This window comes from Sminthopsis crassicaudata, chromosome 2 (assembly GCF_048593235.1).
Source record: "Sminthopsis crassicaudata isolate SCR6 chromosome 2, ASM4859323v1, whole genome shotgun sequence".
Classification (NCBI taxonomy): domain Eukaryota; kingdom Metazoa; phylum Chordata; class Mammalia; order Dasyuromorphia; family Dasyuridae; genus Sminthopsis; species Sminthopsis crassicaudata.
The window spans coordinates 152,475,683-152,619,861 of NC_133618.1; the positions used below are offsets into that span (position 1 = coordinate 152,475,683).

General features: G+C 35.3%; 2 protein-coding genes across 3 annotated transcripts in view; both read left to right on the forward strand.

Annotated features, from left to right (window-relative positions):
- The first annotated feature begins 11,550 nt into the window (after positions 1 to 11,550).
- ACSS1 (acyl-CoA synthetase short chain family member 1) lies at positions 11,551 to 80,897 on the forward strand. 2 transcript variants are annotated; one of them, XM_074287709.1, is made up of 14 exons: positions 11,551 to 12,047; positions 31,640 to 31,736; positions 49,368 to 49,567; positions 53,789 to 53,964; positions 56,264 to 56,416; positions 60,862 to 61,009; positions 62,619 to 62,756; positions 65,898 to 65,990; positions 67,040 to 67,152; positions 68,311 to 68,437; positions 70,229 to 70,356; positions 70,548 to 70,611; positions 75,971 to 76,089; positions 78,051 to 80,897. In XM_074287709.1, exons 1-14 carry the CDS (start codon positions 11,654 to 11,656, stop codon positions 78,225 to 78,227), a joined length of 2,127 nt encoding a protein of 708 aa, XP_074143810.1. In that variant the 5' UTR covers positions 11,551 to 11,653; the 3' UTR covers positions 78,228 to 80,897. The 2 variants fall into 2 exon arrangements, with proteins under 2 accessions (XP_074143810.1, XP_074143811.1); XM_074287710.1 differs by having other exon boundaries at positions 68,362 to 68,437; positions 78,051 to 80,346.
- Positions 80,898 to 90,754: 9,857 nt separating this feature from the next.
- The window catches only part of APMAP (adipocyte plasma membrane associated protein), a 55,266-nt gene continuing 1,841 nt past the window's right edge, over positions 90,755 to 144,179 (forward strand). The window contains exons 1-8 of the mRNA XM_074287711.1: positions 90,755 to 91,064; positions 100,746 to 100,862; positions 114,433 to 114,548; positions 129,287 to 129,379; positions 130,323 to 130,439; positions 133,746 to 133,920; positions 138,090 to 138,224; positions 139,898 to 140,090. Of these exons, the coding sequence (XP_074143812.1) occupies positions 90,781 to 91,064; positions 100,746 to 100,862; positions 114,433 to 114,548; positions 129,287 to 129,379; positions 130,323 to 130,439; positions 133,746 to 133,920; positions 138,090 to 138,224; positions 139,898 to 140,090 (1,230 nt within the window). The 5' untranslated portion in view covers positions 90,755 to 90,780. The remainder of the gene's footprint in view (positions 91,065 to 100,745; positions 100,863 to 114,432; positions 114,549 to 129,286; positions 129,380 to 130,322; positions 130,440 to 133,745; positions 133,921 to 138,089; positions 138,225 to 139,897; positions 140,091 to 144,179) is intronic.

Sequence of the window (144,179 nt, forward strand, 5' to 3'; positions counted from 1 at the left end):
CAGGGAGTATAGATGACACATTTTATTTCAAAGTTCTCTGCAGGGCAATTCTTGGTTTTGGAAAGATAGATATCTGAGAAAGATAATGGAGATGAAAGGAAGGAAGAATGTCATAGGGAAAGGGAAAGAGAAAGAAGAAAAAGAAATGGAGAAGATAAATAAAAAAACCAGAATGATTAAGCCATGTGAAATATATCCGAGATTACAGATTGGAGTGTAAGGCAGAGAAAAGTATTTGTGTTTTATCCCAGAGGCAAAGGAAGCCAGTGAAGGTAGGGTTTGTCTTTTTTTTGGAAGGAGATTAGTTATAATGTCTGGGCTAGTTCTCTGGAGGGTCTCAGGATCCATCAGAGTCAGGATCAAAGTCCTTGGTCTTTAGGGGGAAAAGTGAAGGAGGCAGGCAAGCTGCCACAAGGCTTACGAAAGAATCCTGGTCTCTGGAGTCAGGAGGCTGAAGTCTCTCTCCTCCTCCTATGGCAGAGTGACTTGAGCTCTCTCCCTCAACCCTCTAATCCTTTCCTGTGATTACCTCACCACCACACATTCAACAAGCACCATCGCATTTAAATATATATATATATATATATATATATATATATATATATATATATATAAAATCAAATAGGTAATTAGCCATAAGTGCTCTGTGGTCTCAGATTCAAGTACATTTTTTCAGAGTTTCTGTCCTCTACAGATAGTGACATGGTCAGACTGGGCTTTAGGAATACCAGTATGGCAGCTGTGTTGGAAATATACTGGAGAAGAAATAATCTGGAGGCTAGGACACCAATTATGGAATTGCTACAATAGTTTAGTAGCACAGGGTAGAGGTGGTGAGGGATAAGGGGTGATGGGTGGAAAGGAGAAAGATGTGAGAAATGAGGAGGTAAAATCAACATGATTTGTCAATTTATTCATTATAAGTAAAGGATACTGAAGAATCAAAGGTGCTAAATTTGAATACCCGAGACTAAAAGGATGGTAGTCCTTTTGACATAAATGGGGAAATTAGGAAGAAAGATAGTTTTTTTTGGGGGGGGCATGTTAAATCTGACATGCCTACAGGACATCTTGTTTTTGATGTCCAAAAAACCTAATTAGAAACAAAGGACTAGAGATTAGGAGAGAGACTTGGATTAAATATAAAGATCTGGAAATCATGTGCTTATATAAAATTGATAATTGTGCTCATAGGAACTGATAAGAAACTATATATGGAAAAGAGAGAACAGGACAGAATCTTGGGGAGACACCTAAGTGATCATGACATGGATAAAGATGCATCACAGGGAACTAAGAAAGAGAAGTCAAATATGAGAGAACCAGTAGAGAACAGTGTCATAAAATTCTAGAGAGGAGAGAATATCCAGGAGGATATGGTAATAGACAATACAAAGACAGCAGAGAGGTCAAGAAAGATGAGGATTTTTTAAAATTTTATAATTATAAATTTTTTTGACAGTACATATGCATGAGTAATTTTTTCTTATAATATTATCCCTTATATTCATTTTTCCAAATTTTTCCCTCCCTCTACTCCCTCCCCTTGATGACAGGCAATCCCATACATTTTACATGTGTTACAGTATAACCTAGATACAATATAGGTGTGTAAATACCATTTTCTTGTTGCACATTAAGTATTAGATTCTGAAGGTATAAGTAACCTGGGTAGACAGACAGTAGTGCTAACAGTTTACATTCACTTCCCTATGTTCCTTCTCTGGGTGTAGTTGTTTCTGTCCATCATTGATCAACTGGAAGTGAGTTGGATCTTCTTTATGTTGAAGATATCCAAGAAGGATGAGGATTAAGGCAAATGAAAGATTACTGATACCTTTGGAATTTTAGTTTCAGTTGAAGAGTAGGTCAAAAATCAATTTGTATATGGCTTAAAAGAGAATGAAAGGAGGGTAAGTGGATGTGCTTTTTGTAGATATTTTTGTCATGGAGTTTAGTAGGGAAAAAGAGGAGAGATAGTAGATAATACCTGGAATTTTTTTTTTTTTTTTTTTTTTTTTTTTTTTTTTTTTAAAGATCGTGCACATTTAGGGGCAGTTGGTGGTACAGTGGATAGTGTGGTGGGCCTAGAGTGAGGTAGAGTTGCCCTCAGACACTTGTTAGCTATGTGACCCTGGGCAAATTACTTAAACTATTTTTCCTCAGTTTCCTCAACCGTAAATAATCGTATCTACCTCACAGGATTGTTGTGAGGATTCAATGAGATAATCATTGTAAAAGTGCTTAACATAGTATGTGGCACACAATGGGCACTGTATAAATAATGCTTATCTCTGTCCAGTAGGAAAAGAGAAGTAGAAAAGGAGAAGTTGTGGAAACAGATATAGAAAGAGACAGAGACAAAGAGAGAAGTTAAAAAAAAACAACACATAGACACACACACAGACAGAGATACACACAGAGAGAAATGTTAGTGGGGCTAATAGAAAAGATTGGAGGAGATGGCATCAAGGATGCCATGTAGAAGGGTTTGTCTTGAAAAGGGGCTACCTCTTTTTTGTTTTTAATTTTTAAAAAATTTAGGTTATATATGTACATTTTTTGCATATTCCTATATGAGTCATATTGGGAGAGAAAAATCAGAACAGGGAAAACTATGAGAAAGAAAAAGACGAACAAAGGTGAAAATAGTGTGTGTTGATCCATAGTTTCCATAGGTGTCTCTTTGGAAATAGATGCGTTTTCCATCCAAAGTTTATTGGAATTGCTTTGGATCACTGAATTGCTGAGAAGAATCAAGTCTATCATAGTTGTTCATTACATAATTTTGCTGCTGCCATTTACAATGTTTTCCTGATTCTGCTTTCTTTACTCAGCATCAGTTCATGTAAATCTTTCCAGGATTTTCTGAAATCAGCCTGTTCATAATTTTTTATGGAACAATAATATTCCATTACTTTTATATACTATAATTTATTTATCCATTCCCCAATTGATGGTCACCTACTTCCAAATCTTTGCCGCCACAAAGAGAGCTGCTAAAACATTTTTGCACAGGTGGATCTGAAAAGGGCCTACCTCTTGATCAGAAACAAAGAGGAAATAGTAAGGGGAAAACATTTGGGCAGTGTGCTATGAGGAGGGGAAAAGAGGAAGCTCTAAAGAGAACATCTTAATTTTTTTTTTTTCCAGTGAAGTATGAGTCAAGGTCCTCATCAGAGAGGATGGGAAAACGAGGTATGGGAGGAAACTTGAGGAGAGATGAAAAAGGGTTAGAATAGCCATTATGGTAAATGAGAGAATGAATAAATTGGGGAGGAGTACAATGATCCCTTTTATTACAGTGAAGATCCTATAGACATTACATAAATTTGTTGTGAACCCATTCAGCGGTTTTGTGATTTTTTCTTTAGTTCAGTTAGCAGCCTAGAGTAAAGGAGGTAGATAGTGGAAGCAATCTCCAGATTGGGTATGCAATATGTGATAATGATAGGTTAAGGGATTAAAGTATTAAAGAGTAGAGGATAGTTTAGAACAGTGATGACCAATTCAAATAGAAATGGAGAACACTAAATCATATATAAGAAATTCTGCCAGTCATATATTGACAGTTTTAAAATGTAATGTTATCTCTATTTTATTTTATTTTTATGTATTTTGCTAAATATTTCCCAATTACATTTTAATTTGGTTTGTGATACACTTAGGAGTGTTGCAGAGCAGGTTGTGTGTTTGATTTGATGTGTCAATTGGTTTACCAAGTGAAAGGGTAGGGGATGAAAAATAGTATAGAAAATGAAGGGATGATGGATCTGGTAAAGGATAGGGGGAATGGAAGTCACAGTGAGGACAAAGAGCAAGGCTGGGATTGTTAGGGGAAGGTGAAGGTGAAATGACTACATATGATCATATGATTTTACAGAAAGGGAAATATGTTACAGGAGGTATAGTCAGACATGTTTAACTGAAATGTGTGGGTTTTAGTGGACTGCAAGTTCTCCTCCCAACATATTTCCCTTTCTGTCAAATCCACTCTCACTTTTCAATCTCCCTTGTCTACTGGCTTCTTCCCTACTGCCTGTAAATATGCCCATGTTTCCTCTCAACCCTAAACCAGCAGTGTTACATATGTTTTGTGCCTTGAAAGGCTCTGGTTATTTTCTGTAAAGTTAATATGAACTTTACCAAGCAGTAGAGTAGGGAGAAAAAATAACCAGTCATATCTGCAAACTGCTTGCTACTTCCTTAGAAACCCTCTTTTGTTTGGTTTTAGGGAGTTTGCTTGATGGAATAAAGGGAAATAGTCTAGCCCTGTTCCATATATAATTTCAATAGTTCCTGTTATTAGGATTCCAGAAGATATCAACAAAAATTCTGTGAAATATAAAATAGGTATAGAAGCCTAGAGGTAGTAGGAATGGGTCACAGCTGCCTAAGGTGTGATTCAGTTAAAAAAGAAATGGTTAGGTAATGGTTAAGTAATTTATAGATTGTAGGAAGTACACCTCTAATCCAGGGTTAAAAATATCTTCCACATCCACTCTTTTCTCTTTGTCTGAAAAAAACTCATGTTAAATTTTGCAATTTGATAGAATGGAAAGAAGCTTGGAGCTAGGAGCCAGGAGATCTAGGAACCTGACCTAAATTTGTTTTTGTTTTTATTAAAACTAATCCTTTAGGTGAACTTAGACAATTTTTTTTGCTTCTTTTAGTCTGTTTCCTTGTCTTTCCTAGCACAGTGACTTTAGTAAAATTTGAACACTCCTTCTAACACAGTGACTGTGGCCATGGTTGAGATATTTCATTTCTCAGTGCCTCAAATAACCCTCTGAGATTAGAAGCTGCAAATGAGTCAATGATCTGTGCCTGTAGAGGGAGCTTCCAACGCTGGGAATTTCTTATATAGATGAAATTACAGATTTGGATCTATCCCAAACTTCTCCTTCCGGGAAAGGGTTGAATTAATGTTTAAGTCTCCCTCCAGTTTCAGAGTTCTAAAATTCTTTTACAAGAGGCCCTTCCTGTGGGAAATTATTCTCTTCCTGTGGATTTCATAACTTATGAACTAATATTTCCCCAAATTAAATTGCCAAACAAACCAGTTTTTCAAAATACTTCCACTTTTCAACATCTTTCTTGTTGATTATGCTTTAATTCTAGAGTGAGGAAATATTTAACAAGTTTTGTAAGGGAAAGTTTCCCTCTCTACTAGTTTCCTCATACCCTTCACTTATTTGAAGCAGAACTCATATTTTCCTCCAAATCTATCCCATTTTCACATTTAACCTATTTTTCTTTTTTAAATTAAATTTAAAAAATTTTCAAATGGAGATTTTCCTTCTATCTCCCCTCGTCACTCCCCCCCACAAGCAAAAAGACAAAATGTTTTGTGACATACAAATAGCCAAGAAAAACAGATTCGTACATTGTTCAATCTATATTCTGAGTTCATTACCATTCTTTAGGAAATTGGCAACATATTTCATCACAAGTGTTATGGAATTGTGGTTGCTCATTGTGGGAAAGTCCCCAAGAATTTCAAAGTTGTTTGTCTTTATATTATATAAATTGTTTTTTTCTAGTTCTATTTATTGTACTTTATTAGTTTACTCAAAAGTCTATTCATGTTCCTTTAAACTGTCTGCTTCATTTGCACAATAAGATTCCATCATATTTATATGCTATAACTTGTTTAACTATTCCCCAATTGATGAGTAATTCCTTAGTTTCCAATTCTGTCACCAGAAAAAGAGCAGCTATAAATATTTTTATACATATGAGTTCTTTTATTCTTTAATTTCTTTCAGAGCATAAAAGCTATATTGCTAAATTAAAAGATCTGCACAATTTAATAGCTGTTTGGGCATAGTTACAAGTTGTTTTCCAGAATGGCTGGACCATTTCATAGTTCCACCAATAATGCATCTGTTTTTCCACAGCTTCTCAAGCATTTGGAATTTTACTTCTTCTTATAACTTTGCCAATCTATTGGATATGCGATAGACTCATGACATTCTTTTTTCTAGTTTTTGGTGATTTAGAGAATTTTTTTTCCCCATATGGCTATTGATGGATTTCTTCCTCTAAAAACTTCCTGTTCATATCTTATGAACATTTATCAATTGGGAAATAGTTCTCATTCTTATAAATTTCCCACAAGTGTTAGAAAGATTTATTAGAGAAACTTACTCCAAAGATTCCCCTCCCTTTACCCCATTACCTGTTCTCTTCTCATTTTAGACGTATTGTTATTGTTTGTACAAAAATTACTTAATATTACATAATCAGAATTATATATTTTCCCTCTTGTGATCCTCTTTATCTCATTTGGTTATGGATTCTTTCTCTATAGCTGTAACCTGAAATTTCATTTTTTTTCTCCTTTAAGTTGCTTATGATGTCCTCGTTTAAATCATTAATCTAGTTGGAGCTTATCTTGGTTTATGACATGAGATGTTGATCTAAATTTAAGAGCTGTTAAACCATTTTCCAGTCTTTCCAATAATAATTGGATTTGTTGAATTCTTGCCCTAATACTTGGCATCTTTGGACTTACTAAACATTAGGCTATTGCGTTTTTTATATTATATAGCTACTATGTTTCACTTTTGCTTTTAATTATATACTCATTTCCCAATATACCTTTCTACTCCTCAGTTTTAATATTCCTTGTAATTACATTGAGTGGATTTTTGAGACAACATGAACAAGAGTCATGGGTTGCAATCTGCATTATTGGAAGGAACTCCCATATTGACTGATCAACCTCTCTATTTCTTAATTGTTTTGATAATTAATGTCCCAAATTGTTTTGATGATTAATACTTTGCAGTACACTTCAGATCTGGGACTGCTAGGCTTTTTCCTTCCTAGTTCTTTTTGATTTCCTTGTGATTCTTGACCTTTTATTCCTCCAAATGAATTTTATTATTTTTTTCAAGTTTTTATAAGGTATACATATCCTTTAGTAATTTGATTGATCTGGCAATGAATAAAGAAATTAATTTGGATAGGAGTATAATTTTTTATTCTATTGACCTGGCCTACCAATGAACAATTAATATTTCTCCAATTATTTAGATTTGTTTTTATGTAAAGAATATTTCACATTTATATTCATATGGCTCCTATGTGTGTAGAATCCCAACAATTTATATTTTCTATAACTATTTTAAATGGAATTTTTCAATCTTTTGGTTTTGCTTTAATAGTTCTTGAAATCTCATGAAGTCATGATCTTCTACTTGATCACTTTTAATTTTCAGGGTTTTCCCCCTTAAGTAAAGTTTTATACCTTTTGTTTCAGTCTTTTCTTTTCCAAATCTTGTATCCATAGCTCTCATTTCTTTCCCCATATTTTCATTTAGCACTCTCCTTTGGTTTTTAAGTTAATTTAAAACAAGCAATACCTCTCTCTTCTAGCAATTCTTAGTTTTTGTTTGGGGTTTTGCTTGTAGATGTTTTGGAATCATCATCTTCTCCTGAGTTTGTGTCTTGAGCATCTCTCATCATAGAAGCTCTTTATAGCTACATTCTTTTTGTGGTTATACATTCTTCTAGTCTACTTCCTGACTTTAGACTTGATGTTAGGATGAGGTTCCATATATTTTGAAGGGTATGTCTTGATTGAGCTCTTGTTCTCTTGGGACCAATTTCTATTTTCTTGTAATATTGAGTGTTGTAGATATCCAGGATCTCAGGAACAGCTGTAGCTGAGAACTTGCAGATTTTCAGTGCTTCCAAAGTGCTATATTGCTGGGCAAAGTCTCATTGCTGCTTTTCTACTTTGTGTTTTGTAAATTCTTGCCCTGGGTTTGGATCTACATAATATTCCTTTTGTTTTGCACTGTTAGTAGTTCCAGAAGACTTTTGCTAGACTCAGCCAGTTGAAAAACTCTGAGATTCTGGTCTTTGTTATATACCTGTAGGCTTCAGACTGACCTTGAGATTGCATGGAATATGTCCTCTGCTCCTGGGATCATAACCATATAGCAAAAACAAAAACTCACACTCTGTCTCCACCCCTCAGCCCATTTGCCATAACCCGGCAGGCTGCATAAATGTCTTCAGCAGGCCCGTGGGCTGTAGTTGAAAACCCCTGGTCTAGACCCTAAGGCTTGGGATAGCTCTTTAACCTGAATTCCACCTCAAGGGTGCAGGTCCTTAGTCCCTCCTGGATTTGTAATCAGGAACTGGGAGGTGAATGACAAAGCTGTCAGTTGGCATCCTGTACAAGAACACAATGCCCTGCTATGGCTCTATGACTTCTCCTTGCTCTTTGGCACGGTCCTCATGCCTTGTTCTCAGTGTCCAGAAACAACTTTTTCTGTTTCCTTATGCTGATTCAGACTGGAAAAATGACTCATCATGATTTTTTCTTCTTGGATTTCCCAATCAGGATTCAGTCTGGTGCATTTACTAGAACTTTGTGGAGGAGGTATGGGGGAAAGCTCAGCTGTTCTTTTTTCTTTTACTCTGACATTTAGGCTCCACTCATTTCTCTTGAAAGTATCCTCATCTTTCTGCTTACAGATTTGCAAAGAATAAAGCCATCCTTTGTTTTTTTTTTTTTTTTTTCTTTCCATCATCTTCATCCAATCATCCAATCAAATCTTCTCTTCTTTTTGTCCACTTTTTTTTTTTTTTGTCTCATACAGCAACTAACTTAATTCAGATCCTCATTCCCTCTACTGGAACAATTGCAATGGTTTCCTAATCCATTTATCTGTAATAACCTAAACTCCAATTCAATGATTCATAGGGTCATGGATCCAGAGCTGATAGGGGCCTCAAGGATCCCTTTATTTTTATAAATGAAGAAACTGGGGCCCAGCCAGGTTACAATTGAAATCAGAGGTCACTCAGATATTAGAACAAGGTCCATATTTATACTGTCTCCCCTCTCTTCTTTGTCCTCTTAATGTCTGTCTGCCAGATTCATCTCCTTGCCTCACAGGCCTGACTATGTCACTCCTTTATTCAAAAATTTTCTGAAGATCCTAGAATAAATAAACTCAGTCTGGTGTGTATAATTTGACTCCTGCCTATCCATCTTTCAAACACTGCATTGTACTCCTTGCACACTCCTCTCAGTTGGCACCAGAGATTTTAATTATTTTTTTCTTTCCTTTTAATCCCCTTTTTGAATGGGTATACTAACAGACTTTATACAAAGGTACATTCCTGCCTGGAGGTGGAAAGGTGAGATAGACCTGAGGTTGCTAATCTGGGGTCCTTGATCTTTTTTTTTTTTTCATAACTGCATTTTAGTATGATAATAATTTGTATTTTATTTAAACAATTAAGAACAATATTCTGAGAAAGAGTCCATAGACTTCATTAGACTACCCCTGGGTTCTATGATAGAGATTGAGAAGAGAATTCTTAACTAGAATAATTCATAATTCTTTATAGTACTCAGATTTTATATTTTTATAAGCGAATAGGAGGAGATCATTATGAAATTGGGACAACTTGAAAAAACTGGAATCCTCAATATGCATAGTAGCATTTGTAATGATGGTTCCTTTCCTATTTCCTTCTCCAAACTTGCCCTTTTATATTATAGTAAGGAAGTAGGGTCTATAGAGGAGATCAAAATAAAGGAGTTTGGGAACTATGTAATATGTCCTCAGCCAAATTTCTAAGTTTCTCATTTCTGGGCCTTGCACCAATAACTACTGAATTAAGGGCATGCTCCCCAAAATGTCATAAGGTAATGACAGATTGATTTTTTTCTCTTATCGTTTCTCCTTTTTAAATAGTTAATGTGAAAAATGAAGTCAAGGAAGGTTAAAGGATTTAATTAAGATGAACCAGTCAACATCAGGAACTGGGTTGGAATCCTACTGTCCTCCAAGCTCTGATTATTTGACAATGTTGCCTCTTGAATTGAAGATCCCATGAGAGAAGTTTAGAGCTGAAGGATCTTGAAAGGGCTTCTTGTCCAGCTTTCCATCCATGCCAAAATCTCTTTCAAAATATCACTAATAGGTGGTCACTTAGCCTTTGCTTGTACAGTTTATGGAACTTACTGTCTTCTAAGTGTACTTGTTTGGACAGCTCTTTTTGTCATAAAGATTACTTCCCAGAAAGCTGACTACCTGGTGACTACTCTGATTATTCAACCTCTACCACTTCATGCACATGTAATTATGGGTATCTTTAACTTGCAGTACTTTGTTGGCAAAGTAGAGCAGTAGGGAAAATATTCAGAGATTTTTCAATCTGAAGGAAAAAAAAACCCAACAACGATCATAAAAATGTTTACATTTAGTTGTTTGCTCGACTAGGTATATTTCTTCACATCATTAAGGTTCAACATTTTCATAAACATTTATTTCATATCCTAGTTATTATGCAAGATGAGGTTCTGGGTCCTGGGATTTAAACACAAAAACCAAAGTCCTTGAGGAGCTTTCCCTTGGAGGAGAGATTTAACACAGACAGATAAATAAATAAAAGGGAATTTCAAAAAGGGAGAGAGCATTAAAAATGAGGAGGAATCAGGGAAGATTTCCAAGAGGATATGGCACCTGATTTGAATCTTGAAGTAATCAAAGGAATCTTCCAGGGAGGAAAGAAGGAATGGATTTCAGATAGGAGAGACAGATGGAAGGGGCAAAGAAACAGGAGATGGAGTATTGAGTGTATCAAAGGGCTGAAAGAGAAGGTCAGCAAGGCATTGTGAAAGGTCTTAATTTGAAGGTAGAGAGCCATTGGACAGAAAAGTGATATCTTTGCATTTGGAAAACTAATGTGGAAGCTGAGTGGAGGATGGATTGGAGAGAGGAAACACTGAATGTACACAGTGCCTTTTCCCACCCCCCTCCCTAAGGGCAATAAGCATCTCTCTCTTTCTCTTTTTCTCTTTCTCTCATTTCCTTAAAGATAAAATATAGTGGAAAGAGCACTGGACCTACAGTCATGTAAACTTGGATTGAAAGCCTGACATTAGAGACCTTGAACAAGTTACCCACCAATTCTCTGGACCTCCATAGCTTTGTGATCTCAAACAAATCATCATCTTTCTGGACTTCGATTTTGGATTCAAGGATTCCTAAGGTCTCTCTCAGAACTAAGATTGTACAAGATTCAGATAATAGTTTTGCTTTACTAGATTTAATGACAACCTTCAAAACGAAACCAAAGCAAAACTTTACATTCCACAAGGCTCTCCTCATCCTCTCCACGTACTGAGAGTGCCTCTTAGAACGTTGCTATTTTCCAAGCCCTAAATTCCCCTCCTAAAATTATTACTTCCCTTAATCCCCCCACCCCAAATGACAGAAGGAAAGGGGGTGGAGGGGCAAAGATAATTGAACTCTAGTGCATGGACTTGGAGAAGAGAAAGGTACCTGACAAGGCGATGGAAGCTTCGAGGAGGGAAGGACAGCAACTACAAGCCCCCCCCCCCCCCTCCAGCTTTCCATCACGGGGAAAGTAGGGACGCTAAATGTCTTCTTTCTCTTTCTCACACTCTATCTCTCCCTCCACTTCCCCCCACCCCCTCCCTTCCCCCAAGAACTGGCAGTTGGGAGGGACTAAGAAGAATGGGAGGAGCCCGTTATTGGCTTGTGCCCGCCTCGCTGAGTTCCTCTAGTTTGCGTTGGAAGATTGCAGCCTGCTTGGGGTGCTGTGCCAAGATCCGAGGGGGCTCCAGGGAAACCGGGTCTGGGCTTGGGTACGCGCTATGAGTGCTCTGAGTCTTTGCGCCAGCGCCAGCGGCGGGGGCCGCGGAGTGCTCCGCAGTCTGTGCTGGAACCTCCGGGCGCTCCCAGGGGGCGTGGGGTCACGAAACTGGGGCCCTGGGCTGCCTCTGCAGCAGCACAGCCGACTCCTGGGCAGCGGCAACCCGGGCCTCTGGGCTGCCCGGGAAGGGGCCGGCAGCGCCGCCCCAGCGGTGACAAGGACCCTCAGCACCTACGCAGAGTTGTGCGAGCAGGCTGTCAGAGAGCCCCAAGTATTTTGGGGGCGCCTTGCCCGGGATACGCTGGTGTGGGACACCCCTTACCATACAGTCAAGGACTGTGATTTCAGCCAGGGCAAGATCAGCTGGTTCCTGGGCGGCCAGTTAAACGTGTCGGGTAAGACTAGAAATGGGGGTGGGATGGGGTGGCATTTCAAGGAAAGGGTGAAGGAACTGAAACTATCCCTTCTTTCCATTTCCTCCACCGTTTTACTTCTTCCTCGAACCCACAACCATTAGGAGCCCATTTCTACACTTTGCCCTGGCAATCTTAGTCCCCTGTCCCTAGCAACTCGTAGAACCCGGACATCAGTTCCTCGGAAATTTGGATACTCTTAGCAACCTGCCCAAACAATGCACTACTCCCAGCTCCCCCAGTCATCCTCATCTTCCCCAAGGAACCCATCCTATGCCGCTAATTCCTCCGGCTTCCTCTCTACTTTTATCTCCTTCATCCCTAACAATCTGTAGGCAAAGTCCGAAGTCACGTCATTTTCTAGTATCCTCTTCCCACTGTAAACCATAGATTCTCCCACAGAGCCCCTAAGAACCTTTCCGGCCCGAGAAACTCTTCATACTTTTCAACACTGATCATGATAACTTCCTCGGAATACTCGCGCTCCCCCTGCCCATCCTTCCCTCCTCCCCCCCCACAAGCTGCTTTTCTGCCAGCTTTGTGGGGCAGGTTGAGAGACTTAGTTCTTCCAGCTGCTGTCCAAAATGATTGAGATGTCAGAAGAGGCTTTTCCCTTCCCTAGTGCTATGGCTTTGTATTTACCCTTCCATGCTGGACTTTCTAGGTAGGTGATCAGTTTGTATTAGGCAGCTGGCTGGGACTTAGAGCCTCGAATAGGCAACTCAGGGAATTACATCCCACCCTGGTTCCTTCCTCTCCCCTCTGTCTCACACCCCAACTCCATGCCTGTGTCCGTGTTATAAGTTTGAGCTAGGAAGAGCTCTTGTCTCGGTTCCCCCAGGATCTAAACAGCTGCGGGAGTTCTGGCTTCCTCTCCTCCCTATCTTCTTTATTTCACCCCTGGGATTCGAGCTAGTAAATAAACTCCGAATAAAATTCCTTAGTGAAAACGAAACGACTCCTGCAGTCTGGTAGTTGGTCTGCCTTAGTGACTATCCCACAATACCCAGACGCATCACTCGGGCACCAGGGACTTACTGTCGGCTGGAGAAGTTGTCTAAGTATTAATTCTGCCCACATAAACAAATAAAAACATGCTTCCTTGTAACGTCCAAAAAAGAGTGAAGAGAAGAGACTTGGTCAATGAGCAGAGTAAATTAAAAAAAAAATTATCTTCTTGCTCAGATGATGCTTTATTTGCTGAGATGAAATTCCTCAGCCCTCTAGGAAACTCTTATTATTATCCTCAGGATAAGGTCGCCTATACGTTTAGATTTTCTAAGAGGTATACTTCATTTTCAAGGCCAATTACATGTAAGAATTTTGATACCCATATGGGTCTTCAATAATAAAGGGTCTTACACCTTTTATTTATTTTTTTTCTTGATTTCAAACATTAAGTCAGTTGGATCCATCAATTCACAAATATTGACTCAGACATTAAAAATATAAGGTACAGCACTAGGCATTTTATAGAGTAATAAAAAGTCATAGTAGGGATGTTACAAACCATCAAGGAACATATCATTCAGCTAGGAAGAAGAAGAAAATAGAACTCAAAATTCAGTATGGCATTTGTGACATATTGGAAAAAAACATTGGTTCTAAATAAGAATCTGAGTTTGCTTGCTCTGCCATTTAGTAATTTTAGGCAAATCATATCCTATGTTGAGTCTGTTCTTTTATAAAAAGAAAGGTTGGGCAAGAAGACGGTAAGGAACCTTACAGTTCCCCTACCCTTCTCCATAGCATTTAACATCTTTAACCATTCTGAACTTCTGAATATTCTTACTTTCTTTCTTTCTAAAAACATAAAAGAGGATGTATTCTTTTTCTCCCTGAGGCAATTGGGGTTAAGTGACTTGCCCAGGATCACTCAACTAGGAAGTGTTAAGTGTCTAGAGGCCAAATTCGAACTCAGGTCCTCCTGACTTCAGGGCTGGTGCACTATCCACTGCACCACCTGGCTGTCCCCTATATGTGTATTCTTGCATGGAGGCTGGAAGCTGAGCTAGATCAGTTGCTTGTTTCTTCTATTACCTTTCTAATGGTCCCTTCTTTGTTTCTTTGCTCCTCTTTCACACCCATTAATATTGATATTATTTGAATGATCTATCTCTCCTTGTTTCCCTTGTCTTTACTCTTTACCAAGTTGTATTACCCTAATTTCTACACAGATGACTCCTAAATCTATGTGAGCTGTTTTCTCATCTCCATATCTGAAGCAACAATCGCCTACCTCTAAAAGGTATCTTCACCAGAACAACCACCTGGCACCTCAAATCCATCATCTCTAAAACTTAATTCATCTTGCTCTCTAAATTTGGCCTTAGCCCTAATTTCTCTGTTTATGTTCATATATCCATCCTTCTAGTCACCCAGATTTAGAATCTTATAGTCACTTTAATTTTTTTTTCTTTTCTCTCATTCTATATTCCATCAGTTGACAAGTCCTATAGAAACAATTATCAAACTATCTCTGGCTTTGATCCCTTCTTCTCCACTCCTATGGCATCTGACTTACTCATCTCTTATTGTCTCAACTACTTGGGTTCTAACTGTTCTTTCTGCTGTTAGTTTATTGCTTCTCTGATCAGGCCTTTAAAATGGTACCTAATGTGCTTCTCTGATTGTGTAAATCATCTACTCAAAAAACTTCAATAGCTCCCCTTCTTTGATCAGTCCTTCAAAATGTGACTCTGTAAATCATCTATTGAAAAAACTTCAGTAGCTCCTCTTTGTCTCCTGAGTAAATATAAATTTCTGATCCTATTTGATACCCACATTTAGTTTCTAACTTAAATGTTCAGGCTTAAGTCTTCACATGCTTTGTGACAGTTTTAGTCAAGCAGGATTACTGTCTCTTAATTCTCATCCTTCCCTTTCCCCTCTCTTGTCTTTGTTCATGCTACCCATCTATACTTAAGTGGACTCCCCTACCACCTTCCCCCCTTATATTGTTGGAGTTTTTGTTTAAATGCTCTTCTTCCTTCAAGATCCAGTTTTATGAAATCCTGGAGGAAAGTGATTTTCCCTTTTTAGATTTTTCATGATCCTTTGTCTACACCTTTGGTTCACATTTATTCCAGTATCCCTTGGTGACCTGTGTATATGACTTTCATTCTCATGTATCCTTGAAATTATGGTCTAGAATGTATTTTATCTTCATTTCCTCTAGAATAGTGTCTTGACATCTAATATTTGTGAAATTGAATAAATTTATCACATCTATAACTGTGGTTTTTTATTTCTCTCAAAAGCTGTTCCTTCTTTCACAATTTCTGTTTTCACAATTTCTGTTATTAAGGGGCAGTTATAGTTGTCTTATCTACTATTAATCCAGTATAAATCTTTAATGCCTCCCCTCTTTTACTTCTAACTTCAAATAAATTGACAGTGATTATTTTGCCCCAGCAAGATCACTCAATCCATCACTTCAATGATATTCTCATTTCTATTACTTTAGTGGAAGCTCTCATCATTACCCTACACACCTACCAAACTTCCTTTCTCTAATCTCTTCTCTCCAATCCATGGCTCCAATCCAGAATTCAAAACAATATTCTATATGAAGTCTGATGAAAGCAGAATATAGTGGGACAATCTCCTTGCTATTTCTGGAAGCAAAGCTCTTCCTAACAAAACATGAGATAAAATTCAGTGTTTTTAGGCTGCCATAGTATACTGCTGATGTAAAATGAGCTTTTTCAGAGTAACTGATATCTAGCCATGCTCCCTCCTTCTTATATTTGTGAAGCTGATCTTCTGTACCCAAGTGCAAGACTTTACATTTATTCCAGTTGAATTTAATCTTATTAGATTCAGCCCAGTGGTCTAGTTTGTCAAGATTCCTTTGGATTCTGACAGTTCTCCTCTGTTAACTATGTTTCCCAGCTTTGTGTTGTCTGAAAATTTAATGAGAATCTCATCTAGGCCTTTATTCAAGTCATTGATATTAAACAAAACAGGACTAAGTACAAATCCCTGGAGGCATTCTGCTGGAGACTTTCCAGGATCCATAACATTGCTTTAAACAATAACTAGTAAAAACCCATTGGGGAAATTCAGTATGTAAAATTTGTTTTGGTTCTAAGTATATATAAAATACATAATTTTCTAAGCTTTCCTTTTCTGCTTGACTGTGTTTCTTTCTGGCTTGTTTTCTTTTATGCATTTAAAAATTCTCCAATATAACTCTTTTTCTGTTTTTCCTTTTTCTTTTTGAAATTCTTTTTCTCTCCCAATTGGAAAAAAAAGAAAAACAAATATCTTGTAGCAAATATTTATTGTCAACCAAAACAAATCCCCATATTGACTGGGTCTGAAAATGTAACTCATTTTATAGCTTGAAACCATCACCTCTTTATTAGAAGATAGTTGGTATGCTTCATTATTTGTTGTTTTGTTATTATTCAGTCATATTGCAATTGGATCTAACTCTTCCTGACCCCATTTGGGGTTTTCTTAGCAAAGATAATGTTATAGTTTGTCATTTCCTACTCTAGCTCATTTTATAGATGAGGAAACTGAGGCAAACAGAGTTAAGTGATTTGACCAGTTAGTAAATGTCTGAGGTCAGACTTGAATTCAGGAAGATGAGTTTTCCTGACTCCAGGTCCAGAACTCTATGCACTATGGTTTGCTTACCTACCCCATTGGTCCTCTGGAATTTTGATTGTTCATTACGTTGGTCAGAAGTCTCAAGTCTTTCAAAATAGTTTTTCTTTAAAATCTTGTGGGTTTTGTACAAATTCTTCTCGTGGTTCTGTCTACTTCACTGTGTACCCCTTAGGAATCTTCCCAGGATTTTTATGAGACTACTCCTTTAGCCATTTTTAATAGTATAACAATATTATATTATAGATGTATATTTTAATTGATTCATCCATTCTGTCATTTTACATTTCCAAAGAATTGTACATATTTTCTTACATGAGCCTTAGAACCATTCAGTGAGGTAGTGCAGTAGAAATATTATAGATATTATTATTTCTTTTCTAAAGATGAGAAAACTGGGGTTAGGAGAAATTAAGTAACTTGCCTACAATAACACAGTAAATGTTATAGGCAGGATTTGATCTCTGTTTTCCTAACTCTAAGGCTAGTACTCTATCCCCTTTAGCACCTCAATTTACTTTTGGCTGTCCATTTGTTGTTCTACATTCTTGATATATGACCACCACATTTTGTTTTACACTCATATTTGTCTTTGATAATTTTTATAGCATTTATCTTTTATTATTTAAGTATTTCTGAAATCTCTATGTTCCATGATTCTTAGTCACAAAGTATCACTGGGAGAATTTTAAAGAGTAAGCTTTTTGTAACAGGAAGTAGTTTGAGGTCACTGAAAGTACTTCATATTTTCCCAGATGAAATATAGCATAATATTCTTCTTTCTGGGTCAAAGTGGTTGTTTTCAACTTCTCTAGGATAAACATATTAATGGACTAATTGCATTCAACAATCATTTATTAAATGTCTGCAGTGTAAAAGGCACTTGATTGAGTACTGGGGATACAATGACCAAAACTCTGGAGACACAGTTGATTGTATAGCCAGAAAACTTGTATTTTAGTTCTGACTCTGATATATTTTTTACGGATATGATTGTGGACAAGCCAGAAAAAACATTCCAAATCACAGTTTTCGCATTTGTTGAACATACTTGTACTAACTCCCAAGTTTATTGTAAGGAAAATGTTTTGTTAAATTAGGTAGCTAGGTGGTACAATGGATAGAGTAGTGGGCTTGGAGTCAGAATAGATCTGAGTTCAAATTTGGCTTTATAATTATATGATCTTGGGCAAATTACTTAACCTGTTTGCCTCAGTGTCCTCAACTGTGATATGGGAAGAATAACATGAGATAATATTTTTTAAATACTTGGAACATAGTAGGTGCTATATAAAAGCTACTATTATTATTAAGCATAAAGTATCATAAAAATGACATCCTACTATGGAGATGAAAAAAACCAGGCATCTGAGTTGGTATTTACTGTTGTTTGTTGTTAAAAAGATCGAGTTGGTATTTACTGTTGTTTGTTGTTAAAAAGATCACCGACAGTCTCCTTCCTCTGTCCTATTTATTTAGAGTCTTTCTGTCTTGAGAACCTAATGATCAATTTCTTCATGCCTTTAAAATTGATAACTATATGGAAATACATTTTTTTTGTATGTACTTAGCTCTTCCTAATTTATCCTGTTTCGGTGCCATTTCCAGGTTTTCATGATCAGGTATAAGGGCAAAATCCAATTAACTCTGGAAATGACAGCAGATTTAGCTGCTTTCATAAACTAGTCTTTGTTTTCAGAAAGCAAGCTTTTTAACATAATTATGAACTCAGAGGTCTGACTGTCTCCTGATCTCTTCAGGCACCTCTGTTCTTTATGATTAAAACCGTTCCTGACTGCTCAACTGGGTTGTGAATTGGATCATGAAGGAGAAACACAACAAACCAGAATGCCACATACACTGCTCTTTAGTAACACTTTAGAATACTCTGGGACCAAGATATATACATATATATATATATATATATATATATATATATATATATATATATATATATATATATATATATATATATATATATATATATATATATATATATATATATATATATATATATATAAAATTTCCTTTGATTCTAGAGTCCTTTTCTGGCAGACTCAGTCTGATTTTTACTTTTTCCAAAATGCATTTTATTTCTGAAATTCCCATCATCTCTCTTGTTAGATATCTGATTACTTTTTCCAAAACGCATTCTATTTCTGAAATTCCCATCATCTCTCTTATTAGCTATCTTACTTGATATAGTCACAACTAGAACAAGGGAAGGTTGAATCTTCTTGAAATTCTTTGACTGTGTCTTCTTCACTTGAGCATAGAAAAAGAAAAAGAAAGAAAGAAAGAAACATGGTATTAGATTGGGGGGTTGCTGGAAAAGTTGGGGGACCTTAGCTTTTGGAAAATCTCTGGAGTAGGGGGTGTAAAAAGTGTGGGAGAGAGCCACGGTTCATTTGATCTCTAATAGAATGAAACCAAGTTGGCCTGTTTGATTGGCCTGTTACAGTAACAGGGGGTGGTATTATGTATTTTTCCAGTGTCATTATGGCTCTGGTCTCTTGCCAGTTTTTTTTTTCTAGGGAAGGGTACATTTAGGAATGGGATTATACCAATCAGGGCTAGCCAAGAAGCCTGGAAGTTTTAAATGAGATCACTTGGGGTGGGTGGAAGGCAGGACCAAAGCCATTTGTGAAAGCCATATGCCTTTTGTCTGGAAAATAGAGGTTTATATGATTTTTCATGTTTATGGTCTTTTTTTCTGTGGTTAGAATTTCCTTGCAGGGGCATTCTAGGAAATCAATTTTTCTGTTTCTCAAATCCAGCTTTTGTTGCATGACAGATATTGAAATAGATTTTATAAGGTATGGTCTTTATGTCAGAGAAATCAGGAAATGACAAAAACAAAAGCATGGAGGGTTATGATGAAAATAATTTAAAAAATACTTGATTAGGCTTTCCTATATTCTAATCTCTCTGGTCCCAGTTCTCCATCTGATTGTATTTTATATATTCAAAAAACAAGTTTGTATACACTTACAATTTTAAGCTAAGTTGTTGAAAATTTGTTTTTAGTTGAAGTCAGTAAGTCAGGGTTTTGTATATATGCTTTAAGATTCCTTTTTTGTCAGAATAAAAACTATTGTATGGCTTTGGTCTCATTTTCATGACATACTCATCAGTAATACAGCTATGCTCATTCGCCCAAGATAGCAAATCATTTAATTCTTTGGAGTCCAGGTTTCATTCAGTGCCTTATACATAGTCTTTCACAAAATCAGGAGTACAGACTCACACCTTACAGGAGGGGTTCATCTTTTGTGTGTGTGTGTGTGTGTGTGTGTGTGTGTGTGTGCATATGTATGTGTGTGTGTGTGTGTGTGTGTGTGTGTGTGTGTGTGTGTGTGTGATGGACTCCTTTGCCCATCTGAAAAATTCTCTGAATATTGTCTCAGAATAATGTTTCAAAATTCATAATGAAAGCACATACTAAATTTCAGGTTAATGAAAATAAAGGTGTAATTTTTTTCCTCATGGACCCAGGGGATCGATAGAACCCAAGTTAAGAATTCCACTTTTGAAGATGACTAGAAACTAATACTGAATTTCTTCTAATAACTATAGAGGTACATTTCTTCATATAAAATATATTTGGAGGGATAAGAGAAGAAAAAAGGGAAAAAAAAGAAATTTACATGATAACATGTATTTAAAGCAAATAGCAAGTTGTACATAGTAGATTTGCAGTTTTATATGCAATCATGTTTTTTTTATGACAGTTTGTTATAGAAATGCTTGTTTTATTCCATAAATTAAAAATTAAATAATAAATTATTGAAATGTTTTATTTAAATAAAATGCTAGTAAATCAAATAGTATTTTAAATTAATGGAGTTGGGGAGAGGGCTAGCATTTTCTATTTAAAGGCATTCGTTTGTGAAGCAAATCATCATTCTAGTTTTTATGTAAAGTTATATTTTTATATAAATAAGCTATTATTATAATGGGGAAGGTTCTTCTTATTATTGGTAATAATAATACATCTTCACTTTCAACCATATATATAATAATCTATCATTATGTAAAAGATATTAGGGAATAATTATTCACATCACAAAAGACTTTCTTTAAATAAATTTTCCAGTGCATTTATATTCTCCTCCTCTTTTACTGTTTATTATATATCTGTGGAATTGTTCATTTTAATATTATTAATAATCAATCATAACACTTCAACATATACACTGGGCTGATGCTGTTCTGGGTGTTGGTAGGTAAGAAAGATATGGGATGTAATTTTTGCTTCAGGGATCTTAAAGTGCAGCTGACTTAGTGATAATGGGACTTCAGAGACCATCCATTTCACTTTCTCATTCTACAGATGAGAAAACTTAAGCACTGATTTTAGGTCACACAGTTAATTCATATCTCTGCTAGGCCCTGAAATCACATTCTTGATTTTATGCCCAGTGCTCTTTCCACTATTATAAATGAGAGAACTGAGATTTGAAATGATGAGAGAACTTATATAAGTATCACTTGGTATGTTGGTGTACATGAATATTAGTATAAAAAGGGTTCAATTCAGCATTAATTAAGCTCTCACTATATGTGAGACCCTCTACTAAGGGCTGAGGATATAAAGACAAGACTGCAAGTGGCTTAAGTTCCTCAGAATGTTGGGGGAGGGGAGATCTTAGGGGACCTGTGCACTGCTGCAATGTGCACATAGATGAGCAAAACAAAGTATATGCAAATTATATACAAAGCCATTTGTGGGAGAACACTAACACCTGGAGAGGAAAAGCTTTATGCAACATGTAGTACCTAAGCTGAGTGAGCTTTGAAGGAAGCTGGGGCTTTTAAAAAGGCAGACGTGAGGAGGGGGTGCATTGTTTCAGGCAGGCTAGGGTCGTTATCTCCATCAATAAGGAAAGAATCTCATACCAGTGGGCTTTGGGACAGTGGAGATGTGCCAGTGCTAAGACTAGGAAAGGAGGTGGGTTGTCATGTCTGAGGTACAGAAAGAGGGCAAAAGGTCATTGTAGTTTATAAGATAAGACTCAACGGGATCTTTAATAAGAGCAGTTGTTCTATTTATTGCCCAACCATTCTTGGAAGCAGGATTTTCCTTTCCTAACTGCCCTGTGTGATGGTGGAGGATGAGCTTTCTTTGTTAATGCTATAAATACTTTTCGTTTGGTTGCCTCAAATGCTATTCTCCCTGCTCCTGCTGCTGCTGGAATCTTTTTTTCCTTCAGCAATAGCACTGAATAATCATTGAAGGCCAATGTGTTTATAGCACTATATACACGACTGTGAGATAGAAAATGCTTTCCTTGATTTTTCTCTGGAGCTTATATCTGTGAAATACTTTCCATGGAGAAATGTGCAGAATCTTCTTATTGGTCAAGAGGACAGTGAATCACCTTGTATTTCGTTTCCCTTTATCAACTCTAAATACTATAATCCAATATGTCAATGTATAACCAATTATCTTAAATAAAAAAGAACTACCCCTCTTTTGAATTTCCTTTTAGTCATCAATAGTCCCATTCCCCTCCTTGTCTTTTTAGGTGAGCCTAAAGGTGAAGTGTCTCTTAATTCTCTCTCCTTTCCCCAATGTCTGTTAGATTTAAGCAGGCCTTATCAATTCTATTTTCACATCCTTCATGTTTCTTTTTCTTCATTCATATGACAACCATCCTATCACTTATTTCATAATCTATTACCATAGCTTCCTAAGCAAGCAACCTGGATCAAATTTCACCTTCTCCAATTCATCCTACAAGTAGTTGCTAAAGTGAGATTACTAAAGCACATCTCAGACCATGTCAATGCCATGCTCAGAAAAATTCAGTGGCTTCCTACTGCCTCGAGGACAAAATAATTCAGACCCAAATTTGAATTTGGGGCAGTTTGGGGGTGAAGTAGATAGAGTGCTGGGCCTAGAGTCAAGAAGACCTGAGTTCAAATCAGATAATCGACCATTAGATATATATATTACTATATTCCAAGCCTTAAGGATCTTATATTTCTATTGAGAGGTAGGGAAGAAAGGGAATAGAAAGGAGAAATGGTAGGAAAGAGAAAAGGGAGACAGAACACAGTCCAGAGCAGAATCCTTGTATATATCTATTTTTAGGTGAAACAGTGGCTGGTGTCACTATGTAGAAATACATAACTAGCCCCTTATTTGATTACTTTATCCAATTTTAGAGTCTGGGAAGTGTAATTGTTTTCAATTCAGATCTGGAACCAGTAAGCCTATGTGTGTATTTATGATGTATGACTTTCTGACTGGAATATTAACTCAGCAAATTAACCTGCCAGCCTACATTTATTACTCTTCCTTTGCCAGAAATTAAAGTTATCCTTGTCCCTTCTCTGCACTGAATGTCCTGCTAAAATTAGGAACTCTGTGACCTCTGCCATTGTTTGGGCTAGTAAATAAATGCAGGGCTGAGACCTGATTTCCTCAGGGAACAGAGGCCCAGAATGAGTAAAAATAGATAGCATCACTTCCCCTAGAACAGGAGGGACACCTTATACAATTGAAGATGTCCAGGTTTTTCCCTGACCCTTCACTATGTGATTGAAAGCACATGGTGCTTGGTGTTCACCATCATCATCATTAACAACAAACATTTGTTAAAGGTCTATCATATAAAAATCCTGTGCTTTTGGGGTGGAAATACAGAGAATTCTGAGATGCATGAACCTGCCCTCAAGGATCTTATATTACAGGGGATTTCAGGAAAGACAGGATAGAGATGTAAAAAGATAATTAAATTCATAAGGGAGTATATGACAAACATCAAATTTGTCTTATAGATTATAAGTGTTAGAGGAAGTCAGAGGAAGAAGAGTTCAATAAAGCTTGAAAACTTTCAGGGAAGGTCTTACTGAAGACATTCAATGTGAGTTCATCCCCGAAGGATGATGAACAAAACTTTTATAAGCAAAAATGAAGAGAGAAGCCCTTCCAGGCAGAAGAAAGCAAATAAAATGGAAAATGTGAATGATGGAATCAAGATCTAGAAAGATCTTGACAAGCTAGAATGACAGGCTGAATCTAAAACAGTCACAATTAGTGATTCTTGTGCCCGAGGGGAAAATGTCCAAAAAGTTTTGGGATGGAATAAGGAAGGACTTTAGGTTATTATACAATAGGGTAAACAAGACTTTATTGAGGAAGACTTTAGGAGATATCTACAATGCTTATGGCAGAGACCTGGAACATAACCTCTGGGGGTGGTACATTGTGAGGCTGCTATTGGAGGAAGAGGGAGTAGAGAATGTTTAGACCTAGGAGGACCTCCCTATAGGAATGGCCATCATCTACCAGAGAGAAGAATGAGGCCGACTGCTAGTTTCTATTACAAAGGAGTACAATTACTGTCAATACTTTTTAAACTAGGTAGCCTGGGGACAATTCCCAGGTGGTTGTTGTTCAGTCCAGTCTGACTGTTTAAGACCTTGTGGCTAAAATATACCAAAACCCTACACGAGGTTTTCTTGGCAAAGATACTACAGTGGTTTCCATTTCCTTTTCCAGCTCCATTTTTACAGGAAACTGAAGCAGAGTTAAGTGACTTGCACAGGGTCACACAGCTACTAAATGGATTTAAACGTAGGTCTTCCTGACTCCAAGCACTGAGCCTCTATGCTCAGTTTTAGGGGCCTTTGAAGTTTAGGCTACTCCACCTTAATTATAGCTTTGTCTAATAAAGTATTGATATTAGTATCTATTATGTCTTTAAATATAATTTAGTTTCCCTGTTTATGTATTTTATTATATACATTCACTATAACTTTATCTGAGTTGAAGCATTTAAAATTTTTCACTAGCCCCTAATTTTAATTTTATGTTTTAAGTGTGTTTCTTGTAGTGATATTCATTCTCTTATCCTCTTCTCCTTTCTGGGTGAATTCATTCCACTCATGTTCGTGGCTATGATTTTTAATATTCTCCTCCATATTGTCCTCTTATACTTTTCCTCTCCCATTCCTCTTTGCAAATAGTAAAAGAAAAGGAATTTGTGAAACACAAGATTATTAATCAACAGCTGTTGGTTTCTGTTCTACCAAACCTCTTTTCTTCCAAGTTTTTAATTTTCTTTCTTTCCTTTTAATCGTTTCTTGACTTGGTACTTTCTCCAATAATGGATTTTGTTTTGCTGTGCTTTATCCTTAGTCTTACATTTCTTATTCCTACTTCCTAGTCCTGGTTCCCTATTTCCCTTTTGGGTTTAATGTCTTTACCTATGTGTATGTGTGTAAAGCAATTTTGCTTTATCCAATTCAGATAAAAATGAAGTTCATTTTCCTCAATTCTTTCTCCAAGTTCAAATATGCTTTATCTTGGAAATTGAGTGGATACCTATCAATTGGGGAAATGACTGAATGTGATTATGATGGAATATTATTGACCTATAAGAAATGATGAGCAGAATGCTCTTAGAAAAACCTGGAAAGTTATCCTTGAAATCAAGCAAAGTAAAAAGTACTGTGTACAAAATAACAGCAATGTTATGGGATGATCAGCTGTTAATGACTTTTCCATTCTCAGCAATACAATGATCCAAGACTTCTCTAAAGGACTTATGATGAAAAATTCTAAACATACCCAGAGAAAGAACTGATTGTATCTGAATACAAATTGAAGCATATTTTAAAAAAAACTTTGTTTTTTCTTGAGGGTTTTTTTTTTTTGAGGGGGGATGGGGAAGAGAGATCTTCTTTCTTTTGCAACATGACTTTTATGTAAATGTTTTGCCTAACTTCACATGTACCTTCTCAATGAGAACAGGTTGGGGAGGAAGGAAGAGAATCTGGAACTCAAGGTTTTAAAAATAAATGTAAAAATTGTTTTACATGTAATTGGGGGAAATAAAAATACTAAAAAAAATCCTCTTTATTTTCTGTTCTTCTATTACATGATCAGTGGTTTATCTGCCTATTCTTCTCCTTTCTTCCCTACCTTTCCTGTTTCTGTCTTAGACCATGAAAATAGGACCAAATCATCATAAGCACTCAAATTCTCATATTTATTTTTTCCTATGATCCTTAAAAATATTAGGGTTCTGAGATTTGTCTAATAAAGTGATATTTAATAGGAACAGATATAAAGTTATACACCTGAATTTAAAATATCAATTGCCTAGGGTCAAAGATTTGGAGAGGAAAGGATCCTAGAGTTTTAGTTTCTATTAAACTCAGTATCATTCAACATGAAATGACAACCAAAAGATCTAATGAGATATTAGACATTATTAAGATAAGCTGCATCAGCTAGCATATTATTATTATTTTCCTGAACAGAGAAAATGATAGTTTTGCTATCCTCTGTGCTGATTAAATCATGCCTGGAGTATGGAATTCAATTGTGGTTGATGGATTTTAGGAAAGATATTTACAAGAGATGGATTGTATCTAGAGGAGAGTGAACAGCATATAAAGATTTGAAACCATGCTCTGTGATATGAGACAGATTGTAAGCCAGGTCTGACTTAATTATATTGAGACATTCATAGACTGTTTAACACTTAACAAAAGGAATTTTACTTGGAGATATCTTGGGCAGGATATATAACAAAGATATGGCTTTGATTCTTATTAGCAAAGCTTCTTGCCTCCACATTTGCCAAAATATTATATTAGAAAGGTCTATTGACTCCATGTTGATTTCTCATGGCAATGGGAAGTCTATTAAGTCTGAGAAATTTGGGGCTAGGGTCTTATGTCTTATGTTTTTAGTGGAACAATTAGTCTGTGTTGTAGGAATCTTCAGTTTCTTGGGTAATGTGTAACAAATTTTTAGTTGTGCAACAGGACTTACTGGCATGAGCCCAAAAGAGAGAAGTGTTGTTGCTCTCTTACCATAGTAGTGAAAGTAACAATCTTTGCATAACCCTGGAGGATTGCTTTGAGGAAACTACTTTGTAAACATTAAAGTACTATAGAAAAATATTTACATCATATTGATGATGATCAGTTGAAATAACTGGGGATGATTAGCCTAAAGAAGAAAACGTTTAGTATTTAAAGTTGCCTTGTATAAGACATATTAGAATTATTTTGCTTGTCTCCAAAGGGAATAATTTAGTGAATTTAGTGAAAGCTACAGATTCAGAACAGATCGGAGGGGAAACCAATTCTTTTTTTTTTTTTTTTAATTTTTTATTATTATATATATATATTTTATACTATTATCCCTTGTATTCATTTTTCCAAATTACCCCCCCTCCCTCTATTCCCTCCCCCCGATGACAGGCAATCCCATACATTTTACATGTGTTACAATATAGTCTAGGTACAATACATGTGTGCAAATATCATTTTCTTGTTGCACAATAAACATTAGAATCCGAAGGTACATGCAACCTGGGCAGACAGATATTAGTGCTAACAATTTACATTCACTTCCCAGTGTTTCTTCTCTGGGTGTAGCTACCTCTGTCCATCATTGATCAACTGGAAGTGAGTTGGTTTTTCTTTATGTTGAAGATTTCCACTTCCATCAGAATACATCCTCATGCAGTATTGTTGTTGAAGTGTACAGTGATCTTCTGGTTCTGCTCATTTCACTCAGCATCAGTTGGTTTAAGTCTCTCCAGGCCTCTCTGTATTCCTCCTGCTGGTCACTTCTTACAGAGCAATAATATTCCATAACCTTCATATACCACAATTTACCCAACCATTCTCCAACTGATGGACATCCATTCATCTTCCAGTTTCTAGCTACAACAAAAAGAGCTGCCACAAACATTTTGGCACATATATGTCTCTTTCCGCTCTTTAGTATTTCTTTGGGATATAATCCCAGTAGTAGCGCTGCTGGGTCAAAGGGTATGCACAGTTTGATAACTTTTTGGGCATAATTCCAGATTGCTCTCCAGAATGGCTGGATTCTTTCACAACTCCACCAGCAATGTATTAGTGTCCCAGTTTCCCCACATCCCCTCCAACATTCATCATTATTTGTTCCTGTCATCTTAGCCAATCTGACAGGTGTGTAGTGGTATCTCAGAGTGGTCTTAATTTGCATTTCTCTGATCAGTAGTGATTTGGAACACTCTTTCATGTGAGTGGATATAGTTTCAATTTCTTCCTCTGAGAATTGTCTGTTCATATCCTTTGACCATTTATCAATTGGAGAATGGTTCGGTTTCTTATAAATTAGGGTCAGTTCTCTATATATTTTGGAAATGAGACCTTTGTCAGAACCTTTGTTTTTAAAAATATTTTCCCAATTTGTTACTTCCCTTCTAATCTTGTTTGCATTAGTATTATTTGTACAGAAACTTTTTAGTTTGATGTAATCAAAATCTTCTATTTTGTGATCAATAATGATCTCTAGTTCTCCTCTGGTCATAAATTCCTTCCTCCTCCACAAGTCTGAGAGGTAGATTATCCTCTGTTCCTCTAATCTATTTATTATCTCCCTCTTTATGCCTAAATCATGGACCCATTTTGATCTTATCTTGGTATATGGTGTTAAGTGTGGATCCATATCTAATTTCTGCCATACTAATTTCCAGTTTTCCCAACAGTTTTTTCCGAATAATGAATTTTTATCCCTAATGTTGGTATCTTTGGGTTTGTCAAAGATTAGGTTGCTATATATGTACCCTTTTTTGTCCTTTGTATCTAATCTGTTCCACTGATCTACCGGTCTATTTCTTAGCCAATACCAAATGGTTTTGGTGACTGCTGCTATATAATATAGCTTTAGATCAGGTACACTTAGACCACCTTCCTCTGAGTTTTTTTTCATTAGTTCCCTTGCAATTCTCGACCTTTTATTCTTCCATATGAATTTTGTTGTTATTTTTTCTAGGTCATTGAAATAGTTTCTTGGGAGTCTGATTGGTATAGCACTAAATAAATAGATTAATTTGGGGAGTATTGTCATCTTTATTATATTCGCTCGGCCTATCCAAGAGCACTGAATGTCTTTCCAATTATTTAAATCTGATTTTATTTTTGTGGCAAGTGTTTTGTAATTTTTCTCATATAATTCCTGACTTTTCTTTGGTAGATGGATTCCCAAATACTTTATACTCTCAACATTTGTTTGGAATGGAATTTCTCTTTGTATCTCTTGCTGTTGCATTTTGTTAGTGATATATAAAAATGCCGAGGATTTATGTGGATTTATTTTGTATCCTGCCACTTTGCTGAAATTTTGAATTATTTCTAGTAGCTTTTTAGCCGAGTCTTTGGGGTTCTCTAAGTATAACACCATGTCATCTGCAAAGAGTGATAGTTTAATTTCCTCATTTCCTACTCTAATTCCTTGGATCTCTTTCTCGGCTCTTATTGCCGAGGCTAGCGTTTCTAGTACTATATTGAATAGTAATGGTGATAGTGGGCAACCTTGGGGAAACCAATTCTTAATAGTTAAAGGTACCCTTCGGATTCTAATGTTTATTGTGCAACAAGAAAATGATATTCACACACATGTATCGTACTTAGACTATATTGTAACACATGTAAAATGTATGGTATTGCCTGTCGTCGGGGGGAGGGAATAAGGGAGGGGGGGTAATTTGGAAAAATGAATACAAGGGATAATATTATAAAAAAAAATATATATATATATAATAAAAAAAATTTAAAAAAAAATAGTTAAAGGTACCCTCAAATAGAATGGGCTACTTTGGGTGGTAGTAAGTTCCCCATTGGTAGAACTTGACAACTACATAGCAGAAATGTTTTAGAGGGGATTTTCTACTTCAAAACTGAGTTGGATTAGATGATGCTTGCTGTTTTTCCCCAAGTTTGAGAACTTCAGACTTTTATTAATGTACCTGACATATTTGGGGGACCAATATGTCTAGAGAGTAACATGTAAGAGTAGAGGGAAATGGAGTTAGGGAGATTTCGAAAGACCTTGAAAATCAATTTAAAGATTCTGGACTTAATTCTATAGCTATGGATTAAAGGTGGAAGCACTATCTTTTCTACCTTGGAAACTCTCACCCCTGAATTTCTTTTAAGTCTTTCTTGAGGAAATAGTGAAAAATGAAGAAAAATAGGACCATGAAATGGTGAATTGAGGAAGAGGAAGAAAGAGTACTCAGTACCCCTTTTCCACTAAATCATGGCAGTGGGTAGAATGAGCCAAATCAAATGTCAGAGTAAGAACAGTAGTTTCAATAATAATAGTAATAACAATAATAATAGCTAACATTTATATAGCACTTCCTATGTGTCAGGCACTGTGGTGAGCACTTTATGAATATTTTCTCATCACAACATCAACTGTGGAAGGTAGGAATTATTATTACCACCATTTTATAAGATGAGAAAACTAAGAAACAGACATCATGACTTGCCCAGGCTCACAGAACTAGCAATGTATGATGATATATCTGAACTCAGGTACTCCTTACCAATGCTCTATCTACTGTATCATCTAACTGCCAAAACATTAAAAAGCATCTCTCAGGCTTTAACTTGCTGCATTGTTTTACAAATACATGTAGAGTCCATCCTGGGGAAGAGTGAGTAAAACTTATAATAAAATGGTAGCAAGGCAATGCAGGGGACACACATTGTCGTCTCACAGCTCCAGAATGGCAAAGCCTTTTTTTGTCCAGACAATCCTCAACAAAATTTGCTTTGATGAGTCATCAGTGATGGATGTATTTTGATCTACTGCTCAGCTGGCAGAGCTAGTCAGGTTGCTTAACTAGGTTGGGTTGGGCATGTTGCTCAACTATTGAAACCCTTCACAGGACAAAGAATGAGTTAGTTGATCTTCTGTGTTCCCTGGCCTTGCTTTTCCTCCCACAATCTTTAGCCTCTTACTTATCTGGGTATTGTAGTGCTCATTTTAGCAAGGGAAATAACTCTTAAACTAGAATTGGAAGAAGCATCTCCTCTTCAACTCTCTCAGAACCTCAGCTGCAATAAGTTTAAGAAAGTGTTAGAATAGTTAATGCTTTACATTTTCATAACAAGAAATTAAGATGACATTTGAAATACACACAGCCTTCCTAGATACACAGTATGTTCCTATACTTTAAGAAGGGTAATTAATATTATCTCTCCTAAAAACTTTCCTTGTCCTACTGTAAGAGATAAGCAGCTGGTTTGGATAAACCCTTGATCTCATTCTGTATGGATGAATGCTGTTAAATCCCATTCACATGTTTTTAAAACATTGAGAATAACTTTCTTTTCAGAAATAGAGCTGTAGGAAGAAGTGATTCCCTAAGTATTGTGGATAGCATCAGCTTTTCTATGGTCATTACACATACAATTACTAATCTCAACACAAAGAAAAATCAAATCTAGGATTAAGTTGTTTGAAGGGAAAGGCAGGTGGCATTAACCAAGGCTAAGTTTTCTAGTTCATCTGGAAAATGAAGAAAATGGGGAGCAGTTGTTTAACACAATGTACACAGAACAGGAATGCCCTAATCTTTTTAACTTGCAGTAAAAGAAATGGAAAGCACTCTTCTGTTTAATAAGGGTAAGACATGGTGGATCTGACAACTAGGGTATTGGGGACAATGCCCAAGTCAAAAGGATGAGTTTTCCCAGTGATTATCATTTTTTTAATATAGGACCTGCTAATTTTGTTATTTTTGGTGAATAGATCCTTGAAAACTGCTTATTAATTTTAGATTCCCTTCTTTCCTATCAAAAATGATATTATGAAAATAGTCACTTCCTGTTTGCATTGGAGTATCAAATATGATTTACTTAGGAGCTAAAACAATCTCCTTTCCTGTATTCCCTAGAATGCTTTTGAGTTATCTGTTTGAGAATAGAATGATCTTTGTGGGTTTTTAATTTCTTGAACTCATCATCCTTTCTAGGTTTTGACCACAATCCTTTGCTTTCATCAAGTGGATAGAAAACTTAGTAATAATAGTGACCATCATTCCTGTGAGGTGCTGTTTGCCAACTCAAACAAGCCACTCCATTGATTTATTGTTAATACCTTCTCCTAAAAGTAATACATGTAACCCTTATTTTTTTTAATACAGTAAACTGCTTGGATCAACATGTGCAGAAGTCCCCAGATAGAGTTGCTTTGATCTGGGAGAGGGATGAACCTGGTACAGAAGTGAAAATCACATACAGGTATGATCTCCAGCCACTTTTCAATGTTAACAGCATGCTTATTATCATGACAAAATTATCTCTTTGCTTGTCTTTATTAAAAAAAAAACCTACAAAAGGTAGGCCCAGTAAGTTCCTCATCTCCAACTTAGCAAAAACTAATAAATTGTGGCTAAAAAGTCCATGTTTAAACCATCTTCCGAATCCCAGCCCCCCCCAAAAAAAAACCCCCCAAAAAACAAAACTATTGAAAAGATTAGGAATGGAATACTTATAGCTAAGGGCTAAAATACTCCCTGCTCCCAACTATATTGATTATGTTTGCTTCTTTGATTTAAAGTCTTTATGTCTCTTCATTATCTATTGGGTAATGACTATGTTCCTTAGCCTGGCATTTTAAGGTTTTTCTACAGAAAATTTCTCCCTAATCAGTCTTTCACATTCTATTTCAATTGATACACAAAATATACAAATGACTTAATCTTTATCATAACAGATTCTCTTCTCACTTCGGGTACCACTGCTCCCCTTTTAAATGTTATAAATCTTAGAAATTGATTGAATTGGGAATCTTCTTCATATATGGATGCTAATTGACTTATTTTTGTTCAGGTGTCACAGACCAAACCACCCAAAATTTGTATGATTCTTCACTGATTTATTTTTATTATTATTCTGATATATTAATCTTCAATAGTATGTGCAACATACAGATAGTAGATATGATTTTTGCTGTTACAGTTTTTCTGACCCAGATTGGTTTTGTCCCATGGCCTTATCTTTCTACTTGTTTAAACCGATGTTCTTCCTATCCACTATTAACTGTATTCTTCTAGTGTTGGTGAAAGGGACCATATTCTATATTTGTAGTCTATATATTTCTTATGTCTCTGAAGCCTTGGGCTAGAGTTCTGTTCTTTTCTTTCCTTCCTTCCTTCCTTCCTTCCTTCCTTCCTTCCTTCCTTCCTTCCTTCCTTCCTTCCTTCCTTCCTTCCTTCCTTCCTTCCTTCCTTCCTTCCTTCCTTCCTTCCTTCCTTCCTTCCTTCCTTCCTTCCTTCCTTCCTTCCTTCCTTCCTTCCTTCCTTCCTTCCTTTCTTCCTTCCTCCCTTCCTCCCTTCCTCCCTTCCTCCCTTCCTCCCAGTCATTTACATAGTATATACAAAGTATAAATTGAATAATTTCCCCCTTCCTCCCCCCTTCCCTCCAGCTAGGTAGTGCTGTATAATTGGGTTACAAATTAATAGCTAAATTTTCATGGTGAAGAGAATTTTCATTCTGGGAAGTCTATATATTGAAAACACATGTTCCTTCACACCCCTCCTCCTCAAATCCCTAAACAATCCTGACATTTGTATAGTGCTTTAATACACACAGAGCATATCATATACATTATATCATTTGACCCTCACCCTAACCTAAGATTTTTTAAAACTTTATTCCATTTATATAGTATATACAAAGTATAAATTGAATCATCTAGGCTCTCTCCCCCCTCCTCTCCCAGCTAGTGTTTTATGACTGTAAATTACAAATGAATAGCCAATTTATATGAGTGGAGAAAGTTTCCATTCTGGGAAGTTTGTATATTGAAATCATAGGTTCCTTCCCATCCTTCTATGCTGGAGACATGCAGTACTGACCAAAAACAAATTCTTCACCATCAAAACCAGCTACACACATATCCTTTAACTGAAACCTTTTAAGTTTGATTGTTAATTGTGAAGTAGTGTCAATCCTAGGTGAATACCCATCTCTTCTCATTGTTCGATGATGGAAAAGAAAGCTTGAATAAGTGTATTTATAGACTGTCTATGCCATCAATTCTCCAAGGTGGGATTTGCGTTAATGATTACCTCAGTCATTTCAGGTTTTTGCTATGGTTTTTGTTTCAGGACATCTAGGTATTGGTACTGATTGTCCTGCCAAAAATGAATTGTGAGTGTAATCCATTCCTAGACAAGACTGAACATTTCATGCCCAAACAGGAGTTACTTCTGCTGGAGGTGAAGCCTAACAGGAGTCAGCAGCATTAGGAAACCCTGGCTACCCCACTGATTCTGTGGATCCTGGGATGCTTTGATCTTTGCCCCTCCTGTGCCTCAGTTTACATTAAGAATATCTGCAACTTGTATAGTAAATAGAGTACTGGGCTCAGTTAAGAAAAGATGAGTCTAAATCTTGATTCTGAAAACTTAGCAACTACATTATCCTGGTCAAGTCTTGGAACCTTTCTGTGCCTTAAGCAACTCCATAGGACTTATAAGCCATAGATGATAGCTCTCTTCCTGAATGGAATTCTCACTTAAATCCTTTTTGTATTAAGAGACTCATTATATGTGAATTCATTTGTACTGGAGTGGAGAAAAACATCTGAGCTAGGAGGAAGGAGGAATAACACATGATTATCCTTTGCTAAGTTGTATGAGCAGGACATGATGGTATTCAGATGGATCTATCACTCACATGAATATTCTTTTCAACAATTCAGATTACAGCCCATCTGTGTCCTCTCTACACATAGCAGTGTTGTATACTCAGAACTGTAGGAGGTCTCTTCAACTTTTCTTGACATTGTGTGGATACCACTGGCAATTTCTTACTCTCTTCACATGATCAACCCTTTTTTTTCCTTTTGAGAGCTATTTGTACTTATCTTTTGATTATTTATCCACTGAAAGATAGCTCTAGAGTTTGTATTTTACATTCCCCGTTTATATCTCTATGTAGATCTCTATATCTTGGATATTAGAAGATATTTGTGCAAAGACTATCCTCCCATTTAATAATTTTTCTTCCTAGCCTATTTGCATTACCTCATTTTTTTGTAAAATGTGTAAAAGATTGTTCATTTCTCTTTCTTCTTTTGTGATCATGTCTATCCCTTGTATGGTTAAGAATTCTCCCCCTAACCATAATTCCCAACTTCTTTTCATGTTACATATTTCCCTACTTACTATCTTCATTCTACTTTTTTTTATACAAATTATATAAGACATGAAAGTTCTTAGCTTAGCACAGTACCTGGCATAATATAGGTACTTGATAAATACTTGTAGGTAGCAACTCATCTTCCTGAGTTCAAATATGACCATATTTACCAGCTATGTGATCCTGGACAAATCACTTAACCCTGTTTATCACAGGTTTCTCATCTGCAAAATGAGCTGGAGAAGGAAACGGCAAATCACTCCAGTATTTTTTCCAAGAAAAGTCCAAATGAGGTCACAAAGAGTTTAACATGACTGAAACAACTGAACAACAAACACTTGTTTCCTGCTTTCTTTCTTTGTATGCATAATTATAGAATTCTCATATACATTATCTGATTTTAATTTCATGACAACTATGTGAGATAGACGGTATGTTATAGCCATTTTACAGATAAAGATCCTCAGGTTCAGAAAGATTAAATAGTTTGAGTGGAAACACATAGCACATAAGTGGCATAGCTGGGGACTGGACTTCAGCTCACTTGATTCCAAGTTCAGAGCTCTTTTCACCATACCATTCTGCTTTTCTTTCTCTTTTAGTGTACACCATATATAAAATTAGAATGAGGTAAAGGTGAGATTGTACTTCAGAAGTGGGGGCATTATTTAAATAGAAGATACTAAGGTAGATGCTACAAGTACATATGTGTATATCATAGACTTCACTGTTGCATTATCTGTATTTTATTGGCATGTGAGTATTTACTGAATACTTGGATGGTGGAAACTTCTATAAGGCAAACAAAATTATGTTAAATAGTTTAAATTAATTTGAACATTCTCTATATAAATATTTTCAAGCATATCCCCCCCCCCCCCACTCCAAACTTAGTATCACCTATTGAGATGCTGCTCCTCCTCTACTGGCTTTTTTTTTTGAAGGATGAGAAACTCTCACACCATAGATTCCTTCTTAGGAATCCTCAAGGAGTGTAGAAGTCAACTTAGAATCATATCCACCTTAACAGAAAGGATAAGAACTTCACAGGAAATAAATAGACAGCTCTCACAGCAGTCCAAGAAAGGCCCAAACAGATGATGTCAGGGAATGGAAACCATATGGTAGGCTATTTACTTAGCATACCATTGGTCATGAGGAAAAATGATCAACAAAAACCTAGCATCACCACTGGGGGAAAAACAGATCAAAATGTTTCTTTTAGAGATGGTGGGTCAGATTGCTCATGATAATCAACATACTTATTTGTGATGTTACTTCGTAAAAAGCCTGTTTTAGTCTAGGGAGTTTATACATTTTACTAAATTAATAAAGATCTCCTCAGGTTTTACAAAGTCTATGAAGGAAAATAAAATCTTCTCTTTGGTATTTTGTATCACACACCTAGTATGATTTTTGTAGTGATCTAAGTTTACAAGACACTTCTTATAACACTGTGATAAGAAATGCAGATATTATGATTTCTATTTTACCGATAGGTAAATTGAGGATCATAGAGTGTGACTCTCACTTCTCTTGGCCCAGTCAATTACATAGCTGGCAAATAGCAGAACTATGTCTCATTCCCAGGTTTTCAGGCTCTAAAGATCAGAACTGTTTATTATATAGTAGATGTTTCACTATTAAGAGAGTAGAAATTTTTGATGGGTCAAATAGGAAGGAAGGGATTCAGCAGTGGGAGTGAGGAAGGTGGAAGCTGGAATTAAATATGACCTAAGCTTTATTTTAAATTTCTCTTTTTCTTCCTCCTCTAACCTTCCCCTTATCACCAAAGTATATTATGTAGTACTTCCTCTCTCTTTTCCATATATTCATTTGTTTATTCATACAATAAATATTTATTACTAATAATGAGTAAGGAATTGTATTAATCTCTGTGGAAGCTATAAAGACAACTTTCTGTTTGCAAAGTGGTAATAATCTAGTATGGGAGAGAATATGTATATACAAATGAATACAAGTATAAATGGTAAATATATAATTGAGGCAAAGTACAAGGATGATGAATAAGCACAGAGTACTGCACTGAATGAGGTGTGTCAGATAAGATTTAGTTGTTAAGACACAGGTCTTTTCCCTTCAGGAACCTTATACTTTAATATGGGTTAAGATACCCACATGGGCAAACCACTATGAAGCACAATATCATAGAACAATTGGATTTTAGTGATTTTTAAACAAGCTGTGAGGAAACATCTTTACCAAACGAGGGAATGAGAGGAGATTGTAATATTTAATTGGGTTTTAAAGGATGGGCAAAAATTCAACAGACCAAGATGTTAAATGAGGACATTCCAGACATAAGGAATAGTTTAAGCATATGTACAAAGATGAGAATAGAAAGTATGTCTGAAAAGCAAAATTTAACAGTTTTTTCGAGATTAGGAAGCCTCCTTAACTACCTCAAAGGAAACAACACTTGTATTTTGTTGGGGAGATACTCCAGCAATAAAAAAATATACATTGACAAAATAACTGTGTTTAGCCTTGTGCAAGCTTGGTGATCGTGGGCATTTTTGCATCACTCAGATCTCCCCTGATGTTCTTTGATGTGTTAGAGAAAGAACAGTTTTTGCTAGGGAAGATTAAGGAAAATTTCATGGAAAAGTTAGAATATGAAATGGACCTTAAACTGATGAGTATGATTTCAATGACCAGAGATGAGAGGGCATTGTTGGCATGGGAAAAAGTTGGCACATGGGTATAGAGATGAGAAAGTACAGGACTTGCTAAGATAATCAGGAGTAGTTCAGTTTATCAGAAATTCTGAATGCCTGAAAGGAAGTGGAGTGAGACAATGGAGGAATGAATGAATTAAAAACCATTTATTTAGTGTTTATTCTTTTAGCCAAGCATTGTGTTAAATGCTGGGGATATAAATAGAAAAATCAAGATAGCTCTTGCTTTCAAAAAGCTCTTTGTCTAATTGGGCAAGACAACCTATAAAAAGAGATACTGCTGATGAAGGAGTCTGTTATCCCTAAGGAGTCTTTAAGGAGGCAGTTGTAGGCCAGATGATAAAGCCTAGTGGTCTTCCATCCTCCTGGAAAGAATAGAGTTGGTGACTTCTATATCACTGATGCCATATATACAATTTAGTCGTCTAAATGAGTTCTAGGTTTTAGGGATTGGGGAGGAGGAAGAAGATGATAAGGGGTAAAAGACATTCCGAGTGAATATAGTTTGGATCAAGATAATGAAGTGCCTTGAATGACAGATTTTAGATTTGGATTTTATTTGGAGACTTTACTGGAGAATTACTGAAGATTTTTAAGTAGAGGTAAGATGTGGTAAGACCTGTAAATTGGAGAGATTTAGAAACTTTCCAGCTATTATCTAGCTTCTCCAAGTTAATCCCAAGGAATCTAGTCCTTTTGAATTCCCTTCTAGAGCATATTATATGTGCTGTTAATTTAAAAAGATGTTAATTTAAAAGCTATTAATGGAGAAGTTAAAGAGCATATAAAACAAGAGTCAAAACAAGTTTGTTCAATCAATCAATTAACAAACATTTATTAAGTGCCTCCTTTGGTCAGGCACTTTTCTAAGACATGGGGATACAAAAAAGAGGCAAAAGACCATCCTTGATGTTGAAAAGCTTACAGGTTAATGGGAAAGCAAGATTAAACAAATATATACAAAGTAAACTACATTCATAATAAATAGGAGATAATTAATAGAGGTGCAAATGGAAGTGATTTCTTTTTGACTGATAGAGTGTTACAAGGAATCATATGGTTTCTAGTCTTATGGGATAGGACCTTAGGAATAAGTTCTCAGTCATACCATGGAAGACCTCATCTATATTTGGGGAAGTGTGTTCTTTGTATTTTTAATAGTTTGTTTGGAGGCTCAATAGACCAAGAGCTAGATATGAACTAGAGAAAATGGCTCATTGCACAAAAAACTTGAGAAAGAAGTTCTTTATAATGACAGAATCCCTGACCTTGGCAATAGGAGGGGATTTTATTCATTCACTTAAACCTTTTATTTCTACAGATTTCAAGAACTAAGCACACCTGTTGTTGCCAGCATTATAGGATTTAAAGTTCAGAGAGACTTTAGGGATTAACTAAGCCAGAAATTTTCTAACTTTTCAGTCTTAGCACTGCTTTATTCTCTTAAACATTATTGAGAATTCACTCCCCTCCCTGCTCAAAGAAGTTTTGTTTAGATAGACTATTTTTACTAATGTTTACTGTACTAGAAACTAAAGTGTTTTGCATATTATGAGATTAGTTGTGACTTCATTTACTCCTTGAAAGGATCTCAGGAATCCCCAGGAGAAGCACACTTTGAGGACCTTTCATTCTGGTCACCATTCTACTGAGAGGTTAGGACACATATGCAGATAAGTAAAGACAATGTGTATACAAGGTAAGGGGATAAGAATTGGACCTGTGATTTCACTGGCATGGAAAACTTGCAGGTGAAGAAATCCCTCTACTAGTGATGGTTAGCAACATCTTCTCTAGCCATAGCTTATAGTTTTTGAAGGTTGTCCAGAGTAGTGGTTCTCAAATTTTTGTTTTCAGTATCTTTATCCTATTTAAATTATTGAAGATCTCTCCAAAGCATTTTTGTTTATCTGGGTTATATTTATAGACATTTACCATATTGGAAATAAAAACTATTTTTAATTTGTAGAGACCCTCTAACAGGGTTTCAGAGATCCCCAGGATTCTCTAGACCATACTTTGAAAACCACTGGCCTAGAACACTTAGAAATTAAGCAATGACCCTTGTCCAAAGTCAAACAGCCATATTTATGAAGACAAGATAATAAGATTTCTTTAGCTCCCAGGGTAGCCTCTATCCATAATAACATTCTACCTCTCTGTCTATAAGACATCATGACATGTAATTTCAGGAAAGATTGCTAATAACAGAGGGAGATCAAGCATTGTCATTTATATGAAGATATCGTAGGCTTTCCTTTGTCTAGCATAGGGCCTTGCCCCTAGAAAGCAGACACTTAATCCCTGTTTAGTTTAGTTAGATGTCAATCATTAGTTTATTCATCTTAGCTCTACGCCTCTGATGTAAAGAAGCAAGTTGGCTTGCTTAATACAAATTAGGATGTGCCAAAAGAATTAGGAGCTGGCCCCTAAGAATGGCAGCAGACAACCGGCCTTTGAGAGGAGTGATGAACTTTGACTCTCTTTCACTAGGTTTTCATGGGAAGCTGCCTCTCCACGTGTCTTTTACAGCTTTGTCTTCCCCTGGGACCCTTCTAGGGAGCTGGCGAGGAAGTTGAGGTTGGAGAGACATGAAAGACTATTGAGAAATCTTCATGGGCCCAATGCAGAATCGAAAAAATGTGCCCAAGTCCAAAGATTTTTGTGTGTGAGTGTATGTGTGGTGGAAGTTCCTCCCCACCCCCACCCCCTCCAGGCTGCTTTAGATGGAGAAACACATGCAGCACAGCAACCAGATGCTTTGCCAGTAATTCACTTGGCAGCCCAGTGAGTGAGTCACAGTTTGTTATTCCCAGTCTTGTCTTTAAGCCTGAAACAGCAGAAGAAAGAATCCCCTAACATTCCCACAGGCCTAGGTTCACATCTACTGGCTTTTACAGCTATTCAGCACAGGCTAGGAGAAGGCAGCTGGGACTTTCCTCTGGTCATACACTTAGCCACTACCCTGAGATAAATTGTGACTACTAAAACAAGAGGTCATTTATCTTGTTATAAAGTCTAAGAGGCTTCTTTCTAACTTTTTGACCTGGGCTTCTGGATTGAAATCCATGCTGCTGTTTACATCAAAAGTGTGAGCAAGAAACTGGACATTCACAGAATCCTATTTGGAAACTGTGCTCAGGTCAGTTGTCTGTGTAGTGGTGGTGATGGAGAACTTGGGTATTCCAAAACATTATCTACCTCAAGTACAGCTGCACAAGAAAAGGGAGTGGCCCATCTCTGGGAAGGTTTAACATGAACCTCCAAAGCATGGCTTACAGTTTTCAGATTCACCAGGAAGAATGAGAAAACCAAAGAAACTGTTGAATAGGAAAAGTATACCCTCTCAAGAGACTTAATATTGGAACCCTAGGAATGATACCTAAAATCTGAGCAAGGGATTAGATCTGAAGGTCATCCAGAGGAGAAAGTACATACCCCTTCCAGTGATACTCTGGGAAAGAATTGTAATCTGCCCTAACTCCATTTCTAAAATTAAAGTACTTTCCCTTAAATTCTATGAAGCAGGCACGTTCTTTTTCTTCCATGTGTGTTCCTAGCATCATTCTTTGTCTACAGCAGGAGCTTAATGAATGCTTTCTGGAATGAATTAATAGGTAATTTTTAGAGATGCTGCCCAGAGAATAGAAGTCCTTTCTTTGGCTATTTTAAGTCTGAAATATAAAAATCCAACCATCCCCAAACCCCACCCAACCTGAACTCAAACCTGCCAAAAAAGAATGTACAAAAAGGAATAAATAAATTCCTCATGTGGATTTAAGCCCTACCATCTCCTCCACTTTAACATCCAGAATCAAATTCCTATGAAAATTTATGTATTGGTTTATGGCTAAGAGTTTTTACATTAATGGACAATCTTTTTATGCCTTTTTATATCCCAAATGTGACAAATTGCTTCTACAATTATTTCTTTTTCTCTTTTAACAGCTGCTGGGAAAAAACCCTATCAATCTATAAATTGCAGCTGTCAGTGATGGATGATATTCAATAATACTGCTGGAGTAAAAGAGAATGCTTTTTGCAAGTTTTAGTTATTAATTTAATCTTTCTTTGTCAGGGGCTAAAAAGCAGCAGTAAGTATATTATTTTAAGATGTTTATTTCAGAGAGAGAGTGGAATTGAGAGAAAGTTGCAGTGCCAAAAAAAACCCTGGGTTCCAGTCCTATCTCTGTCTATGTCTCTGTGTCTATCTGTTTCCCATCTCTGTTATTTACATATAACATAGAATGTTATATATTATATAACTGTATTTTCACTGGGCAGTGAAACTGTATTTTTGGACCTACAGATGAGGCAATTTTTGCTACCAATGAAGGTAGGGACCTTCTCTGCAACTTAGTTTTTAGAGAGTTACTTAAATCTCATTGAGAGGTTCAAGTTACTTGCCTGGAATGACAAAACCAGTATATGTAAGAGGTATGACTTGAATCCTGACACTGTTACAAAAATAAAGATAAAATTTACACTAAAGGTACTTGAAAATTTTGGACAACATGTACACACACACTCACACAATGATTAGTACATTGTAGGGAACAACTCAACTCTGTTGAATGGCATGAAAGATCTAAGAAAGGAAGAAACAGCTGGATGTATCTGGGAAATCTTCATGAAGAGAGTGGGATTTGAGCTAAATCTTAATACAAGAGAAAGATTTCCACAAATTAAGGTATATGGGGAGTCTGATTAAGGCATGGGTAGTGGTCCATGTAAGTATAAGTATCCTGAAAAAGATGACGGAAAAGTGAGTAGTCCAATTTGGCTAGAATGTAGAGGGCACAAAGTAAAATAGTATAAAAGAAGATTGGAAAGGTAGACTATACTCAGATTTGATTAAAAAGGGCCTGTAGGCAAAGGGTCTTGAACTTTTTTTCTGACCCATACTCACATAAAACACATCATTCTGAAATAAGAGCATGGCTTGTTTGACACATCCCCAAAGCCAGCCCATTTGAACTAGGTCCAAGTAAAATGTTCTTCAAGTACATCATGGAGTCTGTTTCAAATAGACTCCCTGCCTAAGGAACATAAACATAAACAACATTCAGGAAGTAACCACAGGATGAGAAAACTTCTATCGCTGTATTGCAGAGAGGTTGCGGGAGCTACTCCACTACTATCTAACCAGTACATGTGGCCTTTGAGAGACACAAACACTCATTCCTCTGAGTTCGGTCTGCCACATGTTCACTGTTTTTGTTTTTAAAGAATAGTATTGGAGAGAAAGCAAGTACTAGTTTGGAGTGGTTTAGGCTGGACCCAGCTGTTTTGGATTGAATTGTTTTGAATTGGACTGGATTAGATCAGACTGAATCAGATTTGATTTGATAGTCCAGTTCTGGACTAGATTAAATTAGTTTGGACTGGACTGAACCAGACCTGAATGGACTGGATGAAGTTGGTCTGGATTGTATTGGAACAGACTGAGCTAAATTGAACTGGACTATTTATTTCAATTATGTGTTTCCTCTAAAACTTTTTCAAAAAAAGCTGTTCTAGTTGGGAAGATTATCTAGACTTCCAAATACTTGAATGGGAACGTGGGTGGAATTTTTTTTCCAATTATAAGGACCTCTGTTTCATAGCATTTAGTACCGATCAAGTTGGGGTGGCTAGATTGCTCAGTAGATAGAGTAGCACTTTGGGCCTGGAGACAGGATGAAACGAATTCAAATATGGCTTTAAATTCTTACAGCAGTGTGATTCTGGGCAAGTCATTTAATTTGTTTACTTTAATCCATTGGAGAAGAAAATGGCCAAAACTCTCGTATTTTTGCTAAGAAAACCCTGTGGATAGTATTGGTATGCAGTTATAGAGTCACAAGGAGACATGGTGCTAAGGACTTTACAGATTTTATTTAAGTTGATCCTCACAACTGTCCTGTAGAATAGGTACAATTATGATTCCCATTTTATGGTTAAGGAAATTGAGGCAAACAGGTTAAGTGACCTGCACAGGGTCACACAACTAGTAAGTGTCTGAGGTTGGTTTTGAACTCAAGTATTTTGGACTCCAGATTCAGTATTGTTCCAATGTATTATCTAGTGTATTTATACAGAATAATGTTAATTCCAGCTTTATGAAGTGATAGGGAAGAATAACAAAATTACTTAGGTGGCATGAATTTGCATACTTTGGAAATCTTATTGTCAGACAAGTTAGGGTTTTACAAGAATAGAAATTCACATGTATTACTTTTTAAAATTTTGATACCTTATTTTTGGTAGGGTATTAGGAGCAGCAGTCCTTGTTTTTATCACTCTGGAAGGCTTAATCATGAGGAAGATAATTGTTTTCTTCCTTCTTCCAAACATTGATTGAAAGTTAAAGGAGAAATAAGATCTGGCTTGGAAGTAACTTGGGATCCAAAATGTCAGACTTGATTACCTTCAAATTTGCATTCATTTTCTAGAAATTCCGGTCAGTGGAATGATTGGGAAAAGGGCTTGCATCATATGTAGAGGTATCCATTAACTTGGTTAGGACATCATCCCAGGATGCCAAAATTTAAGTCTTACGGGAATCTTGAAACCAGATTTACTTGACAAACACTGATTGAGACAATATTATTCCCTGTTTTCTTGGAGCTTCCAGTGGATAAGCATGGCACTGGGTAAATCCTTCTGACTATTTTTAAAAGGTCCCAAAGAAACCATAATTTGAGAAATCAGCGACAAAGGTTTTTCTTTCTTCCTCCTCCCTGAAGCTAGGCCTCCTGCTTTGGTATTTATTTGCTGACAGAGTTCATTATCAGCAGCAGAACTGGTGACTGTGAGAAAATGGGGGTTGTTGTCAGCAGCAGCTGATTTCCTGTTAGCCCGAGCTGTGTCATGGCTGAGAATGTCTAAGAGATACAAATTAGACTAGCCAGTAGAATAGTTGGCAACTTGTTTCATGAAACTGGGATTGTTGCTTGAAAATTCTCCACTGCTCTTTCCTAACCACCCCTCTGACATCTATTACAGCTCAAGTGAGCGGCTAGGGGTTGTGTGCCTAGAGATAAGGTGATGTATTTTGTATGCTGATAACATGGCTCACACTAAGGCCAGGGGACATGGGGGATGAAGAGGAGCAGGAACAGAAGTGCCATCTGGTTACTCAGTTTGTTTTTAGTGGCCACATATACCTTTGTATATATATAGATGTACAGATTGTAGAGATTACTTAATTTAACTCCTTTGATTTACAATTGAGGAGATTGAGGCAAACAGGATTAAGTGACTTGTCTAGGACCACACAGTTAGTAAGCATCAAAAATCACATTTAACTCAGGTCTTTCTGACTCAAGTGCTGATGCTCTGTGCACTATGGTGAGTACCTAGCTGCCTAGGAGAGATTTTAGAGATCATTTAATTTAACTCCTTCATTTTACAGATGAGGAAACTAATGACCAGATATATGAAAGGATGGAGCAAGTGACAGACACAAGACATAGTCCCTTTGACTTCCAGTCCAGAAAAAATAAGGCAAGCTAAAAGAATGAATCTCTAATGGTGAAACTATAGTTCTGTGGCAGCATGAGGGCATTGACTTTGGGGATCTGAGGAACTCAGGAGCTTGCTCCTTATGTGTCCTGAGACAAGACCTCTTTTTCTTTGGGTCAATTTCTATATATGAAAAAATTTAGGGACTGGACTCAATGGCCTTTGACTCATACTGTGAGGGAGCAGCCTCCTCCAAGGTGGCCCCCAGGTGATGTCCGAAGTGTTAGGAATCTTTCTTAAGCTCTTTCAAATCCCACTGAATAGTTGATGGCCCCTGTGAAGGGTTTGGCATTAATGCATTAAGAAGGAGCCCTTCTCTCTCTGGTGTCACACATAGACAGTTGAGGTGTCACAATCACAGACCTGGAGAAATGGATTGCCAAAGAAGGGAGGGATGGGCTTGGAGCACATGGCCTGACTCCTCAGCACTATTTGTTATTGTTGTTATTCAGCTGTCTTAGATACTTTCTGACCCCATTTTGGGGTTTTCTTGGCAGAGATACTAGAGCGCTTTGCCATCTTCTTCTCCAGTTCATTTTATAGAAGAGGAAACTGAGGTAAACAGGGTTAAGTGACTTGTGCAGGATCACCTAGTACTTTAACCACTAAACTGCCTAGCTGTTCCCTCAAGAACTGAGTCCTGTTTTATCTCTAAGAATTGGATAATACTTCAGTTCTTAGGTGAAAGGGATCAAGGGGCTATCTGGTCCAGTCCCCTTATTTGAATGAGGAAATCAGGATCCATGGAGGTAAAATCACTTTCCTGAGATCACATAAGAAGTAATCACTCTATAATTTATCCATAGATAAAGTGCTTTTGTTTAAGTCTCCTAAAAGAGAGTGGAATGATAAAAAACTGGGATTACAGCCCACTTCATCACTCCTCTTCCCTCACTTCAAACCTTTACAAAATTCCCTTAAGAAGCCATGTGCCTAATAGATTCAAATATCCTAAAAAGGGATTTGGTTTTTTTTTTAAACCATTATCTACACCACAACATACATTTTCCAGGTTTTTTTTTTTTTTAAAGGGAAAATACATAAAAAATTTTAAATAACTTATTGAACCTATATCAGAGAAAGAAGGGGCAAAAGGGTACATTCAAATTATTTTGCTTCAGAATAACCCTGAAAAATCAGGTCTGACTCGATGAGTCAGACAATGAGTTAGGCAATTAAATAAATATAGAAATACTCAGGCTTAGCTTGGGCCTCTACAAATTGGAAAACCAAATCACTACAGCTTGTCCTTTCCTGGAATACAGCCACATTCTGTTTCCTGTCTGTCTGTTGATCTAATATTGATCATGAACACACTGGGAGAGAATACATGTATGATTTTTCTATTTGATAGATATCTGCTATTATGAAGCAACTAATTGTGGCTGGAAGGCAACTGATTTCGGGATAAGATCCTAATTTGCATTTGAAGTTATGTCTGCAGAGCCTTGCTAGTCATATCTGCACTGTGTATATTTTTGTTGCATAATAGACACAGGAAAAACATACATCTCCACAGACCATGTATTTCATGTGCATTAAATTACTGCAAGTGTGTGTGTGTGTGTGTGTGTGTGTGTGTGTGTGTGTGTGTGTGTGTATACATGTATGGGCTAGCCATCCCAGTCAGGGAATTCATCACAAAATACCCAATTTTCTGGCATTTTCCATCAACTAGTGAAGATTGTATTAACTACCAGCTAAAATATTTATTTGAACCTCACTTAGCTCTTGTACATGCTATAATAAAAGTGATTGGGCTCTTGTTCTCAAGTGACAAACACTTCCTGTTGCTGGGTATACATGCAAATTTTTTATTTCTTTCTATTCTGGGGGCCCCTATTTGTGGTCTCGTCTTAGCCTTAGCCTTTCAGAAGTGTTATAGAGTGCTCTTTTCCAAAAAGGCTAAGGTAGATAATTATTCCTTGCAAAATCTGAAATGATACAGCAAAATGAAGAATGAATGAAGGCAAATAACATGACATCAGGGCTGTAACTAGTATGGGACAGCTGGGACTTTGGCCAGGGCCATTTCCTCCCTGGAGAACTGCATTTCTTTCCTGCTGTGTGCTCAAGTGTTTTCCATGGTTCCATGCCCACCATGGCTATGCTACCACTCATTAGACTAAATGATAGCCCTTGGGGTGTAGACAAATTTGACCAAAACTGCCTCTCAACTACAACCCATTACTCCTTATTATGCAATCTGGGGTCAAATAAGATGTGTCTGATTCTTCTTCTCCATAACCAAGAGGTAAAAATTAATATGAAAATTAATGTATTTCTAATCACTGAAATTAATCTAATCAATTAAATCACCGAAATGGTTGGTTGTTGTCCTTCATTATTATTAAAGAGGGGTAAAATAAACACATAACTATGGAGATGATTATATATTACATTTATTTTTATGATTTACATACACTATATTTGTTTTATGATTGTGGGTACATATATACTCATTATTCCAAATTATTTGATCTACCCTTATTTTTCCACTGACAGTCCCACTGAAAATCCTACTCACTTTTATTAAAGCATGTACAAGAGCTAAGTGAGGTTCAAATTTAATTTTAACCAGATTCCCTCTGATACAAGGAGTTATACTAAAATCCTTTGTACCTTTTCAAAAATTCTCAAATTCTTTATCTCTGTTTCCCTATCACACATAGAGCTAATATTGAGAATTCCTTCATTTGGGATAAATTTGGTTGTCATTATGGAAAGAAGAAGAAATAGAGCTCCCCAGACTTCCTGAATCAGGCACATTTCCCCATTGCTAAGGATTCCACATTTAGGTCTCCAGATCATATTGCATCTGCTCTGGTTGGGTATAGTTGTGTTAAAGCAACAAAAAGTAGGTCTGGATAATGTATAATTGCATGGGCCTTCATCTTGTGTTCCTCCATTGTCCCTGCATGCATAGCTCATTTGGAGAAGTACACAGGAGGCTGCACAAGGAAGAGGATGTACTTCTCCAAATGAGCTATATACAAGTCTGCTCACATGAGATGGAGTGACTGGAATTCTGGGTACTAAAATGACTGGTGTAGGGAAAAGCTCTTCTGGTAGAAGTTGGGTTTCTAGCAGTATTTTTATCTTGAAAGCTTTGGGAAGAAATGATTTTTTGAAAACAACGAAAAGGCCTCTAGCAGAGTCAGTGAATATTCTGTATAATGTAGGACCAACCTTAGCAGTGGGGTGAAATTTAAGTTTTCTAGTCTAGCTTCCTCTCTAACTGGCCTATCAGAAATAACATTTCTTTGTGGTTTCTGCTAGAAAGGAGAAAATGTTTCCCCTTCTTTTCATTATGCATACAGTATTTTCTTTTGAAAAATGTTCCCATCTCCATTGTTACTGATCCCATAGATTGCCACATTTTTTTTTCTTAAATAGCTGATTCATAATAGGAACTATGCAAGTGCAGATGTAAGAGGCTCCATGTTACATGATTAATTCTTAACCTTTAACCAAGTGTATGGATAATCCCTACTGAGGTCAATGTCCCCAAGAACCACTCCCAAGGTTACTTTAACAGCCAAGAACTGCAAGTGATTGGGTATTTGCTTGTGTTTATAAGTCTATAGGCTTTCTGCTTACTGCCTTTTTAAACATTTTTTCCTTCCACTCTTATAACACTTATCTCCTATGAAATTCAGTGAAATAAGTATTTACAACAAAGAGTCATTATTAAGAGAGTAGGGAAGATAGAAGGGGAGGAATTTTTCTCCCTGCATTCTCCCTTTATATTAATTCTTGTGTATGCTTCAGATAACTGAATTCCCTCCCCCTTTACACTGAATTAAACAATGTCTTCAGTGTGGCAGCATGTAAAGAGTGCTGGATTTGAAGCCAGAGGACTTGGGTTCCACTGCCAGCACTACTACTGACTACCTGTAAGAATGTCAGCAATCTCTTATCCTCACTGGACCCTTCTGTAGACCCTTCTGTGTTACTCCTTCTGTAGAATGAGGCTGCTGGATCGGATGACTTCTACATTTCTTTCAGATCTTAAGTCATGATCCTTTATTCTCTCCCTGGTTTCTCTGCACCAAGGAACATACTGCCCATGGCTTGGGTTTGTAGTGTGATGAATATTTGGGGGAAGAATCATACCTGCTATTTTCATGAGCTACTAGACAATGACCTATTTGTACTATGATACAGAAAAGAGAAGCCTTCACTTTCCTTAGTAAAAATTACAACCCAAACTCTTTTCCTTTAGAAGGGAGTGTGTATTTGCAAAATTCATAGATAAGAAAATACCCTCTGAGAGAATCTAGGTGCCCAGATTAACTCTAACTCTTGCACCGAATACCATTCTAAAGCAACTTTTGCCTCAATAACCCAACAATAAATTATCTTCATATCCAAAGTAATTGATAATCTGTCTATGAAGTTAGGTGTGAACCTAATATCCAAAGCCAATTCTGCCCAGAAGGAGTCTGGTGAGCCTGCCAAATTTATTTTATGTCTCCGCTTCATAATTACCAATGTCAACCTCTTCCCTGTGCTGCAGGGAACTTCTGGAGACCACATGCCGCCTGGCCAACACATTAAAGAAACATGGAGTGCGTCGAGGAGACAGGGTGGCCATCTACATGCCCGTGTCTCCCCTGGCTGTGGCAGCCATGTTGGCCTGTGCCCGAATTGGGGCAGTGCACACAGTGATCTTTGCTGGTTTTAGTGCTGAATCCTTAGCTGGAAGAATTAATGATGGTAAGCATGTCTCTGGGGACATAAAAGGGTGGGGAGTTGGTCCCCATTGTTGTCTTCTTCTCTGATTTGGCCCGTAAAGCTCTTCCCTGACGGTTTAAGAGTGCACCTTTCAAAATGAGGCATCTGGGTTTTAGTCCTGGCTTTCGTATTAACTAGATGACTGCTAATTCTCTTGGGCACCAGATTCCTCATCTATAAAACAGGGATAATAATGCATCCTCTCCTATTTTACAGGATGAAATAAGATAGTGGACACGAAAGTTGAATAAATACGAAAGATGATGATCATATGGAAAAAAGAATAGGAGTTTTATAATATATCTTTCTAAAAGCCCAAATCAAGGCTGGCCATGAATTCCATTTGGCTCACTCTCTACCAATTATTGAGAATTGTAGCTTTTCCCACCTTTTTATAAAGATTGAAGATTTGGAAGATTCAGGAAGCAACTTCTCACCTCTTCCTGAGTTTTCTATTCCAGTCCAAGGTCTCTACAGTGGCTTTCTTAGAGTCAAATTATTACCAAATGTCCATTATTCTAACTAGACACTAATATAGGAGCTGACAGGAATAGTACATTAGTGTAGGGGACAAAAATGGGTTTTTATTGAAATATGGAGGGAGGATGACTGTCCCTGAGAAAACTCTAGATTAAAAGCATTTAGGATAAAAAAGACTTCTAAGATACTGTCTTTGATAGTCTTGATAGGCCAAGTTGATCTCTTTGCCCATTGATCCTGCACATAGTGGGGTTAAGCTTCTTTTGTAAGAACCCTAAATAGTATATTTATTGATGTCATCTTGGCTCTCCAGAAGCAAGTTCCCCAGTTTCTTCCATGTGAGGTACTCTTATCAGATAAGCATATTGGTGTCTACTCAACAGGCCCTTTCATTATATATCCATTTCTTGCTCCTGTTCCTATAGGTCTAGGTTGCTGCGACCTTAACATTATCTCTAATGAAAAGATATGACAGAAAAATCCTTACAGTGTTGGTTTTAGTCAGCTTTAGGTTTATGTTGTGAAATCTTAGTGTTGTTACCTTAAAAAGTGGTTATTCCATAAAAGAACAAGTTCCTAAAACTCATCAGCATCAAATGCAAATTACTAGGAAGGGCAAGTGAAGGAAGGCATGGGATTTGTAGCAATATATACTTTTATTTTCAATAGACAGAGAGAAAATTGTGTATCTAATATATTGTGGAATGATATAAGTGCCTATATTATATATTTTAAGAGTATGTGACTTGTACAGTTTTATTGTTTAATGTGTTCCCTCTAAACCTCCCCCATCATCCCAACTGCTGAGAAGTGTACTGGGATAAAGAATAGAGAACTGGTCTTAGAGTCAGGAAGACCAGATTGTAAGTCCTACCAGTGATATACTGGCTGTAGTATTCTGGGAACATTTAATTTCTCTTTGGCTCAGACAGCTCTCTAAGAGTATAAGTTTCAGAGAGAAGGTAGAGAAAGTTTCTAATTAGGATTTACAGATGAATAAAAAAGTTCCCCTCTACTAGATTTGAGGACAGAATTACATTTGTCAGAGAAATTAATATTTTTTAATGATAGCTTTTTATTTTTCAAAATACTTACAAAGTGTTTTCAATATTCACCCTTGCAAAACCTTGTGTTACACATTTTTCTCCCTCTTTCCTATATCCTTTCCCTAAACAGCAAGTAATCCATATAGATTAAACATGTGCAATTCTTCCAAAGATTTCCATATTTATCATGCTGCACAAAAAAAAATCAGATCAAAGAGGGAAAAAGAAAAAAATCAAGCAAGCAAACAGTAAGAAAAAAGGTGAAAATACTATGTTGTAATCCACATTCAGTCCCCATAGCCGTCTCTCCAGATACAGATGGCTCTCTCCATCACAAGTCTATTGGAATTGGCCTGAATCACCTTGTTGTTGAAAAGAACCAAGTCCATCAGAGCTGATCATCACATAACCTTGCTGAGGCCATATACAATGTTCTTTTGGTTCTACTCACTTCATTTAGCATCAGTTTCTGTAAGTCTCTCTAGGCTTTTCTGAAATCCACCTGTTGATCATATCTCATAGAACAATAATATTCCATAACATTCATATACCATAATTTATTCAGCCATTCCTCACCTGATGGCATCCCCTCAAATTTTAGTTCCTTGCCACTATAAAAGGGCTGCTACGAACAATTTTGCCCATGTGGCAAAATTTCCCCCTTTTTTATGATCTTTTTGAAATATAGACCCAGAAGAGACACTGCTGGATTAAAGATATGCACTGTTTAGGTAGTTTGGATTAGTTGGCATCTGAAATTTTTTTTTTAGTTTTGTGATCATGTTTTAATTAATCTTTATATTTCTTCCTTCCCCAGGTCTATCATAGTATTCTAGACTATTTAATAAATACTTATTGAAAAAATAAATGAGCAATGCATGATAAAGGATGCTTTCACATTAATATATTTACAGCATTAATATGTTTACAAGAATTCTCTTTTTGACTTGCATTGAAAAGTATATTTGGATAAATTCTGGGTAAATGTTTTCCTTTTTCCATAAAGTTCTGACTTAGGGAGGCAGCACAATATAGGTAAAAAGCAATGAATCATGCTTAGGAGACTTGGCTTTTAGTATTAGTTCTGCCCCAATTTGCTGTGTGTGTTTGGATAAATCACCTAAGTGTTATAGATTTTACTTTTCTTGTGTGTAAAATGAGGAATTTGAGCTATATCATATCTATTATCTCTTTTAGTTCTAAAGAGTTATGCTTCTAATTGTTGTTTATTGATAATAGTCAAAAGACTTGAGTTCAAATCCAGTGGCCTTATCTATATGACCAATCTACCGGGATTTATATTTCCTCATCTGTATAAGAAGAGGGTTGGATTAGGTAACCTCTATTCCTGATGGCAAATTGTAAGTCTCTAGTGTAACACTGGGAGGCCTAAACTGGCCCATGGTTAGGAAGACACTTGAGAGTTCTTGTGTGCTTTGAGGAAGGTCAGAGGTCCATTTTGGATTAAAACTGAGTTGAATCCAATGTATAGTAATCTTGAACTCTAAGATTAGTCTTGGAACCAATCTCTCTGATTTCTCTAGGAGACTGGGAGTAACCCAGCATATTTGGGTAGAACTCTCAAGACTGAGCCATTCAATCAGAAATCTCCTAGCCCAGGAGTCAGCAAAATATAGCCTTCAGGCTAAATCTGGTAGAGTATAACTTGCTGAACCTGTCTAAGGACTCATGTCATCCCTGTAAGAACCAGAGTAGCTTTTGTGGCTGGGAAGGTTAGGAGACATTTGTCTAACTCTTCTTAGTGCTGGGCTCTTTAGCCTACATTTCTTGGTATGATATTGTCTAAATTCAGAATAAGTGGAAGAACTTATAAAATATGTTACAGTGATTGTTAAAAAATCTTTGAAAAGAGACATCATCCCAAAGCTGAGCAAGGGTTGATATAAAAAGTTGATATGAATTATTGAACTATTTGATCTAAGGCAGAGATTCTTAATCAGAGGTTTCCCAAGAGATCTGTTGAATATATTCCAAGGAATCTGTGAACTTGATGGAAAAAAAAATTAAATCTCTATTTTTACCACATGAAATTTAGCATTTCCTTCTATTATGAATTTTTTTAAAATATGGTTCTGAAAAGGAGTCTTTGCTAGATTGCCAAAGGGGGTCTTTGATACAGAAAAAATTAAGAATCCCTACTCTAAAAGACATGTGGATAAGAACAAGTACCTCCTCCTCCTCTCTTTGATGTTTTCAAGTTTGACAAGGCTACTCTATACTCTATACCCTTTGAACACTTGCATTGGGTTGTTGTTGTTGATTAGTGCCCAACTCATTATGACTCATTTGGCATTTTCTTGACAAAGATATGAAGTGGTTTGCCATTTCCTTCTTCAGCTCATTTTATAGATGAGGAAACTGAGGCAAACAGGGTTAGGTAATTTGCTCAGGGTCACATAGCTAGAAAGTAAGTGGTTGAGGCCATATTTGAACTCAGAAAGATGATTCTTCTTGACTCCTGACCTGGCACTCTTTTCCATTACACCTAGCTGCCCCCTAGGAAGCTTACAAATAAGACAGACTCATTACTGAAAGATAGATATTCTCTATGATAGGCTTATAGTATTGTGGTTTGTAGTGACTAATTAGAAAGGTAAGCTGGATAGAAGAATGGAAATATAATTGAACAGCCTCAAATTTATCTTTATCTAATTAGCAAAATGCAAAGTGGTCATCACCTACAACCAAGGAGTCCGGGGAGGACGGATCATTGAACTGAAGAAAATAGTGGATGAAGCTGTGAAGAACTGTCCAACAGTTAAACATGTCTTAGTAGCTCAGAGAACAGACAACAAAATCCACATGGGGAAGTTGGATGTCCTTCTTGAAGAAGTAAGTTCATTAAGTTCAAGTAAGTTAGAGTTTCTGGTCTACTATTTTTTTCCCTTTTCTCCCAACAATTTATTTTCAATAAAGTATTGAGTGATCATGAGTTAGTGTTACCCTAAGAAGAGGGTTTTGTGTTTTCATTGGGGAGTCTGGACAGAGATATTTGGCTACAGGGAAATTCATAAAAATTGTAATCCCTAAACAGGACTTTACTTCTATGAAATTGTGCTATAGTGGAAAGAGTACTGCATTTGGAGGGAGAAGAATTTGAGTTCGAATCCTTGCTTTTCTACTAATCTCCTTATATAACTCTGAGCAATTTCTTTAACCTCTCTGAGTTTATATTTCTTTATCAGTTTTTTTATATTTTTTAAATTAATTTTATAATTATAAAATTTCTTTTGACAGTACATATGCATGAGTAATTTTTTTTATAACATTGTCCCTTGTATTCATTTTTCCAAATTTTCCCCTCCCTCCCTCTACTTCCTCCCCTAGAAAACAGGCAATCCCATACATATTAAATGTGTTACAGTATAACCTAGATACAATATATGTGTGCAAATCCAATTTTCTTGTTGCACATTAAGAATAGGATTCTTTTGCTCATATAATTCCTGACTTTTCTTTGGTAGATGGATTCCCAAATATTTTATACTCTCGACATTTGTTTTGAATGGAATTTCTCTTTGTATCTTTTGCTGTTGCATTTTGTTGGTGATATATAAAAATGCTGAGGATTTATGTGGATTTATTTTGTATCCTGAAACTTTGCTAAAGTTGTGAATTATTTCTAATAACTTTTTAGCAGAGTCTTTGAGGTTCTCTAAGTATACCATCATGTCATCTGCAAAGAGTGATAGTTTAAGTTCCTCATTACCTACTCTTATTCCTTTAATCTCTTTCTTGGCTCTTATTGCCGAGGCTAGCGTTTCTAATACAATATTGAATAGTAATGGTGATAATGGGCAACCTTGTTTCACTCCTGATCTTACTGGGAAATCTTTATCAGTTTTAAGAAGAAATGGATTAGATAATCTCTGAAGTAATTTTCGGCTCCAAGTCTATGATCCTTAATCCATGTTGATTGACCTGTAAATAATCCCTACCTCCATAATAGAAGGACTGATCAATAAAGACCCAATTCTGAACAGTGTTCCCATTTGGGCTTAGTGCATTCCTGTTCATTGTGTTTGCTGAGATAGGTCTGGGGAAATGTGAATGTTTCATTTTGTCAGTCAGGTGATATGGACATTGACAAGTCTCTTTGACTAAGATTTGGATGATCCAAGTCATGTACCCCAAGACCCTCATTGTAATATTAATTTTCTCATTAATTGTTAACCAACCAGCATTGATCATCAACCTTTGGAATACCTTCTCTTTCATGGGCACATAATCTGGGAACCCACTCTTTAATTAAAATGCTAACATTATTAACAAAACGGTTAAATCATCCAGAAATTAAGTCTTTTAAAATGCCACAAAATGCATATCACTTTTTGTTAAGTGTATGATTGCTGAGTGAACATGAGGTAAAGAAGTAATTGAGATTTTTATTGATAGAGATGAGTTCTAAGCTCATTTATAAAGGGGCAGAGAAGGACATGGATTGATACAAGGGAAGAGTAATTCAGACAGTGAGAATGATAGGCATCAAGGCGCCAGCTGAGACAGTAGATAGAGGCACAGAAGGCACAGAAGAAATCTGTGGTTTTTGTTTGATAACAATAACTGGCATTTGTATAGAACTTTAAAATTCATAATGCCCTCTCTTTCCTCAAAATGATCCTTTGAGGTGGGCAATGAAAGTGCTATTCTCATTTTATAGATGAAGAAACAGGTGCTGAGAGGTGAGGTGACTTGCCTATGGTCACACAACTAAAGGTCCAAGGCAGGATTTAAACCCACTTCATTTAACTCCAACTCTAAAACTTTCCACAAGTGTACATTGTCTCTCAAAAATAACTGGTGGTTATATAGCATTTTAAGATTTACAAGATGCTATCACATTTGTTGACAGCAATTGCAGTTATTACCTTCATGTTACAGATGCAAAAACTAAGCCCCAGGTAAATTAAGTAGCTAGCTCATGGCCATATAGTTAGCATAGGTCAACGGAAAAAATCCCACTCAGACCCCTCCTGACTCCCAGGTCAGGGCTCTTCCCATTTCTTGAGCCCTGTGAGAATTTTGAACACCAGTGAGATGCTAATTTCAAAGCCAAGATGGCAGATGCCAAATCTAGGAAGAAGCTAACAGCCTCCCTCTGTAATTCTATTTGTTTTCTCTGTCTTGTTAGGAGATGGCCAAGGAGAATCCTGTGTGTGCTCCTGAAATCATGGACAGTGAAGATGTACTCTTTATGCTTTATACTTCAGGGAGCACAGGCAAACCAAAAGGACTTGTCCACACCCAGGCTGGCTATTTACTCTATGCTGCTGTGACACACAAGGTATTTATTGCAATCCTATTACATATAGAGAAATTGATTTTTGTGCCTAAAATGTTGTTTGTTGCTGTTAATTCTGCTATAACCTGACCTACTGAATTGATTTCATCAATACTCAGCTGCAGATCAAGAACCAATATAACTTAAAAAATAATTCTGCCTACCCTCTCCTAAACCATGTTCCATACTTTTTGGCATGTAAATTACTTTTATCGATGTGGATATTCAAGTTATTTAAAATTGATGAATTGCTTAAGAGGTTAAGGGACTTGCCTATTGTTACATAATTAGTATGTAATAGGAGCAAGACTTGAATTTTGGCCTTCTCAGTTCAAACAACTCAATTTTGCCCCTAAATGCAATTATTCTCATTTACTTTTCTCTCTCATTCCCAAGTTTTCTCTCCAGTTCTCTATCATGTCACCTACTATTCCAGCTCCCAACTATTTCTCTTTTCAGTGTTGGATCTGCTTGCCCTCTTTGCCCTTCCCCTCATCTCTCATGGGGCTCTTTTGCTTTCCAGAGGTCTCACTATTTCCTCCCATCATCCCAGAGTGTTTTTTTTTCTTTCAGAGTCAATTTGTTCCCACAAATATATATATATATATATATATATATAATTCATTTCAAAGGTAGTCACAGGTGGCGTGCCATTTTCCTCAGTTTTATAATTCAAGTGCTGCTTTTATTCTTTTCATTTAATAAATAAGAAAAGGGAGACTCAGACGTGCCAATCAAGGTTGCACAGGTAGTGGCAGAATACAAATTTAAACTCAGGACTTTTGACCTCAAGTCAAATGTACTCTGTATGCTATTAACATTGTTGTTGGATTTCTGATCAGTTTGTGGCCTTTTCCAGATATAATCATTGGGCAATAATCTGTGTCAAAGATTAAGGTGTGGGAAAAGGGATTGGGTCATCACTTCCTTCTGTGAAAAAGGTCATGTACTCCAAAGGAACTGACAAAGGAGAACCTAGTTCAGGGTTCTTTCAATCATCTACAGGATGTAGAAAGCAAGTCCCATGACAAAGGTATGGAGAGTTATACCCTGAAGTGATATTAAAGTCTTTTTGTCCTTTGAAAACTCTTTATATTTCTGTCACATAGTTGGTACCATGATTTTGTCAGCCTAAACTTTACCTTTGCACAGATAAAAAAGCTTTCTTCATTAAAATATTTTCCAAATCCTCAAGTTCAAGTATTAAAGACATCTTGACCATAGGAAGTCCAATTGTGCTTTCTGTATGGTGAGTTTCTATATGGGTATCAAGATTGAATTTTTGAATTTTGTATTCAGTAAATGGAGACCCCAGGAATACTAACACAGGACTTAAAAAATATAATATACAAGGCTGACTCTGATTAGTTTTGCCAACTTCTGAGGCATTTGTTTTCCATCTGGGAAGAGGTAACATCGGCTTAATTTGCTAGAGTGATTGTGAGATGAATTAGTGAGAGTGATGTCAGGAAAGAGTCACAGACTTTGCCTGAATAGTTTGTCACACATAATCATTCATTGATGGAGAACTCCACCTATTTTCTCTGAATTTCTTGGGCCACAGGGAGGAGAAAAACCTTCAATGAGCTATTTGTTCCCTGTTCTCAAGCTCTGAAATGATCACATTCTCGTAGTCCTAGCAAAGCTTGTGTGATTTTAGCAATTGCCCAACTATTTTTATCTTTCTCTTTGGTTTCATTTATTACTGGTACTTTTATTAAGGTCATTAACTTCTTTTTTGGGAATGAGCATGCTACACAACATGTTTTGAAAACTGGCTGGACCTTTGCTCATGTACTTGTTTTCTTATTGGCTCACATTTACATTGCAAATGAGGATGAACAGGGTACAAGGCATGCTTGCAAATCATTTTATTTGAAGCTAATATTATCATAATATAAAATGCTATGTGGTATGTTTTATGGATCCCATGAAGATATGCTGACTCTTAGTCTTCTTGATACTGAATATATTCATCTGTAAAGGACAGAATCTTGGATAATGGTGGCCAGAGTAAGAGAACCATATTGTCTTCTTTTCTTTTATATTTTGGGGTAGGGTGCCCCTTCTATATCTGAAAGAGCTAAATCAAATGATTATGGTTCTTTTATCCCAAATTTTCTCATGCTATCATCACACGTAGGCAGAAGACAAATAATAGTAACTAGCATTTGCATAGCATTTTAAGGTTCCAAAGTGCTTTATATAACTTACTTGATCCTTATAACACCTTTTAAGATAGGTACTACCACTATCATCTTCACTTTCCAGATGAGAAAAATGAGGTCAAGTTTAGTGATTGGCTAGAGTCCCACAACTAGTGTCTGTGGTAGAATTCAGAGTCAGTCTTCTTGATTCGAAATCCCATACTCAATCCACCTAGACACCTAGCTACCTCTCTAATGGAAGAGATGGGTATCACTTATGTACTATCATCCTATTTTATGAATAGGAACATTAGGCCTGTCCCTTAGTATGACTCCTTTGGGATCCTAGGATGGTCTTGCTATAAGGAATGTTGCTAGGACTAGAAGAAGCCATCGCTTCTTGCCAACAGATAATCAGCAATCAATGATGTTGATACATTCATACATATAGATGTATGTGTATATATATGTATGTATATACATATATTATTTACATATATATAAATGATGTTGACATGTATATGATGCTGTGAAGTAAATGCATTCAAAAGCATTATGACTCTCTATTTGGTTCAAGAGACTGTGCCAAAGCACTGGAAAGGCTCCTCTTAACAATATCCCATCCCTGTAACTCCATTTAGGAGCTTTGCTTGGAGTAGCTGTTGGTTTCCCATGTTTCTATTCAGTTATGCTTCCATTCTTTTTTTCTCTAGTAGATCTCTCTTCTTGTCATCTTTCAAGTCACCTCCTAAAACACAGTATAAGTGCTTAGTAAAGCTTTCCAGAAAGAGGAGACAGTGAATTGGGTTGGAAGAAATGTTATAGTGCCCCCATTCCTTCCTTTTATGTGCAGCATTAATTATTAGGAAATAGTCTGAATAAACTCTAATGCCTACCCTCTACACAAAGGGTAAAGCTTAAGTAACAATAATAAAGGTAAGCTACAAACTGTGTCTGTGATTTAATTAGCATAGAGAACTTCCAAGTGAAGAAAATCCTTCTACCAATACAGGTTGCCCTTTAAAGTTTTAGGAAGTTATTGAGAACACTGAGATGATAAGTGATTCACTCAGAGGCAACACATGTCAAAAGAGGGATTTGAATCTATGACTTCCTGGCTTCCAGGTTGACTCTCTCACTATTAGATAGTCTCTTTCTATAGCCTTTGTAACTCATATTTACACAATGTGTTTAGATTTCATAAAAGACCTCTTATCACAATAAAAATATGAGGTAAGTAGTCCAAATTTTATAATTCCTTTTTTTTTTACAGATGAGAAAACTGAGCCTCAGAGACTTGTTCAGGGATACATAGGCTTAGTGTCAGAAATAGAACTTGGATCTTGTTGGCTCTTAGTCCAATGTCTTTTGCAGCACTCTATACTATTTCTCTGTATGATAACATAGATCCTGGTGGAAGGAGGAAGATAGAAGAAGGCAGCATTCCTATTCCTTTACTTTTGGGAATATTTGTAATAGGCTTTTATTATCCCTCATGTTCCTTCTATGCCCTACCCCTACCTCTGAATCTGCTATTACATATCTCAATATTTATTTTCTCTAAATTTCACTATGGAAATGTTGTTAGCCTAGTTGGTGAAATGTTGTGACCTATGTAGAGGATGTTACAAGTTGTAATTGCTCACTATTGTTCAAAAGAGAGGACATGCTGCTGACATGGGGTATGACGGATAGAACAATGGACTCAGAAGCTTCAGGTTCAAACCTTGTCTTTGAGTCTCACTAGTTGTGTGATCTGGGGCAAGTCACATAACCTTGTAGGCCTCAGATTCTCTTCTATAAAATGAGAGAGATGGAATTGATGACTTCTGAGTTTTGAATCTATAATTCTATAAGATCAGCAAATATTGAATGTCTTATGGTTGGATTAGGCAACATAGTTTATTAGAGCATGATTCTTCAGAGCTTTAGGTCTTGGTTAGGCTTGAAGGTTAGCTTCTCCTTCTTAGCCATAGATGATCTACCCCAGTCCCTGTGCCAGATGTCTCTCAGGTAAATGCTTCATCAATGACATTACTATTGAACTACTACACAACCACTCCTGTGATTACCACCATTACTACCACCACTCCCACTATTACTACAAATGCAGACATTTATCTAGTGTCACTGTCATTCTAATTTGAATCATTTATTGAAATGACTTTCCTTTTCCCCCCATTTATACCTTAGAAACACAGGATATGAGGAATGAGTATCTCCTGTGTTCAAAGAACCAAATGGTCCTTCCTCATCACTACAGTGATAATGCTCATCTCTGAACATCTCTCCTTTTTCCAGCACGTGTTTGATTTCAGGCAAGGGGATGTATTTGGCTGTGTAGCAGACATCGGATGGATTACAGGTCATAGCTATGTTGTGTATGGTCCACTCTGCAATGGAGCCACCAGTGTCCTGTTTGAGAGCACCCCTGTTTATCCCAATGCAGGTAAGGTTTCTGTGCTTCCTTTTGGAATCAGATTGTATCCCACAATTCCATTATCAGAAGAGACCTCAGAGGATATATGGCCCAACAAATAAATACCTGAAAAATAATTACCTGTATGTATTTTACAAGTGGCTAGTTTGTATTTACTCAAGGATCTCCAATAGGAGGGAACTGACAGTCTCCTGAAAAGTAATGAGGTTTTAGGAACTGCAAAAAGAGATTGCAAATGTTTGGAGGCACAGTGAGGGTTGGGAAAACAGTGAAAGAAAATTACTATTTCAGTTGTAAGAACAGCAAAGTAGAAACAATCTGTTCCTTTATATCCCTCTGTAGTCAACAAATGAAGGGGGCAACTCAGTGGACCTTGACTGAAGAGAAAGAATAAGAATAATGAAACTTAGGCTTGTCTAGCATTTTATAGTTTCAAAGATCATAGTCATTACCTCATTTGATAATCTCAGTCATCTTGTGAGGTCTGCAGAATAGGTATCCTTATCAGTTCCATTTTACAGATAAGGAAGCTATCACGTATTCAGAAACTGTTAGAGGCTTAGAGCTGACTGAGGACAAATAGTAATTTGCTGAGTTCAGATTTGAGCATAAGTTTTATGATTTGAAATTCAGTGCTCTTGATATTACTCTTGATAAAGCACTAAATTGACACTAAATTGCTATTTAAATATTTTCTAATGTAACAAGTTGCTCAAGTCACTGATAGAACAAACCGTTATCTTTTTTGGTAAACAATATTGTTATTTGTAAATATAATATAATATAATATAATATAACATAATATAATGAAATAATATAATAAAAGTAATTTTATAATTACTATATTACAACATTAATATACTTCCCCACTTCAAAAGAAAAATGATTAAACAGCCAATTACTACTATTATGTAAACAAGATAATTCAGAAGTTTTACTTGATAACTGTGTGAAAATTGTAAATATATCAAAATTTTGTAAATTATAAACCATACTTTAAGTGTGGCTATTCAAAGAATCCCTGTAGTAGATCTTTTTGTTAAGTGGAAAATCTAGATACTTATATTCTGAGTTTTTTTTTAATCATGGTTATATTTAGAATGGTGATTATAATTTTATTCCTGTCTCAGGGGAAACTAGAAAGCCTATTTTGTAAGTGAATGTTTCTTCAGATTTTATGGCTAATTCTGCCCATATACTAATGAATAAATTAAGGCAATGTAGTCACTTTGTTCGAGCATTACCAAAATCCTAACAAGGAGATTACTCTTATTTATAATTGTTTTATTAAAATGTAAGATCTTTGCTATCTTTGTTCTCAATGAGGCATGAATTCAAATTCTGTTTTTTTTTTCAACTAGTTATGGTTACTTAGTGACAAAAGAAGGTTTTTCCTAAAAATGTTAGCCATGGGAATTTAGTATTCTTGGACAGTAGGAAAGTATTAATATGGCTAAGATTTATAATTTGGCACTAATCACCTTGTAAACAAATGAAAAAAACACCTGCCAGTATCCTATAGTTGGTAGCCACTGCTTTGTCATTTATACATGTTTATTGTTATCAATACCATTCTTTGACCTGTGGGAATGACTATGAATTTCGGGGCATTTTGCAGGTCGATACTGGGAGACAGTAGAGAGACTGAAAATTAATCAGTTCTATGGTGCTCCCACTGCTATAAGGGTGCTATTGAATTATGGAGATGTTTGGGTTAAGAAGTATGACAGATCTTCGTTAAGAACCTTGGGATCAGGTAAGACACACATTTGCTTATGTTAGAAGAAGTTTGGGGCATAGCTTTTCTTATTCAATACTCCTAAGAAGTAAGTGAATATTTAAAAAACATAGTATAATTGGAAAAGCAACAGAAAGTATGAGTTTTTCATTTTGTATTACAAATGATTATTTCATGAGGAGGGAAATATGTTTTAATGTGTATGCTTGAAAGTTATGTTTAGAAAAAATATTATGCTATTTTTTTGGACAGTGTTGGGTTACATTATTCCTATCTTATAGTTGATACCATCATTAATTAACATGGTATATGCTAGGTCAGGGGTGGGGAACTGGCCGTATAAGTCCCTAGAAATCATTTGCCTAATCAACTGCAGGGGAAGATGATCTGAAAGCCAGGCAGACTAATCTCTTCTCACTGCGTGAGTTCTGTAAATTGATAATTTTGTACAGCCTGTGAATGATGTTATAAATATCCAAATGGCTCTTGGCAGAAAAAGGTTCCCCATTTTTATGCTATTTTCTAGGAATACAAAAGCCAAGAATGAATGAATGAAAAAAATTATTAATTGCTTCCAATGTGCATAGAACTCCACCAAATATGGGGTAGATAAACTGCTCTCAATGAGCTAACATTCTAATGACAGAGACAACACATAGAGGACATTTCAGCTGTAAGACCCAAGATGTTTATACTGCAGTAACAAACCAGATGAATTGTGTTATCTTTAAGTCATTTGCTCTGATAGAATCCTATCAGTTTCTGATACATCATTTGGACAGAGCTAAGGACCTTGGTGACAAGGACTATTTTTCCTCTGTCTTGAGGAGCTGTTGCTGTTTTCAGCTCACACCTCCACAGGGTTACTTCCCAAGATGAAAGGATGGACTTGATAGTCTGGAGGCAGGACCAGCGATTTGGGGTTAGGGTTAAGAAGGAAGGTGCTGTCCTACTAGGGCTTTTGGGCTTATCTTCCTATGGGTGGTTGTTGGTTAGTGGTTGATTTTGATGGTGGTGAGGAAGATGGGTTCCTTCTCTATAGCGATTTCTTCTCCCAAAGGTTGCTGTGGGGGTGGGTAGGACTGGGAGGATCAGTGGGGCACTACTATTCCTAAAGCTCTTGGGTTTGGGCCCTGGGAAATCTTGAAATAGAGTATGAGGGAAGACAATAATGATGATGGTAGTTTGACTTGCCTCGGACATCCCACACCCTAGTTCCCTCTCAGGCTACCTTCCTGATTCAGTTAGGTTGGCCTGCTTCCTAGTAGGTTGGTGGAGATGGCTAGTCCCTTTTCCACAGGACTTGCTTCTTCAGATGAAGGTGACAGAGCTCAGCCTGGCAGCAGGAATGATGGTCTGGGGGTGCTGATATTCCCAAGGCTTTTGGGTTCAGATGGTACCTCCATTTGGACTTATGGAAAGGAGGCAGTTGTTGAGATTGTGGGGGGGAGGTGTGGAAAGAGAAAGGAATAATTATTAGTATAGCACCTATTATGTGCCAAGCACTGTGCTAAACACTTTGCAATATTATCTTATTTGATCCTCACATCCCTATGAATCCCATTTTGCAGTTGAGGAAACTAAATGACTTCCCAAGCTCTCACAGTTAGTAAGTGTCTGAGGTTAAATTTGAACTCAGGACTTCCTGACTTAAGAGCCAGTGCTCTAGCTACTGCGCTACCTGTGTCTCTAGTCACCTGGTTGCTTGACTCAGTTGGCACTAAGTGTCTCTTGTTTTTTCTTCAGGGAATTTTGCAGTCTTTTACTCTCAGAATGCTTACATTCTAATACACTTATATTTAACATTAAGGAATAAGATTGGAGTGCCATACTCAACTCCTTTCCCTACAAGTGCTTTTCTGCTTTGCACAGAGACATGAGGTCTAGATGGGGTTCAATCCTGAGGGTTTTTTTTAGGACTTTTAATGAGAGGTGGTAGGCTCCTTTGTTTTACACTCTGGCTTGTTAACCCTATCTCCAATCCCCTGAAAATGGTGTTTATAGCTTATACATAAAAGAAAAGCTAAGGCACAAATGTCTCTCACAAATGTGACTTCAGGCCATGCTCTATCCACTTTACCACCTTGCTGCCTCTGTCCCCCTCTTTTAACCTTGTGGTGGACTCAATGAGAACTTCTTAGTTATAGGAGGAAAGGAAGGGGGAACTTATCTTCTTTCTCTGTGTCAGGATGAAAATAGAAGACAAAAATGAAGGACTGGACTGAATCTGGTCCCTAACTTTTGGCTTCCATTCTGATTCTCTGCTTCATCCCATATATAATCTTTTTTTCTTTTTCTTTTTAATGTGACCTGTGCCTTAGTCTTTGTTCCTGTATTTTCCTGTGGCTAGATGTTTTAGTTCTGCTGCCTCAATTCTGGATTCTCCCTACCAATCTGACTGTGGTTAGTCATTAATTCAGAACTTCTACTCACTATGTAGTAGATCATGACAAGGTATTCATATTCCATGTTACTTTGGACTATATAGTTAATCCTTCCAGGCCTTGAATATTGAGCTAACGATGAGAACCACTCAAAACTGTTAGAAATAAAATTCAGTAAAGCTATGCAGCTTTAAATAAACAAGCAAGATAATGTTTTATTATTAGAGCACAAAATTATCAATAGAATAAGTTTTTGACTCAGCTTTTACACCAAAGACTCTGAGCTTAAGACTTAACTAATTTTACAAGGTTCAAACAAATAATAGAACAGGTTAGGTCACATCATGTCCTCAACAACATGACTAGCTATATAATTAAGGTGAGGGAGACAATACCATTGGTTGGAAGTTGGCAATCAAAAGGCTAGCAACAATCCCTTCCTTTCCTCCTGTGACCAGACATCCTTGAAGAATAGCTTGGTGACATAAAGATATTACACCAGATTCCTTGGTATCCACCTCTATCCCCCATAACAGATTTCCTTGTGACAAGAATAGAACAGTGATTAGCATAACTGAGTTTCTAAGCTTAACTCCTAAAAGACCAGCTGAATTTCTGAGCTAAGTTTAAAGAAAAGAACTATCACTTGGGCAGTTACAGGAAAAAGACAATTAATTGTAAATAGTCTCAATGAAAAATGATACAGAATTCAGTTAATCTTAAAACTCAGACCTTGCAATTTTCACATCATTCTTTTTTATTGTTTCGGTTTCAGTGGGAGAACCAATTAACCAGGAAGCCTGGGAATGGCTCTACAAGGTGGTGGGAGATAGCAAGTGCACACTAGTAGACACCTGGTGGCAAACAGGTAACAAAGCATCATGACTAACAATGTGTCAAGATATGGCTAAGATTGGTTTGATAAAGGAAACAATGTGTTGGAATTTACAGCATGAATATACTTACATTAATCCTTCCAGATAGTAAGGATTTTTATGGTTCTAGTCTTTGTACCATCATGAATTTTATAAGGATACTTCTAAACAGGTCTGTGATATTAAATTTTTAACTCTGATAGGAAAATGTGTATTATCCAATTTTTAAAAAAAACTTTTAAATGAGCATACTTTTTCTTTCTTTTTAAATATTTGAATCAGTATTAATACATGTATTGCAGAAGACCATTCTAATTTGCTGAATGCAGTTTGTGGAAATCACCCATCTGCTATAAAGTTCATTTGAGCAGAGATGAAACCAGGCTGGTGAAGAACACAGTTCTGAATGAACAATAATCACATCATGTTCAGAATGGCAGGGACATTCTAATTCTATGTAATTAGAGTAATTTAGTTTTATAAAATACTTCATATAATTTTTGCACATCAATGTAAAATGATTTAGAATGAGAAATTGTCTATTACATTCTTGCTTATATATATGCGTATGTATATATATATATATATTAAATGCTTATGTGTATTATATTTCCTATCAAATAAAAGGCATCATTTAATTCTGTATCATCATACTATATGGAAATATATACAAATTAAAAAATGATACCTTGCCCCTTAATGAATTTAGCTTTTGTCTGACAAATGCAGGAATTACCAAGTCATTCAGAAAAATTCATAAAATGCATATAATTGGGAGTCACACAAAATTTAATTTGCTTTCTGATATTTCTTAATTTCTCAGTCTATCTTCTGGTCAATTTCCTTTCTGAAATAGAATAAATATAAATTCAGAAAATTCAAATCCTAAGTCTGACTTTGTACTTGGAAGTTTGCAGAATGAATAGGGTGACATAATATGTGTAATATTCTTTGGACTCCTTTATAGCAATTCTAGATAAGTACAAAGTATTTCTCCTTATGCTAACTTTCAATTTTCCTTACTTGTATATTCTTTATATAGAAACAGGAGGCATTTGTATTGCTCCACGACCTTCTGAGGAGGGGGCTAAGATCATCCCTGGTATGGCTATGAGACCCTTTTTTGGAATTACTCCAGTTTTGATGGATGAAAAGGTGAGTTTAAGTTTCAATCAAATCTTGTTCATGTTGTAAACCTCCTCATATTCACACTGATTTTACTCAAGTCTCAAGATCTAGTTGTGCTTTTCTAATTGCAGTTTTCTTGTAGAGGAATACTAACAGGGGCTCAGAACTCTGACATTTTCATCTCTAACATTTGTGAGGCCTTTTTCATCATTGTTCCCTAAATATCTAAATAATTGCATAGTGGAGAGATAGGCAGTAAACTCAGAGCTGCATACAATCTCAGGACTTGGGAACCAGTGGGACACATTAACCTTTTCTTCTCCAACAGCTAGTCTCCTCCATGCTTAATAACCTAATGTTCATATTGAACTTGGATTTTACTATAGCACCAAGATAATTTTTTATATGAACTACACTTTTTAACTCAAACACCAAGTTGCTACATCTTCTACACCCTGCTCCTCCATCTTGAGACCACTAATATCACGAGAATGTCTTACAGCTTTTTTTTTTTTTTTTTTTTTTTTTTTAAAGTCCAACAAGTAATGGACAATTATTGGCAGCTTCAAGTGCCTTTTGTTTTGCATGCATAGCCTTTTGGGTCAAGTAATCATATAACCTAACAATTAGAGATTGTACTTCACTGAAATATTCTGTTCTACAATTTTGGTCTGTTCCAGCTGGCCAAGTCCATTCCTTTCTTTATTAGAAAGAGGCTGAGAATTCCTCCAGCCCCTACTTAGTATTAACATGGAATTCATGTGATTTCCCTATAATATTTTACATCTACAATGGTTCCTTGTCCTTTTGTTAATATATAATAATATTTAGTAGTAATATTCCCCTCAATTTTTCTTTCAGATAACTGACATTTTCATCTACCTTAGATTTAAATTTTCTAAAGGGCAGAGAACACATTTCTAGAACTTGTTTAATATAATGCCTGGCATAGGTATTGGATAGTGCACTTGGTAATGATCTTTAGTCTGGGAGAGAGATTCTTACCAGAAATGAAGAGTCAAAAGAAATTTTTTTGGGGGGACAGGTGCTTTTCATTCTCTCCTTCATATCAAACGTCTAAGAAAACGATATTGACTGCAAAGTTCTTCCTCAGTTCTGCAAATTTCCACCAGAATCTATTTTCTGATGAGCTTTTTTGTTTCTTTTTTGATCTTTTGATTTTTAGGAAAAGTCATAGAAGGTGGTGATGTCTCTGGTGCTTTGTGTATTTCTCAGGCTTGGCCTGGCATGGCAAGGACAATATATGGAGACCATCAGAGATTTATTGATGCATACTTCAAAGTTTATCCAGGTAAGAATGTATAAGTAAGTGACTTGGTATAGCTTAAGGATATAAGCTCAGCAAAATAGTGCTTTCTTGCTTCTTGGAAACAATGAGCCAAGAAGAAAGAGTGAGAAAAAAATGAGGAAAATATAAATTAAGGCAGGAAATTTTTGTCTTTTAGTTAAAACTGAAAAAAAAAAACAACACATATTACCTCCTATTGTTGGAAGGAATGATGTTTATTTAGTGTTTTCCTTCAAGGATCTTAGAATTTCATGAATAATAATTGAACTTCATTTTCTTAATCACCTTTAAACAAACATTGATAAACTTTACTCTTTTTGAGATTTTATTAGTGTAGGAACTCCAACAATGGAATATAGATTACAATATTCTATAACTTGAGAGTTTCTGTGGCTGAAAAATTCATTCCTTTGAAATCAATCTAGTGATGAAGTTTTTTCAGGCTTACACTTAGGCCATTACTTGGACAATAGAAAACAGGCCCATCTCTGGGACTTTACTGGAACCATTTCTTGTTTATTAAGACCTGCTGGAGCTTCTACTCTACTATCATAGCTTTCAAAAAGCAAGTTATTTTTCATATCATGGTGAAGTATCAAAATGTCTCTTTAGCATAGAAAATATTTACATAAAACATTTAAATAAATAAAACTTGGCTTAGAGTCCTGGCTAAATACTATTATAGTCCAGGATTAAATACTATTATAACACATGTTATATTAACAAAAGGACAAGTGCCTATTGTAGAAAGTTGTTCAGTCATTTTTTAATCATGTCTGACTTGACTCTTTTTAGGGTTTTCTTGGAGGAAATATTGGAATGGTTGGCCATTTCCTTCTCCAGCTTATTGTACAGATGGAGAACCAGGAAAATAGGGTTAGAGGACTTGCCCAGGGTCACACAGCTAATAAGGGTCTGAGGCTGGATTTGAATTCATGAAGATGAATCTTCCTGACTTCAGGCCCAGTGCTCTATCCACAGTGCCACCTACTGTAGATGAATTAAGGTGAAATCCATATGAATTATTTGTTAATGCTTATCAAGAGGCTGGAGGAATTCTCAGCTTCTTTTCCAAAAATGAAAAGTCTGCTACTTTATTAACTATGTAATCTTGTACAGGTAACTTAAAATCCCCAGGCCTCTGTTTTCTCTGGGAGAGTGAAGTCACACTCGATTGCCTGGGTTCCTTCTAGCTCTAAATCCTACAAGAATGACTTAAAAAAAACCCCTACTCTTTCTAAGCTGGCTTGTGAAAGATATGGAATTCTAGACAGAAAACTCATAATTTTCACGGGGAGGAAGGAGAAGAGATGGGAAAGAAGTACAGTTGAATAAACTCTAGGATTCCAGCTTTATGAAAAAAGGGCAAGCTATTTCCATCCTCTGAGCTTAAGTTTTCTCATCTTTGCAGTAAGGAGGTTAAACCAAAGAATCTCTAATGTCTTTTCCAGTTTTAAATCCTATGAGAAAATGATCATGCATTAAATCATAAGCTTAAAGTTACTTACAATTTGTTTAAAATGTGTATATTAACTTGAAACAAATGTGTTCTCTTGCTTTCATGTATTCTGCTATATTTTTTATGCATTTAATTTTATTGGTTCTTTTGATCTTAGCCTTTACTTTCTAAGTCATTTACCATATTTTCTAGACTAATGATTCCAGGGATGATTCAGTTTGACCACTAGAATTTTTGTTTTTAAACTTCTGTCACTGGAAGGATATTAACTCTGACAAGACCTTTCGCAGGATCAAGTTTTCATTTGCTGATACTAAACTCTTTTATCTTACTAGGTCATTATTTCTCTGGTGATGGTGCTTATAGGACTGAAGATGGATATTACCAGATAACTGGACGGATGGATGATGTTATAAACATCAGTGGTCATCGGCTAGGAACTGCAGAGATTGAAGATGCACTGGTAATTCACAAAGAAAAGTTGTCATTTTCCTAACTGCCCCTTTTGCAATTACCTCATTTCTTAATACCTTGAATTAGGAGGTAGGAAGCAGGTGTATTGGTATATATCCAACTTGGGGATTAATTAATCTACTGAATTTGGCTATTTATTTAGTTTCATGTTTTGTTTTTCTTGTCTTTTTGTATTATCAGGCTAACCATCCTGCTGTGCCTGAAACAGCAGTGATTGGCTATCCTCATGACATAAAAGGAGAAGGTGAGTGTTTAAAAAGAGATATAATTTATGAGTTATTCAGATTTCTTATACAAATTTTGAAAGAACATTGAAAATAGGGGTCCTAGTGTTCAGATCTGGTCTCAGACACTTAACACTTCCTAACTGTGTGACCCTGGACAAGTCACTTAGTCCCAATTACCTCAGCCAAAAAAAAAATATAGGGGTCCCTAAGTGCGACAAGAAGAGCAAGAAGAGTATAATGTAGTTCTTTTTTTTCTTTCCTCCCTAATGAGTAAATTATCATTTGAAATAAAATGTAGGCATTCTATATAGTAAAAAATGTCTGAAATTGATTCATAATAAATGTGTATTGTTTTGAAGATGGCATTACAAGAGAAGTGAGTGTCTTTTGAGAATCACTGGAGGGGAAGTTATGCCCTCCTGACGTTTTCTGAATGCTCATAAAGGAATCCATGATACTTCTCCTAAAGTCTATTTATCATTTTGTCTTATAGTAGAATCCCCCCAATTTTTTGGTTTCTTGTAGTTTCTTGGTTCCACAAGAAAGTCCAAATACCTAAAAGTCTGTATTACTGTTTCCTTCAAAAATTTTATAATCACTCAGTGATCTCTTGTGAGTTTTCTGAGTGTGATGATTTTTGACCCTCGATAAAATAGTGAAGTTTAAAAAAACACCCACCAAAGCATAACAAGTTGCTAAGTATGTCCTAGATCTTCTCTGGTTTTTTTCTTCTTATTGCTTCCTAAGCTATCGTCTTATATCTAGTTTTTCTTTAAATAAAAGCCAGTTAAGGATCTTTTGTAATTATATATTTGATTATCCATCTATTTTGGGCTTAAGTTTTACATAAGAAAATTTCTTATCCATCACATGTATTTGGTAGTTTCTTGTTGCTTTATAGTCTTTTATTTCTCTTTTCTATTCTTGAGCTTGGATTGTTTGCCAAGAAAATTTTCACTGCTCTCTAGCTTTGTTTCTTCTTATAGGAAGGATTAGGATAGTCAACATGAGGCTGGAGAGCATGAGGCTAGAATTTTTTTTTTTTATTTCATTCAGAAAATTTTTATTGAATGCTTACTTGGTTTAAAACCAAAATACAAGTAGTAGTATTTGGTAAACATCATAAGAATGCTATAGTTAACAAGTGCTATTGAAGTTTGTAGGTTCAAGAGATCACTTTGTGGGGGAAGCCAGCCATGGCTTCTTGCGGGACATGACATTTTGTGTTGAGCTTTGAAGGATAAATAAAATTTTGATAGGTAGATGGTGGAAAGGATAATCAAGAATCATGGAGTGCTTATGAACAAAGATAAATCCAGGAAAAAACAAAGTAGAGGTTTGTGAATAGCTTGCTTTGACTACTATGTAGAATTTGTGAAGAGAAATAAAAGGAATAAAGAGGTGGAGGAAATTTGGCAGCAGGCCATGATTTCAGGAATGATTTGAGGAAATATGGATTTTAGTTCCAGTTCTATGCTACTTCTGACCTTGAGTTAAGTTACTTTTAAACTCTCTGAATCTCAGTTTCCTCATCTCTTAAGATGAGACAACAATATGTTTCCCATTTTTCTTTAGGTCAATCATGAGGAAATTAACTGATAAATCAGTATATAAATGTGAGGCATTATTATTTACAAATAGCCTTTTATTTTCTCAACTCTAAAACCTCTGTTGGTATATTGGATAATAGTCTCAGCCCCCTGGGCATATCTCTTGAAACTTTTCTTTTTCTTCCTTACTCCATATACCAATAAGATTTGCTTCCAAGTAGAATATATTCTTCAAAGGACTTTATAAAAGAATAAAGACTCTTTTCTTCATCTCTATTCAAGAAATCTTACACATCTATTCACTCTTTCATTGCCCAATAATTATCAGGAAACCTGTCAATATCACTCAACAAACTGTAATAAACTATTGCCTGTAGGATAAATTTTGGGATCCTTTTTTTCAAAGGTTCTTTTCAATTAGGTCTCAATCTATTTTTCTACCCTCATTTTATATATATATATATATATATACATATATATATATATATATGTATATATATATATATATATATATATATATACACACACACACATATATATTCTTATCTCCCACTTAGAGCACAGTTAATTAGGTCTTTTCTTCTCTTCCTCATGCATGACACTCCAACTTTCTTTCATTCCTTCTCTCTACTCTTGCTATGGCTACATATATATAGAATATAATACTCCCTTCAAGTCATAGAATTTCTCATTTCCTTCAGGAGAAAATTCACCTTCTCTACAAAGATTTTCCTGATACCCACAATTGCTGGGTATTTATTTTGTATGTTTTTATTTATGTACATGTTGTCTCCCTTGAAAGAATATGTGCTCCTTGCTAGCAGCAATTATTTCATGTTTTTATCTTTGTAAAACTTAGAACCTTACACAATGTCTGGTATATAATAGGTTTCTTAAAAAGATAGCAAGGATTTCTCTGCACCTAGCTGACATCTAGCCTGAAGAATGTTGTATTTGTGCCAAGGAAAACATATGTATGTAATTTATCTATATATGATATCTCAGTATACAGAGATTAAACTTTGATTGCCAAATAGCCAAGAACTTAGAAATAAAAAGAATTTCTTATCTGGCTTTCATTTTGGTTGTTCAAAAGTCTGGATTCAAGTAACTATCTTGAACATATTATAACATTATTTATGATTGTCTGAGCTAAAAAAAAAAAAAACAACATGGTTTTCTGTGTTTGATTGTTCTACTTTGTGTTGGAATAAATCTCCATTTTCCCCTATCTTCTCACAAAAAGAAATTATCATTCTTTCTCCTTATATTTCACATAACTCTTATTTTGTATTTTATTTGAATCTTCATCCCCTATTAGACTGTAATCCCCCCAAGTGCTTATCATACTACTCTAAAGAGAGAAGGAGATTAATAAATGTTTGTTAAATGAATGTCCTTTCAGGATTTGCTTTGCTTTGGTGACCTCTCAGTTGGTAAGCCCAAAGGGGAATGGAATAAGGAGAAGGGTTTGGGGAGAGTTTCATCTACTATAAATTTAATTCTGGTTCCACCTTAGCAGAGATATTTTTAGCTCAGTTAATTGGGAAGGACAAGAAACCTACTGGTCTGTAAGTATGGCAATGTGAGCCATTACTATCCATTTCTATCATTGACCCCTAATTACTCTTTCCTTAGTTTCTAATCCTTAATAGTTTAGCAACTGAGGCCTCTCAAGATCACTGCTCACTGATATCTAGTATAATATCTTTACAGGTTGTACTCTCTACAATGGTTCCTGGACTTTCTCCCTAGTTTCAGGACCACTCTCAACTATATTTTTAGAATAACTCTTTCCCTTATCTCTCTTTAAATCAATCCAACCTGTTAAAAGACAAAAAGAAAAAATCGGTTTTGGCTTATTACAAATCAGCATTAATTTCTCTACTTGCTCATACAATTCAATCAGAGTTGAAGATTTGGAAAAATAAATTCTAGAAAGTTTTTGACATATTTCTTTTGGAAAAAAAAGGATTGAATATTTAATAGTTGAACATCCCAAGTACCTGTGATTAATGTCTTCCTGTTAATATTAGTTCCAACTGTTACACAGATAATTTTATTAACCATGTATTTCAAAACATGGATAGCCTTCAAAGTATTCTGGGAATGAATGCTAAGATAAATTGCTTTTGAAATTGTCTTAAAATGTGTACTTTCTTATGTGTAGTTATCAAAAGGTCATATGAATGTGCAGTGATAGTATAGAAAGCCAAAATGGTATTTGAGAATAATTCCTAGTACTTGAGATTGCTTATTATAATGCATCTTAAGAAACTTCCATTTGATGTTTCATTTTTACTTCACTCAATTCAGTAAACATTTATTGAGTGTCTGTTATCTGCAAAATATTGCCATAGACATTATATGCGTTCAGGGAAGGGGAATTACAAAGATAAATCATAATGCCTATGTTCAGCTTATAATTTAAGATAATAGGATCCATTATTTCACTGATGCAGATACTTCATCTATTTAAGTTGCAAGGTCTCTACAACTTTAAAGTCTGTCATTGAAAAATGTTTTGGCTGAAAAATTCATTGCTTGTGATCTATCCCCTATCTAGTGTAAGCTTCTTCAATCTTCATTAGGCTAATTCTCAAATAAAGGCTTGTCCTGTAGGATTTCCCATAGTGATAGGACTGGTTAGAACTTAGGCTTTGCCAGCGTAGTCACTAAGAAGCTGAGTTTACCTTCAATACATATGAGGCATAAGAATAGGACTTTACTGGCATTATGGGAAATAAAGTATAGAAATACATATACATGATAGATAAACACTACAAAAAGAGAGAAAAAATAAATACTGTGGGAGTAGAGAAAGAGGAAAGATTATTTCCCATTTGATGAAATAAGAGAACTTCATAGACAATGCAGCATTTGAGTTTGAGCTTGAGGGAATGATTAGATTTTTGTAAATGGAGACAAAGAAATTTTAGATGGATATAAAAAGATAAGGAGACACAAAATATTTAGGGGTAATGGCAATGAATCTAGTTTGGTTGGGGCAAAGGATGCATGAAGCAACGTAGTGGGGGATAATGCTCGAAAGATTAATTGGAACCAGAATATGGAAGTCATTGAATAGCAGACTAGGGATTAGGACTGTTTTGTAGATGATGGGGAAATTATTGAAATTTTTTGAGCAGGGGATTAATATGATCATGTCCAAAGGAGGTGAAGGGTAAAGAATTCATGGAGCAGAAGAAATGGTTGAAAGAACTAAGAATAGGTAGTATGAAGAAGATAAGATTTCAAAGGACATGATACTCGTCTCCAAATATGTGGGAAATTATCATATGGAAGAACTTGATATCTTTGGCCCAGAAGGAAAACCAAGAAATAAAAATTAGGTTTGATATCAGGAAAAGCCTCCTAATGATGAGAACTGTCCCAAAGTGGAGTACTTTGCCTTGAGAGATATTTTCACCCAGAGGTTTTCAGGATAGGATAATAGGATAATGGATGATGATTTGCTAGGTATTCCTATTTTGGAGTATGAGTTGTATTAGATAGCCACTGAAGTCTCCACTTTGAAAAATTTTGTAATTCTAGTTGAAAAACTGGTTGTTACTCCAAAGTTTTTCAATTTTTCAATTAATTTTTCAATACTTGAACACATCTTTAAATTTAAGGGAAAGGTAGCAGTGTACCTTTGCAGTATAGTGATGGTGATTTTGGTAGGATTGATAAACTATCATTTAATACTCAATTATATTGTCAATGAATTTAGTAAAAAAAATTGGTTAAATAACTTAGAGCAAAAGAAATCATTTTTAGAAGATGATTTGTATTCTAACATTCCATCTCTTTCCTTTTCTTTCAGCTGCATGTGCTTTCATAGTACTGAAAGATGATATAGATAATCCAGACATCATCCTGAAAGAACTCAAATCAATTGTTGCCAGCAAGATAGCCAAATATGCAGTGCCTGATCAAATTCTGGTGAGTGAGGCCCAAAGTTATACACATTTATTAATTGCACAATTTACTTTTTTTGGTCCCAGTTCAGTAGAGTTACTGCTTTTTATTATATTGTAGTGGCTTCATGATCTCAATGATATGGGCACTGTCTTAAGTGGCACAAGCTACAACCCTTATTTGTCTTCTCATCCTGTGTTTCTTTTATCCATGTTCCTATAAGTCCTACAGAGACTAGCTTCCTAGGCATTTAAACATCCCATGGGCATCGCTTCTATATTTAGTCTGACCACCTATTATCTCTTGCTGTCATTATATGAAAGGCACTCTTTTTTTTCAATCTTAAATATCTTGATGTTTTATGCCACTTGTATATAAGTTATTATTGGCAATATACTGCAGCCAGTTTAGGATTACTATGGCTCTTCATTGATCTTTGAATGATAAGTAATTTTGATTTTTCGAAAATTGTGGCATTTAATGCTTCATGGAGACTATTAGGGAGAATATCATGGAGAGAATGTTAATACAAGAGGTCTTTCTTATCAGAATATTTATTATCTGGTTCTCACAGGTACCAGGGAACAACATTTTGATTTGGTTTGGATTTGACTTCCATTGTATATTAAGTCCTGCTGTGGAAAGTCCCCTTTACTAATATAGGTCATCAAGTTTTCTGCACAGGATGGCTTACTTTTGGGGGATGGGAGCATCTTTGTATTTTCATTGGGTGTTCAAGACAGTGATTATTTAGATTTTTCTAAGTATTAAAGCAGACATAAGATTTGTGGAACATTATAACTGTTATGTGCTAGACCACAAAGGACATTCAGTTATGGAAGGTTTGGGTCCATACAAAGGCATATTTGGGGAATCTCCAGGGAATGTGATGAGGACATTGAAAGTACTTAACACAATGCCCAAAACTTTGGGAAGGGGAAGAGGGCAGGTGGAAGATACTGGGGTATGTGTCCCACTTCAGACTCATATGGTCTGCAGGATCATGGGCAAGCCATTTAACTTCTTAGTGCCCCAGACAATTTTCTGAGAACATTAAATTGTGGAAGGTTTGCTGATTTCCCAGTTTCAAAATGAGATCAGGGATTTTAGGTAAGATACTCCAAAAAGATAATTCTGCTAGTGTATTGAGTAAATGACCTGGAACCAGGAAAACCTTCTCAAATTCTCTGAGAAATATTTAGATTTGAGGGATTTTGAGCAACATGCATCAAGGGATTCTGATTTCATTTGCAGAAGAGGAAAATTTTTAACAAGAGATGAATATAGAGGGTGTTCTAAGAGAACCCTGTTAAGGGTTAAGGCCTTTTGGATTCTTTATATATCCTTTGACCTTTAATAAGGAATATATGATGATCTTGGATACCACCTTTACCCTGTTAATACAATGTTGTTGGGTAAAGAATTTAAGTGAAAACATTGGTGTCTAGTTATTATATCTATTGTCCCAAGTGACCTCTTTACACATAAAATAAATTGAATGCTAGGCAAAGAAGATAGAAGTCCAAGAGAAGTGTATTTAAACATGATGCTCTTATTTATTGTAAATGGAGTATGTTTGGTGTAGACACCTATCTCCATATAAGTAAGGAAATTAAAAAAAAAAGGAAAATATTTATAAGTGATAGTCAATTATAAATTTCAATATGGGGTTCACGTTCTACTTGCCAAGATTAGTTTTAGATTGGAGACTAACACAGAAATCTGGAAGAATACTATGATAAGAAACTATCATTTTATAAGGTATATATAGTGTGTATCATTGGGAACTTCAAGGAATCTCTCTATAGGATGAATTACAAAAATCAATTTATTAAAAAAATTATTTTTTTATGTGAAGTAATAAAGTGGCACAGAGAAAACACCATTCAATTAGACTCTCTTTATAGCTATCCTCAGTTCCTAATAGTGATGGTGTAATTTCCAAATTATAATAATGCTCCCTTCCCTTTTCTTTTTCTTATTAGGTGGTAAAACGTCTTCCAAAAACTCGGTCTGGAAAAGTCATGAGAAGACTCTTAAGGAAAATAGTCACTGACAATACTCAAGATATGGGAGACATTACCACTCTGGAGGACCCTTCAGTGATTTCTGAAATTTTAAAGGCCTATCAGAAACACAAAGACAAGTTATCTGCTTCTTAATAGAGAAGAAATGTGTATCAACCTGGAAGTTCCAAAATGTACTCAGCCAAAACCAAATACAACAGTTCCTTATTGTCTTTTCTCAGGACATGTTCCTGAAGTTGGTTTGTTTTCAAATCAGGAAAAAGTTCTTTACAATCACCTCAGAATCTAGTGATTATACATAAGGCCTGTTGTGTTTTCCCCAGCCTCACCCTCTTTTGCTTCCCTGGAGTAAGAACTAGTAATGCAATTAATAAGAGGTAAAACTAAAGTTGAGATTTACTCATCTTCATGAAAATGGAACCATATTTTAATTTTGGAGAAAAGGATTGATAGTAAAAGGAACTTATTTATCAACCTCATATATTAGTGGCCCCTTGAGATGCAAAAGATACAAAAGTTAAAATGTGCCTTCTTGGAAGATTTAAAATTAGAAGCAATATTTTTCCCATATGGTTCTAGGTATAATAGCTGTAGAGTCTTTATTTTTATACTTTCTTATTTGAGAACAGCATATAGAGAATTTTAATGTATGAATTTATTTGTATACATTCTTTGTAACATCATTATAGAATAGATAGCTGCAGTTATAAAAAATCATTTTAACTCTTACTGAGTGCAAATGACACAGGTACATTTTTACTCATAAAAGTTTAAGGAATTTTAGAGGCAGGTATTGAAAATAGAATGATTAATCAACATAATCATATTAATTATGTCTTGATGTCTTTCAAATGATCTCATTTTGCCTATGGACTCCATCTCATTATACACATGGAACAGAATTAATTTTCTAAAAGCTTAGCTATAAATTTGTTCAACTTTAAGTTCTGGACAGTTCATTCTTTTTTTTTTTTTTTTTTTTTTTTTTTGTTTGTTTGTTTGTTCTGGATGGAATTTTTTTTCCCTCAGAATTCTTTTTGGCTATAGGTCATTAAATGCTCTAAGCTGTGGTACTGCCAAAAGTAACCAATGAAAATTCAAATGATCTTTTACAATAAGCACTAAAATCTTTATAAGAACCTTTTGTATTCTTGAAAAATATTTTTGGTTCAACTTGACTGTGGAGGGGTGGTACAGAAAAAAGGACAGTTCAAAGTTCTGATCAGAAATTAAAAACAAAACAAGAAGTCTAATTTATAAAAGTGCCTTAATGTTAATCAAGTACCTAGTATTGACAGTAGCAGACTAAAAAATTGTTGACTTAATAGTGAACATTTGGAATATTGTCAATAAACCTGGCTGACAATAATTAGCTAATGTAGACATTAAACATTAGTTATGTATATATCATAAATTTTAGTTTGTTCACTATTTTGATTCTTAAAATGCAATCACATAGAGAACAATATACTTAATATTTTAATATTAGTCAAAGATCTATTATCTTGTTTGGTTCCCCATGCTTCTTGTAAAGAATTGCCAGTGATGAAAGACTTCAAAATGTAGGATCTATGGATTTAGAATTTATCTGCAAATGAATTAAAATAAAATAGTTTACTGTCATGACACTGATGAAAAAGAATGTCATTTTGTTCTACTCAGTGTTATACTAAGGACAAGTTAAACTATAGGCATAATTAACTAAGAAGAAAAGAAAGAAAACTTTTTCAATATTGTTTCATAAAAGGTAGAGATGTACAGGTAGCCTACAGTTATTCTGAGAAACTCATCTCCCTGAAACACAATTGAGGATCTGGAAATAATAAATGCTCATTAAAGTGAAGCCAAAAAATTGGCTTCTGAGTCAAAAATGAATTTCACAATATTTGTGTAATGAAGCTCTTTTATTCATTTAAGAAGCCCTTACTCAGAGTCTTTTCACTCTTCTTTTATTCACAATTTTAAATAGTTTGTGTAGCACAGTAGGAAGCATATTGGATTTGGAGTCAGAGATTCTGGATTCAAATACCACCATTTATTTTTTAATTTGGGCAAGTTATTTAAACTCTTTGGGCCTCAGCTTTCTCATCTATTAATAAGAAAGTTAGATCAGATGACCTTCAAGATCATTTCTAACTCTAAATTTTTGATCTTATGTTCTATTTTTCAAACTCAGAAAAAAAAAACAAATTAGAAGATCTGAGATGATTGTTAGTAGAGAAAAGCAATAGTTGTCAGCAAGAAACTCTAAAAAGCAGAGAAAAGAATTTAAAAAATACAACAGTTCTAGACTAGTAAGCAGTAACTAGAAATGATACAATGATACTCTTAAGGTCTCTCTGAAAAACTTTGGAAGTGATTGTGAGATAAGGGAGACATTGACACAGGATGGCTCAAAAAAGAGGCTGCTTTGTTCTACCAGTAAAACAGAACTGTGTAGTTCAAAAGAAATGTGACATGTACAAATTTAGAGACATTTCCATTCCAAAAATTCTCATGGACCTGTGGCGGTCTTCTGAGCTTGTATTAGAATGATTAGACACAGATGGGATAAGCTGTACCTTGACCCCAACACAGTTATGTCATTGTGGTCTTCTTTGAGCACAAAGGCCAACAACCAGTACACATGGTGCTGAGCACTTCATGAATCCCTAAAGACATCACTTTATTATTGTGAAATACAGTAAGTTGATATGTACGATTATAAGATATGAAAAGATTACCTTTAGTACATTTTGTTAAAGAAAGCAAGAAAAGGAGTAATGTACTTTATAAAGATTTCTATAAAAATGATTCCAAACAAAACTTTGTGTTTGTTAAACCAATGATCTGGAAAGCTCAGCTGTCTGAATGATTTTCTCTTCAAGCATTCCAGATGTACTAGAAAGGTTTTTATGTATAAAAAAGAAAAAAAAATTGCACAAAAATTATATGTAAAACATCACAATCTACCTTCTACAGGTTGTTTTACAATAAATAATGAGATAATCGGGGGAAAGGGAGAAAATGAACTTGACAAAGAAAGAAATGAATTTTCCAGACAACCTTAGAAATAAAAGCTAATCGCTCCAGGGAAATTCTTCAGGGAAATTTAGAGTCCGCAAATAAGCTCCACATGGAGTGGGATTAGAACCTTTTTAGAAAGTCTCTTAAATTCAATCTACATTATATTTTTCATTAAAATGTGTACTCATATAAGGATTGTATATATAGACGTTTTTCTTTTTACCATGCAAAATATAAAGATCTGGCAGGACAATTTGGTATTGCCAGCATTCTCATAATTCCAAATATCTGTGAATGATCCCTGGATCTTTTGAATGTGATATTCTACAATAAGCAGAATATATAGTCAGAGGATTTAGAGTTGGAAGGAACTTTAAATATCAGCCAATCCAACTTCCTAATTTGGCAGATGAAAATGAGAAGTGACTCGCTCAAGGTCAAATGAAAGACCTGTACACTTTCATTGTGGGGAGGCAAGAATCATACAGACTGTGGGGAGAAAAGGAATCTTAAGTGTTTTGAGCTGTATGCTTTGAGTTGAAGAGTGGGGCATAACTTTTTATGGATTGTTTTAGATTTAGTAGAAGACTTAATCAAAAGAGAGAATTGGAAATATGGCCCAATTTATCAGACCATAATAATCCGATAATGAAAGTATCATTATCCCCATACAGCTGAGAAAACAGACTCCAAATAGTTAAAGGATTTGCCCAAGGCAGAATCATAAGTGGTAGAACCAAGGGTGAATTGTAGCTTAGTGAACGCCTAATTTGGCACACTTTCCTCCACAACACCTTTCCTTTTCAGTGTCTGGGGAAAGTACCTCCCTCTGTGGTGGGGCAGAAAAGAAAAACATCCTGCTGAATGTGAATTTTACTATAATTGAGTTTTTTTTTCCATTATGATAAAATGTCAGGGAACACTTTCAAAGAATATGAATTGAACTTAGTGCTGCTCTAAATTGATTTTTCAGTGGACCAGGAAGGCTAAAGGAAATCCTCTGAAATCTCAGTCTTGGCAAGCAATAGGTCCTTCCCTCCCTAATTACAACTATTTACAAGCTGCTTCCAACCTACAATTCCTGCTTCACCTTGTATTGTTTCTTTTCTTATAATCTATTTAAAAGACAAACCAAATAACAGCTGTATTCCCCAACTATTTCTGTGATCTTCTACCTCTGTGCTTTTCTTTACACTGATTTACTGTTTTCCTTATCCAATTCAGATCAGTCATTTCCACAAAGCTTTCATTTTTGTCGCCATACTCAATTGATCACCTCTGTGGAATCTTTGGCAAGCCACTTAGCTTCTCTAAACTTGTTTACTCATCTGAAAAACAAGGAGGGTAGACCAGATAACATCTAAGGTCCAGCTCTAGAACTCTCATCCAATTTTTCTATGATTGCCTTAGCTAAAATTTATCATCCCCCTCATATAGAGAATTTTGTTTGCCTCATTCCACTGAATTTTGTATCACACTTATTTGTGTATAGTTTCTTTATTAAATCATACGTGTTTTCAGGTTGGCAAGGATGGTTGGGTTTTTAATCTTTATTTTGGGGCACAAAGCCTGGCATATGCTTAATAAATGTTTATATAATTGTTTGAGCCAAAAAAAAAAAGTTTCAACTGTAACTTCTCAGGAAAGAAAAAAGACAGGACAGGATAAGGTATAATGGAATGGTGGAGAAAGAAAAGCTGGTGAGTTTTTTTTAAAGTGGGAAACAGAAAAAAAAAAAAGGGAGAAATATATGGACACGTTTTAGCAAACTTTTTGGAAAGTGAAATATTTCAGGATGATCACAATGTACATTTTAGTTTTGTTAATTTTGCTTATTTTCATATCAAAAATTTTGCCTTTAAAGAATATTCACTTATTGATCTGAAATAGAAAAAAAAAAAAGGTTGGGGGTGGGTGGAGAGGAGAGATTTCCCCAAGCACTCTAAAACTCAAGGAGAAGCTAGTGGTAGCATTTGTATCAATGATTCTTGAATTCTTGTGAGAGAAGACTTAAGTCCTTTCAAGTAAAGGAGTACTTTTGGCAAAAGACAGATTTAGAATTTTGAAGATAATCCCTTCTTCATCTCAAGTCAAATTTGCCTGTTTACTAATCCTTGTAACTGATATGTCATCTCCTACCTTCTTTTAGCACAGGTGTTATTCTTTGATATCTGGAATAGATTTCCTTAACTTATTAAATCCCTAAAATTTCCTTTAATTTTCCTCCACTGTTTCGGTGCTTTTTCTTATATAAGGCCTTTCTTGATCACCCCAGTTTTCTCTTTGCTTGAAATTACTTTGTATATACTCCACAGTTCACATTTATGATTTATATACATATTGTATTTCCTTGGTAGAATGTAAACTCCTTAAGGAAAAGGAATTTTTGTCTTTGAATCCCCAGGACCCAGAACAATTTATTTAAGGATCTGTTAGCAGGTACTTAACTATTAAAAAATTTTTTTTTATTGACTCAATTTTGACATAGCAGATACTTCCCTAAAAAAATCACTTCTAAATATGTGTTGATTTGTTATTTTTGAGTCAAGATCCAAAAAGATATGAACATATTGGAACCCTGGCCTAAAGTTAATAATGTGGAAGATAAGTATAAAAATGTTCTTTGGTTAAAAAATTCAATTGTGTATAGAATGAAGTATAGAATGGAGGCAAATCTAATTTAACAGAAGCTCACATTAAAAAGACTTGGGAGTTTTAGTTGAATTCAAAGAATATGGATTAATATTGTGTCATGGGAATAAAAAAAGCACTACACTTAAAGTACACTTTAAGACATAGTTTCACTTATTTTAGACATTGTATACCTGTTATTGTCTGCTATTATACTGTAGGTTGTGTACCTTGATGAGCTCCATATTTTAAAAGGGATAACGACAAAATATGAACTTAATGAAGATAAGGTTAATGAACCAAAGCATGGGAGAAATGAAAGTAGGAGGACATAAAACCTTTTTTTTTTTTTTTTTAAAGTACTTTCATATTAAAAAGGGAATATTTATTCTATATGGCTCCAGAATTGGAGAACCAATATGTGGAAGTTAAAGGGAGAAAGTATTTTGTTTCCTGGTAAGAAGATATATACAAAAAAATGGAATGAGTTACCTCACTTAGTAGTGAGCTCTATGGCCCTAGAAGTATTCATGTATAGGATCTCATGGAACACATCTTAAAAGGGAATTCTTAAATGGTAAAGGTTAGAATATATGATCTTCAGTCTTCTAACAATTCTAAGATTCTATTTCCTTATGATTTGTATTTTAGGTTATTCTTGCTGGCTACTTTCTAATGTTCTTCTGGTTACTATGGAAAATACTTAGCAGAGGTGGACTGATAGCTTCTTAGCATTTTTAATTGAGTGTGTCAAGTACAAAAAATCCAAAGTTCAAATGTTCCTTTGGCAATGCATCCTTTTTTTTTTTTAAACATTATTTAAAACTTCAAGGAAGTTAAAATACTTCAAGAACTTGTAGTTATATTGATATGAGTACTTCACCAACAGATTGCAACTCTACAGCTGAGCAAGTCCTTGTTAAAAGCTTCTGTGATCAAAAACTTCCTCTATTCAACCTGGTTATAAACTTCTAAATTTAGTGAGGCTTGTCCTTGGATAACAAAGATACAGTTCATGATTGGGTAGGCTTGATTTTTTTCTTGACAAGGGTAAAATTCCTTTATAATTTATAATTTCCAAAGGAACTAAGGATGTGACATAAAAAATAAGATAAAATTATATTTAGTCTCACCTCAACTACATATTTGTTCACTAGGAGGCACAATAATTATAAAAGAGCACCATACTGTGTTATATACAACAGGATGATACATGTTTACTTTAGATGTTTCACCTAGGACATAGTGAATTTCAAAATATGCTAATTCAATATAGATACCAGAATTAATTCCTCCTTTGCTTTAGATACATCTAAAATATCATCTCTGATTAAACCTTCATCTTTACCTCTTCATTTCTTAGCATAAACCTTGTAGGCCAATACCTCTAGAGCTACACCTGCAATTTTCCATCTGTTAAGTCCATGAATTTACTGATTATACTTAAGGTAGTCTTTGTTTATTATGGGTGAAAAATATAGTATGAATATATAGGGGGCTTCCTTAAGATATGAATAAAGTGAGAACATATGATTTTAATCAAGAATTTTAAATTGAAGCCTATAATTATAGACAATATACTCAGATTATAAAAGCAGTCATTAATTCTAGGTATAAGTACCCTCTATTTGCTCAATTTAATCTAATTATTTCTGACATGTGATTTAATAATTCATCACGATCCCCCTTCCTTGGAGATTGTGATTGTTGCTTAATTCAACCTTGGAGATTTAATAGCATGGTGTATTTGCATTTAAGGAATAAGGTATTTAAAAACAATAATATGAATGTTTTAAAATTTCTGATTCATAGCAATAAAAGCAGGAATCTGATGTGACCCTGATACTCATATCACACAGAATTTTATTCCATTAACTCATGATTTATTGCCACCTTATTCTATTTCAAACTTGCACCTTAAGAGTTCACTTTGAAATTTATTTGAAGTTTGGCCTTTTCTATTTCCTATTTGTACAGATAGTTTAAGTACATGTCATAAAAAAGTATTTGGTCCATATATCAACTACCCTTAGGGATAAAATCTATTTACTCCAGGGAACTTTGATCAGAAATCATTTGCATATTTGACATTCATTTCCTATTTGAATTTAAAATGGCAAACAGGATTTCAGCTTGTCTTCAAACTAACTTTTTTAAAAACACAAGTTCAATAGTTACAGAAGTGTGAAGTATGGTTCTCTTAAGACTACCTGGGAACGACAAAGGTCCTCCTGGGTAAATTAAGTTGTTCTGTTGTTTTTAGTGTGACTGATTTCCCAGAACTGTCAGGTAGAGGGGTTGGGGAGCTGGGGAGGAAAAATGACAAAAATAGTGAGTCTCATCTAAAGGGTAATCTCTTCAAATTGGTTTTCATCTTTTTTTAAAGAGCATAATGAAACTGGAGCTCTTCAAAAAAACAGGGCTATACTTTGTATATTACAAATAATGCAGATCTTCCAGTACTTGTAGATTTATTATTATTTTTGAGGCTGGGGTTAAGTGACTTGCCCAGGGTCACACAGCTAGGAAGTGTTAAGTGTCTGAGGCCAGATATGAACTCCGGTCCTCCTGAATTCAAGGCTGGTACTCTATCCACTGCGCCACCTAACTGCCCCTGGATTTATTATTCTTAAGGCATTCCTAATTTTTCAGTCATCTTCTGACTCTTTGTGATTTTATTTGGAGTTTCCTTGGCAAAGATACTTGTGGTTTGATATTTCCTTTCCAGCTCATTTTACAGATTAGGATTTGAGGCAAACAAGGTTAAGTGAGTCACCCAGGATCATACAGCTAGTAAATGTCTTCAAGCTACATTTAATCTCACTAGACTTCAGACCTAGCATCTACTGTTAACACCTAGGTACCAATTTTTAAAGCTTAAATCATCTTTTCACCAGAAGTAACAATGCCACTTAAAAAAAGTCCAAGATATAAATCTAAATGGGCTTTCTGTTTTTGGCCAAGGATTGAGATTTTATTGCTTTAGGAACTCACAATACCAAAGCTAAACAGGGATATTTTTCAATTTTTAAGAGTTGCTTAGGGCACTGAGATGGATTAAGTGACTTCTCAGGGGGTCACAGTTGTTTATTAGAGATAGAACTTGAACCCAAGTCTTCCTGATTTTCTGACAAGATTATCTATTCACGATTCTACTTCCTATATGTGCTCAATACATGTGTTACTCCTGTGCATACTCAGATTGAATAACTACTTGGAGTAGTAAAAGGTATTTCAAATTTTTTCTTTGGGATATAGATTTCCCAGGAAGGATAATTATGAATTGTCTGCATAGTGTGGTGAAAAAGCATTTTCTTTAGCTGTTTCAGTTTGTACTTAAAAGTTGAAGTTATCTGAGTAGAGTTCTAGCTAAAGCCTATTAATTATGTGACCCTGGACATGTCAACCTGATTTCCTTTATCTGTAAACAGGAAATAAGAACACTTTACTCTTCTGACAGAATAGTTGCAAGAAGTATGCTGTAAAAGAGCTGATCAATTCCTGTTACATAATCTGTTTAAGATTCTTACAATCTCTTGTCACTTCTCTAATGAACTCACTAGACCACTCACCAAAATTGTCCTTCCAAATCTTCTGGTCTCTCTGGGCACCCTCTTCCGCTCATTCAGTTGAGAATCTTGCCTCATTTTCCTGAAAAAATTCTCCCCTCCAGTTTATCTATATCATTCAGATACCTTCTATTTGCCCCCTCTTCTCCTCACCTCTTGGTGTGCACATAGTGCACAAGTGATTTCCTTTAATCTTTCAATCATTTAATCTTCAACAGATAGTTGCTTCTAATAATTTTTTGGCTGCTTCTGTATTACCTACCTGCTAGTCTCCTCCTAGTTTTTGTCCTTTATCTCTCTTCCCTTTTGTGGCTAAATTCTTTGAGAGGGTTGTTTACAATAGGTGCCTCCGTTTTCTCTAATAAACTCTCAAAAGAAACTATGCTCTCCAAAGTTACTAACATTTCCTCTCTGCAGTCTTTGACACTTCTGAATATTCTTTACTTGAATACTCTCTTCTCTCCAGGTTTTTGAGATCCTACTCTCTCCTGGTTCTTCTCTTACCTGATTACTCACTTCTAAGTGTTCTTTGCTGGATCTTTATCCAAGTCATGCTTATTAACCCCAAATATCTCATAGGGCTCTGTGCTGAGTCTTTTTATTTTTTATCTTAATAGTTTTTATTTACCAGATATATGCATGGGTAATTTTAGAACATTGACAATTGCCAAACCTTTTGTTCTAATTTTTCCCCTCTTTCCCGCCACCCAGATGGGAGGTTGCCTAATATGTTAAATATGTTAAAGTATAAATTAAATACAATATATGTATACATGTCCAAACAGTTGTTTTTCTGTACATAAAGAATCGGACTTTGAAACAGTGTACAATTAGCTTGTGAAGGAAATAAAAAATGCAGGCGGACAAAAAACAGAGGGATTGGGAATTCTATGTAGTGGTTCATAGTCATCTCCCATAGTTCTTTCGCTGGGTGTAGTTGGTTCAGTTCATTATTGCTCTATTGGAACTGATTTGGTTCATCTCGTTGTTGAAAATGGCCACGTCCATCAGAATTGATCATCATATAGTATTGTTGTTGAAGTATACAATGATCTCCTGCTCCTAATCATTTCACTCATGTGCTGAGTCTTTTCTTCTCTCTTTGTATATACTATTTCATCTGACAAAATGAGATTAATTCCCCTGAATTCAATGATCATCTCCAGGGGTTTGGTTCTCAAATTTATTCAGCACTATTTTCTCTGCTGACAGCTTGTCTCAAATCTTCAAATGGCCCGTGGATGTCTTGAACTGCATGTCCTATCTTAAAAGGTCAACATGTCCCAAATTGAGCTGTCTCCCTGCCCTCCTTTGAACCCTTCCCTCTTCCAAATTTCCCTGTAATCGATGACTCCCCAAATTATTCCAGCCTTTTACATCCTTTCTCCTCCTCTCATTTAGTCTGTTTCCAAAGCTTGTTGATTTCCCATTAGTAACATTCACATGTTAAACCTCCTCTCCTGACAGCCCCCATTACTGGATCATGGGCATTAGATTTACTGAATAAGCCAAATTTCTTTGTGGAATGTATTGGCAAGGCTGACTAACATTAAAAAAAAAAAAATTATATATATATATTTTCACTGAAACAAAGTTATAGGCCTGAATCATATATGGGCTAACTTTGCATTAAGTTCTGTTGTCACTTGCTTTTATTTATGTGGAATACTAGCACCATCTAGTAGTAGTTTTTTAAAAAACCCCAAGATTCAACCATTTCATTTTTAGAACCTAGTTTGTTAGGATTTATTAATGTAGTTTATTTTTGTATTTTCCTACTGCTGTGTTGTTGATCAGTCAAGTCTAACTCTTAGCCAACTCCATGTACCCTACCACGCCAGGTCCTTCTATTCTCTACTAATCTACTGAAGTCCGTCCAAGCCCCTGTTCCTGCTTCTATGACACTATCCATCTCGTTTTCTGCCGTCCCCTTCTCCTTTGGCCTTCAATCTTTCCCAACATCAGTCTTTTCCAACGAGTCCTGTTTTCTTGCTATGTAGCCAGACCAACAGCAATAAATAATAAGAGACAACAAATACCACCGCTGGGCTTGCAATCAGAAGGCCTGGGTTCAAATATTAATAGTTGTCAAGTATTGTGAAAGTCACTGAGCCTGTATATAACCCAGGAAGTCCTTAGGGCTTGTCTCCTGAATGCACTAAGGGATAGTGTGTGGGGGGTAGGAATCAGGAAGAAGTTTTCTTTCTGAGTTCCTATCTGTCCTCAAGACACTTACGTACGACATTGGGCAAGTCACTTCACATTGCCTGTTTCCTCATCTGTAAAATGAGCCGGAGAAGGAAATGACAAGCCATTCCAATATTATTGCCAAGGAAATCCCAAATTGGAACATAAAGGGTTGGTCAGGAGTATTCAACTAAACAACGATACAACGATGGGGCAGGTAGTTTAACATCATTCTGTCTTCAAGTTCAGTACTGTCTCCTGCAGGACTTCGCTAGGCATATTTAAAGCAGGTCTTTTCCAAATTCAGCCTTTTCACTTTAACCCTCTGACTGTACAATCTGGCCACTCCTTTTGGTTTTACTCAGAAGACATCTGCCCGATGCACCTCTTTACTGGCTCCCCTCAGACTCAGTTCAGAGCCACCTTCAGTAGAGCTGCTGCTCACTCCCCCTTCCCCAGCACTTGCCTTCCGCCTGAGATTACCTCCCACTTATTTTGCGTATAACGCCAGTACCATTTTTTTTTTCTCGTGGTTTCCTCCTCCTGGACGGCAAAACCTTTTTTTTTATTTTTATTTTTTGACTTTTCTCTGCATTTCCAGCGCCTGGCCCGTATTAAGTGCTTAATAAAATGCTTGTTAACTGACAAGATGCTTCTCAGGGTAAATCTACTTTGTGGTCCTATCCCCTAGCTAACAAAGTCACAGGAGAAAAAAGGGCTGGATTTGCAGCCACAGGGCTTGGGTTCAAAAGCTGCCACTTCCCCCGATTAAGGCAACGAGCTCTCGGGGTCCCGTAGGCCTACGAAGTCCTTCCTTCAGCTCCTAGGATGACCTTGTCGCCGTATCTCTCGAGGAGGCGGGATTATATTCCCGCAAAATCCCTTCCAATTCTCAATCTCCGATACTAAAACGCCCCAAAAGGCTCGATCCAATCACGTTATAGCTCTCATTTCCTCTCGGTAACAGGAAGGAGGCCCGCCCCGCCATTCAGCGCGGGGCGGGATTAATTCGCTCAAGAGAAAGTCCCCTCGGCCCACGAGCCTGAACCTAGCCCCGCGTCACTTGTCTCCTGCCTCTACTGTACATTTTCAAGAAATCAGGGGCTCCTCGCCCTAAGGAGAGACCGGGAGAGGCAAAGTCGGCTTGGAACAACCATGGCCAAATGTAGCCGGAAAGCCAGGATTACCTTCCCGCCGTTTACGCCATCTCCTAGCACCAGATGGCGCGCAGCGACCCTCGGCAGTGACGTCATCTCTCAGCGCCAGTGACCGAACCAACAGTGGCGGAGATTGGGATGTCGGGGCGGAGCCCAGGCCAGCTGGGAGACGAGGGCGGAGCGGACGGAGGAGAAGAGGCGGGGCCGGGGCGGAGCAGGCTGTCCCGGCGAGGGCGGGGCCGCGGACAGGCTTTGAATTGCTCTTCTTCGAGGTGGGAGCCACAAGCCGTGGCTTCAGTCTGGGCGTCGGGAGACAGCGGTGTGGTCGCCATGAATGAGGCGGAGGGGCTGCGGCAGCGGCGGCCTCGGCGGCCTCAGGTCATCACCGAGGACAGCCAGGCGCAGGAGGCCAAGCAGGGCAGGTAGAGGTCGAGCCGCCTGGGTCCGGGGTGCTCCCCTGACAAGCCGAATCCTCCACCTGGCTGGGAGTTTGGAGGGCGGGCTCGGGGCCCGGAGTTTAGGCTTGGAGGATCGCGTTTGCATGCACGAGTGGGTATCTGCGTGCCCGTACGGATACCTGTGCTTGCGTTCATGTGCGTGCCTCTGAGCGCCGAGTGCGTCTGCCTGCTAGCGGCTCCTTCTTTTCCTGAAGCGAGGTGTTAGCAGCTCCGAGTGTGCATTCCGCCCCCGCAGTTAGTCCTGGCCTTTGCTGTCATCTGCGCGACGCCCTCGGACTCACCTGTGCCCGGGCTTTCCTCTGCGCCTGGCGCCTTTCCACTCCTGTTTCCATTTCAGTCCGACAAACATGAAGTAACACACGTGAATAGTACTTGGGCTAGTCGTTCAGTAACTGGTTTAACGGGGGTAGTGAGGGATGAGGAACACATGCGTAGAAACACGGATGAAAAAAGGAAATTACTATCAGAAACTTGAGGAAGAACAGATCACGTCGGAGACGGCGTGAGAATTCAATGTAAAAATGTATTAAGCATCTCCACAGATCCTATTTTTTCCATTTTATTTTTTAATCACACGGGTTCTTGGTAAATTTGTGTTGAATTAGATGTAGTAGTACACACATAACAGTAAATATAAAATGAGGGAGAAGTCGGAGCCTTTGTTTGCAAAAAATAATGAGAAAATTCGAAGAGGAAGTGATTATTTGAAAAAAAAAGTTTTTCTTTCTTTTTTTAAAATTATGGCCTTAGATATGTCATTTCTATATACAAAGAATGACAAGAGAAGAGGATTCTATATAAGAACTTCAATCTCTTATGTATAAATGGAGTTTTTAAAAATATATATTTTACTTAATAACCCTGCTCTGCTTCTCTGCGGCCTTTTGCATTTTGAGATCACATTTTGAGGGATCTGGGTGAAAGCTGGCGTGAATCACAGATTGGAGACGGCACAACTTGAAATGCATCTTGATTTCAACAGGTAAAGATGGTAATGATGTGTGCAGCGGTCCGTTCTAGGTTTGGAGTTGGACCACAGGGAAGAGGGCAGCACAAGAATGAAGGAATGAGGAATAGTTTAATTTGCTCAAAACAAAGCAGGGAAAGAGAAGTATGAATTAGGATGAAAATGTAACAAGAACAACAGTTTATACTATTTTGCACGGCTTTGGAAAGATACTTAGAGGTTTTTGAAGGGAAGAGTGATGTGATCATAGCATTGTATTAATAAAAATAATTTCGGGAGTAATCTGAAGGATAGTTGAAGAGACCATATCTTGGATTCAAGAAGACAGATTAGAAGAGTTATACAACAGCTTGGGTAGGAAGGAATTGAAGACTTAAAATTGAGATGTAGCAGTAATTAAAAAATAGGGAATGGATTCAGTAGATGTTGCAGAGGCCACTTCTTACCCAGAAAGTATATGTTGCTCAGTTCTGCCTTTTAGAATCCTTAGCCTCCTTCAAGGATCAGATCAAATGCCACCCCTTTCCTGAGTCTTTTTCTGATCTTTCTGCAGTTTCTTCATGTATTTATTTTGCATATTATTTTATATTTGTTTATGTTGTTGTGTCACCCAATAGGAAATAACTTTTTTCAGGGCAGGAACTATTTCATCTTTATCTTTGTATCTGTAGGGTCTAAGATAGTGCCTTACACATGGAGTTGACTTTCGATAGTGCTTGGTTCATAACACTTGACAGCTGAAGTGAAGGTTAGCAAGTGGGAATCCTGTTAAAAACCTGGATGATGGGGAGATGATGGTATCATCAACAGAAATAGAAATGTTAGGAGTAGGTTTTTTTTTTTTTTTTTTTTTGTGGGGGGGGGGCAAGATAAATTCAGTTTTGGAAAGATGTTTTAGGCACAGGCAGTGTAACTCCCTGATAATTGGAATTGAAATATGGGATTAATGCTCTAGGGAGGGCTTAAGGGTGGTTTTAATCATTTGCAAAGAATTGATAATTGATGCTTTGGTAGAGGAGATTAAAATTGCCAAGAAAGATGATGTAGAGAGGTGAAAAAGCCAAGAAGACACTTCAGGAGACACTCAGGAGTTAAGGGGCAGAAGAAAGATGAAGATCCAACAAAAGAGAAAGAGGGATTGGTTGGAGAGGTAAGAGAAAAATTGTGAGAGTGAAATGTTATGGAAGCCAAGAAAAGAGAATATATTTAGAGGAGGGAATAATCAAAAAAGGCAAAAGGCTGCAAAAAGTTCAAAGATGTTAAGAATGGCATCATAATGCTACAAAGATCAAAAAGAATAAAAGCATACTGTACTCTTGGCCAGGGCTCTTTTGACTCCATCTTTAAGGAAACTTAGGTAGACACTTGATTCCCTTCTTAAATGTTCTTAAATTTGAAGTTTTAATCTAAAACTCCATCACAATTAAATTAAGTGAAATCTCTACAACCCTCATGGGTATATACCTATATAGATATAGATACAGACATGATATAGCACACAGTGAACTAAATGCAAAAGAGGCTGTTTGAATAACCTTACGTATATGACATATAAGGCTTTTTTTTTTTATCAGAGGGGAGAGATTAACGTGATATCCTCATTCACAGTGATTCTAAAAAATCAATTTTGGAAAGATTATCTTTGTAATGACACTTGACTTGAGAGTAGTGAATATGACATAGTGATATAAGCATGCTTCTTAAAAGTCAGAAGACTTGTGTTGAATCCCAGATCACACAGTTACTAGTAATAAATTATTTGATAAATTATGTCGCCTTGCTGAGCCTTAGCTCCCTCATTTGTAGAATGAGCCTACTGATACTTGCACAGCCTATCATAGACATTTTTTGAGGAAAGTGCTTTGTAAACCTTAAAGTATGAGATATTATAAGCTTCCCTTACTTTGGGTTGTTAGAATTAGAATTAGAAAGAAAGATAATCTGGTCTAATTCACACATTTTACTGATAAGGAAAACTGAATTCCAGAGATGTGAAATACATTGTCTGGTGAAAACTAGGTCCTTTGACTACAGATCCAGTAATAAAAATGGAGGCTCTCAAATTATATATTCAGTATATGCAAATTGTCTAAAGCATTAATCTATACTGTATACCATTTACTATAATCAGTAGCATTTATTGCTAGTTTCTCGGTATAGTTATAGAAAATAACAACAATAATAAATTGTTATTGTTCAGTTGTGTCCAACTCTTTATGACCTAATTAGAAGTTTTCTTGACAAAAATGCTGGAGTGGTTTAGCAATTCCTTCTCCAGCACATTTTACAAATGATGAAATTGAGGCAAATAGGGTTAAGTGGCATATTAAGAACCACACAACTGGGGGCAGCTAGGTGGCACAGTGGATAGAGCACCAGCCCTGAATTCAGGAGTTCAAATCTAGTCTCAGACACTTAACACTTCCTAGCTGTGTGACCCTGGGCAAGTCACTTAACCCCAGCCGCAAAAGGGGGGGGGGAACTACTAAATTTCTAGGACTAGATTTGAACTCAGGTCATTTTGACTCTAGCCTGGCATCTGGCCTATTAATTTGGTATTGCTCTTTACAGTTTAAAAATGCTTTTATATCTATTATCTCATTTAATCCTCACTAACTGCTAGATAAATACAAGACCCATTTTGTAATTGAGAAATGGAGGTTGTATGATTTTTATATATCAGTCTTGATCTTTTCTAATGTAACACCTGGATAAGGAAACATTATTGAGGGCAATAAGTTTTCAAGTAATAACAACTAAGTATTTTATACTTATTATCTCTTTATCTTCCTTTTTAGAGAGATTCTTTTAACACACACACACACACACACACACACACACACACACACACATATATATATATAACATTGTAACTATTTAGATTCCATCATTCACTTTACTGATGTTTTTATCTGAGATTTTTATCTCCAATAGTTAGTTTTAGGGAGTTTTTCCATTTTTTCTAATTATTTCCTTTAGCTACCTCAGAAATTAAGTGCTGCAAAATATCAAAATGAATTAAAGAATGAAAGCAATATTCAAAATCATGGAAAATCACGGAAAACAGTAGCAATAGGAACATATTGGAAACAATAGCAATAGGAACATATTGATACTTGAGAAAAGAAGTTTAGGATATACTTAAGAATACTTAAGAATAGGAAGTAAGATCTACTAGACAAAATCTATTATGTGAATTTATAAAAATACATATTCAAAAGAAGAGAGTAGGAGAATCATAGATCTTAGAATTAGACTGCAGGGTATAATTCCCTGTTTTCAAACAGATGAAATATCATTATTTCCATTTTATAGATGAGGTATATCCCAAGTTTAAGAAGCTAAGTTATTTGTCTAGTTACAAATTTGCATAAGTGGGGTGAAAAGAAAAATTGATCTTAATGAAAATTCAAGGAAGCTATTTAGCAAAAGCTTTTTATTTATTTATTTATTGGATAGATAAACCCATACATAAAGCTATAGTTCTGGACATTATGTTTGCCATTATAGCTCTAAATTCCTGTGAACTATGAAAGAGAATGATCTCGACCTTAATTCCTCTATTCAATGTGGAAAATTAGTAAAAGAAGTTTGCTAGCTTATAAATGAAAGCTTCTTGCTACCTTGTATCTTTCATTTCAAGTCCTATATAAATTTATTTGGTGATAAAAATTGTATACTTTGTGAGCTATTCTCTTTTGAAACACAGTTGCTTCTAGGAAGAGAATGAAACTATGTAATAGTGTACAGCAATCTTTTATTACTATTTAGAAGAGAAAGTGAAGGATGAAGGTTGAATATTATGTTAAAAAGTCAATAACTATTTCACTCTTCTTTCAGGTAAATTTCCTTTCTCCTTCCTACCCCAACTCTATCCGAAATAGGCTATGTTGTTATTTTTATTAACTTTGTAAATGAGCAGTGTGGAATAGTCTAGAATACTGAGATGAGTTAAGAAACCTGGGTTTTCTTTCAAGAATGGCCCCTTCTAAGTGAAGTTGAATTTTGCTTAATTTTCCCCTTTAAAATTCCTCATCTATAAAATAAAAATAACATATTTTCCTAGTCTGCTTCCAAGTTCAATGTAATATGAGAGTTATGGTAGAGAATTTAAGTTATAATCACTTCTTGCTACTATTTGATATTTATAAGTGTTTTAGTTCCAGTAATTACCTTGGTCTTATATTTAATTGTCTCCATCCAGGAAAACTCAGATTTATTCAGTTTCTTTTTCCCCTAGAGTTTCTGTGATACTACATAGGTCTCCTTTATTCAAATAAAGCCATATTTCTTAGTCCTTAGGATCATGATACAAAGTATTTCTGTTCAATTCAGTCTTGCTGAGATAATAATGTTAATAGTTGACATTTTAATAGTATTTTAAGGTTTGTGTAGTGCTTTATATATACATTCTTATTTGAGCCTTAAAACAACTTTTTGGGATTGGTGCTGTATATTTTATTTACAATTTATAGAAAATCTTCTTGATTCTGAGTGCAGCACCATTTCTAGTAGAGCATGATGTCTGTCAGAGGACCTTGAAAAATCTTTCATTTGGCTTGTGGAACTTGCAGGATAAGTCCATAAAAAATCTTATATGTCAGGGTTGAGCCCACAATAATTGGCAAATCCAATTGTATAATTTGATTGTTTACTTACTCTTAGAGAATATCATGAACTATTCAATTTATAATTTTTTATAAGGGATGGAGGGACTGCTTGAGGCTGAAATTATCTCCAGAGATTGAAGACAATCTGTTGTTTATAATCTCATGAGGCACTGAAAAGTCAAGATACAAGTTTTCTTGGCCTGGACATGTCTGCACAGGTTAGGAAGGAAAAAACATTATGAAATAATTCAGTCATTTTCTTACTAAAATTTATATAATCTTTAATTTTGTTTCAACAAATAAACTGCATGCTTCAAGATGAGAACAATTATCAGCCCAATATGACTCAGTTGCCAAAAAAAGCTAATACAATTTTAGGCTTCTTAAATAAATGCATTACTTTTGGACATAGGAAGATAATAAGCCTGTTCTATGTATTTGTCAAGGAATATCTCTGTAACTCAATTTTATATGCCTCATTTTAAGAGGGAGCATTGACAAATTGGAATCTATTCACTTGAGGTTAATCAGTATGTTGAAAAATCTGGGAACTGTGCGACATTAGGAAAGTCTAAAAGAAGATGAGTGATTTAGCTTGAAAAACAGAAAACTTTGGCAGGGAGGAAGAAGGACCTATGATAACTATTTTCACATATTTGATGGCAATATATAGAACTAGAGTTGGATTTGTTGTATATTCTTTCACAGGGCAGAAATAGGTAGAAGTTACAAGGGGAAAGATTGTGGTTTAGTATCAGAAAGAAATTTCCCAACAACTTAAGATGTACAAAATGAAATGAAGTTTTTTTGGCATCTAGAGAGTTCTTTGTTACTAGAAGTAGTCAAGAAGAGTATACATGACTATTATAGTTAATACAGTAAAATTCCTATATGATGAAAGAGGTTGGACTAAATGATCTCTAAGACCCCTTCCAACTACAGAGTTCATGATTTTAAAGATATGTTATGATCAAAATTCTGTATTTGATAGGCTAATGTTTGAAAGAATGTTATAAAACATGCTCTAATGGTTAAAATAACCTTTGCTGGTATTGGCTAACATTATTAGCAATAATTTTTTTGTATTGATTGTTATCAGCATGTTGTATAAGATGGCAACCAAATAAGATTAAGTGAAATGCTTTAATGTATACTTTGAAGATTAGAACCAAATGTGTGTTTGTTGGTAAATGTTTAACAGTTGGCTCTCCCTCCCCAAAAATACTCATTTTAAATATAGTCTTCCTTAATAACATTTTGAACAATTAACCATTAAATCAAATCTTGATTTGTAGTGTTTGCCAGTTTTTGAGATATAAATGCTTTAAACATTTTAACATTTGACTCTTGATCAATTTTAGCTGACTCCAGCACATATCTTATTAAAACCAATTTTTTTTTTCCTAGGATAGGGGCAACATGGTTAATAGAGTTACTGTCATTACTGATTCAGGAGGGTACCTGAGGAAAATAACCCTTCATATATGTATTAAACCCATTTCCATGTATGCTACATATGTGTGATGACTTATGCTATAGAGAATATAGGTTTTCCATTACACATAGAAACAGTGAATCTCCATTTTCTTCCTAATAAAGCATGAACTTAGCAGTTTGTGAATTTGTTAAAGGTTAAACAGTTAAGTTAGTGAAAGATTTCCTTATGAGGATTTAGATTTTCACAATTATTGCCTGGGGACCTCTTTCAACACATAGTACTATTTAGTCTGTTGCATCAGCTTTAGTTTTAACATCTAAAAAAATTCCAGTGGGACCTTGTAATAATAGTGATTATATTCTTGAAAACATCCATGTGTTCAATCTTCAAAATGAGCAAATTAATATTTCCCTCCTTGAACTTAGAGTAACTTAAAGCATAAATATAAAGTCCCAATTGATATTTCCATTTAGTAAAAGAGATTCAGTTACTTTTTATTTAAATACATTTCTTGAATTAACTCACTTTGCCCCTGTCTCCCCTATCTGAATAGAATCATTAAATTTTGATTGGAAATAGAGGCAAAAATGAAAGTTTCTACTCTTAAAATATGTATATATATACATTTAATACATATATAGCATATATGTGTACACAAAAATATGTAAACTGTTTTTATGGTAAGTTTTTTTTTTTGGGGGGGGGAATGGATTGAGAGAAGGATACTAGTACTGGGAGGGAGTCAGGAAAGCCTTTTGTAGAATAGGATTCTTAACTGTTTTTGAATCATGGACCCTTTTTGAATCTGGTGAAGCTTATGGATACTTTCTCAGAATAATGTTTTTAAATGTATCAAATGAAATACAAAAAGAAATATAATAACATTTTTAAATATATCAAATTAAATACAAAATGAAATCATAAAAGAAATGACTTATTATATTTATATAAATAGATGTATTATATATCTAAATATTTTTAAAATTTCATCCCAGGTTAAGTTTTTTATTGTAGAAAATTTCTTAAACAGTCTTCAAGGAAAGATTCTAAGAGAAAGATGTGAGGTGAAGTGGGAGTAGTTCCTAGGTATGGTGGACAGCTGGGACAAAGGTGTGGAGGTGGGAGATGTAGTTAATATTAGTTAAAGAGCAGCAAAAAGGATAGTCTGAATAGACCACAGACTTTGGGAAGGGAAATAATATATAATAGGTTTGGAGAAATATGTTGGGGCCAGGTCATGAAGATCTTTAAAACCTAAACAGAAGAGCTTATATTTGATCCCAAAAGCAACAGGGAATCATTAGAATTTATTCAAATGACAAACTTGAGGGTCTATTAAACTTGTCTTTAGCAAAATTATATTGATAACTTTGTGGAAGGTTGCATTGGAAAGGGGAGAAACTTGAGAGACCTGTTATGCAGTTACAGGCAGTAGTTAGTACATGTATGTATTAAGCATAAACACAGCTAACATAAACCACTAATGCCTGTATCTTTAGACACAGATAGCCTTTCAGTGTTGAGTATAAAAAATTTTGTGCTTTTGAGCCAGATTTGAGAAATGGTGTATTACATTTTTTTTTTTTTACTTGTATTTCTCAATGTATTCTTCCTTTCCCCACTTCCTTTAGAGTTATACCTTATAAGATACAATTAAAAAAAAAAAAAAAAGGATCCTGGTTTCTTTTTTTTTTTTTTTTAATCTTTCTTTTCTTTCTTTTCTTTTTTTCTTTTTTCTTTCTTTCTTTTTTTTTTTTTTTTTTGCAAGGCAAAAAGTCTAAAAAAGCCCAAATACATTGAAAAAATCTGACAAGTGTAGAATCCTATACTCATAATCTACTACTGTGACAACAAACTTCATCCTTAAAATGTTAGACTTTCCTTTTAAATCTGTTGTGGTATGCAAATGGGACATTTGGAATATAACTAATCAGTTTTTCCTGTTTTCCCATATAGTATGGAGCAAAATTACCTAATTTTTTTATTGTCATTACTGTGAGGTGTGTTGTTAAGGCTATGAAAATAGTATGTTTGGAACAGTTGAAACTATGGGCAAAGAAATAACTTGAACAGATTCTTTCTCCTGCAATATTTAGAAGATAAGTCTTCAAGGGTAAACAGAGTGCTAGGCCTGGAGTTAGGAAGACATGAATTCAAATATACCCGTAGTTTCTTGACAGCTGTCTGTCTGCTTCAGTGTTCTCAGTTGTAATATAGGGGTCATAATAACACCTACCCCCCAGGGTTAAAGTGTGTTGCATAATGCCTGGCATATGGTAAATCCTTAATAAAAGCTTGTTCCTTTTTTACCCTTTTCTTTTTCTTATGTGATACTTTCTCTGTAATCTTTCCTCAAAAACAGTAAAGCTAATAATTTAGTGCTTCCAGGACTTCCAAGAAATAAAAGCCAACATGTTTTCTGATAAAAGACAAAGTATATTCTGGAAGGGGAGGGGCAATAGTATTAAATTTTAACACAAGTAGTAAAAGCAAATAGCCGGTTATGAAGAAATTAGGTGAAAGGTTCTTCTATTCCTGATCTCTCAACCTATGAAATAACCATGTTTAATGAGATCTGTAACGCTGTTTTTATATTCTGCTGATTGTATTTATGTTTTATTTTTTTGCAGCACTTATAGCAGTAGAGTTTTCCAGATGACCTTTATGATGCTAGCAGTGACCCTTACCATTCCCTTGCTTGGAGCAATAACTCTGCTAAATTGCCCCATTGATCCTCAGCCTCTCAGGTGAGTTGTAGTCCCAATCCCCATAATGATTTTCTAAAGATAATTTAATGAAGCTATTATTTCTTTAGGTGAAAGGGGATGATGAAGCAAATCTATAATTAAAGTTATTATGAGATAGACTTTTTTTTTTTTGGAGTTTAAATGATTTAAAAAAAATTTCTGAGTGCCAAAAGTGGTATTATTTCTGCCATTCTTATAATTATATGAATATCTGTAAGCATAATTTAAATGCTTCAAATTTGAAAAACTTTGATTGTTTTTAAGTAGGAAAAAATTATGCACAAAAAGTTAATTTCTAACTTGTCTTATTTAAAGTCTACTGTGCATTCATATAATATTTTTACATGTCATTAGTGTTCTATTTTATCTTAGTCATTTGCTAAAAATATCAATACAATCTATATTTAGCCAATAGGTTTATTATACCAAAAACAAATGTTCAATTATGTTTTACTGTAGTCAAACTATTTCTTTTCTTTTCGGTTTTTTTTTGTTTTTGTTTTTGCTTTTGTTTTTAGATATCAAATTATTTCTTGAATAGTATTTTCAATTCTGTATGCAACAAACTGAAATGTGCCCAAAGTAGAGTGAGGAGGTGAAGAAAAGGTTTGCCAATATTGAGGGTTGGAGGTACAGCATGGTAACAGTCATCAAATATTTTAAGGGTTGTCATCTGGAAGGAGTAGGTTGATTCTATATATCTTGGTATATTAATTCCAGAGACTGGAAGTAAAACCAGTGAATAGAGTAGTTATAGAAAGGCAGATTTCAGTGTATGATATGAGAAAAAAAAACTTCCTGAATATTTAGGCTATTCCAAGAATAGAATGGTTTTCTTTTTAAGTAATGAGTTCTATTTTACACTCTGTGTTATAGGAGAAAATCCAATGTGAAATAGGAGGATCAATTAGATGAATCTTAAGATTCTTTTGTCTCTTTAAAAAAAAAATTAAATAGAAATTCTTAGGCTGGGGATTTTCCTGCACATAGATGACAAAAGTATTTCACATAAAATAATGGTTGGTATTGCATATGATATTTGATAGGGCTATTTCTGGCCATAACTTTTCTGTAGGTAGTTGATTTCTGAAGGGATGTCTTCGAGCATATTCCTTCCTGAGCAATAAAAATGAATGTGTATAAAAGCATTATATAGCAATTTTCTATGAATCAGAAAAAATCAGTTACATATAACTCCTAATTGATATGCTAAATATATGTGTAATAAAAGTAGTAAAATAATAAGATGTTTATTGGACAGATTTTAAAACAATTTTTAATTTAACAATAGAAAAGTATTTGAAATTTTGCTACAGTTGGTATGTATTTCCTGTATACTATAGATAGGGTTAGAGAGTCATTAGAAAAATAAGAATGACAAGGAGTTATTAAGGTAAATTAGGACAAGAACAAGAGAAGGATGAGATGATTAGTTAAAGCAGTTAGTAGAAAATCAATAAAATTTTTATTTTCACTTATAACAACTATAGTATATATGATAATTCTTGTTATCTTCAACTTTGAATGAATATTGTCTGTTTGCAACAGTTCTTTTAATCTTCATTTACATGGGGTATAATTGGAACTTTTTTTGTAGATGTTCAAAGAAGCAAAATTCCTTATGTGTCATGGAATATTTAAATTCATTCTAACATACAATAAATGCCTGATATGAGCAAGATATTGTGGTGGTTAATGGGAGGTGCTATTTCCTACTTTAGTCAAATCACTAAATCTCTCTGGACCTCAAGTTTTCTCATTAGTAAAATGAATAAATTGGACAAGATAATTTCTAAGGTTCTTTTATTTGGAAATCTTATGAAAAGATTTGGTCTCCATTCCCAGAGACTTTCTCATCTAGTAGGACTGATAAGACTTTTTTACACAAATAAGTGTGACAGAATTAGTATCCGGAAGTGTACAAACAAAGGAATGTCAATTCTATCTGTGGAAGATTAGAAAAGCTTCTTAAAGGGGTAAGTTTTAGTTAGGACTTGAGGATGGGTAAAATTATATCAGATAGGGTTTATAGTAGAGGTAGAGTGCAAAAGATGGGAAAAAAATTTTGAACCATCAATAGTTCATTTTAGCAGCATTATAAAGTATATGAAGGAAGGAATAGTTTATGAGATAAGTTTGGAATGATCGGTTGAAGCTAGACTCCACAAATCTTTAAATGCTAGACTAAGGAATATAGACTTTAATAATCAGTAGAAAGTATTGAATGCTTTTGTTTAGGACAGTGATATCCAGAGATCATGTTAAGAGCATTACTCGAATCATTAGGTTGTCGGGTAGATTAGAGTGGGGGGAAAAGTAGAAGCAGGAACATCATGTAAATGTCTACTAGAATATTCCAGGAAAAAAATAATGAAGGCCTGAACAGCAATTGAATTAGAAAGATGGAGGTGGATATGAGAGATTTTATAAAGATAGAATCTATAGGACTTGGCAACTGATTGGATATTCTCAAGTTTCAAATCTGGAGACCTGAGAGGATAACAGAGTCAATAACAGAAATAGGAAAGTAGGGGGCAAGGAGAAGGATAATAAATTTGATTTTAGAAAGGTGGAGCTTAATATGTTGTCAGGACGTTCTGGTGGATATGTTCTATATATAGATGGACATAGTAGATTGGAATTTGGGAGAAAGGTTAGATAGAGATTTGGCAATTATCTGCTTAGATTATTCTAGCTAAAAAAGGAATGGTTAAAACTGTTGAAGTAAGTACAGCACCAAAGTAGAGTTTGTGGAGATGGAAAAGAGTTTTGGATTGGGGAGGCCCTCTGTAGTTTTGAACTTGGAGAAAGACCAACCAGAGACTTTGGAAATAAGCCATGAAAAGACAGGTGCAAAGAAGATATTGTGGGATGATGATTATCAATGTCAGATATTGCAGAGAGGTCAAGGGAAATGAATTTTTTTTAACTTCCATATTAGTCATGTTGCAAAAAAAAAAAAAAAAAAAAGCAAGGAACATAAAGAAAGTTAAAAAAAATAAACACTGCACTTAGAAGTTCATCAATTCTTTTTTTGAAGGTAGATAGTGTTTTACTTTATAAATCCTTTGGAATTTTTGTGGATTATTGTATTGATCAGAGTAGTTAAGTCTTTCACAGTTGATTCTTGTTACAATATTATTGATACAGTGTATATTTTCTCCTGGTTCTGCTAATTTCACTTTGTAGCAGTTCATATCTTTCACTTTGTATCAGTTCATGTCAATCTTCCAAGGTTTTTGAAAGTATTCCCCTTATCATTTCTTATAGCACATAATCATGTGCTTTATTTATTTTTTTTCAGCCTCTTTTTTTAATGTTTTATTTATTTTTTATTTTATAATTATAAATTTTTTAACAGTATATATGCATGAGTAATTTTTTTTATAACATTATCCCTTGTATTCATTTTTCCAAATTATCCCTCTCTCCCTCTACTCCCTCCCCTAAGATGACAGGCAATCCCATACATTTTACATATGTTACAATATAATCCAGATACAATATATGTGTGTAAATTCCATTTTCTTGTTGCACGTTAAGTATTAGATTCCAAAGGTGTAAGTAACCTGGGTAGATAGACAGTAGTGCTAACAATTTACATTCACTTCCCAGTGTTCCTTCTCTGGGTGTAGTTATTTCTGTCCATCATTGATCAACTGGACATCTTCCAGTTTCTAGCCACTACGAAAAGAGCTGCCACAAACATTTTGGCACATAGAGGTCCCTTTCTCCTCCTCAAGATTTCTTTGGGATATAAGCCCAATAGGAGCAATGCTGGATCAAAGGGTATGCACAGTTTGATAACTTTTTGGGCTCTCCAGAATGGTTGGATTCTTTCACAACTCCACCAACAATGTATTAGTGTCCCAGTTTTCCCACATCCCCTCCAACATTCATCATTATTTGTTCCTGTCATCTTAGCCCATCTGACAGGTGTGTAGTGGTATCTTAGAGTTGTCTTAATTTGCATTTCTCTGATCAGTAGTGATTTGGAAGACTCTTTCATATGAGTGGATATAATTTCAATTTCATCATCTGAGAATTGTCTGTTCATATTCTTTGACCATTTATCAATTGGAGAATGGTTTGATTTCTTATAAATTAGGGTCAGTTCTCTATATATTTTGGAAATGAGACCTTTATCAGAACCTTTAACTGTAAAAATATTTTCCCAATTTGTTACTTCCCTTCTAATCTTGTTTGCATTAGTATTGTTTGTACAGAAACTTTTTAGTTTGATGTAATCAAAATCTTCTATTTTATGATCAATAATGATCTCTAATTCTCCTCTGGTCATAAATTCCTTCCTCCTCCACAGGTCTGAGAGGTAGACTATTCTCTGTTCCTCTAATCTATTTATGATCTCATTCTTTATGGCTAAATCATGGACCCATTTTGATCTTATTTTGGTATATGGTGTTAAATATGGATCTATATCTAGTTTCTGCCATTCTAATTTCCAGTTTTCCCAACAGTTTTTTTCAAATAATGAATTTTTATCCCTAATGTTGGTATCTTTGAGTTTGTCAAAGACTAGATTGCTATAGATGTACCCTTTTTTGTCCTTTGTACCTAATCTGTTCCACTGATCGACTGGTCTATTTCTTAGCCAATATCAAATGGTTTTGGTGACTGCTGCTATATAATATAGCTTTAGATCAGGTACACTTAGACCACCTTCATCTGACTTTTTTTTCATTAGTTCCCTTGCAATTCTCGACCTTTTATTCTTCCATATGAATTTTGTTGTTATTTTTTCTAGGTCATTAAAATAGTTTCTTGGGAGTCTGATTGGTATAGCACTAAATAAGTAGATTAGTTTGGGGAGTATTGTCATCTTTATTATATTCTCTTGGCCTATCCAAGAGCACTGAATGTCTTTCCAATTATTTAAATCTGACTTTATTTTTGTGGCAAGTGTTTTGTAATTTTGCTCATATGATTCCTGACTATTCTTTGGTAGATGGATTCCCAAATATTTTATACTCTCAACATTTGTTTGGAATGGAATTTCTCTTTGTATCTCTTGCTATTGCATTTTGTTGGTGATATATAAAAATGCTGAGGATTTATGTGGATTTATTTTGTATTCTGCAACTTTGCTAAAATTCTGAATTATTTCTAATAGTTTTTTTTAGCAGAGTCTTTGGGTTTCTCTAAGTATACCATCATGTCATCTCCAAAGAGTGATAGTTTGATTTCCTCATTTCCTACTCTAATTCCTTGAATCTCTTTCTTGACTCTTATTGCCGAGGCTAGCGTTTCTAGTACAATATTGAATAGTAATGGTGATAGTGGGCAACCTTGTTTCATTCCTGATCTTACTGGGAAAGGTTCCAGTTTATCTCCATTGCATATTATGCTTACTGACAGTCATAAATATATGCTCCTGATTATTCTGAGGAATAGTCCATTTATTCCTATACTGTCAAGCATTTTTAGTAGGAATGGATGTTGGATTTTATCAAATGCTTTTTCTGCATCTATTGAGATGATCATATGGTTTTTATTAATTTGATTACTAACATGGTCAATTATACTAATAGTTTTCCTAATATTAAACCAGCCCTGCATTCCTGGAATAAATCCTACTTGATCATAGTGTATTATCCTGTGGATGATTTTCTGAATTCTTTTTGCTAATATCTTATTTAAAATTTTAGCATCAATATTCATTAAGGAAATTGGTCTATAGTTTTCTTTCTCAGTTTTCGATCTACCTGGTTTAGGTATCAGTACCATGTTTGTGGCATAAAAGGAGTTTGGTAGGACTCCTTCATCCCCTATTTTTTCAAATAGTTTATATAACATTGGGTCTAATTGTTCTTTAAATGTTTGGTAGAATTCACATGTAAATCCATCTGATCCTGGGGATTTTTTCCTGGGGAGTTGATTAATAGCTTGTTCTATTTCTTTTTCTGAAATGGGACTATTTAAGCAATTTATCTCCTCCTCTGTTAAACTAGGAAGCCTATATTTTTGGAGGAAGTCATCCATTTCACTTAAGTTATCAAATTTATTGGCATAAAGTTGGAAAAGTAACTCCTTATTATTTCTCTAATTTCCTCTTCATTGATGGAAAGAGCCCCCTTTTCATTTGTAAGACTAACAGTTTGATTTTCCTCTTTCCTTTTTCTGATCAGATTTACCAAAGGTTTATCTATTTTATTGGCTTTTTCATAAAACCAACTCTTGGTTTTATTTATTAATTCAATAGTTTTTTATACTTTAAATATTATTGATTTCTCCTTTTAATTTTTGTATTTCAAGTTTGATTTTTGGTTGGGGGTTTTAAATTTGGTCTTTCATTAATCTTCTCTTTCTCTATTTTGTTCAAATAAGCCTCTAAAGATATAAAATTTCCCCTTATTACCGCTTTAGCTGCATCCCACAGATTTTGGTATGATGTCTCATCATTGTCATTATCTTGGGTGAAATTATTAATTGTTTCTATAATTTGCTGTTTCACCCAGCCATTCTTTAAGATGAGATTATTCAGTTTCCAATTACTTTTTTGGTCTATTTACCCCTAACTTCTTATTGAATGTAGTTTTTATTGCATTGTGGTCTGAGAAGAAGGCATTTATTATTTCTGCCTTCCTACATTTAGTTTTGAGATTTTTATGTCATAATGTATGGTCAATTTTTGTATAGGTTCCATGAACTGCTGAGAAGAAAGTGTATTCCTTTCTATCACCATTCAGTTTTCTCCAAAGGTCTATCATATCTAGTTTTTTTTTTTTTTTTTTTTGTAATTTAATCATTTTATTAATAAGGCCAGCAGGTTATTAATAAAAGGATGGTCATTTGGCCATCTCTCTCAGACCGAAAACCCCTCCTAGAGGGATCACAGTTTATATGTCCTTTAAAGAAGAGTTGTTCCTGAGGGATGCCTAATAACTCAAAGAGAGATAGGCTATTTTGGGGTACAGACTTAAGACACTCAAATCTTGGTCAAAGAGATTTCAACTTCCATATTACCTGCCTTGATAATAGGAAGAATTCACATTTCCCCCAGGTTTCATACCTAGTTTTTCTAATGTTCTATTTACTTTTTTAATTTTTTTTCTTATTTGTTTTGTGGTTTGATTTGTCTAAATCTGAGAGTGCAAGGTTGAGATCTCCCACTATTATAGTTTTACTGTCTATTTCTTCTTGCAACTCTCTTAACTTTTCCTTTAGAAAGTTATATGCTATACCACTTGGTGCATATATATTTAGTATTGATATGGCTTCATTGTTTATGCTACCTTTTAGCAGGATATAGTTTCCTTCCTTACCTCTTTTAATTAGATCAACTTCTGCTTTTGCTTGATCTGAGATAAGGATGGCTACCCCTGCTTTTTTGGCTTTATCTGAAGCATAATAGATTCTGCTCCAACCTTTTACCTTTACTCTGTATGTATCTCCCTGCTTTAAGTGTGTTTCCTGTAAACAACATATTGTAGGGTTCTGATTTTTGATCCAGTCTGCTATCCGTCTCCGTTTGATGGGAGAGTTCATCCCATTCACATTTACAGTTAAAATTACTAATTCTGTATTTCCTGCCATCATATTATCCCCAGATTATGCTTTTTCCCTTGAGTCCCCGAACCCCTTCCCCAATATTTAATTTATAGACCCCCCTTGTGATGCACAGCCCTCCCTTTTTAGATCCCTCCCCCCTCCTTCCAAGTCCCTTCCCTTATTTCCCTTTTCCTCTCCCCACTTTTAATGAGGTGAGAGAGAATTCTCTGAAAAACAAATATGTCAATTATTTACTCTTTGAGCCTATTCTGATGAGAGCAAGATTCACACAATGTTTCTCCCCTCTCTAAATTCCCTCAGATATGGTATATTTTCTATGCCTCTTCCTGGGATGTAGTTTCCCTCTTTTTATCACTCCTTCCCCTTTTTCTGATACTACCCCCTTCCCTTTACTACTCCCCCCCCTTTTTTTATATCAAATTATCCTTGCGAACTTTCTATATATCCACAACAGAGATACAGTTCTCAAGAGTTCTTTTTACATTTTTCTGTTTCTCTTCAGTCTTGTGGATGTAGATCAAATTTTTTGTTTAAGTCTGGTTTTTTCCTTAAAAACAAATGGAATTCCTCTGTTTCATTAAATGACTATCTTCCTCCATGGAAGAAAATGCTAAACTTAGCTAGGTAGTTTATTCTTGGTTGCAATTCTTGATCTTTTTCCTTTCAGAATTTCAGGTTCCAGGCCCTTCGATCTTTTAATGTGGTGGCAGCCAGATCTTGAGTGACCCTTATTGTGGCCCCTTGATATTTGAATTGCTTTTTTCTAGCTGCTTGCAATATTTTTTCCTTTGTGTGGTACTTCTGCAGCTTAGCCACAATATTCTGTGGAGTTCTTTTTTTAGGGTCTTTTTCAGAAGGTGTTCGAAGAATTCTTTCAATGCCTATTTTCCCTTCTGTTTCTATTATCTCTGGACAGTTCTCTTTGATGATTTCCTGTAAAATAGAATCTAGGCTCTTTTTTTGGTCATAGTTTTCAGGAAGTCCAATGATCCTAAGATTATCTCTCCTAGATCTATTTTCCAGGTCTATAGATTTTCCCAGTAAGTATTTGACGTTATTCTCCAGCTTTTCTTTCTTTTTTTTTTTTTTTTTTTTTTGTTTTGTTTTGTTTGATTGATTCTTGGGTTCTCAATGAATCATCCATTTCTATTTGTTCTGTTCTGATTTTTAATGAGTTATTTTCTTCATTCACGTTTTCTTAGTTCTTTTTGTATATGCTCAATTGAGTTTTTAAATGAATTATTTTGCTCTATTGAATTTTTTTCCATTTCCCTAATTTTTTTTTTAGAGAATTATTTTTTTTCCAATTAGAAATCCTACTTTCTTGAGACTTTTTTATCTTTTCCAATTCAGAAATCCTACTTTCTTGAGACTTTTTTATCTTTTCCAATTCAGAAATCCTACTTTCTTGAGAATTTTTTCAACCTTTTCTAATTCACAAATTTTGTTTCCCTGCATCTCCTGTGAATTCTTTATTTTTTCCAACTCAAATTTCAGAACATTGTTATTCTCTATTATAGCTTCTCTTTCCTTTCCCCATTTTTCTTCAAACTCTCTTAACTTTTTAATAGTCTCTTCTAGGAGAGAGTTATGTGATGGGGGGAAGGTACCATTCCCCTTTAGGCTGTTATCTGCTGACTCTCTGCTATTAACTCGGAGTTGGATACCTGCTCTTTCTCTATGTAGAAGGAATCAATGGTTCTCTTTACCTTTTTACTCATGGTTAAAAATCTTTTGGGGTCTGCCCTTGGGGTAAGAAGTTTATTTAATTATTTCTTTACCAGCTTCCCCCCAGACTGGATGGATGCAGCGGCCCCTGTGCCTGATCTAAGAGATAGCTCTGGGAGAGAGTTCCCCTCCCCCTCCCTGGAAGTGCCTTAGAGGTGTTTAGTAGGACTGCATTGTGAGGGTTGCCCAGTGAAGGACCTCGCTGTGTGTCCTAGTGACTTCCCTGAGGTTTAAGACTGAACAGTAAAGGCGACACAAAACCCAGCCAATGCCTTCTGTGGGGCGTGGATATCAGCAGCTGTTGTGAAAAGCCCCTGAGCTCAAACTGGAAGTATCTGCCCAGAAACCTCGGTCCCTATTTCAAAGGTTCTCTGGGACTTCTGCAGCTGAGTTCCACACCCTCCAGCCAAGCCTGGCACTATGTGAATTAGATGTTGCCTCAGGCTGTGTCCCTGCTGTTCAAGCTCTTAACTATCCCAAAGTGAAGCCGGATAGCAGAAAGCAGTTGCACAGCCTTGCCGAGATCTGTTAGGTCACTTCCGGATTGGGGTGGTTCTAGTATCTGGCTTTATATTTTAAAGTGGCTTGATTTCTCTTCTGAGCTGCTGTTTTATAAGCAGAGAAGAGCTAACAGCCTGTGCCAGATTCTTCTATCTCAGTGGCTTCTCTGATCCCAGAGTTCTCCCCAGCTCGATCAGCACAGTGTGCTAGCACCTAACCGTCTGTGCTGGCTTTTTTTTCTTCCTCCCCTGGGAACCGACCTTTTCTGTTGAAACTCCAGATTCTCTTCAGCTGGTAAGTCGTGCTTCCAATCCTTGTGGTTTCTATCAGTCCAGTGTTATTTTTGAGGCTGATTTAACTAATTGGTAATGAGGGAAGAAGGGAGCTTATAAAATGGCTGTATCTTCTCCGCCATCTTGGCTCCGCCTCATGTGCTTTAAATATATATGATTTCTATATATCACATGGGATATAATTGGAACATTTTCTTTATAGATGTTCAAAGAACACAGTCATATACTCACAACTTATTCAGCCATTCCCCAGATTGGCATCTTCTCAGTTTCCAACTATTTGCCATCACAAAAAGAACTGCTATAAATATTTTTATATGTATGGATCTTTTTCCATTTTCTTTGATTTCTTTGAGATACAGGACTTAGTAGCAATATTATTTGGTCAGAGTGTGCACAGTTGGGCATGGTTTCAAATTATTTACAACTCTACCAACAATGTATTATCTTACCAATTTTTTTTATATCCCTTTTAGTTTTTATCATTTTCTTTTTCTGTTAGCCAATTTGATAGGCAGTGTCAGTTGTTTTTAATTTGCATTACTCTAATTATTAAGAAGAAATCAAACTTTTATCAAAGAAATTTGATGTAATACTTTTTTCCTCCAATTTTGTTTTCCTTCTGATTTTGATCACATTGGTTTTGTTTGTATGAAAGCTTTTTAATGTCAATTAATCAAAATAATTTATTTTATTTACTCTTTATTGTTTAGTTATACATTCTTTCCTTATCCATAGATCTGAAAAATATATAGCATTTTTCTATGATTACCTCATTTATGATATCATCCTTTTTGTCTAAATCTTTATTCATTTTAATGTTATTTTAATATATAATGTGAATGTTGTTCTATACCTACTTTCTGCCAAACTGCTTTCCAATTTTCCCAGCAATTTTTTAGAAAATGTTGAGTTCTTACCCCAAATGTTTGGATTTTAGGATTCATCAAACACTAGATTACAATGGTTATTTATCCTACTGTGTATTGTGTACCTAAACTGTTCCACTAATCCACCACTCTTTCTTAGCCAATATTGAATTGTTTTTAATAATTGTTATTTTATAATATAATTTGAAATCAAACTGCTTGATTTCCTTCCTTAGCAGTGTTTTTTTTTTTTTTTAAATTGAATATCTTGATAGTCTTGACCTTTTGTTCTTTCAGATGAATTTCATATTATCTTATTTTTCTAGCTTTATAAAATAATTTTTGGTAGTTTGAGTGGTATGGCACTGAATAAGCAAATTAAGTAATATTGTAATTTTATGATAATGGCTTGATCTACTTTATGATTAGTACTTTTCTAGTTAGTAATGATAGTGCTGTTAAGGAAATTTGGAATTTTGGTGAGAAGAAATGAATAAATTCATTGATGTGCATTCATTTGAGGTTAGATAGCATGTATTGATAGTGGAGCCAGTTTGCATAGTTTTGTGAATTTATCCATCAATAGATTTGTATATTAAATGGAAAAGACAGATGTATAACTTGATAGTGGTGATTAACAAAGTATGAGTGATAGGAGATTAAAGGTTTAGGGATTTAAGGGTAAAGGTTTATGCAATTAAAAAAAAACTTTAAAAATTTCTTTTCAAATGAAGATCTTTTTCCCTGAGAAAGATAATTATTTCTCTTCTTATATTAATTGCCTAGTTAATATCGAGGTGGGGAATCTAGGTTTTATACTATAATCTCATTTAGAAACAATCCCTGTAGATTATTTACTCAGCACTTGTAAAGGACATTACTGATTCTCATTAATTATTAATCAATCAGAATTCAGTAATATCCACTCTTCCAAGGGTATTTAAATATCAAGAGGGATCCTTGGTTTACAAGGGAAAGCCGAATGACCATTATTTTATTATTTACTAGCCATAATTAATAAAATGATTAATTACCCAGAAATGATATCTTTTGGACTTTTTATACATTACATTGCCTTCTTTCCTCCATTTCCCTTGCCCTAACTGAGGAAGCAAAAACAAAACAAAACAAAAAAAAAACCTAATAAAAAATATGCCAAACCTGATATAAATATGTGTAATCAAATAAAATAAATTCTCAAATTGGCCATGTTCTAAAAAATATTTCTCCTTCTATACTCTTGAGTCCATTGTCTCTGTATCATGAGGTAGGCACAGCATGTTTCAACATAACTCCTTTGAATCTGTGGATGGTCATTGTGTTAATCAGTGTTCCTAAGCCTTTCATCATTGCTTGTCTTTTCAACATAGTTATTATTCATTAAATTGTCCTCCTGGTTCTACTCACATCATTCTGCATCAATTTATATAAGCCTTCTTAGGTTTTTCTGAAACTGTACTTCATCATCTTATACAATATGCTTATGTTAATGTAATAATGTTAATATAATAAAACTTAATATAGGATCAAATGGATAGGAATATAAGTGAATTTAGAATGTGTGATGGAAGAACTGGGTAAAAAATAGGAAGGATGAAGTTCATAATATGGATAAAGAGCAGATTCAATAGGAGGAGGTCATCGGAAAAGGAGAAGGATAGAAAGTTGTAGTCAGAGAAGATAATTTCAGAATACAGATTCTTGAAGACAGAACAATTTGAAAGGATGATGAAGTCTAAGATTGTGTGACTAAAATAAAGTTCATTTGGAGGACAGAGAAATTGAAAATGTTGAAGAATTACATGATCAGTGTATTATGAGGGTCATCAAAAAGGACATTAAAGTCACTTAGGATGTTGGTAGAACATAAAATGGAGAGGAAGATTGAACAAGATATTTGAGCCATTAAAGAAGGTAGGAGATTGCTGACTCTGGAGTTGGCAGATGATATTAAATAGGTTAGGGACAGGATGGTATAAATAGTTAGCATGGCTTCAAAGGAGACTATTAAATAGTGGTGACAGAACAGAGGACTAGGATTGGCAATAGAGAGCAAGAAGTATGCCTTTCTCTTTTTCTTTATAGATTGGAAGGAATGAGAGTAGTGCTCACCATGCAAAAATAAAGTATCATTAGGAGAAGTCATTTTAAGGGTGAGAGAAATAGATAGAAGTAAGATAGAAGTGATAAAAGGATAAAAAGGTATATAGTAAAGCAAAAGTTCTAAAATACGTAGTGAAAAGAGATAGTAAAAGTGTTCTTAGAACTAGACAGGGCCTAGGGAGAGAAAGTTGAGGCGGGGACTAGAGTGGTTAGGGGAAAGAAGGCAGTTTGCTCTTTTATTCAGGAATTTAAGGTTTGAAGAGACATGCTTAGTTAATACATGATTACTGAACCATTCATAAAATGGTTAATGCTTCCTGAAACAACTTCTAATGCTTCTGATTACATTTGCTTAGCTTATGACAACCGAATATGTCTTAGGAACACATCATCTTCCTTTATTAGAGCTATGATTGGTAATACTTATGTGATAGTTTTTGTATCTCCTATATCAAATAATGTAGTCCTGTGCTCATAACACACTCTCAATAACTATTTTGTTAATTGTATGTATTGTTGAATAAATTATATTTAATTCTTTTGTAGTTTCAAAGAGCCTCCCTTCCTACTCGGAGTACTGCGATCAAATGTAAAGTTGCAACAAGCAGAAAAATTATTTGAAAACCAGCTTATTGGTCCAGAGTCCATAGCAAATATTGGTGGTAAGCATGTAAAACCTTTAAATTCATCCATGATCTTTAAGTTGTTCTGATTTTCTTATCTTGCTGAGAAATATTTTAATTAGAATTTTATTTCTTGGTGGGGGGAGGGGGAAGAAGGGGGAGATTCTATTCTGTGTCAATCCCAAATCTTATTGGCTTCCTAATTTCCCAAGGAGAAATCTGTATTGCTTATTAGCTTTAGAATATTTATATAATTAGTTAGATAACTTATTTTTAGTTTTTAGCCTAGTCTATTAAAGTACAAAGACATTTTTTAATAGTAACTGATTTGAAGATGACCTGCAATGGGTATCTCTCTCTCTCCCAACCTCCTTCTCTGCTCTCCTTTGCTTCTTCCCTCATTCTCTCCCTCCCTCTCTGTCTCTGTTTCTCTATCTGTCTCTTTCATTTTATTGAAATACAAGAAGATGAAAAATAACATTGGCGGTCAAGTTAGGAAAGTTTAATTTATTTGCAAAACTGAAAGAACAACTGTTGTTTAACTCAAATTTGCCTTCCTCTTAAATAATTTTGTTCCAATGAAGAAACAGTTCCCAGTTTGTCTTTGGTAGAACTTCTTTGCTTAATCTATGGAAAGATTCTCTTAAAAGCAGCCTTGTTTTAGATTTAGACAAATTGCACAAGAATTTAACTGAGCAAAATTGGTTTTACCTCAGTGGTGATAAACTAGGGGTTGGTGATTATGATGTAGTTTAGATTCTATTTCAGGTATCTATAAGCAAGATATCTGTTGAGCATATAAAGTGGGAATTATGAAAAGGAATAAATAATGGATCAATAAAAAGGATGTATCCAACACCAATGCGAAGAGTCACTTTTGGTAAATCACTTTGCATTGCTTAATATATAATATTTATCACTCCCAAAACCCCAATTTTATTATGATTAAAGTAATTAGGCTATTTTTGTACTTTTCTTTTCCTGATTGAAAACTTTTGATAGTTTCTATTTCTAAATCTTTTGATCAGAGCTATGCAAAATTTTAGCTGGAGAAAAAAATTTTAAGATGCTGGACATTTTTTTAATGGAAGCACAAAACTATTAGTGTAGTATTCTTGTAAATATTTTTATTAAAGAGAACTTTTAATTTTCTTCTAAAAATTTATTTTGTTTTTGTTCTTTCCAAGCTATTGTTAAAAAGAGAAAGTTAGATTGATTGTATTTTCTGATATTAGAAATGTAGATGTTTTGGTGATTCACTTGATGATTTTTCTAGTCCATGTCTGAGGCAGAGTAGGGAACAAATAAGACCATTTAATGACTGATCATAGAATATTCCATGGATGGAGGTCACGTAAAGTTTTACCAGCTTTTATTTTGGGAAGATTATTTGGAAAGATTATTATTAAAAAACTGTTTCAGGCTTGTGATTTCATTGGTTGTTCTGTCTACAAGCATTTATTAAATGCTTGTTGTGTTCCAGGCTATTCACAAAGGATACAAAAAAAAAAAAAAAACACAACAAAAAATATGGTCTCAACCAGCATTTTATTTTTAATCTTGGAGATAAGGGGGAAGCCACCAGACTATTAACTAGGCATATGACAGACATAGTCAGTCTTGTACTTTAGGAAGATCATTTTGAAATTGCAATAGAGGATGATTTGGAATGAGAAGAAACTCAAAGCAAGGAGTCCAGTTAGAGGTCATTGTAATAGTCCAGTTTAGAGGTGATGGGGGTGAGAGAAGGGGACATATGGGAGATGTCATAAAGGTAAAAATGATAAGATTTGACAACAGATAGTGCATGTAAAGAGTTGAGGATGGTATAACAGTGGTAACCTAGTTGATTGGGAGGATGGTAATACTTTTTATGAAAATTGGAAAGTGGAGAACATTTTTTGGTGAAAGGTAATGAATTATCTTTTAGATATGTTGAATTTGAGATATCTATGGGGTATCCATTCCAGTTTGAGATGTTTAAAAAGTGGTTGGTGATATGTGACTAAAGATCAAGTGAGAAATTAAGATTTAAGAATTGTGTGTGTGTGTGTGTGTGTGTGTGTGTGTGTGTGTGTGTGTATGTGTGTATGTGTGTGTATGAGTGTATGTACAAAGAGAGAAAAAGAGGAGGGGAGAGAGAGAGAATAATTGAATCCATGGGAACTGATGAGGTGAGGTAGGTTGTCAAATGAGATGGTATAAAAGATAATAGAAAAGATTCCTCTAATACCAGTACTCTCTTAGCATGGATTGGGATGAAAAGAAGCACTCCCAAATCATTGAACAGTTAACAAAAGGAAAGGCGCAGACTTTGTGCAGCTTGGATCTTTTTATTTATTATTATTATTTTTAATACCTTTATGTGATTATGGAGTTGTAGCCAATCTGATCTTGAGGACAGTTTTGTCTCCATTTAGGGAAGATAATCCCTGTTGGTAAAAAGAGGAGGAAGAATCTATAGAGAAGAATCTGTATCAGAGGAATGCTGTTAAATATTAATCCTATCATAAGAGCCTAAGTTAGAGCTTTGAGGAGACACTTAAGGTTGGTAGCCATGACCAGGACAAAGATGTAGCACAGGAGATTGAGGAGTTGTCAGACAAGTAGGACAACTAGGAGAGGGCAGTGTTAGGAAAACCTAAAAAACAAAGAATATACAGGGGGAGATGGTGAATAACCATGCCAAATACACAAAGAAGTCAAGAAGCGTGAAGATTGAGAAAAAGAAATTAGATTTATCATTTAAATACTGATTGGTAACTTAGAAGAGATTACAGTTAAATGATTAGGTCAGAGCTAGGTTGCTTGCAATTTAGAATCTAGAGAAAGGATAGGAAGTGGAATGTTAATTAATGGCTTTCTCAAGGAGTTTAGTCAAGAAAAAGAGGAGAGATATAAGATACTAGTGAGAATGTTAGAATCCATCAAAATACAAATTATTTTTCTTAAAAGATGGGAAATTAATGGACATATTTATAGAAAGGCCAAAAGGATCCAATGAACAGGGAATAACTAAAGATTTAAGAGAATGGGGATGATAGTGATGGCAATCTACTAGAGAAGATCTGAAGGGAAGGAATCAAAGATGCATATTGAAGGATTTTTCTTAGGAAGGAGGAGGGTGTATTAATGACTCTAAATCAGTAATATATAATACTTTTATATTCTATATAGAAAGAAATTTCTAATAATTATTCTATGACATTTAGTCAACATTAATAAAAAACAAACAAACAAAAAACCCCCCAAAAACATTGATGCAAGAAAGTTCTTTGAGTCCAGACTTTCAGACCTAGGGAGATGTTAAATGGAAACATTTTGCAGTATAGCCCTTTGCTTCTTTAAGTATGTCATTCTACTACTTTCCTTCTGTTCTGGTTTGCCTAGAAATAATAATAATTAACAATAATAATAATTCTCTTTATAAAGTATTTTTAAGATTTTCAAAGCACTTTAAATGTTATCTCATTTGATCTTCACAACAACCCTGTGAGGTAAGTGCTGTTATTATTCTTATTTTACAGATGAGGAAACTGAAGGTGACAAAGTTTAAAGATTTGGCTGGGGTCACAGTTAGTAAGTGTCTGAGGAAGGATTTGAACTAGATTTTCCTGATGCCATAAAAAGTGGTCTATTCACCTTGCTTTTCAGATTTTTTAGAAATAAATAGGAAATTATATTTTTAAGTTAACTTAATTTAGAAATCAGTCTTTTAAAAAGGAAGAGAGACTTTTATAATAAGTTACAGGATGGATTTTCACTCTGTGTATATGTGTATAAGTATATATATATATGCTTATATATACATATATATATATATATGTAGTATATGTGTATGCTGTATATATATATAAGATACATACTTATACACATATACACAGAGTGAATATTGCAATTGAAGTGAAAATTTATTTTCCTTTTTTCTCTTTCAGTTCTAAATCTATGGTGATATTGTTGGGTTCAAAGGAGACCCCGAAAGGTTGGGATTCCAATGCAGTGTCACGCATCCGAAAAGAATTTTCAGGCCTGGACCCATCTCCAAGTCAAGGGGCAAAGTTTATTATAATTGTAATGCCAATTAAAGCAGGCTAAGTACAAAAAAAAAATTAGCAAAGAACCAGGAGCAAGAAGATAAATTTATAGGGAAAAGTTAGAGAGACCAGGGCTTCATCACTGATACACTAATTTTATGGCTTACAGTAGATTTGAGGAGTGGTCTGATATACACTTCATTATTATCTCAGAAATTTTGTTATCACTGACCAATAGATTATCTGACAGCCAGTAATATATGTAGAACTACAGCACTCCCAAGGAGACTTTAGGGTTATCCTATGGATCTTCTAGAAGTTAAGGGAAGAAATATATCATTTTAAACTACATTGCTTCCAAGGCTAGATGGCCTTAGGGTTATTGCTACATCTCCCCTAGAAAGTGCACTTTATTAATATGAATAAAGAATACCTCACCTTATATTTGCTTGACTAACATTTAGTTCAGCAAACATTTCTTAAATACATTTTTGCCTAAGTTCCTTTACTAAGTATGTAGATAGAAAGATGAACAATGTAATAGTCCCTATTGTAAAGAAGCTTATAACCTAACAGGATATAATACATACACAGAAAGATATATACATACATATATAGATACAAATACACGAACAAGTGTAACCTAAAGTGTGTTTTGATAAGGGAATGTGAGAGATCTAAATAAAATACTTTTCAGAAAATTTGAGTGAGATCAGTGCCACCTGTGGGAATCAGAAAAGGCTTGATGGTTTTGGCCTTGAAAACAGAGAATGGTTTCACTAGGTGGATATGGAGGAAGAAGGTGTTCCAGGCATAGAAGAAATTACAGATGTAATTTTAAATAGGTAATATCCAAACATATTGATTGGAACTCTAATGGATGATTTATCAACCATGCAAACGTTATATGTGAACATTATATGCCAAGCATTATTTTAAGCTCTGAGAATGCAAATAAAGGCAAAAGATAGCTTTTATCCCCCAGCTATTTATAAGTGTTTACAAAGCAAAGTCTCTACCAGATAAATAGGAGATAAATAACCTAAGGAAGGCACTAGTATTATGAGGGATTGGGGAAGGATTCCTGTACAAGATGGGATTTTAATTGTGAACTAAAGTAAGCCAGGAAGGTTAGTTTTGAAGCAGAGAAGAGAGAGTTTGATATAGCCAGAGAAAATGCCCAGAGCAGAGAGATGGAATGATTTGTTCACAACAGCCTGGATAGAAAGTGTAAGGTGTAAGAAGACTCTGTGTGGGACAATGACTCTTACCCAAATTGAAATCAGAGATTCTCAAGATAAAGGGCAACTTCCTAAGGGACAAGGTGTCAGTAGAGAAGTGTGCAAAAGTGCAAAATGCAAGATACAAGATTATATAAACCCTAACACAGAAGCCCCTCCCCTCCCTACCTTGTCTCCTATTGTTTGGGGGAATCCAGCCTTATAGTCTAAACACAGAAATCTATCACAGAAACATAATGATACTAGTAAATAAACTCTTTACCCATCAAGTACTTAAATGCTAATTAAGAAGTGGTGGTGGTAATAGGGGAAACCAGAGAAAAATGTTTGCTTATATAAGATAAACATCTGCAGCTTTTAGTTATAGCTCAACTTGTTATTGCAAAGCCTCAAGTCACAATTAGGGCATAGATCAAGATCACATTCCCCTGAGAGGTCTTCATTCAAGGTATCCCATTCAGAACCTCCTCTTTATCAATCTTTGAAGACCTCTCACACCATTTTTTGATACATTTCCTCAACCATCTTATTCTCAGTTTCCAATCCTTCTGAGTCTTATTTGTCTTTTTTTTCTCTATTGAGGTCCATCCTTGTCTATCTGGACTTGCATCTTCAGGTTGTTCAGTCTTTATCATCTTGACCAGTAATGTTTATACTACCTTTGTGATAAGCTATATCATAAAGGGGAGGCAGACTGGGAATAGTTTGACTCCATTTAAAAGCTATCAGAAGGAACCAAAAAACATGTTTTCAGTTTGGTTCCTTGGTCCTATCTCTAAAGATAAGCCAGTCAGAAATCCAAATTTTATCAGGCTTCTGAGATTCATCCTCTGTGGAAATTCCAGTCAGGTTGAATTTCCTCTGTAAAATCTATTTGTGGGCCATCCCATGGCTGCTATCTTTCTTTGGGTTAAGGCAATTTAGCCTCTAACATCAATTTAGTTATCCATTTCTTAAAAATCTGATTCATTCTTTCTATTTTCCCTGATGAAGGCAGTGCCCATTATATGAAATTGCTACTCAATTTGCAATCCCTTCCCATTATTTCTTATAAAATCTTAGAAGTAAAATATGTTCCTTTATCAGAATCAATAGTCTCTACTAATTCATAGATACAATTTGTTCCAATGTTATTACACTAACCCCTCTTAAAACAGTCTGGTTTATCTCAGTTTCCTCATTGATGTCATTTCATTAAAACCTAGCTGGAGGGATACCTCCTTAATATCTTATTTATCTTTAGACATATGTAATACATGCTTTTCAGATATAATTTGTTTTGCAGTTATTCATATCCCTATATGCCAGATTTTCTTGCTTTTACTTCTTTGTTAAACAAGGAAGGTAAATCTTAAGATTCAGAATATAGGTAATATCTAAATAACTCTGGACCAAATTTAAACAAATCTGTATCATATACACAGCAGGGCTGACAGAATGTTAAAGCATAGCTCATACAATTTTTACAAATTACCCAATATACAATTTAGAAAGCAACATGGTCTAATTGGGCAATACAAATATGTGACCTCTTTAGATAGGTTTCCAAAGAACCAAAATTTTTAAATTTAAAATCAAATCAGATACATTAAAATTTTAGTAGCTATACTTCAATATTAATGCACACATATTTCTAAAATCTTATACCAGAATAAACAAATTCACACTTTTAGCATGTATTAGTTAATAGTAATTGTCTCATACAATTTCAGAATCAGAATTGCAATTTAAACACACACAGCGCCAAAATTTAAGGTGGCAGAAAACTGCCCTTTCAGGTCCATCTACAGAGATTTAAGAAATCAGCAGTCTTTAGGGCTCTAGGTGAGAGGTTCAAAGAAATTTGGACCTAGGTGTCCAGCTGCAGATCTGGGGCCCGGTGACTAGCCTGCTGTCAGTATCAGAAATGCCGGGGAGCCATGTCAAAGATGTTGGGGTACCAGTGCAAACCCCAGAAGAATCCAGGCCAAGTAGGGATACTAGGCTAGCCAGAACAAATTCCATAAGGTTCTCCCCAGGGAGAAAAAATCCCAGAGAGTGGTTTTTTTTTTTTTTTTTTTTTCCCTCTTTGCAGTTTTTCTGTAAGCCTCTGGTTCAGTTTCTCTGAAGGCTTTTTAGTCATGTAAATTAGGCCTACTTAAAAATACTGCACACTAACTCAAGTTAGCTGACTGAGAGATGGTGCCAAGCAACTTAAAACAATCTTAAAACCCTCAGAATCTGCTGAAATGTTTTAGCAGTTCTTCTGCAAGTCCACATTGGTTAGTTCTGGGTCCACAGAAATGTCGGGTTTTTTTTTTTTTTTTTTCTTTTTTTGATGTGGCAGTTAAAAACTTTATCTCAGAACTAGTCCTTCCTTTCTCTTGCTAAAAACTATTTGCATAAGTCCAATTATGCACAAAACAAGCATTTTTGAAGGGAAGTTTTGGAGCCAAAATAATTGGAGCAGGCTGACTGGTTTTGAAAGCTCCTTTGAATTTATACCCAGCCCTGGGGAATCAACTGTTCTTCTGAGTAGGGCACCTGTCCAAACAAAACAATAATATTTAATTCCTATATATTGTGGTAGCTCCTCCCAATTTTTCCTAAAAGGCTATCTTCCCAGGACACTATATAGGTTTTTAGAGCCAGCTATTGTTTCTTTCCCAAGGTTAACAGTATTTTATCCTTTTTGATGGAGGACTCACCTGATTTTATCAAAGGAAAATGGGAGAATCCTTCTGGACCTGAACTTCTTAGAATTTCCCTGTATCAAAGGGAAATGCAAACCTAAATTCTCTTAATTCCAGTCACTCAGGTGGCTCACCAATTCTTGGCAAGGAAAAAGTCATCTTACAGACTTGAACTACTTGAACCACTCCCCTTCTCACCAGTTTCTTGCCCTTCCTGGGTTGTGCACTTATTTGACTGATTACAAACTTTTATCAGCTAGTTTGTTTCCTGAGCTGAATTAATTCTCTGTCTTTGTTAGTCCACTTTTAGTTTTGCTTGGGGAATTTACCTGATTGGAGCAGCTTTTAGGGGAAACATAGTAGTGAGAAGGTCTCCTGATTTGAGGGTGCTTCTAAAATGATTCTAAAGTAAAATAAATAAAATCTAAATAAAATAAAAAAGATTATAAGCCAGAAGGTTTATAACCAGAGATCTTGAGGTGCTCCAACTTTAGAGTTCTGTTGTTCTAATAATGTCTGTCACTAATTTTAAAGCCTTAGAATAGTCCTATAAACATTACTTATTGTCAGATAATCTGTTGGTCAATGATAACTATGTTCCTGAGATAATAGTGAATAGACCACCCCTCAAATCTACCTGTAAGCTATAAAATGAGCTAATAAATAACATGAAGCTCTGGTCTAATCTAATGTCCTATAAATCAGTCTTCTTTCTTTTGGTTCTTGGCTAAATTCTTTGGGAACTTAGCTCACTTCAATTGGCATTACAATTACAATAAGCTTTGCCCCTTGACTTGGATATGAATTTAAGCTTGCAAATTCTTTTGAGACACCTCAAGACACCAGTCTGCAACCCCCAACGTTTTGAATCTTTCTGAACTTCAAAATTTGGTGCCCTATATAAGGGGCAATCTGGCCTCCCCTACTTTGATTCCCTCTTTGTCAAGATAAGCCCCCAGTTTTGTTTTTTCTCCCTCAATCTTATAGCTGGAACAGCCCAAGCAACTGGGGAATGCTTGTCTGGGTCATCTTGAGCTCCACACTCAGCATATTTTCTTGACTAAGGGAAATTCTTGCAGTTTTCAGCAAAGTTCCTAGGGAACCTTCACTACCTTTCTACTGTTAGAATTCTTGCAAGGTGCTAAGTCACTGGAATGAATAGAGACAATAATTATCTAATTTAGCATGGTTCAGTATGATTGATCTGACCCTACAAGGAGATGTTATAGGCCAGAACTTGAAACAAGGTACTGAGGAGACAATGGTTAAATCTAATTTAACATTGATTTAATCCTACAACAAATAATGATTTCCTAGTGATGAAATGATTGGTGCAAATTGAGCCCCAAGAGGAGGAGATAAGATTTTGGAAGAGACAATAAAGGATTTGAACTTTAACTCTAGGCTGCATTTGGGATTATTGAACTGAACTAAAACTTAAGGTTATTCCCAGAAGCCCTCCAAGAGATCTGCTTCCAGAGAATGATCGCAATTTAGAGAACAGAACACTACATTCTACTTTCTCTGGGAGGCCAGAGTAGATGCAGTGCTGTAGGATAGCTTTTGGCAAAGAAAGAGGAAGAGGTATAAAACAGCATAGCCCATGAAAACACTAAGAGTAATTGGGGTAACAGCAAGCTCAGCTGTCAACTCCCCTTAATTTGTAAATTTGCCAGTTTTCTTGAAACCAGCAGGTTAAGCAAGTTCATTAGCCCTGAGAAATGAGCTTGTTTAGAATGTATAGTTTCTAAACAAGGAATATTTTTAATAAGAATCTACATGTTAAATAAAATCTCCTATATGTGAAAGTCCTGATAAACTTTTAAAAATAATGTTATCTAGCCCTAAGCTATGATTAATTTGCTATTAGTGATAAAATCTCTAGGTACTATAAGTGATAGTTTTTTGAGTTTTGAATTTGATTGCCTGATCATTAAGTCAGTAATCCACCATTCAAGAGAAATGCCATAATTTACTCAGAGAGAGATGCCTTCCTGAACAGTCATAGATGTATGTCTGTACAAGAATTGTGAGGACAACCTCAACTTCTGCTCTGCTGTTTCCCAGTTCTATTTCTTTGTTTCCTACCTGATTACTCCTGAGTTTCACTATGAGGTGATCGGCTGTCAAATAGAGCTAAGGATACTTTGTCCTCTCATGTATGTGCTCTCAGGTTGAAGCCTAAAGAATCTGTTTTGATATAATCATGTCCTTGCTTTTTCCTCTTATAGCAAATTTCTATAATCAGATCAAATAGTCAGTAAAAGCCATGAGACCAATATATTTAGGGGACACAATGGTTTTCTACCTTAGATCTTAGAGATACTTTCTTTTGCATACCATTGCATAAAGACTCACAATTTCTTTTTACCTTTGAAGGGGCAAATCCAGGGGAATGTAAACTCTACTAATTAGCATGGACAGTCATGTCCATAAAATGGATGTGGCTCAGGGCTTCTGTGAAAGTCCCCATATATTTGGACAGGCATAGGCTATCCAGTATGTAAACAATATCTTGATCGGCAGCCCCACCTGAGAAACTTCTCTGGCTGCAGCCATAGAAACCCTTAACTTTCTGGCTTACTGGGGTGATAGTTTCTTTGTCTCCAGGCCCACTTTGCCTATCCTTCTGTTAATGAATTAACTCCCACTTCCCTTTTGCTCACAGTGGAGAGGAAGCAATTTTATCACTTTCTGAACCTTTCTCAAAGAAACAGCTGTGTACTTTCCTGGGCATGGCTGGATTTTATACCTAACTGTATTATTATTATATTATTGCCAAGCCCCAATATGATTCTATTCAAGACCCTGACACAATTCTCTTTGAATGGGGCCCTGATCAGGCCAAGGCTTTTAAGACCCTGAAAGCTAAATCAATCTCTACCTCAGCCTTAACAATATCTAAAACCTTTTATGCTATATATTAATGGAAGGTGCAGCCAGGTTCTAGGGGTCTTGACTCAGTCCCTGGGACCTTATTCCAGACCCCTTGTTTACTTCTCAAAGAAACTTGGTATCTTTGGGGTGACCCTCTTGCCTTAGAGCAGTAGCTGTCAGAACCCTTCTAATTGAGGAAGTCTCTAAGGTCACCTTAGACCAAGCACTGGAGAGTCTAACTCCCCACCAGGTTCAGAACCAGAGTTTTAGAATTGGGGAAAGGAATGAGAGTGAATATTTATACTGACTCCAAACATAACTTTCATGTTTTGCAAGATCATGGGCTATATGAAAAGAAAGGGGACTTTTGCCAACAAAAATAAATAAATAATTTCCCCATTAAATATGCAGGAAAACATTTACAATTATTTTAAGCTGCCCTAAAGACGTGTCTATTATTTTTTGTAAAGAATACCAGAAGGACAATTCACTTCAGGCCAGCAGAAACGGGCTTGCAAATTCAGCTGCCTATGTTGCTGTCTGTTTGCCCCTGATCATGGCACCTTTAATTCCCCTACTCTCTGACTCCTACACACTTTCATAATTCCAAGGAACAAGTGCTTATGAAAGAAAGGGGGTATACCCTTTCTCCTTCTGAATGATTTCAAACACCTTTAGGTCAACTTCTAATCTCAGAAGCCAGCCAGTATAAACTTCTCTTTGGCCTATACCAAGCTACTTCCTTGGGGGTAAAAAAAAAAAAAAAAAAAAAAAAAGCTCTCCAATCCCTTGTGAAACCTATTTTCACTGGTCACAAGCTAGGAGAAATAATTAAACAGTATGTAAGGCCTGCCCAGGTTGTGTCCAAGTAAATCCTGAAAGGGCTATTAACCTTTCCATCCCCCTCCCCATCTTGAAGCTTATCTGAAGGAGGAGTACATACTTATGGGAGGACTGACAAATGGATTTTAAACATATGCCTCCTTGCAGGGGCTTCAAACTGCTTTTTGTTGTCACCTTTACTAATTGGATAAAAGTCTTCCTTTGTAAGACTGAAAAGGCTCTGAGGTTTTGGCTAAAGTAGATCACATCCATTTAAGATTATTATCTCTACTCTGAATGTCATCTTCTCTACCCAATGCTTAATGCCTTTTAAACATTATGGTGCTTGCACCCTAAGCCACCTGAACACTACTTTCACTGTGAGTAATTGCCATACTATTCTACCCATTACCCCTATTCCTTTGAGGAGACAAAAGCAGTAATTTTGGGGAAATGTTCTTTGATATATATCCTAGGAAAAGCTGTCTGGATGTGACACATTCATGATGGCCTTGTCTACCTTGTCCCCCTCAAGTCTTCTTCTGAGTGGTGTTCCTAATTACTATCCCTAGTAACCCCACTTTTAATTATTTATTTTCACTCATATTTGACCCCTGCATTTTTAACCTACTTGCGAGATTTGTTAGACTCCAAGCTATGAACTTCCAACTACTTGTTCAACCTGAATAACACTGGCTGACAGATTTTTACATTCAGCACCCCCTGGATGCTGCCACCATCTTCAAGTCATGTGCCTCCCCTATTTAGTCTTGACCCCACTAGATTGGGATAGCTTTACACCTATTATCATCGTGAAGCAGCTCCAGAAGATGAAATCTCTCTTCCTTTGAACCAAATGAATTTGGGATTTAAATGCTTGAGAGGGGACAAATGATAGGGTACATCTTCTAGAAGGGAAACAGTAGTCCCCTGACCTTAGAGTGCTATTGTTCTAACAATCTGTCTGTCAATAATTCTAAAGTCTTCTGGCTTTAGAATAGTCCTATAAACATTACTGACTGTCAGATAGATAACCATATTCCTAAGACAATAGTGAATAGACCATCCCTCAAACCTACTTGTGAGTCATAAAATTAGCAAATATGTAACATGAAGCTCTGGTCTAACTTTGTCCTATAAATATATCTTCTTTCTTTTGGTTCTTTACTAAATTCTTTTGGAATTTAGCCCACTTCAATTGGCATTACAATTACAGTAAACTTTGCCCCTTGACTTGGATATGGGTTCAAGCCTACAGATTTTTTTGAGATACCCCTAGATGTTAGTCTATGACCATTTTGGGGGTCTTTTTTTGGGAGATTTTTATGAATCTCAACAAGACTGTTAGAAGAGAGGTTGGGGCAGGATAAGTAGTTTTGGGAATCATTAGCATAGAGATGGTAATTAAATCCATAGGAGGTATAAGAACACTAAGTAAATAGTACATAGAGAGAAGAAGACCCATGACAGAACCCTAAGGAACCCTCTATGACTAGTGGACATATGTTGGAGGAGGATTCAGTAAAGGAGACAGAGACGGGGGATGAAATAGAAGTATTGAGGAAAAAGACACCCCAACAAGATTAGGGTTCCCCTGGTCAGTGTCTTGGGTTTGGTGAAAGAATTCATGCACTCATTCTTCAAGTTAAGGAGCAAAGATTTAATACTTGACAGTGGGCTAAAGTTCCAAAGGAATTTTTAAAACAGTGTTAGAATCAAGAAGGTAACTTTATGGGAAAGAGAAACAAAGACTAGATTGATATGTTAATATTATGGTTTAGAGGTACTATTGCAGAGTGGTAGGTAGTTCCCATCATTGTCTTCTACAACTTACTGACCAATAGAATCAGCATTAAATTATTGCTATTGGCCAGCATTGTTTGTGCCAAGACTGGGTAGCTTTGGGGTTTCTCAGCATTTGCTTTCTCATAAGTGGAAGAAAACTTGGAGAGAATGGTTCCCTCAAATCTAGAAAACATATCAAGGAGAGAAAACATTGCATCAACTATAAGAGACTAAGCTGCAAGAGAATTTAAGGAGAATATAGGGATAAAAGTTCATTGCATTTAGCAACTAAGAGAACATTGCTTACTTTGGAGAGAGTAGTTTCAGTGGAATAATGTTGGAAACTGAATTGTAAGGTTTGAGAGGAAAGAAAGTGGAGGGACCTATTGAAAATAGCTTTTTCAAGGATTTTAGTTGCAAAAAGTAAAAGAGATGTGGGATGGTAGTTGATGATAGAAGGGTTAAGAAGGGGAGACGTGGAGTATGTTTGTAGGTAGCAGGAAATGAAGCAATCAAGTAAAAGAGATTGAAAAGGGGAATATATATAGAGGGACAATCTTTTGTAGAATATTGGATGAAATAGGATCACTTAAGCAGGTGGAGGGGTTAGCTCTGATAAGGAATAAGGTTACTTTATTAGATGAGAGAGGGATGATTGGGATAGTTGCAGAAGTTATATGAATGATAGCAGATGAGGAAAAGGGGAGAAGAGGGAATTCATGGTGAATGGCTTCAGTTTTTTTCTGTAAAATATGAGGCAGCCTGGGTTGAGAGAGTGAAAGGAGGGGGGAGTGAGTCAGGAGGGTTGAAAAGGTATAAAAAGATATGGAAGAGTCTCAGTGGGGACTGGGATAGTGAGTTGATAAGGAAAATATAATAACATTGTCTAGGTGCAGTAAGGGCCAGGTTAAGGTTATGTAGCATAAATTTGTAGTGGGAGGATGAATATAAGAATCACACAGTCTAAGAAGATAAAGAAGTATTCTTTATTATTGGGGGGATGATTCAAGAGAGCACAATTCCTTAACTTTCCATTGGCATTTAGATTAATGACTATATTATTTTCTCCAGGTTCTTCTCTAAATACCATATTTTTCATATGCCTAAGTTATATTCAAAGAGATAATTGATTAAGCATAATATGCTTTTCTGCATATTTAAAATATTGTGGAGTTTTGATCTCAAAAGTGTCTTTTTCCCCCTATGACTACTTTTATACTCTAGCAAAGTGAAGAATTAAAAGTCACCTGTAATTTCTTGAGTATGATGGAAGATCACATAAACATTTATGATGTTCACAACTCTGTAGATAAGGTACTCAAGTAATCTCTTCTGTCTTCTTCCAGATGTTTTGTTTACTGGCACTGCTGATGGTCGGATTGTAAAACTTGAAAATGGAGAAGTAATCACTATTGCCAGACTCGGTGAAGGCCCTTGTAGTACGTCTTTGAAGAGTTTTTATGCATTTCTTGAAATCTGGAGAGAGACACTTATTCCATATAACTACTAGAAATTAGAAATCAAATAAATTTTCAAGGAGGCATGCTCTACGTAGCAATGGAAAAAGTAATGGTCAGGAATTTGAGAGATCCCCTGGGTTCTACTAATACCTTGCCTGGGACTGGAATACTTGCTGACTACTGGAATAATTTTAACCATGCTGCCCAAATTCTCTTTACTTTGATTTTCCCAAAGAATTGTATTAACAAATGGAAATATTTATTTCATACAGCATTGTTCATTTGCATGGTCCAATAGTCATTCTTTTGTGAATCCCAAGTCAATCTGTGGTATACTTCAGCGTTATTCTCTAAATTCTTTGTAATTTTTTTGGATGACACTGTAGTTATTACATTAATCTGTATAGAAGTGAAAGCCTATTTGAAATGGGAAATAGAAGTTGAAAACTAATATTGGTTGTTATAGGCTTGTTAAAATAGCTTTATAAAAAGAGAAAAATAGATCCATAGATTAACATAGAACTATGTTTAAAAGATTAGCTTTGTGTTTTCTGAGTAGTAGAAAAATAGGTTAGGGTGATAGTATGACCCACTAAGATATATGACAGTTTTTGGAGGTTATCATTAATAACCTTATTTTATTAACTGAGAACAGTTTGACATTCTTAAGATAAAAATGAAGCTTCATAGTGGTGGTTATTGCTAAGTATGTTCTCTTTCTTTCAAAAAAGATGATATGTTGTATACAGAAACTGTGATTTGAATTGACAAGGCAACATTAAACAGGTGAAACCTTAACAATATACCATAATTAGTCTTGTATTAGTAGAAAAGAGAAGTCATGAAGATACCTTGGAAGATAATTAATCTGTTATGGACAAAATTCCAGATTCGGAATTAGCATTCTTTTCATTCTTCATAGAAACCAGAGAAGATGAACCTGCTTGTGGCAGACCTCTTGGCATACGAGTTGGACCTAATGGTACACTCTTTGTGGCAGATGCTTATCAGGGGATATTTGAAGTGGATCCCAATACAGGTATGTTGTGACCCCTTATATTGCAATTATTTTGGTAACCTCAAGGCTTTGCCTTGAAATAATTTTATATTTCTTAATTTGCATTAGATTAGAATCACAACAAATAGTTCTGTACTGTTTTCTCATTTACTTGAATGTATATAAATCATTGATCTACAATAATTCATTTCAACATTTTATTTTAAAAAATTATACACTTAGTAATCAACAACAAATCAAACTTGTAAAAAATGAAAAAAATTTACCCCATATTTTTAGCTTTATAAGGCAGAACCCAATGGGTTCACAGAAAAGTAAGTATTTTCCCCCCTACGGTTCTCTATGGCTTTCTATGTTTTTTTCTAAGGTTCATTTCCTTAATGAACCACTTTGAAGTTGTATCCCTTTTGGCTCTGTTTTTGTTTTTTCCCTTTTTTTTTTTCTTGTTAAAAATATAGTTTAGTTACTGTATATAAAATTCTGGTTTTGTTGGCTTTTTTTCTCTGCTTCTCCTCTGCTGTATAGTTATTTATACTATGTGTGCTTCATATTAACTGATTATTATAGCTCCATATGTATTCATGATTTTTTCAGTTGTTTTCTATTTATTGGTTATGTCAGTTGTTTCCAGTGTTTTTCATTATTTTTAAAAATTATTCTGAATAAAGTAGTTGTGAATGTTTTTTATATCCAGGGCCTTTTATATGGTGTCTTAGCATGGAATGCTAGCAATGAGATCATGGTTTGAAAGCTAAGATCTCTTTTGACATTTTAATGCAGGGGGTTCTCAAACTATGGCCCGAGGGCCAGATGCAGCTGGCTAAGGATGTTTATGTGTCCTGCCAGGTTATGGCAAATGGGCTGAGGGGCAGAGACAGAGTGTGAGTTTTTGTTTTTACTATAGTCTGGCCCTCCAACAGTCTGAGGAACAGTGAACTGGCCCCCTATTTAAAAAGTTTGAGAACACTGTAATGCATATTGCCATGTTGCTCTCCAAACTGTTTGCAATGGCATGTGATTTTACAAATAGTATTTCTCCATAGATCCATAAAACTGGATTTTTAAAAAAATTGTCAAAATTCCCATTCTAATAAGTATCAGTTTGTATATTCAGGTTTTTCTGAATTTTCCATTCTTCTGATTATTTGGGGAATTTTGAGCATCTTTTTCTATAGTTATGATCAATTTATATTTCTTCTTTCATAAATTGTCTACTCTTCCTTTTTGATTACTATCAATAGTATTACTAATAGTAATCAATAGGGTAATCTTATTACTCTTATCAATATTTATTAATTTTTTTACACATTCTAGATGTCAGAATTTATTTCCTGTGAATAGTTTTTTTTATTTGTTTTTTTCCTTTAATTTTAGAAGTTTTTAAAAAAACTATATAAAATCTTTTTTCCTTTGTATAATCAAGCTGATTACTTTTTGTTTCCAACAATATTTCCTATTGATTAAAATATCCCTGTTCCTTATATTGAGACAAATGTTTTTGCTTTTTTTCAGTTTTTAAAAAAAATATTTGAAAGTATATAGATTGGGGGCAGCTAGGTGGCTCAATGGATAGAGCACCAGCCTTGAATTCAGAAGATCTAATTATAAGCAGTTCAACTTTCCCATGAATTCTATCAAAATAATTTTATTCACTGTGCTGGTGAGAAGTAATTTGGTGTAATGGAAAGCATGCTGCATTTTGGAGTGTGAAGACCAGTGATTGTCTTGTAGGCCCATTCTATATTAACTGTCTCAAGATTGCTTAATCTTGGGCAGCCTGCTTAAAATTTCTGAATCTCATTTTGTTCATCTGTAAAATAAGAGTTTGATCTAGATGATTCCCAAATTCCTTGTGTGTTCCAACTCTCGGATTATGGAGCTATAATATCTTTAAGATATTGATGAAATTAATTTCTTTTTTAATTTCTTTTGTTCTCAGTATTTTTGTGAACTTATCTAACAAAGTACACACTATGTAGAAGGTTCTATACTAACTGCTAAAAAAGTAAAGGTTTAGGGATAAAGACTAAATATGGGATTTCATTAGAATAGAGAATTCCCAGCTGAGGCAAATCCTTCTACTAGTGTAGGTTGTCATTTTCTCTGCAATTTGTAGACATGGGGTGTTTCCTAAAGTACCAAGAGGATAGATGATTTGTCCATGGTGATTAAATTAGTGTATTTCAGATTCAAGACATGAACCCAGTTCTTCTGGCTTTAAGGCTGCCTTTTTTTTTTCTGAGGGTGTGTATGTGTATCTGTGGCCAGATAAGACTTCGAGGATAGACAAAGACTAAATCAAAATAGTATTGCCTTTAGGGAGCTTAAATTACCTATCTTTGTATGGAAGACATTTTACATGCCATTCTATACTGCCAACATTGGGGTAAGTTCTTTAGTTCTTAGTAAAATTTTTCTTAACTGGAAGGGCAAGTACCCAAAGAAGCTTACATTTGTGAAAACAGCTTGTTAAATAAAGGTTTTTTAGCTACAGTGATCTGAAAGTTTACAAGATAGTTCTATTATTTCATAAATGTTTCTGTATTTTGGTTTCACTTTATCATTGTCTCTCTCTGTGAGACTCTGTGTAGATGTTTCATCTCTCTCCATATATCTTTGTGTATATAAGTATCTATCTTTCCTCCCTTAATTCACAAAAATATAAGCCTTAGGATAACAAAAAAGTTATATTTTTAAAATTTTTATGTTTTCTCTGAATTTTAGAAGCAGACAAATGGCGTTTTTAATATTTTCTTTCTCAAATTTAAATGGAGAGTTTTTAATATTTTCTTTCTCAAATTTAAACTGGATTAATTTTTAAAATTACTTTTATGGTTACTGATTACATATTTTTTCATGCCAATGAACTAAATAGAAAAAAAGTGCCATCCACCCTTTTCTGCTTCTTTGTCAATTTGATGAAGTTTATGGACCCTTATGATAATGCTTTTAAATATATAAAATAAATAGGTTTACAAAGGAAATAAGTTATATTGAGATAAAGATATACAGATTCCATGAAATGTTTTTTTTTTTTCTTTCATGTCCCTTGGGTGTTTGTAGATGCAAAGTTAAAAATCTTTGCCTTAGAAAAGGGAGATTATGTGCTTTTAGTGAATTTATGGTCTAAAATGTTATTATATTGTTTTATTTAAGGAAAAAAAACTTGAATTTTAATCTTCTGATTTGCTTGACATAAAATATGTCATCTAGTTTTTCTTTTTGAAGATAATTATGTTTATGTTTTAAAAATCATCTTTTTCTAACATTTAGGTTCTTGGAAAAGCAAGTTTTAAATGATACTAGATATTCTTTTTTTTCATCTAGGTAGAGTGAAACATCTCTTGTCTTCCAAAATACCCATTGAAGGAAAGAAAATGTCATTTGTGAATGATCTGACAATTACCAAAGATGGGAGGAAGATTTATTTTACGGATTCTAGCAGTAAATGGCAAAGACGAGATTATCTGCTTTTGGTTATGGAGGGTACAGATGATGGACGGTAAGTGTTTATCTCTGTATTTCTTCTCAGTTATAGATGTCAAGAAGGATAGCTTAAGTAAAGTTTGTAACTTTTATTTTTATTTATTTAATTTTTTTGCTGATGCAGTTGGGGTTAAGTGACTTGTTCAAGGTGACACAGCCAGGAAGTATTACGTGTCTAGGGCCAGATCTGAACTCAGGTCCTTCTGACTTCAGTACTGGTACTCTCTATCCACTAAACCAACTAGTTGTCCTGCGTTTATAACTTTTAAAAGAATCTTTGGAGTATTTAAAAGCATTGATAGCATCTTTTGTTTGTGCATCACCTTCATTTCTAAATATATACTTTCCCTAGCAAGTATACTTTCCCTTGTAACAAAGAATAAAAAAGAAAGAGGAAAAAAAAAACAACAGTTCAATCAAACTAACCAGTCCATCAACTGAATCTGATGACAGTACATCACACACACATCACAGTGCATCATACCTTTTGCCCCCATTTCTTAGGATTTATTTTTTTCCCTCTGGAGCTAAACTTGGTCATTATAATAGTACAGCATTCAGATTCATTAAAAAATAATCATTTATATTGTTGAAGTCATTGCATAAGTTGTTTTCCTGATTTTGCTTATTTCACTTTAGTATATATGTCTTCCCAAATATATTTTCTTGCAGAAAAATAATATTCCAATACATCCACATACCACCTTTATTTGGCCATTCTTTAGTTGATGGGCATCTATTTGGTTTTTAGTTCTTTTCTTCCACATGAAGTGATTCTATGGGAATTTTGTTGTACAAATGAGGCTTTCTTTTTTGTATTTGATTTTCCTGAGCAAGATGAGTCTATTGTTCATCTATTAGTGAGATATCTGGCTTAAAGTGTATGAACATTTTAATAAATTTATATTATAGATATATTTCCAGATGACTTTTTAAAATGATTGATTCCAACATTTGTGCAAAAAGATTTGGAAGACAGGTCCCTACTAGGTTTTGTTAATAAGTAGTAATTATGGAAAAAAGACAGTGAAACAAGAAAGAAGAGATAAAATTAAAATAGGCATTTTTTCTCCTGTGATTGATGTTTCTGAATAAAATCTTCACATTGCTTTTGTTGCAACACTATGTTAGTTTTGTTTTGTGGAGCAGAGCTGTGTGTACACTGTGCTTATATATACACACACATATGTACACATAGATATATACTCAACACACATACATGTATGTTTGTGTTTGTGTATATATAGTTTTACTTCAAATTACTTAATTTGTTTGGTTGCAAGTGTTAATTGCCTACTACCTGAAATTCTTAATCTTGGAGAATACTTGTGTGGTGATAAGATAGAAAGCAAATATGTTTTTTTTTTTTTTTTTTTGGTAGCATTAGTATGTGCATAATCATTCAAGATTGCAAAGCCAGGCATAAAAAAATGGTGCCCTTTAATTGCTTAATTATTAATCTAAGTGCAAAGATACTTCTATGATACTGTGAGTTGGGGATCAGTTGGGAAAGTTCCATTATAACTAATTTTTAGAGCTAGTTAATAGCATGAGATTTGAATTCTTTTGGGAAGTCAGATTATGCAAGAATTCTATAGATCCATTCACCTGCTTAAGTTGTAGATTCTTTTATGCATTTCTTTTTGTTATCAAGTTTTTTTTTTTTTAATCTCAGGGATGTTATACAATGTTAACTTCACTAGCAATTTCAATCAGTTTTTCATATAGATTCCCAAAAATAATTTATCAACAGTTTTTCATGGATGTAACAATAAAGTTCCTTACATAGGAGAAAAATAAAAGAGTAGAAACATAATCATATGAACACTTGCTATTAAAGTAGGTGCATGATTTTTTCAAAGTGGTTACTTTTTCAACTATACAGATTACAACCCAGGCATATTTTGTCCTGTGAAATTATTGTTGATGTTAGTTAACAACTTAGCCATCCTGTTACATATTTTCCTCCAAATCTGAATCCATCATCCAGACCTACCTTACTTTCTAATCCCTCCACTTCTTGCAAGTCATTGTTTTCTCATGTATTATAGCCTTCTCATACTCCTCAGACATCTTATCCCATTGCCTTTTAGGTATCCTGCAAGTTTTGATTTTTAAAGATAGAGTGTTCTATGAGTCAATGATAAAGCAAGGCAGATGATATTAAACAAATGGGTTTTTGGGCTTGGGGACAATTTGTAATCATTGAAGGTGCTGCACAGTTTCATAAATGCAATTCATGTACTTCTCATATTCTTATTTAATTCTGTGATTAGCTTATTATCTATCTGCAATGCCAAGATATTTGCAGTATGGGACACCTCAATGGATTGCTTATCCAACCTATGTATTGTTGCCTGGATAGTGTGCATTTTTCATTTATTTGGCTTTCCCATCTAGACTGTTAAGCAGATCTCGTAAGTTTTAGGAGATTATTTTGTTGAAAATATTTGGCAGTTAATGTAATCAATACAATGCCATTTGCAAACAGTAGCATTTGGAGAATATATCATCATGTATAAGTAATTTCCTTAACATTTATATTTTAAATTACTCATTTTCTGTGAAAATAATGAATAGTTCTGGTGGCTCTACCTTACCCTACCTTATTTTTTGTTTGATATTTGGAGGATTGTTGTACAACTGCATCTATCAAAGATTGTTATATTTCAAGGAATCTCATATAATCTAAACATTTGAATGAGAGACATCTTTTTTAAGGAAAGCTTTTAAAATTGCATCTTCTTCTATAAAGTCAAACACAGGTAGAACCTAAATTCTTTTTTGAAGTAAAACATTTAATTTGGACTAAAACACTTTTAAACAAAAGGAATAAGAAGATCAATTTCTTCTACATTCCAGGAGTTAGGATCTCATTTTGGAGCAATTAGTGTGGAAAATGAGGGAGAAAATCCCCATTAAGAATCATGTCTGGTGTGAGAAGGAAATGGCAAAAAATCTCTGAGAGTCAAACTGAAGATCATCATAAGTGAATACATCTATGTAGCAATTGGATCCTTGTTCAAAAGATCCACTTGTTTCATCTCTGCTCTGTAGTCTGTCTCTCTTTGTTTTTTGGAGTCTCAAAAACATACTGAGATTCATGTGATCCTGAAATGCTACCACTAGAGACTTCCTTGTATGTATTTTCCCTTATATATCAGGATTTTTTTTTCATTATAGTGCAAAAAGATTCTACTTTTAAAAACCATGTGAATATTCTGAGCAAGCTTTTGATACAAGTGAGATAATGAACATCCTTTTAGTGGGTGAAACCAAGGCTTATTATGCAAGTGGAAATCTCATCAGATGATAGTGGCAGTTAACAGCTGAATAGAAGTTAAAAATTAGAGAGGTCTCAGCTACTCCCTGACATTGTAGAATAAGAGTGACTTTTTCACTGACCTCATAACTGGGCATCCACAGAGTTTTAGGGTTAAAGGTTTCTTAGCATGGCATTGAGATTAATTTGTATTCAGAACAGGTTCAACTATCTTCTGGAATGGAGTATACCCAAAAAAGCTTATCTTGATTGTCAGGTGCTCCTTGTGTTCAAGAGCTCCTGAGAGTCTAATATTAATTTAGATGATTTGAGTTTATTCCAGGAATACAACAATCAGTGTCTGTCTGTCTGTCTGTCTGTCTGTCTCTCTCTCTCTCTCTCTCTCTCTCTCTCAAAAAGGTTCTGTTAAAAAAAAAAAAAAACCTTGAATGAGAAGAATTTGGAAAATACTGACAACAACCTATTATTATGTGTTTTTGCTTTACTGCAGAAATTGAACACTCTGAACTATTTTGTGATAGAACTTTTGTAAATGAAAGTACACAAGTTCAACAGGCATTTATTGTGTCTTTTTAAATTTATGTCTGATTTCATATGGTAACCTTGGATCTCTCTTAGTTTGGACAGCTAGAGAATCTATGGAAGCTCTCCTGGATTTGATACTGCTATGGAATAATAGTGGCTCCAAACTTGTATCTCTGATGTTAATTTGGAAATGAGTCAGGCATTTCAATCCAGTTCATCTGTAGATGTGAATGAATTTCAATATCAGATCAACATCCTAAAGTACCCAGTAGATAGAGCAGGTTATTAAAAACATCACCAAATACCATTTATCCCTGCTCTTATATTATTGACGGGAATGTTAATTTATTAACAATTCATTTATTACTATTTTTCAGATTGCTAGAATATGATACTGTAACCAGAGAAGTAAAGGTTTTAATGGAGGGATTAAGATTCCCGAATGGAGTCCAGCTGTCTCCTGCTGAAGATTTTGTTTTGGTGGTAGAAACTACTATGGCAAGAATAAGAAGGTTTGTTATAGTTGTATGATGGAATAATAAGGCTTACTTATTATAATTTTTCCCCTATCAAGTTTCTATTCTTACTGATAATATTTTATTACTAAATTTTAAAAAATGTGAGATTACATTTTTTAACCATCCTACCTACTAGGGCCACTTTTATTTTCTATTTCCTATGGCTCAGTGAATAGAGTCCTGGGCCAAGAGTCAGGAAGCCCTGAGTTCAGATCTTGCCCCAGAAAATAGCTGTGTGACCCTGGACAAGTCATTTAATCTTTGCCTTAATCCACTGGAGAAAGAAATGGCACATCCCTCTAATATCTTTTCCAAGAAAACTCCATGGATAGTATAGTCTGTGGAATCATGAAGATTCAGATACAATTGAATTTTGGGCCTGTAGGTGGAACAAAAGATAGAATGCTGGGCATGAAATCAGGAAGACTCATTTTTATGAGGTCAAATCTGATGGCAGACACTTTCTAGCTGTGTGGCCCTTGAATATGTTTGCCTCATTTTCCTCCTGATGAGGTTAGTGGCAGTCAGAGAGTTATGGAAAATGGAAATCCCCTTTGGTTGACACAGAGGTTCAAAATGAAAGAATTCATGAACCTAAAGAGTTTTAGGTAGCAAAAATGGAAGTTTATTGTTGGATAGGAAGCCAGAGATTGACTTCTTAAGTGGCAAAGTCCTATTAAGGAAATGGAGGCTGGCACTGAGAAGAGAATGCCTTTTCAGTAGTCAGGGTTCTGCTTTGGACCTTCTGCAAAGAATGAGTTCAGAAATTGCCCTTTAAAAAGGAATCTTGAGGCTCAGATTTCAGGTTGAAAAGAAAGCCAAAGTCCCCAGGCCTAGGTGCTTATCGGTATCCGACTCAGATCTCCAATTGGAATTTAAAAGGATCTGGCATCCCCAAAAGATCTAAGGGGTGCTTTTTTACCAAGATTTCTAATTGAATAATGACACAATTTCTCTGGGGAGGGGGGGACGATATGCTTTCCCAGGAGGGCCGGAGACACAGTTTCACAGTGATAATTTTAAAGGGAACACAGTTTCACTTCCCCTTTACTCCTCTGTAAAATGAGCTGTAGAAGGAAATAATAAACCACTCCCATATCTTTGCCAAGAAAATTCCAAGTGGGGTCAAGAACAGTTGGATGTGACTGAAAACTAAATAAGAACAAAAATTTCACATACATATATTGAAAATTTGTTCCTATAAGATTCTACCCAATTTAAGATTAGTATATCATGATAGATCTTTCTAGACTATCAATTACTTCTTCTCCTGGTTCTTTCCTTTGTGCTCTTTTACTTTTGACTAAAGATACATAGTTTATGATAACTTCATTTCCTCATATATGCTGTAGAGAGAGAAAGTAGAGGTGAATGGGATCTTAGTGGTCATTGAATCCAGCCACTTTATTTTACAGGTGTGAAACTGTGGTCCCAGAAGCTGTGACTTGTTTAGCATCCTATAGGTAGAAAGAAAAGGACCCAGAATTTCAACTTTAGGTCTTATTCTAAATCTAGCTCTCTTTTCACTATATCAATGTATCTTGTATCTACAGCTAAAATGGGAATTTAATGTTCCTACAGTTTTCCATGAGTTTAGATTGCTAGAGGGTCAGATTGGGATAAAGTATCTTGATTTCTATCATTGTTATTTTTTTTTTTTCTTTCAGATTCTATGTATCTGGGCTTATGAAAGGTGGAGCAGACATGTTTGTGGAAAACATGCCTGGTTTTCCAGATAACATTCGACCAAGCAGCTCTGGAGGGTACTGGGTTGCCATGTCAACTGTTCGACACAACCCTGGGTTTTCTATGATGGATTTCTTATCAGAAAAGCCATGGATTAAAAGATTAATTTTTAAGGTAACTAAGATCTCTAGTAATGTGAACAAATGGAAAAATACTTACCTGTTATTTTAAAGGCCCATTTGAGTGCTAAATGTTCTATTTTTTATAGTTCTTTGTCAGTTAATTTAATAATTTAAGTAAACACATGAAAGATTATATGTGAGATTGGAGTAAATTAAAAATAATTAGTGGAAAAACAGCAATTTGGTTTCAGAATGATAAGTAGTACATGCTCTAAACACAGATTTCATTTTATGATATAAATTTGGCAAAATTGTTTGGCATTGTATAATAGAAATCTCCAATCTCTTCTAATCTAAGGCAGCCATTATTGTAATGGTTCTAACAACTCCGAACTCCATTATTTTTCATTTGATTTAGTCACTCTTGTAGTCTGAGAGATGGATACCTAGAATTTTAGTTTTCACAACCAGACTGGTCCTTGAAACTTGATCTAAAATGCTTTTCAGATAATAGGTACTTAATAAATGTTGATTGAATTGGATTATTCTCTCCCACTCCACATCCTTGCATTCTTTTACTGCTTTGTGCTACCTCAGGCAGAAGCATTAACCTGCCCTTTGACATGTTGATTATTACTATGTTGAGATTTCTAATCTCTCTTGAATAGGTAGCAACATTATGACCTGTGGAACTATACTCACTCCCTGCTAGTTTATTGGTACAGATTGGAGTTAGAGATGGAAAAGAACCCTGGATTTTCTGTGCTTAATATTCTGTTTACAAGGCACTTTCCCCCCATCAGTTGATGATAATAGTTAGCTAACAAGAGCTCTCATATGATGTAAAATAATAGCAGTACATACGTACTTTGCATAGCATTAACATATTTATTTTTATATGTCTTTATTTTTTTCTTTGCTTTGATTCTCAAAACATATATGTGATATAGAAAGTGTAGGTATAAACATTTCCATTTTAAAGATGAAAAAACTGAAGCATAAGTAGGTTAAGAGATTTGTCCAGCACAGAACAAGTTAGTGGTAGAGCTGGGAAGATCTATAGTTCCTTTAAGTCTTTGTTTAGTGCTATTTATACTATTTCATTATGTGGTAGATTAGAAAGAAGATGGATTTGGAGATAGTGAGCTTGAATTTAGATCCCAAGCACTATTTATTACTCATATGACTACTCACAGATCATTTTATTTCTTGTGGTCTCAGTTTTCTCCTCTATAAGATTAAAGAATTGAATTGGATAGAACTTTAAGACCTTTTGTTACTCCAGTCAAGGTACCTAGTTCATGAGTTGATGAATTCCAAAAGTATATTGTTGTTCAGTTGTTTCAGTCTTGTCCAATTCTTCATTATCCCATTTGGGTTTTTGGGGATAGTGGAATAGTTTGTTATTTTCTTTAACTTTTTCACCTCATTTTGATGAGAATTAGGTAAGGAGTACCTAAATGAAATTAGGGTTAATTGAGGTCTAGTGGCAGGTTCGGGGTACAGGGAGTCAAATAGAGCTCTCCTGCAACTCCTTTGGATTCGGCGTAAGGACACAGAGTTAAATGAGGTCTAATAGCGGCACAAGAGTTCTCTGTAAAGGAATTTACAGATCTGAAAACCTAGATTGATAAAAGAGGTTTATTTTGGGGTTTGGAAGTAAGGTTAAAGGTAGAAAGACACCAGGGCCAGGGCTGGTACCAGGCAAGCAGGGACCCTTGACAGAGCTGGCGTAAGGATGCCATGTTTGGGGCTCCTGCAAAGAGTGGGCTCCAGGGTTCCCCTTTTTATAATGGGGGCTTTTGGTAATCTTGAAGGTGGGTGGAGTCCCAGATTGGCTCCTGGCTTGTTTTGGCCAGGGTTAGAATTTGAATAGAATTCAATAGGTTTTTAGATAAGGAACTGTTTGTACTGGAGGTGGGGGGTTGGGGAAACCTGAGCAGATCATTAGAATGGGGGCTGGGACAGCCCAAGTTAGCTCAGATCCGATGGGGGCTGGGAATTAGAAAGGAATCTTAACCCACATCAATTTTACAGTTGAAGAACTGAGGCAAACAGTATTAAGTGAATTTCTCAGAGTCACACAGCTAGTAGGTGTCTGAGATCAGATTTGAACTCATGAAGATGAATCTTCCTGACTTAAGGCCTGGCATTCTAGCTACTGTGCCACCAAGCCACACCCCAAGAGTATAAAATAAGCACAAAATATCTGTATGTGACTTTCTGTGAAACTCTTAATTTTTATTGAATTTCAGTTGTCAGGCTAAAATTTTTGTAGGCTGTCAGATTTTATTAGCTATGCTAATTTTTAATCACATTTATAATAAGGATTTTCTAAAAATATTTATTTACCATTTAGTTTAATTCCAGGAAAACTGCTGCTTTGTTTATGGACCCAATATTGGCATTGAATATTGATATTTCTTTTAGCTGAAGAAACTCAGGATGAAAAACTATAATAGAAAAAAACAAACATAAGCTTGGATTACTATAGATATAGGTTCTGGTTTCAACTTTGCCACTGCCTTGTTCTATGACTTTGAGCAAGTAATGTTAATTTTTGTGCTTCTATTTTCTTTTCTTAAAAATAGAGATGATATCTATTTTTCCTAACTTCCAAGGTTGTGATCACAGTTAAGATAATGTGTGAAAGCACTTTGGAAAACTCAAATATTCTGATTCAGATGTTAAGTATTATTTTAGAATTTAATGTTGTACTTTCCTTGTATTCTTTGAACATAATATGGCTTTCATTATAATTTCATGGTATTATGAAATAATGTGAAATATTGCATGCTATGTGTGCATCTATGATTCTGTAAAGGATAATAGCTCCTCTTCATTGTATTTCCATGTGCTGGCCTGAATAATATATTACTGCCCACTCTTAAACTACAGTTAAGGTGTTTGTTTTTTGGTAAAATAGAGCTTAATGGAAAATAACCAGTATCCTATTTTGCACATGTATATATGGTAATGTTCACATTTAAAATGTAACATATATTTAGTTTTGTTTACTGTTGTTTGTCCTTTCTCAAAGAAGACTATGACATCAAGGAAATGATGCTGTGAGATTCAAATGAATTGGATTTAAATGAGGGTGGGTTGTACAGAGTCATCAGTTTCACTTTCTCTTTTAGAGCCATCTGGATTCATTGGCAAAATATAGATCAGGATGACTGGAGATTTGCTTATATTGGAATAATTTTTATGGGATTATAACTTAAGTTGTTATAAAAATACTATTTGGGAAAAAAAAGGGTACCCACTGGAAAATGTTTACTTTTTTGTTTTAACTTTTTTTTTTTAATTAAAGTTTTTTTTTTTCCAAAACATATGCATGGATCATTCTGCAACATTAGTCCTTGCAAAATCTTGTGTTCCAGTTCTTCACCTCTTTTTTAATCCCCTCACCTAGATGGCAAGTGGTCCAATATATGTTAAACATGGTAGAAATATATTTAACTTTTATTTAAAAAAAAAAAAAGAGAGATATTTCTGGTTACTTAACCTCCTGAGAAGCAGTATGCCAACAATTATTTATTAAGAATCTCTGTGCTAGGCATTGTATCTTGTATATTTCAGTAATAGCATCCAGTCCAGATAATCAATAAACTTTGCTTGTATTTATTCTTTACTTTCCCAACATTTGCTTCAGGAACAGGTGTTGTGGACCAAAAGGAACCTTTTCTTTTATTTTAAAGTTGTAGGATACCAGTATGCTAAAACTAGTAGTTTTATATTTTTAATTTATAATGAACCATGGTCAAAGGGCCATCACTTCATTACAAGCCTTGTGTGGAGTCTCTCCCAACTTAGCATACCTTCTCTTGATGAGGTTTAGATTTAGGAAAACCAAAATGAAATTAGGGTTTCTGTTGGTCAGGGTCTAATGGCAGGTTCAGGGTTTAGGGAATCAAATGGAGGGGTTTGTCTTCCCTGCAACCCCTTTAGGATCTGGTGCCAAGGGTAGGGAGTTTTGGGAACTCCCTTCTGGCGGCGCAGAGGTTCTCTGTAAAGGAATTTACAGACCCGAAAACCTAGATTGATAAAAGAGATTTATTATGGGGATTGGAAGTAAGGTTAAAGTCTGGTTAGGGAAGTAGGTGAGAATAAAGAGGGGATAGCACTGGAAAGAGTA

Bases quoted from the DNA above. Each gene is read 5' to 3' on its own strand.
- ACSS1 (XM_074287709.1), top strand. From the start codon at position 11,654: ATGAGTGCTCTGAGTCTTTGCGCCAGCGCCAGCGGCGGGGGCCGCGGA. The intron at 53,965-56,263 runs GTAAGTTCATTA...CTGTCTTGTTAG, and splicing joins TGGATGTCCTTCTTGAAGAA to GAGATGGCCAAGGAGAATCC. The intron at 56,417-60,861 runs GTATTTATTGCA...TCCTTTTTCCAG, and splicing joins ATGCTGCTGTGACACACAAG to CACGTGTTTGATTTCAGGCA.